At 43.4% G+C, this 125,963-nt stretch overlaps 2 protein-coding genes and 1 long non-coding RNA gene across 3 annotated transcripts in view; 2 read left to right on the plus strand and 1 right to left on the minus strand.

Annotated features, from left to right (window-relative positions):
• LOC113618080 (uncharacterized) overlaps nucleotides 1-28,908 on the plus strand; it is a 39,767-nt gene extending 10,859 nt beyond the window's left edge. The window contains exons 2-3 of the long non-coding RNA XR_003431879.1: nucleotides 22,405-22,619; nucleotides 26,043-28,908. This is a non-coding gene — a long non-coding RNA (uncharacterized LOC113618080). The remainder of the gene's footprint in view (nucleotides 1-22,404; nucleotides 22,620-26,042) is intronic.
• A 5,281-nt stretch (nucleotides 28,909-34,189) lies between these two features.
• LOC113618547 (aldo-keto reductase family 1 member B10-like) lies at nucleotides 34,190-98,569 on the minus strand. Its single transcript, XM_027102763.1, is given in 9 exon segments — nucleotides 34,190-38,092; nucleotides 38,863-38,930; nucleotides 39,590-39,728; nucleotides 39,979-40,100; nucleotides 40,378-40,384; nucleotides 40,735-41,021; nucleotides 41,023-41,121; nucleotides 44,174-44,272; nucleotides 98,456-98,569. Coding segments are annotated over 9 exon segments (1,185 nt in total). The 3' UTR covers nucleotides 34,190-37,842.
• Nucleotides 87,246-121,522, plus strand: LOC113618079 (aldose reductase). Its single transcript, XM_027101861.1, has 11 exons — nucleotides 87,246-87,250; nucleotides 104,753-104,837; nucleotides 112,983-113,150; nucleotides 113,884-114,000; nucleotides 114,985-115,062; nucleotides 115,367-115,489; nucleotides 115,996-116,102; nucleotides 116,424-116,505; nucleotides 117,073-117,156; nucleotides 118,809-118,891; nucleotides 121,114-121,522. The coding sequence occupies exons 2-11, from the start codon at nucleotides 104,772-104,774 to the stop codon at nucleotides 121,154-121,156; spliced, it is 951 nt and encodes a 316-aa protein (XP_026957662.1). The 5' UTR covers nucleotides 87,246-87,250; nucleotides 104,753-104,771; the 3' UTR covers nucleotides 121,157-121,522.
• Nucleotides 121,523-125,963: the final 4,441 nt, after the last annotated feature.

Genomic DNA, 125,963 nt, shown 5'->3' on the forward strand with positions numbered 1-125,963 from the left:
TCAGCCTCTGATTTCTGCTATAATGACTGGCTCCTGACCTTCTGCTCTTTTTAATCTTCTATTCTATTAATAAAATTCATTGGTTGATCACTTTATAGATATTCTAGTATTTAACTATCTTTTAATTTCTGAAGTAAAGCATATTTGGGTGCACTGTGGTTTACAAATATGCCATTAGAATCAGTTGTTATATATTTTATTTATAATTTTTAGTTTATATTTTTTAAGAGGCTGTTCTACAGTTTTGAATGATTCTTGGGAAGATTTTGGTCCTGAGGTTATTCTAACCTTGTAAGATGAATTGGGAAAATGCCTTCTTTTCTGATGCTTTGGAATAATGTGAATATCATAGATATTACCTGCACTCTGAATGTTTTTTCTTTTTTTTTAAAAAAATTTAATTTATTTGGCTGTGTCGGGTCTTAGTTGCAGAATATGGGATCTTTTAGTTAAGGCACGTGGGATCTAGTTCCCCGACCAGGGATAGAACCCGGGCCCCCTGCATTGGGAGTGCAGAGTCTTAGCCACTGGACCACTAGGGAAGTCCCCTGAGTGTTTGATAGCATTCTTTTGATTAATCATTCTAGCTTGGAACTTTTTAGAGGGTAGACATTTTTACATACTTTTTACCCTTTCAATCCCACCTCTCACCCCTGGTGCAACCCAGTCTACTAAGGTTTCCTTTTTCTTCTTAAGTCAATTTTTGTAATTTGTGTTTCCTATGTAATCAGACGTTTCTTTCAAGTTTATGGCACCAAAATTTTATGTAGTGTTCTCTTAGAACATTCAGATATCCTTTTGACTGTACTTACAACCCTTTTGTTATTCAAGATGGTATCATTTCATTTTGGCTGCAGTTACCTCCTGACTAGTCCCCCCATATCCACTCTGACCACACCCTCTCTATGTGTATCTGCCCCATCTTTTATCATTCCCTGCTATGTCCATCAGTGGCCCAATGGGACTATTTAAGTAGTAAAACAGGGGTAGTTTCTTTCTAGATGATCTGTTACTAATCCTGGCTGTGAGCTGTGGGAAAGTCTTATGTCTATTCTTGGACACCCAGAGTTGTCATTATGTTACTTACATCTCTAGCTCTCCTCACCTATATATACATACACCTGTCCTTCATGGGTCCTTGCTCTACTCAGCCCAGCTGCATCTATCCTATACATCCTCCCTACCCTGCCTCCATAGCTCATTTCTGTTACTGGGGAAGGGAATTAAGATGTCCTGTACATGTTCTCTTGGATTCCTAGTATTGTGTAAAACAAGTGAGTACCTAATGGTCAAATGAGAGTTCATAGTGCTACAAGCAAACCCTCGACCACGTGGCAGCCTTTTACTAAAGAATCACTAAGGAAACTCCAGTTCAGTTCTACTCAGCCTCACCATGAAGGGAGGTAGAAAATAGACAAAGACAGTGAACACTGAGTCTTCACCTCTTCAGAACTTCCCCCAAATCAGCTAAGCATATCCATCTTTTAGAATTTTAGGTCCCAACCTGACCGCCTCACACATGTACAGCTCTTTCTTTCCCTCTTCACCTCTTTGCTATTTATGTCTCTGTCTGAGACACCTTGATTCTTATGCACAAATCAGCTCTTTCCTGATCTCTAACTGAAGTTCTATTTCTTGCTTACTCCTGGGCAGTATCCTTAACCACTGAGATTAGGAGTTGAACTATTACCAAAAAAATTTTTTAAAAATTTGCCCTTACGGTGCAAACTATCTTTTAAAAATATACAATAGAGTATTTATATTCATAGAAAATATGTGCTTCTTTCAGCAAACAAGGTTATGTATGAAGTCATGAGTTCTGTAAAAGGAAAAGAAGAAAAACAACTAGTTCAAAGAGAGGATTTTCCCCCTTCTTTTTGGTATGCAGTGCCACACACTTGAACAATTCATATTGACTCAATTCAATGATATAGTGTGGTGTAATACACACGCGTGGCCTGGAGTCAGGAGATTTGGGGTCTACTCCCACGATCTGCTATACTAGCTGTGTGACCTCAGGATAAATTGCTTAAAACTGTTATCCAAGTTATTTGTCTATAAATTTAAGATGTTAAACTACATAACCTTTAAAGATCTTTTTAATATAGCAGTCTTGGATCCCACAGAGTACATAAGTACTTACCCTATGTTGGGGCCCTGAGTAGTATGGGAGAAATATAGTCTTTATTCTCAAGAAGCATATCATCTCATGAAAATGTGACTTATTTTAAGTAGTCAGTTATAAGATGACATTTTTCTTTTTTGCTCTTTAGGGTGAATTTGGTTCAAGCCATTTTAGCCCCATTTATAACTAACTTTTCTTCATCTGTTCTGCTGTCTCTCTTTCTAGAAAAAGACACATGATACAATCATGGTCCAAGAAACCAAATCCTGTTATTCAGCACATCTACATGGCTTATTATTTGTTTCTCACTTCTTTTTTCTTCCAAAGTTACAACCTTCAACTGATACAGATTAAAATTTTTCTAATGCTTTTCACAGCTAAGATTATGATGGACTAGACAGAATGACTTTCCCACTACGAGATGACTAGAACCTGGATAAATTTCAAACATAGTTTTAATACATCACTGACATACAAGAAATAAGTGGTATCCCCATGTGCCAAAAATGGAAAATGAGAACAACTAAATTTGGAATGATGAGCAGTTTAAACAAATGGAAAGGCTAGGATTGCCTTGAGGGAAAAATGTCAATACCAGCACTGGGATTAGAAAATTAAGCCTTGGGATTTCTGCAAAGTGGAGAAATAGAGACACAGATGTAGAGAACAAATGTATGGAGAACAACGGGGGAAAGTGGCGGGGGGCGGGGGGGATGGTGGTGGGTTGAATTGGGAGATTGGGATTGACACACGTACACTAATATGTATAAAATGGATAACTAATAACCTGCTGTATAAAAAAACAAATAAAATAAAATTCAAAAAAAGGCATATTTCAAAAAAATAAATTAGAACCTTTATAAATAAAATATAATTATTGAAATTAGTAACTCAGTGGATGAAGTAAACAGCAGAATATATGCAGGTGAAGAGAGAATTAAGTCTGAAGGAAATGCTCAGACTATAATGCATAGAGACAAGGCAGTAAATTTGAAAGAGAGGTCATCTACATGGAAGATATAATGAGAAAATATAACACATCTAATTGGAGTTCCAGAAGGAGAAAACAGAAAAAAAAAAGGCAATATTTGTAGACACAAAGGCTGAGAATTTCCCAAAACTGATGAAAGGACATGAATCCACAGATAGAGTCCAAGACAGAATAGATACATAAAAAGAAAGTCATACCCAGATATATTTTAGTAAAACCAAAGAATATCAAAGACAGAGAAGATCTTAAAAACAGGCAGAGGAAAAAGGTAGATAATTTACAAAGGACAACAAGTAGATATCAGGTTTCTCAATAGCAGCTATGGAATCCACAACACAGGAGAATGATAGCTTCAAAGTTCTGAAGAGAAAATAACCATCAACCTAGATTTGTAGGCTTAGCAAAACTTTTTTCAAGGACAAGGGAAACAAAGACATAGACTGACATAGATTGAATTTACCTCCAAGAAACCTTCCCTAAAGGAACTTTTAAAAGAATGTACTTTAGAAAGAAGAAAAATGATTCTAAAATCAAGTTCAGGATACCCACATGCAAAAGAATGAAGTTGGACCCTTATCTTACACCACATACAAAAATTAACTCAAAATGGATCAAAGACCTAAATGTGAGAGTTAAAACCATAACACCTTTGGAAGAAAACATAGGGGTAAATCTTCATAATCTTGGAGTTGGCAATGGTTTCTTAGATGTGACACCAAGCGCACAAGCAACAAAAGAGAAAATATACTGGACTGCATCAAAATTAAAAATTTTTGTGCATCAAAGGACATTATCAAGAAAGTGAAAAGGCAACCAGAGAGTGGGAGCTATTATTTGCAAATTATATAAATGATGTGTCTAGTATCCAGAATTTATAAAGAACTTGTACAACTCAACAACAAAAAGACAATCAAAAAGTGAGCAAATGAGTTGAATAGATATTTTTCTAAAGAGGATGTACAAATGGCCTACAAGCACATGAAAAGATATTCAGCATCATTGGTCATTAGGGAAATGCAAATCAAAACTGCAATGAGATACCACTTCATGCCCAGTAGAATGGCTATGATTATTTTTTAAATAAAAATAAATATCACAGGGACTCCCCTGGTGGCACAGTGGTTAAGAATCCACCTGCCAATGCAGGAGGCACAGGTTTGATCCCTGGTCCAGGAAGATCCTACATGCTGCGGAGCAACTAAGCCCATGCGCCACAGCTACTGAGCCCTCGAGCCCGCGTGCTGCAACTACTGAGCCCATGCACTGCAACTACTGAAGCCCGCACACTCTAGGACCCACATGCCACAACTACTGAGCCCGCGTGCTGCAACTGCTGAAGTCTGCACGCCTAGAGTCCATGCTCTGCAACAAGAGAAGGCACCGCGATTAGAAGCCCAGGCACCGCGATTAGAAGCCCGTGCACCACAATGAAGAGTAGCCCCTGCTAGCTGCAACTAGAAGAAGCCCGCGTGCAGCAACAAAGACCCAAAGCAGCCAAAAATAAATAAATAAACATCACAGATATAGAAAACAAACTTATGGTTATCAGGGGGAAAGCGGGGAGGGTTAAATTGGGAGATTGGGATTGACATATACACACTACTATATATAAAATAGATAACTAATAAGGACCTACTGTATAGCACAGGAAACTCTACTTAATACTCTGTAATGACCTATATGGGAAAAGAATCTTAAAAAGGGTGGATATATGTATATATAACTGATTCACTTTGTTGTACACCTGAAACTAACACAACGTTGTAAATCAACTAGACTCCAATAAAAATTAAAAAAAAAACAAGTATTGGTGAGGATGTGGATACATTGGAACCCTTGTACATTACTGGTGGAAATTTTAAATGGTGCAGCCACTGTGGAAAAATGTTTGGTAGTTCTTCAAAAAGTTAAACGAAGAATTACCATATGACCCAGCAATTCCACTCCTAGGTATATAACCCCCAAAACTGAAGACAGCTATTCAAACAGATAATTGGACACAAATGTTCATAGCAACATTATTCATAATAGTCAAAAGGTAAAAACAACCCAAATGTCCATCAATGGATGATGGATAAATAGATCTGGTGTATCCATACAATAAAATATTATTCACAAAAAATGAATTAAGTACTGATGCTTGCTGCAATATGGATGAATCTCAAACACATGCTAAGTGAAAGAAGGCAGACACAAAAGGTCACATATTGTATGATTCCATTTGAGATGTCCAGAGTAGGCAAATCATAGACAGCAGGTTACTGGTTGCCAGAGGCTGGGGAGAGGAAGGAATGGAGAGTAACTGCTTAACTGGCATGGATTTTCCTTTTGGGGTAGTGAAAATGTTCTGGAACCAGATAGTGATGACGGTTGCACATCATTGTGAAGGTACTAAATGCCACTGAATTGTGCACCGTGAAATGGTTAAAACTGTGAATTTTATGTGAGTTTTACCGTAATAAAAAAAGTTCACAGATGTAATTAGCAAACGTGGGTAAATCCAGGCATTGTATATTGTGATAAGTGATTATTTGTGTTACTATAAAAATAGTACCCAACACAACATGTGACTTGAGAAAGGGGTAATCAGAGTTAAAGCATTTAAAGTCCTTATGAGACCCTCTGAGAGCCATTGACTTTCAAGTGCTTTTGACTGTAATCCACAGTTAGAAAATTGCCACCCAGTGCACACACATACGTATATGACTGAAACAAAAATTTCATAAAATAATGCTTGCTGTGTTATACGCTGATATTTTCTAATCTAATTAATTTCATTTTTTAAAATGCGTATTGTGTCCCATTTAAGTTGATTTCATGACCCACTGAACGGATTATAACCCACCACTTGAAAAAAGTAGTGTAAAGAGCATGTGGTGACACCCAAGTAAAGATATGGGTAAGAAGAGAAAATAAAGAGAAGAAAGGGTCTTGAGCAGTTCAATATGGACTCTAATAACTGTATCCACAAGCATCTGCAAGTGGTGAATTGGCAGTATTTTTCAAAATCTTTTGAAGATATCACCCTGTTAAAGTATTGGAATCTCCATGGGGCAAAATATTTCTACTAGTGCACTGGGAACCTTTTGAACAGTTGTGTATTTGTGTAGTATTCAGTGAATTGCCAAGATAAAGTTATCTTGAGTTATTCAGTATGGATGTAGCTAATGGAAAGCATTTCATATCCATGCACATTGCCAAATAGTCTACTTCAATTTGAGGAAATCAGGTCTGAGTGGTGGCCTTTTTTTTTTTTTTTTTTTTAAGAAGATGTTGGGGGTAGGAGTTTATTAATTAATTTATTTTTGCTGTGTTGGGTCTTCGTTTCTGTGCAAGGGCTTTCTCTAGTTGTGGCAAGCGGAGGCCACTCTTCATCGTGGTGCGTGGACCTCTCACTGTCGCGGCCTCTCTTGTTGCGGAGCACAGGCTCCAGACGCGTAGGCTCAGTAGTTGTGGCTCATGGGCCCAGTTGCTCCGCGGCATGTGGGATCCTCCCAGACCAGGGCTCGAACCCGTGTCCCCTGCATTGGCAGGCAGATTCTCAACCACTGCGCCACCAGGGAAGCCCCTGAGTGGTGGTCTTACACCTTGTTACCTTGGACAAGTCACTTCATTTCTCCTGGTTTCAGCTCCCTTATCTGTAAACTTTTTCCTAAAACAGAAATCTGTAACTCACTCTAAGTCTACGGAAACCCCTGACTTCACACACTTACACATATACACACAAATGCATTGCATTGAGATGAAGGAAATTTAATGTAAACTCTTAGGAACCACCCATGGCATTGGCAGTAATCTGTTTTAAAATAGAAAATGATGATATATTAAGCATATTTTTTAAACATCTTTATTGGAGTATAATTGCTTTACAATGGTGTGCTAGTTTCTGCTTTATAACAAAGTGAATCAGCTATACATATACACATATCCCCATATCTCCTCCCTCTTGCATCTTCCTCCCACCCTCCCTATGCCACCCCTCTAGGTGGTCACAAAGCACCGAGCTGATCTCCCTGTGCTATGTGGCTGCTTCCCACTAGCTATCTATTTTATGTTTGGTAGTGTATATATATCCATGCCACTCTCTCACTTTGTCACAGCTTACCCTTCCATAACCATTTTTTTTTTAGATTCCATATATATGCATTAGCATACGGTATTTGTTTTTCTCTTTCTGACATGCTTCACTCTGTATGACAGACTCTAGGTCCATCCACCTCACTACAAATAACTCAATTTCGTTTCTTTTTATGGCTGAGTAATATTCCATTGTATATATGTGCCACATCTTCTTTATCCATTTATCTGTCGATGGACACTTAGGTTGCTTCCACGTCCTGGCTATTGTAAATAGAGGTGCAGTGAACATTGTGGTATATGATTCTTTTTGAATAATGGTTTTCTCAGGGTATATGCCCAGAAGTGGGATTGCTGGATCATATGGTAGTTCTATTTTTAGTTTTTTAAGGAAGCTCCATACTGTTCTCCATAGTGGCTGTATCAATTTACATTCCCACCAACAGTGCAAGAGGGCTCCCTTTTCTCCACACCCTCTCCAGCATTTATAGTTTGTAGATTTTTTGATGATGGCCATTCTGACTGGTGTGAGGTGATACCTCATTGTAGTTTTGATTTGCATTTCTCTAACCGTTAGTGATGTTGAGCATTCCTTCATGTGTTTGTTGGCAATCTGTGTATCTCCTTTGGAGAAATGTCTGTTTAGGTCTTCTGCCTATTTTTGGATTGGGTTGTTTGGTTTTTTGACATTGAGCTGCATGAGCTGCTTGTAAATTTGGAGATTAATCCTATGTCAGTTGCTTCATTTGCAAATATTTTCTCCCATTCTGATGGTTGTCTTTTCCTCTTATGTTTTCTTTTGCTGTGCAAAAGCTTTTAAGTTTCATTGGGTCCCATTTGTTTTTTTTTTGTTTTTATTTCCATTTCTCTAGGAGGTGGGTCAAAAAGGATTTTGCTGTGATTTACGTCATAGAGTGTTCTGCCTATGTTTTCCTCTAAGAGTTTTATAGTGTCTGGCCTTACATTTAGGTCTTTAATCCATTTTGAGTTTATTTTTCTGTACGGTGTTAGGGAGTGTTCTAATTTCATTCTTTTACATGCAGCTGTCCAGTTTTCCCAGCACCACTTATTGAAGAGGCTGTCTTTTCTCCATTGTTTATTCTTGCCTCCTTTATCAAAAATAAGGTGACCATATGTGTGTGGGTTTATCTCTGGGCTTTCTATGCTGTTCCATTCATCTATATTTCTGTTTTTGTGGCAGTACCATACTGTCTTGATTACTGGAGCTTTGTAGTATCGTCTGAAGTCAGGGAGCCTGATTCCTCCAGCTTGGTGCTTTGTGATGACCTAGAGGGGTGGGATATATACCCCAATATATCCTTTGGGATAGGGAGGGTGGGAGGGAGGCTCAAGAGAGAGGGGATATGGGGATATATGTATGCATATAGCTGATTCACTTTGTTGTACAGCAAAAACTAACACAACATAGTAGAGCAATTATACTCCAGTAAAGATGTATAAAAAAATTTACAGCATGAGAAAGGAATATTATTTTCTTGGAATATAGGCACCAAGTTCCCATTGACGAGAAAGGGACTGCATTGTCTTGCTGGCTGTGCTCTGTAAAGCTCCTCCTCTGACCTGTTTCCAATGTCTTCTATGAAGACAAGCAGAAATTTTCTCAAGCCTCTCTTAGCCTGACCTTCAGTGACTGCCTGGGGGTTGAGGAGAGGCATGCAAGGATCTGTGTGGGAAGAAAGTAGTGCTGCTATCACAAAGATTACAGTTTATGCTTTCCTTATCTTGCCACCCTTGGTTGCTCTGGCCTTCTGGTTTCCTCCCATTAACAGGAAGCTTAAATAATGTGTTTATAATCAGTTATGCCTCTGAAGTAGATACTTTTGGCACCACTCATATCCCCTTGGCACTCAGTATTCCTGTACTGTACAGGATACTGATTCCTGTACACTGATAGCTTTCTATTGCCAGTACCTGCATCCCTTAGCCTGAGAGCTTCTCTGACCACAGGAGCATGCTGGGTGCCAGGCTGACTGGAAGTGCCAGGGAGTTAACATCCTTGGGAACAGCTCCCATGACAGATGGGAGTTAGTAGCTAAATTCTCCATCTTTCTTATCCTTGGGGTGGGACAATTCTCAGGTGTGCTCTCCACCACCTCCCAGGGTTGCACAATGGAAATGAGCCCCAGTTCCCCATGGTAGTAACATACTTGTGAATGCATCCTCCTCAGGCTACCTTCCCTTCCCTGGCTAACTGTCCCCTCCCCTACCAATGCTTCTGGAGATCATCTTCCAAATAAACTAGCCTCAATCCTAGTCTCAGGGTCTGTTCTGGAGAAACCTATTCTAGGCTAGTTTAATATCAAGCAAACTAATAAAATAATATTAGAATGAACATATTGGGACTTCCCTGGTGACGCAGTGATTAAGAATCTGCCTGCCGGGCTTCCCTGGTGGCGCAGTGATTGAGAGTCCGCCTGCTGATGCAGGGGACACGGGTTCGTGCCCCGGTCCGGGAAGATCCCACATGCCACGGAGCGGCTGGGCCCATGAGCCATGGCCGCTGAGCCTGCGTGTCTGGAGCCTGTGCTCCGCAACGGGAGAGGCCACAGCAGTGAGAGGCCCGCGTACCGCAAAAAAAAAAAAAAAAAAAACAAAGAGTCTGCCTGCCAATTCAGGAGACACGGGTTCAAGCCCTGGTCTGGGAAGACTCCACATGCCACGTAGCAAGTAAGCCCGTGCGCCACAACTACTGAGCCTGCACTCTAGAGCCCGTGAGCCATAACTACTGAAGCCCACGTGCCCTAGAGCCCGTGCTCTGCAGCATGAGAAGCCCACGCACCGCAATGAAAGAGTAGCCCCCGCTTGCCGCAACTAGCGAAAGCCCACGCGCAGCAACGAAGACCCAACACAGCCAAATAAATAAATAATGAACATACTGTTAATAAATCTTCTAACAGTTTAAATGCTTCACTTCACATCCAGCAATCCTAAAGACCTAGAATTCGCTTCGAGTTTACCTGGTGTTATACCTGAAGTATTATTGTTAGAGAATTCTTCTCAGGTAAAGATCGAGTTTAAGGAATAATCCCCAAACTAAGGAAGTCTGTCCCACATATTTGAGTTCAGATGGATAGTTAGCTACCTGCTTTCTCAAAGCAAATTCGTATAATGTATATTATTTCTCAGCATATTAAGATACTTCTGTGTATAATAAAAGACATTCTTAACGTATTGATGTTTTGGTTTTACTCACCTTTGCCCATTTTTGGAAACAAAAATGGAAAGTGAGGATAGCTTTGCTGAAGGAAGAGAGATGGCTGACGCTGGTGTATGTACAGGCATGTGTGTATGTGTGGACCCAGGAGTCCTCAGCATTCTTTGCCCTCCACACATTCTTCCTTCAAAAACATGAACACAATGACAGCTAAAATATTCTGGCAAGTTTAGGTTTATGGATGTGCCATGAGTTAAGTTTGGTAAACAGCTCCACCTAATATTTTTATAGGTCAAGAATCGTAAGAGTATCACAAAATTGAAACAACATCAGGGTCCCATGGCCCAAGATGCTAGCACCAAGATAAATTTTACTTTCCAGCCATTAAAATATTTCTTCTTCAATCCCAATCCCAAATCCAGAGATTCAGGCCTGAAGCTTAGTTCCGTAGCCTGCTTCAAATAATTGTCTTCCAGGTAATTTAATATTAATTTCACTGGTTTTTTTTTTAACAGTGTAATTGCTACCTGATAAGGACTGAACCTTATTCTAATTTCATGTTTAATTGAATTAAATATACTCTATGGTTTATATGAAGAAGAAGAAGAAAAAAACTCCTAGTGCCACAGGTTTGTGTCATGATACTTTCAAAGAAATCCTTGAGTCAACATAGTGCAGTGCAAAGATACCTACTAGTCCAGTCCCAGATTTTCTAATTCCCCATCTCTTTGCTCATCAATTCACAATGAAAGACTTTGTACGCTTTCTGTAACCGGTATCCTTGTAAACATAACACCTTTCTCATCCTCCCTTCCCCACCCATGTTTTCTTTCCAGAGGAAACTGGGGCAGGCGTTAATAAACGTCTATTCTGGTTATTCTTTGATCCTCCCCAGATCCATTCTCTCTTCTCCTCTGCTCTGTTCTTTGTACTGGGACGCTGGCCTCTGTGAACTGTGTCACCCTCTGACCAGTGGGAGGCACCAGCAGTAGACCAGATTGTGGGAGGAGAGAGATGCCAGGGTGTTTATTCCCTCCCACTCACTCACTGCCTCAATGTGGTTCTATGAGTGGCCTCATCACCAGAACTACAGCTGTGGTTGGGTTGGGCAGTCCCCTCTTGACTCCAGCTGTCAACCAGGCTCTGGAAATAGGGTTGACTTCCCCTGCTGTTCAGGCTGGGGATTACAACAGCCCCCTCTGTCCCTAGTCCCTGGGGGAGTCTCAACATCCCTCGCTGGCTCCTCTAACTCTGCCTATATCTCTATAAATAGTTCCTTTATTGAAAAGCCTCTACACAATAAAGTTGGGTATGCTCTCTATTTCTTGCTGAGGCCCTGGCTAACATAGCCTCCGACCTTCAAGTGTTCAGCAGTCCATGACACAGTGACAGATTTAGGGATCACAATCATTTCTCTGAGCCTGGAATCAAGTAAGCACCTGTGCAGACAGAGACATCACATTTCCCTCTGAGCACTCCCAATGCTCAGAGGGAAACGATGTCAGAAATTTAGAAAAAAAAAAGAAGAAAAGTAGACATGTTTGTCTGAAGCACACTGTGCCATTTGATCTAGAAGCTCACAGAAAAATATACTTGCATCTTTTAGGGTCAAGAATGGTATTTTCTGGGAACTGAAACAGAATTGGGGAAAATCTGGTCATTTGTGTAGCTATTGGTATATATATCAATTAGCTATGGCCCCCCAAATTCTGTGTGACAAACCACCCCAAAGCTCAGTACCTTAGAATAATAATCATTTAATCTCACAAAGCTGCAGGTCAGCTGGGCAGTGGCTCTTCACCCTGCTTAGATGGATGACTAATTAAGACGTGCTCTTCTTATGGTGAAGACAGAGGTACAAGAGGCAAGCCCAACCACTAAAGCACATTTCAAGTCCCTGTTGATGTCACATCTGCCAAAGCAAGTCACATGGCCAAGCCCAAGGTCAAGGGGTGAAAGGGAGAAGGTGTAAATATTTTTGACAATAATCTACCACAGCAGGTAAACTACAGGAAAGTCACTCAAAGGCAGGCTACACTTTGTTCAGTTAAAGGGAGGAGAATTTTGGTTTCAGTTTTCCTCTCATTCATCACAGGTGAACTAGAGTGACTTTTTAAAATAGGCTAAATTTCTTGGCATCTAGAAAGTTTCTTATTAACAGAGATGATATTGCCCTAGAAACAGAGGCATTTGGAGTTTCAGATATTAAGCAAATGTTATTGTTATGGAGGTTTCATTATCTGTTCATGACTAAACTGGGATTGCCAGACTTGAGACCTGAATCTAGCCTTGTCCTTTTTTTTTTTTTTCTTGCAACGTTCAGATCCCAAAAGAATTACTCTCATTCTGAATCCTGGGCTGAGAATCAGCACATCTCACTGCATATCCGTTTGTGATTCCACAATCTGGATAGCCAAAAAGAGGTAAAAGGATCCAAAATGAATACTTTCTTATCTACACAGGCTTTCCTTAATTAGTGACTAATTTGCACTTTAACTGAGGTTTATTCAATTTGGAAGGGGTTAAAGTTGAAGATTCTAACAGCTCTCACCAGTTTAGTATCTACTAATCTTTCTTAGCCCAAGGAGAGGGGAAAAAGTGCTTCCCTTGCATAGGATTGAAAGGAGCAAAAAGTCCTTAGTTATCTTGGTCATCTTTGGGAAGGAAAGAATTGTTTAAAATGGTGAGCCCAGCAAAGAAAACAGCTAGAAGATCTTCAAGAAATCTCCATTATGCTCCCAGCACAGTGTGTGAAGCCAATGAGTGTTTATAAATGACAAGTTAATTTCAAAAGAAACATTAGCTTGGGATTCTAGCTGTCGAGGGACAGTATAGAAATTCAGAGTAGAGAGATACCAATATAGTTTGCAGTCATGACAAACCATGTAGATCAGATGATACTGGGACTGGACTTGAATAAGTTGGTTTGAATAAAGAAAAAGGAAAATGCACTGGGAGACAATATGAGTAGAGTTTGGAGTTATGAATAAACATGATACATGGGGTAGTCTGTAGGGGGTAGTGAGGAGACCATCTTGATCAAAATGGGGAAGCAGTCATGAATTAAGTGGGTTAGAGATTGTACTGCCAGATCGTGAGGGTCTTAATAGGTGAAGGCATTTCGATGTTATGTGGTGGATATTAGAAGCTGTTGGATTTCTTGGTGGGGAGATTATTTAGTGCAAACATCTCCAGTTGTCACAACAGGCTGGTTTTCCTTATGATGCTAGGACAGATTTTGACTTGATAGTAATGATTGTGGTGGATGAAAAAGGAAATGATTCACATGTATTTTAACTTCTTTACAAATTTGTTTTTAGCCTGAATCATAGGAAGAGTCTCTAGCCTTTTCCCATGGTTTTTGTTGGCAGCAGCTGTATGTTCCCATGGGAACACACATACTTACCTATCCAAACCTTCCTCTTTTATTTATGCCCTCGGCTTCTGTTCACTTGGATGTTTTCATCTTTTCTATGGAGCATATTCACATATAAGCTTAGAGCACAGCCCATTTTTCTTTTGCAACTGAGGATTCATTCTGAATATTTTCAAATGTATAAAACTCCAGGTAGGGCTTCTCTGGTGGCGCAGTGGTTGGGGGTTCGCCTGCCGATGTGGGGGATGCGGGTTCGTGTCCCGGTCTGGGAGGATCCCACGTGCCGCGGAGCGGCTGGGCCCGTGAGCCATGGCCGCTGAGCCTGCGCGTCCGGAGCCTGTGCTCCGCAACGGGAGAGGCCACAGCAGTGGGAGGCCCGCGTACCGCAAAAAAAAAAAAAAAAAACTCCAGGTAAAACTCCAAACCAAATATGATGGGAGGAGGCATTTGGATAGACCATGGAATGATAACATCACTTTGAACACCATCTGTGGTAAACATTTTAGCTTTCTTCAGTGACCAGATAAAGGAAAGATGGCTCAGAGTGCTTCTTCGGTGGCTAATTCTGGAAAGCCTTTGCTAAATTTTAATCCAAAATAGGAAGACTCTCCCTCCCTCGTGTTCAAGAAGCTTTCAGTGCTGGGGGTGACATTGCCCTTTTCATCTCCTGGAGAGAAGTTCTCCTCTGACCATAACAGCAAATCAGCAAACACTCACTGAACTCTTTACTCATAGAGGACACACTAATTTCTATGTTACTTTGTTCCTTGCCAAATTCCAATGGCTTGAAATCCAAAATAGATGAAGTTAAATAAGAGCAGTTGTATGTTTTCAAGAAATTCTTGAGTTTGGTTACTGGACGTTTTCTAAGATATTGCTTTCCTTAGTTTATACCAAAAACATCTATTGAGCTAGCTTCTAGACTAAGTGCTGGTGATTCAGACATGAATAACACTTCCTCTGGAGTGTTTCAGGTAAGACAAGTACATAATAAGCTATAATTAAATTTAATAAGTCCTTCAACAGAAGTGCACAAGTTCTGTGGGAATGCTGAAGAGAACAATTCCGTGGTTCCAGGGTGGCCTTCACAGAGCAGAAGGCATTTGGGCAAGTCTCAAAGGGTGAGCAGGGCCTCCCTAAGTGGAGTAAGAGCACTTCAGGCAGAGAAGAGAATGAATAAAAGCACCAGTACATCAAACTGCAGTGCTGGCTGTTATTTCTTTTCATTCCAGATGACACAAGTCAGGAATCCAGGGAGAGACAAATGTCTGGGAGGCTGCCCTCCTCAAGGATGGTCTTCTCAGCTCAGCCCTGCTGCAAGCAGAAATTTCACGGCTGCAGAATCAGGCTGGTTAAATCATAAGGGTAGGACTTCCTGGGGAGCAAAATATTTGCAAACACTTTCATGGAAATGGGACAATGGACTCAAAATTACTGCAGGTTTTCCAGACTGTCCAGAAACATGATTTCTGGAGGAGGAGCCATACTCTTCTAGAAGGAATCTAAGGGAAATGCCACAAGGTTTTAAGAACCTCAGGTGGTCCCAGCCTCCTTCCATGGTCCCAGGAATGCTTCCTTGTGGTTTTCCTGACCATGTATTCTTCACTTTACTAAGCTATGAGTTCACTCCCTGTATTGTTTTCCTAGGGCTACCATAACAAGTTACCACAGGCGTGGCTGAAAACAACAGAAATTTATTCTCTCACAGTTCAGGACGCCAGAGGTCTGAAAATCAAGGTGTCAGCAGGATTGGTTCCTTCTGAAGACACTGAGGGAGAATTTGTTCCATGCCTCTCCCCTAGCTTCTGGTAATTACCAGCAATCCTTGGCCCTTATAGATGCAGCACTCCAGCCTCTGCCTCCATCTTCAAAATGCCTCCTTCCCTGTGTCTCTGTGTGTCTTAAAGCTCCCTCTCCCCTCTCTTTATATGGATACTAGTCATTAGTTTTGGGGCCCATCCTAAATCCTGGATGATCTCATCCCAATATTCTTAATTACATCTGCAAAGATCCTATTTTCAAGCAAGGTCATATTCACAGGTTCCAGGAATTAGAACTTGGACATACCTTTTGGGGGAGCAGTATTCAACTCACTATGTCCCCCCTTTCGTTGCCCACATCCGGTGGCTTCTGAGCACTTGTAGCTGGGTCATTAGACCTTGTCCAGAAACTGGATACTGGGATGGAAAGACACAGTACCGTAGCTCCCATTGGCGAGGAGTAAAACAAAGGTCCAGATTATCCAGAGTTTTCTTACTAGAATCTTTGACCAGAGGCACATCAAAGATGTGAGCTCTACCTGCAAAAGGTCCAGAGTAAAAATTTTTTCTAGAGAAAGGTGGGGCTACTTAAAACACACCTTTTTTGCTTTTTACAGTCTGTGGTTGTCATATGTTCATCCTTTTGTGAATGGGAACAGATTATTTACAACACTAACAGTTAAATGGAATGTTGGGTTCTGATCCCTTAGCTAATAGGTAGCTGCAGGGTCCACCAGAGCCAAGAGGCTCAGCGAGGAGGACTAGTTCACAACATTTACTGAGGGTAGAAGGGTTAGCCAATTGCTTCCTGAAAAATCCCACATCAGTTTTTGTAGAGCAACAAAATTTCAAACTTTCAGAATGGATTGAGTAAAGCTACTTCTACCTTACTTTCCCACAAATCACTTTTCTCTCTTTGCTTATAGCATATTCCCAAGAATCTTAGAATTCAGGATGACTTTGCCAAGAAAATTTTATTTCTTAGCTAATTACTATATAATGTCTTCCTGGAGTAAAATTACAGGTTGGGGGTCATAAATAAAGCCTGCTCAACCTTGGTCAAATCTAATTTCCCCTACTCCATGCCTGCATGCAACAGCTGAATATGGCTGGAGAAAGACCCAACCTTGCTGACTGCTCTCACTTTAAATTATGATCACTAAGCTCAAGTGGGCCTTTGGTGCTACTTGGCCATCTCTCTCCATTTCTCTCATCTATTCCCAATCCTGAATGACTGTTCCATAACTTCTCTCTTCTCAATCCTCCAACAACTCTTCCTCCTCAATTCTCAAATATCAGCTAACTTCCTTGCTTCTGTGAAAAATATTGCAGTTCAGAAGAGAATTTCTACACACTCCCCCACTCTCTACATGGCCATAGCTTCTGCCTTCTCTCTTTTACCCTCGATGAACGTGTGCTCTTAAGGAAGCCCCTCCAGTTGTGCACTGATCCCATGTTCCCTCTCATTTACTAAGGATATCTGTACTTTTCCCACTTTTTCCTGCCTCATCAGTTTTTCCCTCTTGACTGGATCAGTCCCATCAACATGCAAATGTGCTGCAACATTTCCCATTTTACACACACACACACACACACACACACACACACACACACACACACACACTCTCTCTCTCTCTCTTTCTCTCTCTTACACCCCTCTCTTTTGAGCCCCACATCTCCCTCCAGCCACTGTTCAGTTTCTCCACAACAAAACTGTTTGAAAAAGTTACTCTCTTCCTCCTGCTAGGAGCACTTTTTAAACTTGCCTTCCACGACTCCACTCTCTTTTTCACCAGCCTCTCCAAAGTCTCCTTTCCTGGTTTCTTCTCATTTCCTTGACCTCTAAATGTTGGAATGCTATAGAACTTTGGACACCTTTTCTCTCTAACCTCACTCGCTTTTGGGGTGATGCTAGATCATTTCATGCTGTGGCCACCCCACCTGTATCCCTTCAAGACTTGCCTGTACACACAGAAGGCTGCTTGCTGGCAACCTTTCTTCTGAGTCTCCCTGGGTTAGGGGAGGGGTTAATGGCCCCCCGGGCGAGGGGCTCTCCTGTGAGGAAGCTGGAAGTGCTGGAGAGTTAATGCCCCCAGAGCAGCCCTCAACCAAAGATGGACGGTAGTTTGGTGAATAATTAACCTAGCTTTCCAATCCCTCAGTTAGGATACCTGTTACGGAGCCCAAGCTCGCTCTGCTCACTGCACAACAGGCCAATAAATTGGGAGACGAGTTGTTGGGGCAAGGAATAACGACTTGAGTCAGAAAGCCCGCAGACCAAGAAGATGGCAGATTAGTGTCTCAAAAATACCATCTTCTCTCAGTCCGACTTCGGGCTCCTTTTATACAGAGGAAGGGGGCGGGGCCCACCGAGATGCCAACCAATGGCTGAGCGGGACTGCTAACGGTCACTTGCTAACAGTTGCTCACTAACGGTCGCTCGTTTGGGAGAGGGGCCCACTGCGATGCCGACCAATGGCTGAGCGGGACTGCTAACGTCGCTCGCTCGCTAACAGCCGCGAACCTGCCCCGCCCCTATTACATTCCTCGGAAGCCTCTTCTATATTCTCTCCCAGAATTCCACAATGGGACAAATTTCAGTTGCCGACAGAGATGACTTCTTTCGTAATGTACATTTTATTGATTCTCTTCCTTTTCCTGTCTCACTTTTGTTCTCTACTGGTAATTCTTGAACTCTCCCTACAGATAAACTACTTGCGCTCAAATTCTTGTCAGGGTCTGCTTCTAGACAAGTAGACAAACTAAGACAAGGACTGTCTATATGCCCGTGACCACCACACTTACATCTCCGGTCCAAACATCTCCCAGCTTCCAGAATCACTGTTCAATAGCCTTCCCTCACAGCTGTGTGTGGGTGTCTAATAGCCGTGTCACACTTCATGTGTCCCTAAGTGAGCTCCTGGTTTCCCCTCCAAACCTGCACTTCTCAAGCTGAGGTCAGTTTGATGCCACTCCTTTCACATGCACGTATAACCCAACAACGACGTCTGCTGGCTCCATCTTCAACGTAGGTGCAAATCTTACCTCTCCTCTACCTGTTGGCCCTCACCCAGGCTACCTTGCCTCAATTATTGAGATAATTTCTCAACTGTTTTTTCTCTTGGTCTCTTGCCCCATTAAAGTTTCTTTTCCTCACAGCAGCCACAAGGATCCTCTTAAACCATAGTCAGATCATGTCACTCCTCTGCTCAAAACTTGCCAATGACTTCATCTCAGAGCAAAAGCCAAAGCCCATCGTATGGCATATAAAGCCCTATATGGTCTGCTGCCTGTCTTTCCCTCTGACCTCATCTCCTACCACTCCCATGCTGTTTCTGTTGTAGGATCATTCGTTGCCTGTGCCCCTAAACATGCTCTTCCTAGGGCCTTTGCACTTTTTCTCCTGCAACCTGGAACATTTTTATTCCAAATATCTGCATGGTTTGCTTCTTAACTTCTTTAAAGTCTCTACTGAAATATCACCTTATTTAGAAGGGTCTTCTCTGTGTGGTATGAGGTGCATGTTCTCTGATCACGACCTTGCTCAGCTCTGCTTTCTCCTGCATGCTGCTTTTCTCAGACTCCTATGTTAGCTGGCTTCTGGTCAGATTCAGTCAACTCACAAGCTTGGAGAGTTGGAGGAGGGAAGAGGGAGGGATATTTTCTCCTGTCTCAGCCTGCATCTCCAGGCAGCAGCGTGTCTCTCCTATGGCTCCAGTTCCCTTTGAACTAGCTTCTAACTTCTTCCAGGGCACTCCAGCCTCCAGGATCTGATAGCACAGTATTTTTTGTCCCTCCATCATAGGAATGGTAGTGGCTTCCATCTGTTGCTGATTTCTGGGTTCCTTTACTCTTACTTATTTGGCCTCTCAGGTCTTCCAATATCCATGTAACCAATTCTTTGTATTAAATTTCTCTCTTTTAAAATACTCAGAACTATTTCTATTTTATCCATTGAATCCTGATTGACAGCTTGTATCAGTTTCAGTCCCCAAAGGAAATTTGTAATTTGAGGAGAGTTTAATAAAAAGGACTATTTACATGGGTGAGACTATTTACATAGGTGGGAAGAGGGAAGCGGGGGGACAATATGGGGTAGGAGAAAAAAGGGTCATTATGGGATTATATGAAATCATCTGTGTGAAGCTTTTGAAAAGTATGAAGCACTGTAGGGACTTCCCTGGTGGTCCACTGGCTGGGACTCCACACTCGCAATGCAGGGGGCCCGCGTTCGATCCCTGGTCAGGAATTAGATCCCACATGCCACAACTAAAGATCCCGTGTGCTGTAACAAGACCCGACGCAGCTAAATAAATAAATAAATATTTTTAAAAAGAAAATTATGAAGCACTATAGAATTGTAAAAATCTTTCATTCAAAAAAAAGTAAATAAATACAAATATATAAATACTGGACTGTAATAAGAAATCATATGTTCTGGAGATTTAATTAATATATTCTGAAAAAAAGTTTTGAGTCTAGCATGTTGGGAAGTTAACAGAGACTAACACTGGTGAGTTTATGGCTCGTGGGTCATTTTTGTTAAGAAAACTACAGCGTATGTCTTTTCTATGGTGTTTTGTTGTTGCTATACTCTGCTGCTAGAGGGGTTTCCATGATTTGATGTTTTGGGCCTTAGTCTGACATCTGTATGCCAATTTATGTATGCCAATATGCAATGTATGCATTTAATTTTTCACTTAACAAGAATTTTTATATTGTGATAGGCTAGAATGGAGAAAATTAATCTAACAAGATGGAATTTAACAGACATCCTTTACTCAGATCTAGAACAACAAACAGCTGTCCAAGATCTGGGTGGGGGAGAGATGATTTAACAGTATCACATGGAAAAAAAAAAAAGGCTCAGGGGTTTCTGTTGGCTAGAAGCTGAAAATGAGTCAATGGCAAGTTGTGGCTTCTTAACAAAACATAGCAAAACAAAACCCTAAAGAAATCTTAGCTTGGAAAAACAGAATTGTAGTATCTAGGCCAAGGTGAAGAAACGTTTCTGTTTCTCCTTCACTAATCAGCCCATACCTGGGGAACTGAGTACTGCTTCAGGCATTGCATCATAGAGGAACAGCATCAAGCCACAGGGGTCCAGAAGAAGGGGATGGGAAGGTACAAGGCTCAGACCATCCACCTGAAGCGTGTCCGCAGGAATGCCGAATATAGTGATGGGTATATCTGCGCTGGGCAGGGAGGTTCAAGGAAGGAGTGTGTAAGAGATAAATTACTTACTCTGTGCCACTCCCTTCTATAGAAAAATGTTAGAAAGGGAACTTAATATTGAGTGTCTACTCTGTGCCAGGAAGTGATAACCACTTTACATGTGCTGTCACATTACTTCCCTGCACCAACTCTCTAAGACAATTATCGATATGTTTTCAACACCTTAGCAGCATTCTAATAACTCTCTTCCATTTGAAGATCAAGTATATGCTTGCTAATATAAGCATAGTCTTTTGATATTGGGCTCCAGTATTCAACATGAAGGTTAAGCAATCAACTTCAGAAGAAGTCCCTTTGCTCCCAGGATCTGACACAGTGGTGTACCATTCACTTGCTGTACTCAGACCAGGAGCAGACTGGGGCAGGGCTGGAGATGGACTTCAAGGAAAGAGGGATTTATTGGAGAATGCCAAATCCAGAAGCAGTGCCTGAGTAAGAGGCACCCGCCTCCTTCCACCTCAGCTGTTGCTGGCTGGTGGACAGAGACCGATCTTTAGGGCTCTCTCTGTTTGCCAGGTCGTTCCCATCCGAGTGGTGGTACAGCCAGTCACCCCCCACCCCACCCCCCCTTCACTGCTCTGCTTCGGCAATTACCTGCCCACTGGCTCCTTAGCAGATTCTTACTCCCACTTGCTCTGTCTTGAGACTCGGTTTAAAAACAACTTGAAAATCATATTCAGGAAATTCTTTGAAAAATACTAGGGAAAGTATTTGAATTTCAATCAATCACTCCTGTGCCTCCATACGAAGTATAAATCCTGCTCCATGCTGTCCAGGACTCTCCAGGTACAAGTCAAACATGTTTTTTTCAGGCTTAGTTTTCCATGACATCCCTACGTGGATGTAATGTACTGTTTGCCGTTACAGTCCTTGTTTCATCTAAATTGAATTTCTCATCCCTAGTAACACACTACTGTGCCTTTTCCTGTCGTTCTACTTGGAAAGACTTCTTTTTATATATCTTTCAAAATCATACTCAGCATTTCGAGTCCTTTTAAATATCATCTGCTTCATGAAAGCTTCTTTGACCAGCACCCCCCATATCATGGGTGAGGTTTTCCCTTCATTGAGCTCCAGACTTCATGGCTAAGACCTTTGTATGGCCCTTATGTCACTACTTCTCAACTTCTAAGACCGGTTCACATATTATGGTATGCAGATTTAATATATTTTGTTACCTGTGTTTATAAAAACAGAATGCTTAGCGGTTTCACTTGCATAATGGCTCATTGTAGCCCATGTCCTAAATGGAAAAAACAACTCAAAGAACTAGAAGGTAGCAACACAATTTTGCACTTCAACACTTTTGCAACTGGTCGTTTGAACCATTTATAATTGATAATGTACAATGAGGGAACCGCTCTATTTTTCTTTTACCTTTGCCTTCAAAAACACTGTTGGCTCTCCCTTCGCTCTTCCTTGGAGATACCATGGGCAGACCCAATGGCTCCCCGTTCACTTTCTATTCACTGTTGGGTATTAAATAGTCTGATTTTTCAGGTATTAAAAGGTACTCTCCAGCCAGAAAATTCAAATTGTCATCCATTTCAAAGTGTTTCCCCTCCCTCAGCTTAGAACTGATTTTGGGTTTGAGGATTTACCAGTGGGAAAAGATATGTGGTCTGTTCTTTCACTCCCCTTGCTCTTTGCTTTCTCCTCTCCCAGCTTGTCCTGGCAAGGGCACCTGGAGCCACTCCTAATAAACTCCTGGAATATCTCCTCAAAGTTTGGGAAAAAAGGATGCCTACAGTAAATGAGGTGGAGATGATGGAAATTCCTTGGCAGAGGAAGGGGTCAAAGGCACAGAGAGGCGGGCCTATTAGAACTGACTTATTTGTGCAACACCAGAGAATCACCAGATGACTATGTTTCTCAGGAAGGTGAGTGAACACTCTCTTCACTAAAGAAGTGATGCTTTATGAGGGAGACACTAGGATCTTAACAAACTCAGTGTTTTCTGTCCTCTGTAGGCCATGGTTGTAGGCCAAGTAGGAAATACTGCTGGGAAAACTGGGCTCCCTGGTGTCAGGGGGGATGATAGAACTCTGGAGTAGAAGAAGCAAGTTGAGAGCATATAATTGTCAGAGCGAAGGTAGGATTGGTGGAATTAATTTGCTGTGTTAATTGATACAATAAGTCTAAAGGAAGACAGGTTGGTGCGATTATCCTAATGGATAACAAAGTCAGAGTGATGATCAAGGGAACTTGAACCACAGGAATCTGTGCCAAAGACTAACAAACCATGTTATCCTAGGAACAAGCTATAAAAGCAGGCAATTGCTTCATTTATATATCCAAGAAAGATCTTGAGTCAGTCAGTACCACAATGGAAAATCATGGTCTCTTGTCTAGTTTCAAGAGTTGAGGCAGTTTTCAGACTCAGAATCCATTGATTGAAGAGCCATGTCCCCTTGAAGAAAGTCCCTGAAACACCATAGCAAGTAGTTATCATAGCTATGAGCAATCCTTCCTCAAAAGGGCCTGCAGACATTTACCAGATTAACTACACACTGGGGAAAGTGAATATTCAGGTATTTTGAAGGCTGTGGATAAGTCAACATGAATACCAAGCAACCCAAAATAGCATCGGCCTCCTTTTTAGAGTGGGGATGATTAGAGAACAATTGATATATGGAGTCCTACCCCAAGTCAGGGGGCTGTGGTATATTTAGCAACTGGAAGAATCCTCACATTGGTTCTCTGTGGAGTGAATCTTTATAGTAGGAAAGGCTAAGTGGAAACCCCTAAAAGTCCTCCCTGATCCCCATCCCTGGGCAAAGATAGTAAATTGAAAGGACATCCTGCAGTGATTCATGTCACCCTCAACCACTTCAAGGATGCAGGAGTGATGCTCTCCATAGTACCCCATTCAGTGCACCAGTTTGATCATCACTTAAAGTATATAGATCATGGATGATAATGATGGACCTTGATTGCCTGGACATTCTGGTCACTGGTCCACTATATTGATGACACCATGCCAGTTGGACCCGGTAACAAAAAGTGGCAAGAGCTTTGAATGCCTAATTAAGAAATGTGCACCTCAGGTGATAGGAAATAAACCCTACAAAGATTCAGGAACCTGACAGTTCTGTGAAACTTTTAGAGGTACAATGGTCTAGACCAGTGGTTGGCAAACTATGGCCTGTGGGCCAAATCTGTCTATTTTGTACAGTCCACAAGCTAAGACTGGTTTTACATTTTTAAATGGTTTTTAAAAATCAAAAGAAGAATATTTTGTGATGTGAAAAATATTTGAAATTAAGGGTTAGTATATGTCAATGAAGTTCTATTGCAACACAGTCACACTCTTTCACTTATGTATTATCTATGGATACATTTGAGTTTCAACAGCAGAGTTGAAAAGTTGCAACAGAGACCATATGTGGAACTCTCATCACTTCATGCTTATCACTCAATGAGTCATAACTCACTCAAAACAGTGTTACAAATGCTAAGCATTTTGTTATACCATTTTATTTTATTTTATTTTGTTCTATTTTACGTTACCAGACATGTTTTCATGTCTAAACAAGAAAAGTGGACTTCAAATGTTGCACTTTTAAATCACTGGTGGAGGGTGGTTTGTTTGTTATTGAATTATATTTATTAGGCAATGACACTATAACTGTGCTAAAATAACACAAGATATGTCAACATTTCCAGGTTAAGCACTCATCACAATATCCCAAACTCACAGGAAAGCAACAGTCGGAAAAATTAGGAAATTTAAAATAGAATACCTCATTATAGCAGAATTTCTTCACAAGAATTAAAAATGTAAGTGAGGCTGCAAAGAAAGTGAGTTTCTGAGTGGCTCACTTGTTAGCAAGCAAGGAAAACCATTTACCGATGGCAAGTTAATTAAATTGTGTTTGATCATAGAAGCTGAATAAATGTGTCCAGAGAAAATAAACCTGTTTAAGATGATCAGCCTTTTGGTATCAACAATTGTTCGGAGTTGAGGACCTTGGTAGCAACATCAATAGTTAGTTTAAAAAAAAAATGTTAATGGTTCTGAGTATTCTTCCTTGTATCTTCATGAATTGACAAAATGGTACTGATGCTGGTCAGCTGTTGTTTACTTGGATGTGTCAATGCCAAGTCTGAAGTGACTGAACAACTGGCTTCTATGAATAGTCTGTGTTGAGCTACAAGCAAGAATATTTTCAAAGAAGTTGAGAAAATTTCGAATTTAGTACAACCTGAAGTGGAATCTGCTAAGATGTATACAACTCCTGGTGATAAAAATTGGTGTGGAGCAGGAAAAGGCTTAGTTGGACAAATTTACAAAGCTTGTGGAAAAGGATATTAAAGACTGTGATTATTCTTTGTGTGATTCATCAGCAGATACTTCAAAGGTAATATTTGAATCTATCATGAGTTATTGAACCAATACTGTAAAAAAAATTAACTTTATTCACTCTTGTATACTTACACAACTTCAGTTCTATTAATTTTTGTCAGCAATAGAGGCTGAATATCCTGACTTGCTCAACTAAACAGCAGTTTGATAGCTTAGCAATGGTAAAGTTTGACTGTGTTTTTTTTTTTTTCAGCTTGAAATTTTTCTGAACAAGAAAAACTACCCTCATCCACTATTTAACCCTGAATGACTCTGGGAATTTTTTGCTAATTTTTAGGTGGGAAGTGGTATTAACAATTCTTATCAGGGGCTTCCCTGGTGGCGCAGTGGTTGAGAATCTGCCTGCTCATGCAGGGGACACGGGTTCGAGCCCTGGTCTGGGAGGATCCCACATGCCGTGGAGCGGCTGGGCCCGTGAGCCATGGCTGCTGAGCCTGCACGTCCAGAGCCTGTGCCCTGCAGCGGGAGAGGCCACAGCAGTGAGAGGCCTATGCACCGCAAAAAAAAAAAAGAAAGAAAGAAAAGAAATGTAGTATCCACTACGTAAGGAATGAAAAATTCTCTAGAAATCCTCTACCCTTCAGGGAGTAGAGAAGGGAACCCTTCTGGTTCGGCCAACGACCCAACTGACTGAGAACAGTGTGGTCAAGAGCAGAGCTACCCAGGAAGCAGAGGTACAGGAATTCCAAACTTCCCAGGAGAAGGATGGGAAAGTAGAGTAATTAACTTCCAAAAATGTTTACAAACTCAGAAAGGAGGAAAGAGGTGATGGAGTTTGAAGGGTACAGAAACTTGCCTGAGATCAAAGGAAGTCAAATTGCCTAAAGCCAGGGCTCTTCTTTCATAGGCCACACATTCCTTTAAGAATTATTTTTTTTTTTTAATGAGAGAAAGTAAACAAGTATTCACAAGCATAGAATTCTGCATTTGATTTCAGAGCCTCCCCAAAGCCTGGGATCCATGAGCACTATGTTAAGAACTCCTGGATGAAAATCTTCCTTACAGAAAGTTCACGGTGGAAAATAAATGGCAGGGAAGGTAAGAAGGGCAATTCTGAGTGTGGTTTGCCCATTTCAGGCAATGAGCGCATAGCAACATCATGGAAGCTTTCTTGCCCTAGGAGGATATACGTGAAACTGTAAAGTACCACGTTAAGGGGAGATTTTTCCCAATGGCCATGTGTTGGAGCAGTCACTGAAATGTTGAAAGCAGCTACTTAACTTGAGAAAGCCAAGTATTTGAAACTAGCTCGGCCAGATCCCAGCTGTCATCTCCACTCCACCCCGTGCAATCACCATTAGTGATTTTTCAACCTTCAACCAACATTTTGTAGATAATGTGTTGGGAAGTGTGGGAGATGAAAAATATTATTGAAACATGGACTCTAACACAGGGATGTTCATCTCCAAGTGGAGAATGTGAATGGTGCTTGCAACAGCCTGGCCCTGGATTCTTTGACCTTCAACTTTATTGTCTTCAGGACATTTTTAGAAGCACACAACCACGGCTACTCCTTTGGTATTGATACTTAATACTCCTCTGTCATCAAGATTTCAAACTCTGAAATTCTGTTAGGCCACAAACTCTTATTTTTCTGTCTTTCTCATACCTACTAATTTTTTCTTTACCCTCATCATGAACTCCAGACCCCTTGAATGCTCATACCCGAGTATTCAGGTATGAGTATTCAGCTCTGTCTTGGTTTCACTTGCCTCTTCCTAGCTAGGATACCATGGACATCTGAAGTGACCAAGGACCACCAGGTGGCAGCAGAGTCTCAACTAAACTGTCCACCAACTTGGGCACCAAGTCAGGTATGGTCATTGTTATTTATAATGGGAGCCTCAAGTTTGAAGGGGAAGTGGAATTAAACAAAGGATAGAGCATACAGGGAGATCAGGCAGCAGGGGGACAAGAAGATCTTGATCCTCATGTAAGGATAAACCAGAGAAGTGGCTAGACCCAAGCAATGGGGGAGATGGCAGGGTTCTCCCAGGTTCATTGTCTGTAACCATTTCATACCTATACATCTGGGTAGTCTCCTCCTGCTTTGAAACATCCCTTGCCCAACTGCTCTGAAGCTCTTTCTAGTTAAGGGTTAGTTACTTAATGTCAACAAGCCTCCTGGAATCCTTTGCTCTTAACTGCCTTGCCAATCCCCAGTGCTAGATGGAGTCGACCCTCTTGTCTCTCTCCTTCCAGGCGGCCAGGTGCTCCTGCAGAAAGTTACAAAAGTCTACACATTGGATCAACTCTGAATCCATAATATGTAACCTCAGTGGTAACCTCAAGGCTGCTGAAGTTTCCTCTTTTCATCCTTAGTTAATTCCTTGGGGCATTGCTCATAGAAGCAATTCTAAGCCTTCTCCACTCGCTGAAGTCCCTTTCTGCATTTCAGCTCCTCGACCACAGCAGATGACCTCACATCCTCCTTTGTCTGGAGGACTGGGACCATCCATCCAGTCCTCCTCTGCAGGCCCTCTCCACTGTAGACAGAGCACAGGACCTACAGAGTCCTCCATGGTACGTTTCTTGAGCTGAATGGGAAAGACATCAGAAATTTCATCCTTTTCAAGGCAAAGTAAGAAAACAGCTAGCCTACATCTCATCTCAGAATCAACTTACTACTCTGAATGATATATTACTCTCTTAGTCAGCTCGGGCTGACAAAATAACACAGCCTGGGTGGCTTAATCAATAGACATTTATCCTCACAGTTCTGGAGGCCGGGAAGTCCAAGGTCAAGGTGCCAGACAATTCAGTTCCTGGTGAACATCTTCCTGGTTTGTAGACAGCCACCTTCTCCTTACGTTCTTACGTGGTTTTTCCTTGGGTGCATACAGAGCGAGAAAGAGATCTCTCTCTCTCTCTCTTCTCTTCTTATAAGGCCACCAATCCCATCATGAGTGCTTCACCTTCATGATCTAATCTAACTCCTGTGGCCTCATCTACAAATACCATCACACTGGGGATTAGGGTCTCAGCATATGAATTTGGGGTACACAAATATTTAGTCCAGAACAGTTACAAATGTTGATGGCTGGAGTGTTTCCTAACTTAGGTCTGGGGTGACAGCTCTTAAAAATCTCATCTGCAAAGATAGTGCTTTCAAACTTTTCATTGAAAAATTCACAAACTAACATAAAATCTATTCTGTCCAATTTTAATTGACCTTGTTCTTCCTGTGCAATGATTTCTGATTCATTTATTCAGTCATTCAATTAGTAAATACTTAACTGACTTGAGCCAAGACTCCTAACTACTACGTACTGCCAAATACAGACATGTGATGATGAAGCACATTTGTGGCAGATAAAGAATATTTAACAAGAAGAATCATTCATCCAGAATTTGTCAGACTCCCCATTCAGCACTATGGAAAGAGAATCCACTCACTGGCCCGCAGGCGTAGGCCAGTGTGCTGAGCTGGGTGCTCAGTCAAGAGGTAAGTGCCTCAGGATAAAGTTTTTATTATAATCTCTCCCGATATTCAAGTAGTTTTCAAAGGCTTTCTATTTAATGAAAAGATAATGTGTGACTAGCATATATATGTATGTTCTAGACTGCATGATGGGTACCTCTCTCAGAACAGTCACTTAGAATCCTGCCCCATTTATCTGTTTGTTATGAACTAGATTATTATGGATTATCCCAACTCAGATCACTCCTGAGTAAACTAACAAAGATGAACTTTTAAATTTGCAACACTGTAGACTAGACCTTGGCTTCACAATGACCTCACCAATGCGCTGGCTGGCATCCTCGAAGGTTCAGCTTCATCCTTCTTGTCTCTTAAAGCTATCAGTACTGTGCTCGCTTCGGCAGCACATATACTAAAAAAGCTATCAGTACTAAATTAAAGACACGTCCAATTTAAACTGTATTAATTGAATTTAATTAATTAATTTACTCTTTTGATTTAATATTAAAAATTAATTTATGAGATAATAAATGTATTAAGAAATTAAATTATTAAAATTAATTCATTCGTTTAATTTATTTTTTGAATTTTTGAATTTTATTTTATTTATTTATTTTTATACAGCAGGTTCTTATTAGTTATCCATTTTATACATATTAGTGTATATATGTCAATCCTAATCTCCCAGTTCATCCCACCACCACCACCACCCTGCCACTTTCCCCCCTTGGTGTCCATACGTTTGTTCTCTACATCTGTGTCTCAATTTCTGCCCTGCAAGCCAGTTCATCTGTACCATTCTTCTAGGTTCCACCTATATGCGTTAATATACGGTATTTGTTTTTCTCTTTCTGACTTACTTCACTCTGTATGACAGTCTCTAGATCCATCTACGTCTCTACAAATGACCCAGTTTCATTCCTTTTTATGGCTGAGTATATTCCATTGTATATATGTACCACATCTTCTTTATCCATTCGTCTGTCAATCTTCTTTGTGTGTGTGTGTGTGTTTTTTGTGTGTGTGGTTTTTTTGGTCAATCTTCTTTATCTATTCATCTGTATCAATTAATTGGTGATATTTACCCAAAACAACTGGGTATAACATAGGACTATAACAGCTATATCAAATATTTGGAGGGCTTTCACATCATTACCAGGTCCAAACTCGTACTGCTCGCTGCATGACGAGCCAATAAATTGAGAGACAAATTTCTGGAGCAAGAAATAGCGACTTTATTTGGAATGCCAGTAGACTGAGAAGATGGTGGACTAATGTCCCAAAGAACTGTCTTACCCAGGTTTGGATGCTAGTTTCTTTTATAGAACAAAGAGGGGGAGGTGAAGAGGTAAAGTAAAAAAGGCAATAAGTTGTTGCAGATATTTCCTGGTTCTGGCCAGACTCCAGAGGGGTTATGTTAATTTCTTCTTTCCTGCAGCGATTCACAGGTGGGCCTGGTCAGGATGTTTCCTGTGAGCTAAACAAAGGTGTTTTGTTTTTTGTTTTTTGTTTTTGTGGTACGCAGGCCTCTCACTGTTGTGGCCTCTCCCGCTGCGGAGCACAGGCTCTGGACGCGCAGGCCCAGCGGCCATGGCTCACGGGCCCAGCCGCTCTGCGGCACGTGGGATCTTCCCGGACCGGGTCACGAACCCGCGCCCCCTGCATCAGCAGGCGGACTCCCAACCACTGCGCCACCAGGGAAGCCCTAAACGAAGGTATTTTAACTTAATGCTCATTGCATGGGAGGCAGGGTTCCCAGAGATAGGCCATTATGCATATTTTAGGCTATAGGCAACATCCCTTTAGTGATTAACTTGTAGCAAAAGCAATAGAATACAAAGGTTAAAGTAAAAGAAACAGATCCAATATGGAGTCAGATTTGTTCTTGCTTATTACACAAGGATCAGGATGCTGTGTGGTCACAGCATACAGAATTGAGATCTATAGGTGGAAGATATAGGAAGGCACATTTTACCTCAGCATAAGAAAGACCTGTCTCAACACAAGATTTTTCTGAATACTAGTTGGCAGAAGTGAATTCCCGGCCACTAGAGAAGGCTGGGCGTTAGCCAGACTGTGATGTTTGAAGACCTGGAAGACCTTCAGTGCCTCTAAGGCCCCACCAGCATTGATAGCCTGTGAGTCTAGCCTGGCTGGTACCAGGTGAATCTCTTAAATCAGCCCTATCATTTCTGCCACAGCCCAAAATGCACAGCTGCCCTTTAGCCTTGGAGCTTCCTCAGCTGCTGGCTCTGGCCTACCTCATACACAGAAGCAGGGCATAACTCCAGGGAGACAAACCTATTTGTTCAGCAGAGCTTGTAGAGCATGCAGCTGTGAATGTGCCACTTATCCACTGGTAGATTTGCAAGCAGAAGAAGAGCAAAGAGTGTTTTGCTCACCATCCAGTTCTACGAATATGAACCCACTGCAGTGGCTGACCAACAGTGCATCCCTTACTTCAGACAGAAGAGACTAAGGCGATAACAGGGTGAAGAACTCTGTGCTCCAGACATAGGAAATGAAGATGATAACAGGATGCTCTGTGCTTCTGACGAGCAGGCCCCTTAGATAGTTAGATGTATTATATCTCAGGAAGAACTTTAATGAATCCAGCTTCTTGCATTTTCCCATACATTGTAAAGCACTAAAATCATTGACTTGAGTTACCTGTTCTTCATGACTAGCAGCAATCTTTTACCAAGATGCATACTTGACTGCGCATATTCCCCAGCACCCCCCCAAAAAAAATCATATATGAGCTAGCCTTCCCCCCTACCTCTTCGGAGTACTTTCTCAGAGCTACCAAGAGGCCATAGTCTCCTGGGCTATAGTCCTCAGTAAGAACATGAATATAACTTAACTCACAACCCTCACATTGTGCGGGTTTTTTTTCAGTTCACAGATTCATACTGGATGATGTTACACGGTTGATAGTTAGGATGAAGCAAATATTTAAATCCTTGTCTGGGTGCTTGGCTTCCAGCTTACAGGTAGAAATGAAATAAGTTACGGAACATTAGTACACAACAGTTACAGCAGTATTTTCTGCTTTTGAATGTCACCTGTTGGTTTAGAAATAAACCAAGCAAATCTGAAAGAAGCTGCACATCTGAAGTTCTGAAATCAGAGAAGAAAGAAGTAGAGGGAGGTATTTTCCTGAGATCATTCTTCTTCCTCTGAAATCCCAAGCAGAAATTAAGGAATTAGTTCAGGAGTTCAAGGGCCCTTAGGACTAGCTGGTTTCACATTTTTGCCAGGAAGTGGGAAGTGTGGGGTCCAAGAAGAGCTACGTCATCTGAGAGGCAGGCAGAAGACAGGGAGCTTTATTTTGGCACATGTGCAATTATTAATACTTTTGGAAGAGTTGTAGGTTCTAACTTCAATCTACTAACCTGTTTCTGGACTTATAAGAAAATACTCGGTATCTGATTTACTCTGAAGAGTATATTTGGGTGATGTGTGTGTTGCTTTATTACAATAACTAACATCAGGAAAAAGAGGTTGTGAAAAGAAAGAATGAGCTGGGGCTTGTGGATAATTTGATTTTCAGAGGCCTGCCGCCTGACTCTGCTGCCCTTGCCTTGCTGGAAGAGAGAGCGACAGCCTTGGATCAGAAGGCCAAAACCCCAGATCCAAAGACAGGGTGAGGAGGATGCATATGCAAAGTCATGGTGTAGGGAACTTGGCCAACCATGTAACAATTGATAAGATTGTATTGATGTTTGGACGTGGTAGTGCAAAGTGCAGAGAAACAATACACATAGAAGGCAGTGGGGCTGCTCAAAAAGTGGAACCTCATGACCTTGTTTCTGGTCATGTCTAGAGACTAAGGTCACCAAGACAATAAAAAAGAAAAGCCTGATTTTTTTTAAAAAACAGAAACTAAAAAGTAGTCCTATGTATTTATAGCGTGCTGAATTCTAGGAGAAATATGTAAAAAAAAATCAGTAAATATTAATTCCTTTTAAAATTAAAAAAAAACTATTTAAAACCCTGCTTATTGCTATATAAAGGAGTGGCCTGGGACCTTGACAAAACCCTTGGCATTTCTGTGTACTTTGAAAAACATTAATTACATTCTTAATATGCTGTAGAAAGGAATACTCTATTTTTCCATCCCTTTGAGCTTCAGCTTTGCCATTTTGATACATGACCACTGATTTTGTCGAACAGCTCTCCTGATGGGATGGTTTGATGTTTCCTCATGTTTATATTCAAGTTATACAACTTTGGCAGGGATATCAGAGATGTGATGCTAGCAGCTTCTTATTGCCTCCTAGCAGGTGATACATAATTTCAATTTGTCCTATTACTGATAATGTTAAACTGATCACTTGATTAAGGTGGGGTGGTAGGCAGAATTTTAGGATGGCCCTATGACCTTGGCCCATGGTGTTGCTGCCATGATTTTGCTTAGTTATATGGCAAAAGGAAGATTATCTGTGGGCCTAGTCTAATCACATCAGCCCTTACAAAGCAGAGTTTTCTCTGGCTGGTAGCAAAAGGGGAAGTCAGAGAAATGCAAGGTGTGACTGGGATTCAACTCCAGGGAGGTCTACCTTGTTGAGTTGGAGAAAACCTGTGGCAAATAACTGTGATTGGCCTCCAGGATCTGAGAGCAGCCCCCAGCTGACAGCCACAGGGAAATGGGGACCTCAGTCCTACAGCAACAAGGAACAGAACTCTGCCAACAACCTGAATGAGTTTGAAGGAAAATTCTTCCCCAAAGCCTCCTGATGAAATTCCAGCCTGGCCAACACCTTGATTTCAGTCTTGGGAGACCCTGAGCGCAGAACCTAGTTGGATCTGACTTACAGAGCTGTGAAATCGTAAGTGGATGTTGTTTCAAGCCATTTGTGATGATTTGTTACACAGCAGTAGAAAACTAATACCAGAGGTATCTGCCACCTTTCTCCACCGTAAACAAACTCTTTCCCCTTAGTAACGGTTTTAGACAGCTTGGGCTGCTATAACAAGTTACCATGGGCTAGAGGTAGCTTAAACAACAGGAATGTATTTCTCACAGTTCTGGAGGCTGCAAAGGCCAAGATCAAGGTGCCAGCAGATCTGGCACTTCCTGATTTGCAGATGGCCATCTTCTCATTGTATCTTCATATGGCAGCGAGCAGAGAGAGAGAGAGAGAGAGAGAGAGGCCGGGGGGAGGGAGATCTCCTGTGTCTTCTTATAAGGGCACTAATCCCATTCATGAGGGTTCTACCCTCATGACCTAATCCCCTCCCCAAAATCGTACCTCCTAATACCATCACATTAGGAGTTAGAATTTCAACCTGTGAATTCCGTAACAAACATTTAATCCATAACAGTAATTAATATAATTTATGATTAGTTGTAGAGTCCTTCATAGAATCACTTCAGCATAGGTAGGTAGGTAGGCACCATGGGTTGTATCAGTTAAGAGACCTGGTTTCAGTTTTCTCATCTGAAACATCAGAATAAAAATAAAAATAAACAGACAAAAATTCCTGCTCTCATAGAGCTTACATTCTATTAGGTAGAAACAGAACAAGCAAGCAAGCAAACAACAAATAAATAAAACACATAATATGTTAGGTAAATACATGCTATGGAAAAAAGGAAAACAGAGAGGAGAAAGAGGGAGCCCCAGAGAAGATGGATTAATCTTAAATAGGGTGGGGAAAGAAGGGCTTCCTGAGAAGATGATAAATGAGCAAAGACCTGAAGACTATGAGGCAGAGAATCACTCACACTATCTGAGGGTAGATAAAGCATCCCAAGCATTGAGAATAACCCGGGCAAAGGCCCTAGGCCACAAACACAGTGGTAACCTCCAACCACCTATCAGTGCATAACTTTTAAACAATGGTCATAGTCTTCTCCTTGGTCTTTCCATCTCTCCCTAACTGACGTGGGGCCTGACCATTTTGAACCAACAAAAGTGCTGAAAGGCAGCACTTCCCTGGAGTTGCTGGGAAAACATTTACCCTACTGACAACAAATGAGAAAAAAACAAACTGGATAGAATTTTAAATACAATGTAATCACATTCTACCCTGTAGTACACTCAGGGTGTTTGTTTTCTAAAGTTGAAAGACCAACTGAATGAAAATGACTTCAAGTAAAAATGTTTCTTTAATTTGACTTTCCCCATAGGTGTGTGAAATAACTGATTGAGTTGGATCCTTGTTATTTTTTTTTAATGCTTAAAAAATGTTTAATGTTTACATCTCTGACTGTAAACATGAATTTCCTATTTTAGAAAATACGAAAATTATGTAAGAGAATAACAAACATGAAATTCACTGGTTACCACATAGAAAAAAAAACCTGCTTACATGTTTATTTTGCTAGATAGATTTTTCTTTTATTTTAGGCTTTATTGATTTGATAATGTAGATAGCTTGTTATAATTTGCATTTTTGGTTACTAGTATGAATAACTTTTCATGTTGTTTATTGGCCAATTTTCATTCACCAACTTTTCTTTTGACATCTTAGATTTTTCTTACTGATTTGAATAAGCTTGTTTGATTGTAAGAAAATTACTCATCTATTTTCTGTCACATTCATGGCAAATGGTTTTTTCCAAGATTCTTTACAGCCTATTATTTTTGCATGGTTTTTACGTTCAGTTTTATGTTTCACTCTTATACTCATGTGTACTCAATATTAAAGCAAAAAAAATGCTTATTTCCAACAATGTTCACTGATGAGGGTCCTTTCAAATTTTACTGGAAATTATTTTCTACAGGAGCCTCTCTCTAATCTGTACCCCTTTTAACTCTATAACGTATAGCAAAATCTCATGATAATGCAATAAGTAGGGTACAAAATTCTAGTCATGTAAAATGCAATTATTGCAAGTTAATGAATGACTAAAGCAGGCCTGAGAGGTTGGGCATTATGGGGTCTTATTGAGAAAGTCAAATCCCTCCAGGTCCCAGTTGGAGTTTGGTACCATCTGGCTGGCATTTACCAGATCTGACTTAAATACTAATGGGTCCAGTCTAGTCCTGAGACTCCCTGGGACTTGTAGGACAGCAGCAGTGATTCTCAGATTTCCAGTTAGCTGGTACCCATCTTTCCAGCTCAATCCAAAAATACCGGGGGAGAGACATACCTGGAACACATGAGGACCCACTCCCTGGTCCCCTACTTCCCATGACAAGCTGCCTTCCTTTTCCACACCCCGCCTCACCATCCTCCCCTCCCCATCACTCCCCAACCTCTCTCCCCGTAAGAAAAGGCAAGTTCACTACATAATCACGTAATCATAGAATAGAAAGAGTTAATTTAACACACACCTGTAGTGTATACCTTAGACTGGATTCAGGTTTAGCTGATGACTAGTGTGGCTTTATTCCCAGCAATCCAAAATCAGTGAACAAATTTTAGGATGGATTCATTATCTTGGTTAGAATTGTGAGATTGAAGGGTCTGAGGCCTGCAAAGTTCTCATTACTCGAGATGTAAACGTGAAAAGTGAAGTCAGGAAAAACTAGGAAGTTGTTTTTTAAAATATTTCTCTGTATCAGCATTTTAATTCACCTCTGTTTGGTTAAATTCAAGTGAAACAAAAAACGTCATATAACTTATTAATAGGAACCTAATCTTTTTATCCTATACCTAAGCTTTTTAATTAAGGAAATCATAATCATAATCACATGAAGGAAAATTTTTCTTTAATTTTAAAAAACACCCAAAACAATCTCATAGATTATTTATGGGTATATAAATAAATAGCAAAAATATAAAAATGTGGATGGGAAGTGTGACACCATACTCTGTCATTTACAAGGCCCATGAGGTAGAAACAAAATGATGAACTGAGACCCCCAAGCTTGCCTTTCAGAGTGCCAGGGAAACCGCAGATATGGAAATAATTTGCTCACAGCCCCTTCTGCTGATGCCCCAGATGATTGATAGTGACCAAGAATGACAGGGCCCAGGGTCTCTCCTAGGAACTACTGGCTCCACTGATATTTCCCACAAGGAGCCCTGGGTAAAAATGACTGTGGGAAATAAGCTTGTTGATTTTTTGATTGATACCGGACCTACTTTCTCTGTGCTAAACTCTAAACTGGCCAAAGCCTCCTCAGAGATAGTGACTGTCTCCAAAACCTCTCCAAAAGCCCTTTTGGAAGCCACTGGAGCGTCAGATAGGAGAGACTTATTTGAAGCAGTTTCCCTGTACATGCCTGAGTGTCCAATGCCTGTGCTGGGACAAGACCTCTTGAGTAGACTAAATGCAAGAGTCGCTTTCTCCTAAGAAAGGATGGACATTAAGGTGCCACCAGAACAAACTTGCTCGCTTCAAGCAACATTACTATAGCTAGGAAAGACTGAGTGCCTGGAATTTCCTGAAGAGATCCTGCAGAAGGTAAGATAGGATGTTTGGGCAGATAGGAGGCCAAGAAGAGCAAAGATGGTAACACCCGTACAGGTGAAACTCCATCCAGGGTCTAAGATCCCGAACTTAAAACAATAGCCCTCAAGGGAACATGCCAGAAAGGGAATCCAGCCAGTGATATCTGCCTTCCTTGAACATAACCTCATCTGCCTCTGCCAGTCACCATACAACACTCCCATCCTACCAGTCCAGAAGCCGGGGACCCACGAATACCACTTTGTACAGGACCTGAGAGCAATAAATCAGATAGCTGAGGACATTCATCTGGTGGTAGCCAACCCCTATACCTTACAACTTTATCCTGGGATTTCTGCTGGCCCTATGGTTTCGGACCTACAAGGCACCTTTTATTGCACACCCTTAAGTCCCAAATCTCAGGATTTTTTGCTTTTGAATGGGATGACCCAGAGACCAAATTGAAACAGCAGTTTTGCTGGATCATGCTTCCCCCCGGGATTCAAGAACGCCCCCACCACTTTCAGGAAAGCCCTAGCCAAAGAGCTAATGGACCTACAGTTATACGAAGGAACCTTACTTCAGTATGTAGATGACGTTTTGATTGCCAGAGAAACCAAAGATCTCCCAAGAGCCTTTGAAACTTGGTTCAGCCACTTACAACCTGGGTGGCCTTGAGCAAGTTCCTTGGCCTCCCCATTCCTGCATTTCATCTTCCGTAAAATGTGAGTAAGAGTATCTACCTCCAAGGGGTGCTTGCAGGATTCAGTGAGTAACACATACAAAAAGCATTCCGAATAGTGCTGGCACGGGGTAAATTCTCCATGCATGTTGGTTATTATTATTCTTTGTCCTTTTAAATCTTCATATCCTCAAGATAGCAGAGTCCCCGTGATCAGATCAGAGGTACAGCTGTGCTCAGACCTGACAGGACCTCACCGGCTGCTCCCCCAGCCCATCCTTAGTCATTCATCTCAGCTCTGAGGTCAGCTCCCTGGCCTGAGAGATTGCAAGGTGCTGGGAAGGGGGAAAAGCCCACAGAAAACTCAGGGACAGCATGAGAGGCCTGGTGAGGGAATCTCTCCCGTCGCCTCCTCCACTGAGAAAACCAGGGCCAACCAGCTGGAACCTTACCTGAAAGTTCTCAGCGATGCGTGCTGGCATCACAGACTTGGGAATTACGACCACGTTCCTCCGGATATGGAACTGGACCAGAACCCGTGCAGAAGGGGACGTGGTGTTTCCACTTATCTACAAGGACTGCTCCCTCTACTTTTTTTCAGAAAAATAAAACATCTCTGCCACTCACTGTATCTTTAGTACAACAGCTAGTATTGACTGAGCACTTTATATAACTATCAGAAGCTTGTCAGTCCTCTGCCAGTATCTCCCTTAATCCTCACAACAACTCCATAACCTTCCTTTTTTATTTTATTTATTTATTATTATTTTGCGGTACGCGGGCCTCTCACTGTTGTGGCCTCTCCCGTTGCGGAGCACAGGCTCCGGACGCGCAGGCTCAGCGGCCATGGCTCACGGGCCCAGCCGCTCTGCGGCATGTGGGATCTTCCCAGACCGGGGCACAAACCTGTGTCCCCTGCATCGGCAAGTGGACTCTCAACCACTGCACCACCAGGGAGGCCCTCATAACCTTCCTTTTTTAAAAATAAGGAAAGTGGCTTGGGACAGTGTTTGGGGTCATGAGGCTGATAAGTAGTGGAACTGGGATCTGAACCCAGATCTTTTGGCTGTATAGCCATGCTCTTCTTCCTGGACAACAGGACTCAACAGAAGCCGTTAGATGCCATCCTTGTTTCAGTGATAACCATGGGATTTCCTGGAGTTCCAAACAAACAGGCTTTCAAGGAAGGGCCTCAGTGGGCTTCCTTTCCTGTTTTTTTCGCCTTCAAGGAGTTAAATGAAGACAGCACAAGGAATAAAACACAAGACTGATCTGCTGGACGGAAAAGAAACTATATACCTTGTACCTGGGCTGTGGATTTTTTGTGCTTTGCAGCAATCTCCTTAATCTTGGGATCCTCCAGTAGGGACGAGTCCTAGATTAAGGACCCTTGGCCCTAGAGGGAGAAAGATGGCTGGTGTGAATAATCACCATGGCTACCATATGTAAATAAATATTACTCCAGCGATGGTCCCAAGGCTGATCATCAGTCTTCTCCATGTGGGAGACAAGGCAGCAGGATTTGAAAGCTTCATGTCTTACCCATGGGCTTTGAAGTGTCAGTAATTTTGCAAAGGTTGATCCAGTGCTGGGTGGCTGAACTGGAGTAATTCCAGAGGGTCAGGCATGTTGCTGTTTTTTGTAAAGTTACCATATTTTCCCCACTGTTTGAGTATGCCAGGCACATTGCATTACATGTATTTTTCTTTCTGATGGCTTTTTAAAAAATATATATCTTTATTGGAGTATAATTTTTTGGAGTATTATTTTTTCCAATAATCTTTATTGGAGTATAATTTTATACTCTTTATTGGTGTATAGTGTTGTGTTAGTTTCTGCTGTACAACAAAGTGAATCAGCTATATGTATACATATATCCCTATATCCCCTCCCTCTTGAGCCTCCCTCCCACCCTCCCTATCCCACCCCTCTAGGTCATCACAAAACATTGAGCTGATCTCCCTGTGCTAAGCAACAGCTTCCCACTAGCCATCTGATGGCTTTTCTTAAAGAATGTCAAGAGAAAGATCAAATGCCTCGCCCAGGTCTATCTGGAGAGCCCAGAGGGCTGTAAGCCATGACAGTGATGCCCTTAGACTGGCAGTACTGGATCAGTTTCTCCTGCCTGAGGTATAGGTGACACTCAATCTGTAAAGGGGAACAATCCTCATCACTAGGAAAGTGCACCTGCTTTTTGAGCTGCTCATAGGGAGTTCTACACACAATAAAAGACTGTCAAGCAGAAGCCAAACACTGCCCACTGCTAGCCTGGCTAAACCAGACTCCAAGAGCCGTCTCACATGACCAACGAAGTACCTGATGACTGACCTTCAAATGAGACTCAGTGCAAAGCACTGAACTTGCCTCCAAATGTTTAAGAAGTAATAGCGCAGGACCCTTACCCTTTACTAAACAGAATTTACCTGGTAAGCACTGGTTTGTATTTCAGTCTGGGTTTGTTCAAGAGCCTTTCGATCTGGAAGTGGTTGAAGTTGGAGATCCCAATGTTTTTCACCAGCCCCTTGTCCACCAGTTCCTCCATGGCCTGTCATAGAAAGGGACACCTTTGGGCAGTGCTAGAGGGACCCCAGGGATCCTGGCTTGGCTTAGTCCTCTCTGGGACAGGAGTACCTGGTACAGGATCCACTGTCGTAAGGATTAACCAAAGCGGGAAGAGGAATTTTCCATTCAGCCCACGGAGAGAGAGGAAAGCAGGAGGAAAGCCTTTTCAATAACATTTTGTAACTTGCCTTTTACTAGACTGAACTAAAATGAAATTCATATATGACAATAAAAAACGCTCCCACCATTTTCCAAAATACCTGCTGGCTGAGAACGTCTGGGCCACAACCATTGAGACCACAGTGCTGAAAGGTGGAGCTTTAGGGCTTCCCTGGTGGCACAGTGGTAGAGAGTCCACCTGCCGATGCAGGGGACACGGGTTCGTGCCCCAGTCTGGGAAGATCCCACATACCGCGGAGCGGCTGGGCCCGTGAGCCATGGCCACTGAGGCTGCACGTCCAGAGCCTGTTCTCTGCAACGGCAGAGGCCACAACAGTGAGAGGCCCGCGCACCGCAAAAAAAAAAAAAGGTGGAGCTTCAGGATCCATTTCTGACTGCAGCCTTAGCTTTTAACTGCCACGGGGCAGATGGAGCCCACTGATGGGGAACGGGGATGCTAAGGGCACTGCCATGGCTCAATGGAGCCATCCCCACAAAGGGAAAACCCAGTCGAGATGGGTAAGGTAGGAGGAGCGTCTCTGCACACCAATACTGAGCTAGAGTGTGGATGTTTGTATCCAGGGATGTTATAAAGGCAGCGGGGGAAATGACCAGAGTACTTAGAGCAAAGGCTGGCAGAGTTCCGGGTGCTGACCAAATCCAATACTCTGCCTGCCTTGAAGTGCAGTCCTCCCACCTCCTGCTTCACAACCTTCTCTCAGATCTTCTCTTGGATGGCTTCCCCCCACCTCATGCTCATTCTCGTAGGCATAAGCACAGTCCAAGTGGCGACATCCTATGTCAGTGGCCACTTTCACAGCCTCTCTGACTTTGCCTGGGGTAGACTGGAAGGAAAAAGAAAAGACCATCATAGACTCTTATCCCCAGACCACCTTCAACAGGCTCTCCTATACAGCCCAGCTTCTCCAAACCAAGGTTTACCTGGGGTCCCCTTTTCCAGGGGACACCTGGGAAGAAAACGTGCTTTGGAAAACTTTTCAAAAGAGAAGGAAGGAAAGTGAATTAACTTTATGATTATAGCCTCATGTCGTATCCTAGCTCAAGCCCACTCCCTTCTAATCCAGGTTCACCCTCCAACCGGGAGCTGTCTCCAGGTGTGTGGAAGAGACTGCAACCTCTTTCTAATGACCAGGCTGAAGACTGGATATTGAAGTAACTCAAAGGAATCTTCAGAGAGAGAAAATGGTCATTACTGCATAAATCCAGGCTCATCGCATACTAGGTGTGTGGCCTGAGCAGATTACTTAACTTCTCTAAACCTAGTCTACAAAATGGGAATAATAACAATAGCACCTGCCTCATGAGGTCACTGTGTTAAGGGCCACAATGAATGTCAAGTTTGCAGCACAGCACTGGGCACACACCTAAGAGTCAATGGATGCAAGGCATTATATAGCTGTTGTTTCAGAAAAAGGAGAAATAGAAATCCTTGTAAGAATGGGGTTTATTCCTCCCCCCGACCCCCGCAAGGCAAGAAAGAAAGAGAGGAAGAGAGGAAGAAAGAGAGAAAGGAAGAAAGGAAGGAAGAAAAAGAAAGAAAGGAAGGAAGAAAAGAAAGAAAGAGAAAGGAGGGAGGGGAGGAAGGAAGGGAGGGAGGAAGGGCATTAAAAATACCACATTCTGTCTAATCTAGCAAAGGCAAACTGAAAAACACTTCATACTGATCTTTCACAAAATCTTTTTCAAACCTCTTCTTTCATCATGAAATAATAAACGCATTCAGAAGCATCCCTGGGCACTTCCCTGGTGGTCCAGTGGTTAAGAATCCACCTACCAATGCAGGGGATGTGAGTTCCGTCCCTGGTTGGGGAATTAAGATCCCACATGCTGTGAGGCAGGTAAGCCCAAGCACTCTAGAGCCCACGCTCCAGATCCAAGAGCCCACGCACCACGACCTGCACGCCCCAACTAAGACCCAAAGCAGCCAGATCAATACATAAAAATAAAAGAAAGAAGCATCCCTGGATGCCCCTCCCAATCACTACACCCTACTTGACCTTCACTGGTAAACACATAAGCCTTAAAAATTACATCATCCCTACACCTTGAAAATGTTTCACTTCATAATCCTTACATCTAATTCTGAAATTCTGAACATAATTTTTTGGGTAAACTTTTTATTTATTTATTCCAATGAAAAATCATTTATTAGAGTAGATCCAGTATTGCTTTGTAGGGCTAGAAGAAGCAATATTGACGAAGCATAGTTGAACCTAGTAATCCAACTTTTGTCTTTTAAAAAGTAATTATTGTACAAAAATAAAGACCAAAAGTATATGGTATCTTTGATGAATACTTAGTATCAAATACTTGGCATCACATTGATTATATCTTTATACAATACTGCTTTGAGTGCTATATTCTTTTTTTTCCAATTTTATTTTTTTATACAGCAGTTTCTTATTAGTTATCCATTTTATACATATTAGTGTATATATGTCAATCCCAATCTCCCAGTTTATCTAGCTTTATATTTTTTCAGATTAGTGGGGGTTTTTAAATAAATTTATTTATTTATTCTTCTATTTTTGGCCGTGTTGGGTCTTCCTCGCTGTGCGCCGGCTTTCTCTAGTTGCCGCGAGCTGAAGCTACTCTTGATTGTGGTGCGTGGGCTTCTCACTGCGGTGATTTACGGGCTCTAGGCGCGCGGGCTTCCGTAGTTGTGGCTCACGGGCTCTAGAGCGCAGGCTCAGTAGTTGTGGCGCACGGGCTTAATTACTCTGTGGCATGTGGGACCAGGGCTCAAACCCATGCCCCCTGCATTGGCAGGCGGGTTCTTAACCACTGCGTCACCAGGGAAGTCCCCTTTTTGGGTAAATTTAGACGAGGTGAGCAGATTCACTGGAGATGTGGAAGTAATTATTTGTCACATCTGTGTCAAAGTCAAAGCTCTGATTTGGAGAAAAGCAGCCCTGTTCAAGCAAGAGAAGCTGGGATGAATCAAGCTGGAATTAATCTTGCTCGCCCAGATTATCCGAGAGAGCTTCCTGAGAATGACGCAGTTCTGGGACGAGGAGGGAGCCTACCTTCTAACCCAGGAGAGGAGATGAGAAAACCAGGTGCAGAGAAGGACGGAGTCAGAGGAGAAAGACTCAACAGAGGGACAAGAGGGAAGAAGGTAAGTAGAGAACTGGAACCAGTCAGGATGGCGCCATCACGGACGGAAGTGAGAGCGAAGGCAGTTAGAAAGTGATGGGAAGACATTTTAAACCTATCCTAAGAGAGGCTCCGCAGTCTGCTTCCCTGAGCACTCGGAGTGCCTTTCTGGGTTCTGCCAGCTCACTCTAGCAACACCTGGGGAACCCGAGCTCCCCGACTCCCAGCCCAGGCGCCTCTCTCTCTGGGACCACCCTCCCTGTGGTCACAGCCTTCTCAGACTCTACTATGCTCTGGAGATCGTTAAAGAGCAGGTTCCAACTCAGTAGCCTGGGGTGGGGTCTCAGCTTCTGATCCTCAGCACTCTCCCAGGGACTGCTGATGCTGCCTGGGCAGCCTCCTGAGCCCTCCCAGCCCCTCCTCCCAACCCCCCAGGCCACAGCAGCCAACCCAGGGCCCTCTAAGTGTCCCAGAGCCAGGGGGAGTTGAGAGGGAACGGCTGCTGAGAGAGAAAGTGCCCAGGAAAGCAAGTGTGTTTTTGAGTCCCCAAACTGCTTAAAACTTGATACTTGCTAGCAAAGCTCTCACCACTGCTGGAAAAAGCCAGTCTTGGAGCTTTGCAGCCTGAATCAGCCCTGAGAAAGCAAAGCAACCTCGGTCCTGCCTCCAGGGCCCAACATTGACCTCTCCAAACCCTCGCCTCTGAGCTTTCCCTACTGACAGGAGAAAATGTCCAAAGCCCCTCGAGGGAAGTAGGTGTCCAAATCCTTGCATACATACCTTCCAGGTGCCCAGGCCCAAGTTGGCCTTAGTACTGAGCTCCACAAAGGTGGCCACGGTGAGTGCAAAATAGTCGTGAGTGAGCAGATTCGTTGTCTTCTGCCCCGCTTAATGGTGCTGACTCTGGCTGCAGAGGGAGGAGCTAGAGGCTGGGGGTGGGCAGACATTTCCAACCCTGGAAAGAACAGGAAAGCCCTCTCAGCCTTTTGTAATATTGATTCATGTGAATGAACTTCAAATATTGCAACCTTGTGTCCAGTTCTCCCTGATTCAAAAATGCATGGATTATTTTATGAGAGTGACACTTAAGAGATTTTATCCATTTTTCTTTTCTTTTGCTAGTTTAATAAATGGAAAATAAAAAAGGTGCATGTATTTTAATTTGTTCCTATCTAATTACTCAACAGTGGCAAATTTTTTCCCTCAGAACATGGAAATTACAGAAGTATAAGAATATGTTTATCTGTTAACCACCTGGACAGGATGCTAACACTCTTCGTATATTTATTTAGTGATTCTTGTCACTTCCTTAAAGAAAAAAAGCTTTGTGATAACAAAATGATATATGCTCATTATAGTAAAACTAGAAAATGTAGATTATAAGCAAGGAAATATTAATCATCTATATTCTCACCACTCATGATACCATTACAAGAGTGCTGTTTCTGTGCATATATATACAGGGAAAAGGGGAAGGGGCTACGTGCTGAGGCTCCTGGGATGTGTGATCAGCTCGTGGACATTCTTCTGATAGGTTGGTGGTAAGGAAATCGGGAGTCAACATCATCAACCTTATTGATTCCAACTGGTCTGGGGTCTCCATGCTTGTGAGCAGCATACAGTTAACTTCTTATACTTGATGGGGGTTTCAATATCTGGAATAGAGCTTGAAGGACATGGCTCAGAACATTATCTATAGTCCTTGCGGAGGAACTAAAGGTCCTTGACTTTGTTAAATAGTTAAACTATTATTATTTTTTCTTGCTTGACTATTTTCCTTTCTGCATTTTCTCACTTCTCTGATTAAATTTATTCTTTGCCTAAGTTCTTCTACTGACAAGGGACAGGCAGAGGACTTGCGGGGAGGTCAGTTCCAAGAAGGCCCCATAGGGTCCTGCTCAGTTACACATATAGTTTTAAACTTAGGACCACAAAATAAACTTTTCTATACATTCATAAATGCTCTTCTTAAAATTGTTTTTACATCAACCATTTTTAGTTGTTGTAAAAAATTCTGTTTTATGGTTATAAGGTACTCAATCATTCTCCCTATTCTTAGACATTTAGTTTATTTCTAGTTTGTTTCTATTATAAATAATATTTCAAGGAATAGCATTGTGAGTAAAGCATTGGACACATTTTGATTAATTTTAGGCTTGTTCACCAGAAGCAGGATTATGTGGTCAAAGGAAATTTGTTTTAGTTTATCATGTGAAATGTGGTTCAGAATTGAGGTGTTTTTTTTTTGTATTACCATTTATAGAATAACACACCTTACTGTTTGTGATGTTTCAGTAATTATCTACAACTTTCATTTTTTAATATTATGTTCTTTGTAAAATATAAAAAGAAAAATCAGTGGAGAATGAAGAATAGATTAAGTAAGAAAATAAAACCCATCCATAGTCCCACATTTAGAGGTGATTATTGTTAATATCTTCAGGCATCTGTGGATACCCTATTGAGTTGGGACATCCTAAAGCAGAGGAGAGCTGTGCCTCGTTTCCCGGGGTGAGGCTGTGGGGAAGACACCAAGTCTAGGATGGAATCTCCTGGTTCCCCAAGCTGTTGGATCGCCACGACCACAGGAGGTGTCCAGGTGAGTGGGCCTGAGGTAGTCTCAGGGTGTCCCATTGGGAGAACAGCCGGGTTACTGACGTCCACTGGCAAAGTTGGCTGAAAGGAAGTGTAACCGAGCAAGTGGGGCTGTTGCCCTGGGTAACAGCAAGACCAAAAGAGGCAAAGGTCTTTTGCAGAAAGAGCAAGGCTTTATTGCAGGGCAGCCCAGTGAGGAGACAGAAGGCATAGCTCAGCTCTGTCTCCCCAGTGGGCTTTTGAGTGGGGTATTTATCGTGGAAGTAGGGAGTAAGACAGGGAGGGGGCTCGGAAACGATTGGTGGAAAGTTAAGAGGAAGTTTCAGGAGTCCTCTGTGCAGGTGTGAATGTCCTTCATGTCTCTTCATGAGTGGCATGTGCAATATCGGAAGAGTTCCATACGTTACGCTTGGTAGATTTTCGGCATATGATGTCCAAAGTTCGTGATCAATCATTCTAGTCCCTCAGTGTGCCTGTGTGATGCTCAGTGGCAGGGGCTGTTAGTGTTTCCATACCTGGTTTCCCTGGTACTCTGCAAGACAAGCTTGGGGGTCTCTGTTAATTATTTTGTTGCTACCTTATAGGCCTTGGGTGTGTAAGTTACAGGGTAAGGTTTCTGAAGAAGCGTGAGCCCCTGAACATCTCAAGGCTGAGACTGTGAAAGTTGTGACGTGTACAAGTTCATCCTACACATTATATTCAGGGGAGCTGGACAGAGGTTATAGAGTGGGCTGTATGGCTAGGGCTTGATGGAGATAAGGACATCTTGGATGACTGCACAAAGGGATGGGTGATCACACCTAAGCACCAGAGAGATGAGTCAGATCTCAGGGGAAGCCAGTGTATAGATGGTGATCCACACCAGGTACCATTCCCACTCTGTGGGATTTTGCAAGTCTCCCCTAAACCCTGCTGATACCTACAGAGAAGGAATCCTAAATGTAGTAGATTTTAATCCTGAAATACAAGGAAATCAAAGTAAAGACCTTGACCTAAAGGAGAAAGCCAGTGTAAGCTAGAGGTGTAACACAGAACATTTTCAGAAGTGGATATAATCATCCAGAAGCAGTTGCTTGCAGACCATTTTTTAGCTCATGCCCTCAAAAATTAATTTCAAACTCATTTATAAAAAAAAAGTAAGTTTTAGTTCCGTGACGAACCGAGGAATATCTGCTTCAGAATTTATCTCACAGGAAGAATGACCCAAGCACAAGTCTTACCTAGTTTAAAACAAACAAGCAAAAACAAGCCTTCATTGTCAGGTGAGGAGAGAGGTGATTCTGATTATGGTTTGCTATTATTGTTATTACTGTTAACAGGCCTGTGCTACATAATATTACATGTATTTGCTCATTTGCTCATTTACTCTTCCAGTAGCCTCATGAGGTAGATACGTTTCTTATCTCCATTTCATAGATGAGGAACTGACACATCGAGATGTTAAGTAATTTGTTCAAGGTGAATGGTGGAGCTGGGATTTGAATACAGATTATTGGGCTCTAGAGCCATTTATTTGTTTGTTTATAGTTAGGCGCTGTGCTAAGTGCCACACACATTCTCCAATTCAATTGTCACCGTGCTATAAGGTAGATATGATTATTAATCCCATTTTATACCAAGGAGAAAACAGAATTAAAGAGGTACAAGGTCAACTGGAAAAGCCAAGATGCAAACGGGCCTTCAGAGTCCAGAGGCTCCACTACTAACCCTTGTGCTATTCTGCTACCCTCACACCCCAACCCCTGTATTCCACTTGTTGCTACCCCTGTAAACAAATACCAAAGAAGGAGAGAGACTGTAGCATCTGGTGGGGGATGGCACTGGGGATTCTCGGGGACACTGATAACTGGTGGAGGTGGCTGACACGCCCAGAAATGGTGCCAACGCCTGCAGGTTTTACACACTCATTGGACCGAGTGGTGGTTCCTGGCAGACGGCAGATGACGAGAAGGGCATTCTCTGCTGTATTAGTTATCTGCTGCTGCATGATAACTTATCCCCAAACCTAATGGTTTAAACCAACAAACATCTATTTTCTCATAGTTTGTGCGGGTTGATGACTTACAATGATCCATGACCAGCAACCCAGACGTCCAAACTATTCAAGTATTCAACGTGAATATTCACGTATTCAACTTTGTAATTAAGGAAAAATGAGTCATCAAGAGCATAAGAGAAAAATATTTGGGGAAAAGATTGCCAGAACAGGAGAAGGCTCTCAAGCTTCATTTCTGCTTCCCAGAAAACCATGTTCTCATGAGAAGGGGTCCTCAGGCATGGGGTTCCCAATAGTGTAGGAGGAAACCAACTGTATTGGATTCCTGAGCTTTTGTCTTTGTTTCCATAAAAAATACACATTTCTAAATATCAGTTTATGTTTTCTCATTCGTGTGTTTCTGGGGGGTCAGGTGCATGAACTGACCTCATGGAATATGAACATCATTGTTTCATACAAAGTCCTCTTTGTGTGTTGGATTTACATATTTATCCTGTTTTATTTCTATTGCTCATGCAGGACATCATGCTAACATATTTGGTCAATGCTTTCATAATGCTTATTGGTATGTAGTGTGCCTGTGTTTGGAGTTTATATAAACAGTGTTGTGTTATGCACATTTAGTCCACATACTCCACACGGTGCTCCGCCCTGTGCATTCAACACGTTGTGCCTGCAAACTCCATCTTTATCCAGGTAAAGACACCCTTTCTTCTCAAGGAGGAAGACAGCCCAAATGGTAGACAATCCCCTGAGAAAGTCTGTCAGGCAAGGGAGAAATCAGATAGAAGAGGAACCACCCTGGAGAAGGAGAGAAGGAGAGGAGGGATGCGGTCAGCATGATGCCGAGTGCTTTTGTGCAATTTTCCCATTTAACATCCAAAGTAACTTTACTGAGTAGACACCATTATCCACCTCCTATGATAGAGGAGGGGGCTCAGAGAGGTTAGGTAAACCGTTCAGGTCAGTCAGTTTATCTGAGGGGACAGTTTGTCACCTTAAAAGTCACACAATTAATAAGTAAAAGATCTTTGCTATAGACCCAGATTAGGCTTTTTCTAGAGCAGTGTTTCTCGACCTTAGCTGTACAGTAGCATCACCTGGAAGCTTCTAACTGCAGACGCCTGTGACCTCCCACCTACACGCGCCCACACTCACACAAGACATTCAGATTTAACTGGACTCAGGTAGAGCCCAGACACTGCCTTTTTTTTTTTTTTTTTGCCTTAAGTATTAATAGATATTTGGTTGAAGTTTAACATACCCTTCAAGACGAGTGCTCAGGACCTGGGCATAGGCTGATGAATCTCACACAGTGAATGCTCCCACGTAACCACAACCACAGCAAGCAACTGAACATTACAGACACAGAAGCCCCTCACGCCACCTCCCCAGACCCTCAAGGACAACCATTCTCTGGACTTCTAACACCATAGAGCAGTCGTGCCTCGTTTTGAACTTTACTTACATGTTTCAATGGAACCGTACGTTGTGCATTCTTGTGTGTCTGGCCCCTTTCATTGAAAAGTATGCTTGTGAGAGTCATCCATGTTGCTGGATGAAGTTGTAGTTTGTTTATTCCTATTGTTGTGTCGTATTCCACTCTATGACATCTTGTTCCATGATTGATAAGCATTAGGATTTTTCCAGTTTGGGGATATTATGAAGTAGTGATGCTTTAAACAGTCTTGTATATATCTTTTGGTGAATATTTCTGGTGGATATTTACATGGGATTGGAATTGCTAAGTCTGAGGGTAAAACACTGGCATTGTAAAAAGCTCCCTGGGGGATCCTAAGGTGCCCCAAAAATGGAGAAACCCTTCTCTCCACTAGAGATTATACCTTGAGCACCATGAAGGTACAGTAAGTTCCCTACATACGAACCTTCAAGCTGTGAACTTTCAAAGATGCAAACGTGGAGCTTACTAATGAAGACCTGATGGAACTGGAGGCCCAGAGAAAGGATGAAGAGAGACAAGAGAAAGAAGTAACTGAAGAACCGAAGAGATTCACAACGCAGGAAATGGCAAGGGGATTTTCTTTATTTGAGGAGGCACTGTTAGTTTCTGAGGCATAGCACCCGAACATAGAACAGTACACGAAGGTTGCAGCAGCTGTTTAGAATGCAGTGCGGTGCTACTGTGTTGTCCATGGTGAGAAAAAAACAGCTACTACCCAGACATCACTGGATCGTTTTTTCAAGAGGGTAGATAGAATTGAATCCAGCAAGGAACCAGAACCTGTGCCATCCACGTCAGGCGTGAGTGAAATTGCAGCTTGCCCTCCGTCTCCTATTGCTGACGATCCTTCAGCTCTGCCATCTCCCCCCTCCTCTCCCTCCTCTAGTCAGTAACTCTTCTTGCCTGTTCACTCGATGCCAGCCCGTGTGCCAGCTGTTATACTGTACTACTGTACTTTTCAAGGTACTGTACTGGAAGATTAACAATGTTTTCTTTATTTTTTGTTTGTTTTTGTGTATTATTTGGGTGAAAAGTATTATAAACCTATTACAGTACAGTACTGTATAGCCGATTGTGTTAGTTGGGTGCCTAGGCTAACTTAGTTAGACTTACGAACAAATTGGACTTACAAACGCGCTCTCTGAATGGAACTTCTTAGTATGTTGGGGACTTACTGTATTTCTTACAATACGATCTACCAGTCACTGGCACCTAAACCAACTCAAATTCTTGTTAAAAATGAAGATTCCTGCATCCACTGAACCAAAATGGGGAAGGGGGGTGTGGTCCTTGGGAATCTACCTTTTTAACAACCCCCCAGGTGATTCTTACACACATCTAAGCTGGAGAACCACTGTATCATATCATATTGCAAAGAAGTCAGATCAGACCCAGTAGTATTTCTCGACCCAAGATCTTTTGAAACTGATGAAAATGCAGCAACTAAATGGAATGATGGTTTTAATTGCCTTCAGTGAGGATTTATGGGTAAGACCTACTCCTCTCAGGCATTGTTAATTTTGAAAGTTTGCTACAAGAATGGAGATAGGGCTTCCCTGGTGGCGCAGTGGTTGAGAGTCGGCCTGCCGATGCAGGGGACACGGGTTCGTGCCCTGGTCCGGGAAGATCCCACATGCCGCGGAGCGGCTGGGCCTGTGAGCCATGGCTGCTGAACCTGCGCGTCCAGAGCCTGTGCTCCGCAGCGGGAGAGGCCACAACAGTGAGAGGCCTGAGTACCGCAAAACAAACAAACAAACAAAAGAATGGAGATAAAAACGTTTATAAACTTTTGTCGCTCATGAAAGCACTCTTTGGTTGGATTGCTTATCTCTGGGGCTGATAAAATAGGCTTCATTTACTCACATAAAATGAGAGGCATGAGATGGGTCTAAGTCAAGGCCGTAGCAATCTTATCTGTGATGGACAAAGAACACACGCAGGTTTTCTGCCAGGAATGATTTCGTGTGTGTGTGTGTGTGTGTGTGTGTGAGTGTGTGTGTGTGTGTGTGTGTGTGTGTGTGTATGTGTGTGTAACACAAACAACCACCAGAAGTGCTTTCCAGGCCTGTTTAGTCTCTACCCAGCCAGAGAGGAGTTTTTCCCTCTGGCATCCCCACACCCTGAGAACAGGACTCTTCTGTCTCAGCTGGTCTCTGCTTCCAGGAATCCAGCTCCCACCTGGAGGTTCCTTTGTAATTGGTACTTAATGCCTTAGTTCCTCCTATCCTACACAGAAAATACTGTAGCTTCCCAACCAGCCCCATTCTACTCCCACTCAGGCAGTTTCTAATTTGCTTTTTACTTTTTTTCCAGTAGGCTGTTTGCCGAGGCTTCTTCAAGAACAACCCCAGGCCCCTTCTTTTCTTAACATCCCAGCTCTGTGTGAAGGTCTTAGCTCATTTCCAGCTGAGCCCCAGCCATAGAGCAGGCCCACACCCAAATTCACTGGGTATTATGTTTCACGCCCACACAGCAAGGACCTTAGTATAACATTTGTGGGCCCTGGACACTTGTGCGTTTATGAGCCCCTTCTCCCATCATATATTTTAAAGTATATTTTATGACTGAGGTGGTATAAAGCCTGGATTTATGGTTATATTGGGCTGGCCGAAAAGTTCGTTCGGGTTTTTCTGTAACATCTTAAGGGAAGATGTTACAGAAAAACCCAGCCCAATATATGTATTATTATGTTCATGTTTTCCTCCTGAGTTTTAAAGAAATTAAAACATCTTTGTGGGTCCCTAAAAAATATCATGGGCCCTAGACCCTGTGCCTGCTGGGCCTCATGGATATGTGGGCCCTGCACATAGCCCGTTTCAAGATGGGACAGCCTCATCCTTTTCTTATGACATTTTTTTTTTCATTAATAGGGTTCATTTTGGGGGGAAGTTTTAGGTTTACAGAAATTATCCATACATTATTATTAACTAAACTCCATAGTTTATATTAAGGTTCACTCTTTACGTTGTACGTTCTATGGGTTTTGACAAATATATTAACGACACGTGTCCATCATTAAAATACCATACAAAGTATTTTCACTGCCCTAAAATTCCTCTGTGCTCTGCCCATTCATCCCTACCCCTTTCCCCTCCAACCCCTGACAATCACTGATCTCTTTACTATCTCCATAGTTTTACCTCTTCCATAATGTCATATGGTAGGAATCATACAGTGTGCAGCCTTTTCAGGTTGGCTACTTTCACTTAGAAATACTCATTTAAGTTTCCCCCATGTCTTTTCATGGCTTGATAGCTCATTTCTTTCTTTGCCAGTATCCATCGTATGGGTATATCACAATTTGCTTACCCATTCACCTATTGAAGGACATCTTGGTTGCTTCCAAGTTTTGGCAATTCTGAATAAAGCTGCTGTAAACATTCATGTGCAGGTTTTTGTGTGGACATAAGTTTTCAGCTCATTTGGGCAAATACCAAGGAGCAAAATTGTTGGGTCATATGGAAATAGTATGCTCGGTTTTATTCTTATGATTTTTTTTTTTCCTGAAACCTTGCATTTACTTCTTACACACCCAGCGCACCTGTCCAAGGTATCAAAACACCCGCTGTGATTTTCTCTGAAAAGTGTGTGCTTGCTCCCACAATGAGAAGGCTTTCCCTTCAGCCCCAGCATTCCTTTTCGACTCCATCCTGCTGACAAGTCCATGGGGCTTCTAACTATATGGCCTCTTTATTGCTGTCTGGGGGATGCTATTTCACTGATGAAAACAGGGGAGAAACAAGATCTAAAGGGCCCATTTCTGTTCATATCATATTGCAAAGAAGTCAGATCAGACCCAGTAGTATTTCTCGACCCAAGATCTTTTGAAACTGATGAAAATGCAGCAACTAAATGGAATGATGGGCCCATCTAAAGGGCCCATTTCTGTTCAGTCAGGTTTTTGCTAACAGACCTGAATTAAGTTTCAGAGCCCTAGATCACATAGAAGTGCAATAGAAATTTCTATTTGTTCATGGTAAGGCAACAAAGTCAGTACAACTGGAAGTTGGAAAGGTGGACTTCTTTTGTGTAAAAGGATCTCAGCTAGAGGAGAGAGAGAGAAAGGGAGGGAGGGAGGAAGGAAGGAAGGAGGGGAGAAAGGGACTCTTCTTGCCTTGTGATTGTTTCCACTGTGAAATGGGGTCTAGAAGAGGAGAGGGGAATAGCAGTGCATCAGTGCCGAAGGTTGCAATTCCAGGCTTAGTTGCGAGATGGCCAAATCGTGATCTAAGTCAGCTGTGACTAGTTGGGTAGGCAGCAATACAGAGGACATGACAGAGACTCATGGCACGGCACAGCATAGATTTCAGCCTGTAGGTAGGGGGGTCTTCTGTCTTTGTGTTCTCACTTGTTTGTGAGTTGGCTTTGATTGACTCTTGAAGTGAACATTAACCTCTAGACTGTGGATTATGACATAGCTCATTGGAGTCAATTGGCATGATATTTGCACCTATGAACAGAAAATCTTCAGACTCCATTAATGTTTGTTAAATTATCTACTTCAATATCAGGTAACATATGCATGTCTCATAAACCCACTGTGGCCACTGGGTTTTAGTAAAATCTCGTGAATCCACGTAGGGGCATCTTACCGTCCCAGCACATAATGATGACACGGCAATGCAAGTATTATTGAATTAGTAAATTCTTTGTGACTCACAGAATACAGAAAGGTGTGTGATCCCTCCTAATATTTCTTCTAGAACCACTTAAACTGTGAGCCAGTGAGAAGGGAGATCTTTATTGGACAGCTGGGGTTAGGAAGGTGTATCAGCTGTTTCCTCGTCAAATATGAGCTCGTTATAACAACAGCCATTTATTTGCTCATGATTTTGTGGGTTGGCAACTTGGGCTGAAATCCGTCAGCAATCCCGTCTCTGCTCCACGTGGTGTCAACTGGGCTCACTCACGTGTTCAGCTTCATTTGGCTGTGGGCTGCCAGCGATGACGGCCGAGACCCCCCTTCACACATACGTCATCCTCCAGGAGGCTAACTTGCACTTGTTCACGAGACAGCAGCATTTTAGGACCTATTCTTAGAACATCTGCCGTGTTAATTCCGCCACGTTCTATCAGTCAAAGCAGATCACGGGGCCAACACAGATTTAAGATGTGGGAACACAAACTCCACTGCTTGTTGAGAGTTGTTACAGAGAATTTGTGGCTAGTTTTGATCAACGCCAGGAGGTTTAGTAAGAGTTTTGATTAGGTACTTTCCAGCTTCATGGTTTTATACTTTTAAGAAACTGAAGTTCTCTTTTATCTGGTCTGAGGAATATGTATTTATAATAAGTTTTACTTTGTGTAAAATAAATACAAGTTAAGAGAAAATTATTTTATAGAAGAATGAGTGAGGGGCAGTGACCATTTTTCACCCTCTGTAATATTCCCACATCAGTGTATCCAAGAGGGAGAGGAAGCAGCAACTCATGTGTCTGTTAGAAACAAGGAGGAAAGGAACAGTTCCAAGAATGGTGAGACACAGAAGTTTCTGGGCAGAGGAATAGTATAAGCCAAGGTCCTGCGGTGAGAGACACTGAAATTCATCGAAGGAAGCCGGTGTGTGGACGCTCCAAGAGCAGAGCTAAGGATGAAGCCAGAGAAGTATAAAGAAACCAGATGGTGCAGAGCCACGAAGTCATGTTCACAGAGGTAGATTTATGATGAAACTTAAGTTTCAGTTGCTCTTATCTTTTTTCTCAATAGACATTTTTATTTATTATTTTTTCAGATTTATTGAGGTATAATTGATAAGCACAATTATAAGATATTTAAACTGTACAACATGACAGTTTGGTATATGTATACATTGTGAAAGGAGTCTGCTCATTGAGTTAGTTAACATATCCATCATTTCACATATTTATACTTTGTGTGTGTGTGTGAGAGAGAGAGAGAGAGAGAAAGAACATTTAAGTTCTATTCTCTTAGCAAATTTCAGTTATACAACAGTGTTATCAACTATAGTCACCACGTTATACATTAGATCATCAGACCCTATTCATCTTTTTTTTCACTCAATGAATGTTTATTGTTATTTTTAAGTAAGCTAAAAATGCTTGTGATAAATGCCAAATTGGAAATGCACAGGTTTCTGGGATAGACAATTCTGGGGCAAAGAGCTGTTACATATCACGTAAACCTACAGATATTTTTAATTGGAGGAATTTAAAAAAAATTACTATCAATTCAAAAGAGAGCAAGAAAGACCAAAGAGAAAAAATGGAACTAATAGAAAACAAAAAATAAGATGATGAAAATAAAACCAAAATAGCATTATTAAAATAATCATGACTGGTCTAAAAAACTCAGATATATCATGTTTAAAAGTGCCAACCCTGGAACATAAGACTGTATATACAAAGGTTCTAAATAAAAGTATAGGAAAATATATATCAGAACAAAGCATACAAAGGAATGAGCTAAAGTCTTTCACAAGGATGCAATAATCAAAATCCAGAATATGGGGAGGTGTATAGGAAAAACAAGACAGTTTTCAATAAATAAAATCCATGGAAAAAAAGAGAGAAGTTGGGAGCAGACATCTTAGATTAAAAGAGACATGAGAGATATATTAAGCTATTGCAGTAAAAGGATCTTGTTTGGATTTAAGTTCAAACTAAGCATTTTGAAAGATGAGACAATAAGTGATATTTGAACAATGATGGATATTTGATGATGTTAAGAAATTCAGACCTTATTCATCTTATAACTGAAAATTTGTACCCTTTTAATAACTTCTTCCTAATTCCCCCCCCCCCCAGTCTCTGGCAACCACCATTCTATTCTGTTTCTATGAGTTTGGCTTTTCTCATAGACCCCATATATAAGTGATACCATGCAGTATTTGTCTTTCTCTGTCTTATTTCACTTAGCATAATGCCCTCAAGATCCACCCTTGTTGTTGCAAATGGCAGGATTTCCTTCTTTTTAAAGCTGAATGGTGTTCCATTTCATGTATGTACCACATCTTTATCCGCTCATCTGTTGACACTCACTTAGGTTGTTTCCATAAGTTGGCTATTGTGATTAATACTGCAATCAACATGGGAGTACAGATATATTTTTGAGAGCCTGTTTCCATTTTCTTTGGATCTATACCTAGAAGTGAGATTGCTGGATTATATGATAGTTCTAGTTTTAATTTTTGAGGCGCCTCCATTTCCTTTTCTATTCGTCTGAACCTATTTACATTCCCACCAACAGTGTACAAGGGTTCCCTTTCCTCCACATGCTCACCTTGTGTCCTGTCTTCTTGATGATAGCCATGGTCTCTTTATCTTTGAGTTTTGATAGGTTAATTATAATATGTCTTAGAGAAGGTCATTTTGCATTGAGATAAGGGGTGATTTATTTGCTTCCTGAACTTGGATGTTCATGTTTCTCCTCAGGGTGGGGAAGTTCTTCAGCAATTATTTCTTGAAATAAACTTTCTCCTTCCTTCTCCCTCTCTTCTCCTTCTGGAAACCTGATTATTCTGATATTTGTATGTTTCATTGAGTCCCATAGATCATGTAGGATTTCTTCACTCTTTTTCATTCACCCTTTGTTCCTCTCTGGGTTATTTCAAAGTTCCTGTTCTCTAGGTAACTTACTCTGTCTTCCTTTTGATCTACTCTATTGCATTTTTCATTTCACTCATTGAACTCTTCAGCTCCAGAATTTCTGTTTGGTTCTTTTTTTATGATATATATCTCTTAGTTAAATTTCTCACTTTGTTCATATATTTTTTTCCTGACATCACTGAATTGTCTTTCTGTTTCTTATAGCTCATTTACTTAGTCAGAACAGCTATTTTTAATTCTTTAGCAGCTAGATCACAAGATTTTATGCCTTTGAGCTCAGTTATTGGAGGATTATTGTTATTTTTTGGTGCAACATTTCCTTGATTCATCGTGTTCCTTATAGCTTTGCATTGCTGCTTTTGCACTTGAAGTAGCAGACTTCTCCTCAAAGCTTTACTAGTTGCCTTCAGATGGGGTGTATTTTTCATTGGGGCTATTACATCTGGGGTTTTCTGTCTGCCTTGATATGGATCTACCTGCTCCACACATCTTACTTTCTTTTGTGGCAGGATTCTTAAGCTTTTCTGTCTTCTCTGGTTCTGAAAACTCACCTGGCTGGCTGCTGAATCCTCTCTTGTTTTCCAGAAGGTGGCGCTATAGCCCAAGTTTGTGGCTTCTCCCTTGCCCACAGATCCTGGTCTGTTTTTCTGATGGCACTGCTTTTACCAGACTCTCTCGCCACCACACTCAGAACCAAGCCAGCAACAGAGTGAGGGGAGGTGTGTGTTTAGTCTTGGGGCCTTGGGGGTGCCTGTGGCTGGTGGAGAGATCCTCAGGGGAGGTGCTCTCAGTGGCTTGTGGGCGAGCTTCCTGCTGGAGTCCTGAGCTCAGTCAGCAGCAATTGCATCCCTTAAATGGCCTTTGATGTTTTCATCTGCCCTTTTCCTGATCTCCTCCCTCCCACCCACCATGGAGGTCCTGCCTCTGTGCACTGGGCACTTCTGGAGAGAAATGGGTTTCTCCAGCTGTGTTCCTCACAGCTGGGGGTAGCTGGGCACTCACTCACTACTCCCCTTTCCCTGTGGGAGAGGTCCCCGAGGGATAGCTCAGCCCCTCACTGTGTTGTCCTGGGGGGAAAAGCAGCACTGGCCAATGTCCTCTTACCCTTGCCACTGTGTACAAACTCTTATATATTTTTTTCTAACAGCATGCTGGAATCTCCTCTTGGGAAGGCTGGACTTCAACAAATTCTCTCTCATCTTTGGGTATTTTCCCAAGTCAGCACTCTCCAGGTCTTCCCTGGCCACAGCCAAGAGCGTTTGGGGCAGGATTGCTGGCTCCCCTGGTCCCATGGCCCTTACTGAGGTCTGTGTATTACCAGATGCACAGGTGGGCAGACTCCTTTTGGGTCCCTTGGTGTATAGTGCTGGATCCCACAACTCCCACAAGGCATTTTTATTCATGGATGGATGCCTAATTAGGTGCTTTAAAAAGGGACAGAAAGGGAGGGACATCCTATGCTGACATAAGAATTTTGAAAAGATGCCCACACATTATGTAAGTCAGAGAAAACGTTCAGTTCTCAGTTTTACCGATTTATCTCAACCTTTTTATTTGGGACTTTAAAATATTTAAAAGAAGAATAGAATAATGTTGAAACAAGGTTGTAGAATTTCTTTGCAAACTTTAGAGTAAATTTTAGTCAGGAACTACATCGACTTTTCTTGTTTTTATGACTGTAAATGCTTTTTATAGATCAACTGACTGATTCCCTCTCAACCTCCTTTCCATTGAAACTGTACCACCATGTCCATGTTCACCTGGATCCCTGAAATAGCTCCTAACTGGTCTCCATGGACCTATTCTTGGCTCTCTCAGAGCAGTAGTTCTCAGCAGAGTGGGCCCAGCCCAGTATCAGCATCTCCTAGTATCTTAGTCAGGCTGCCATAACAAAGTACCACAGACTGGGTGGCTTAAACAACAGAAGTTTATTTCTCACAATTCAAGAGCCTAGAAGCCCAAGATCAAGGTACCAGCATGGTTGGGCTCTGATAAGGGCTTGCTTCCTGACTTGTAGACAGCTGCCTTCTCACTGTGTCCTTACATGGCACAGAAAGTGAAAGAGATGTCTCTTCTTATAAGGGCACTAATCCCCTCATGTGGACCCCACCTTCATGACCTCACTGAAACCTAATTACCTCCCAAAGGCCCCATGTCCTAATGCCACCACACTGGGGGTTAGGGCTTCAACATACAAATTTGTGAGGGACACAATTCAGTCTGTAGTACCTAGAACTTGTTAGAAATGCAAATTCTCGGGCCTCGCCCCAAACCTACTGATTCAGAAACACTGGAGGTGGGGCCCAGCAATCTGTGTTTTCCCTAGGTGGTTCTGATTCATGCTAAAGCTTGAGACCGACTGTTACAAACCATTCTCTTCACTATACCTTTTTAACAATGAAAATGGATCATGTTACCCCCTGCTTAAAAATGCATCAAGGAGTTCCCACTGCACTCACAGTGAAAAACAGACTTCCAATAGAGCCTTCAAGGCCTCTGCACTTTGTCCCTTTACTGCCTTTCCTCCCACATCTTGTGACTCTCTCCCTTGGCTTATCATGTGTCCCACTTGCAGGCTTCCTCGCTGTTCCTTAAAGATTCCAAGTTCTTTCCTGTCCTAGGGGTAAAGAAAAAAATGTTGCCTGCCATTCCAGTACTACAAAGATCAAACCATTAGCCCCTTCAGTCGCCTTTAGGGGAATTCAGGGATGGAGAAAAACGGGAAGCATTCTGTGCTTTGAATATACCGGCCCCTAGATAGTTAAGATACATATCTAAGGAAAAATGTCCAATGACCCCAGAGTCTTACATTTCCCTATACATAGAAAAGCACTAAAATCATTAACTTGAGATGTCTGTTCTCTATGATTAGCAGTCATCTTTTGATGCCGGACTACATTTTTTTTCCAAGCAGAAAAGAGTTCAGAGACATCCTGGCTCCTCTCTTACCTCTTTGGAGCAGTTCCTCGGAGCTCTCTGAGTGGTCCTCTCCCAGGCTATAGTCCTCAGTAAGCTCCATGAATAAAATTTAGCTCATAACTTTTACATTGTGTGTTTTTCGTTTAGTCAACACAGGGCACAGGGAGTTGCTTTTCCCTCTGCCTGAAATCTTCTTGTCTGGCTCTTAGCAGAGCTGACTGCTCTCTGCCTATCTCGGCAAAATTGTCTCCTGAACTGATGCTTCCTTCCTTGACCAACCCACGTAAAGTGGCATGATTACCCGCTCCCCCCAACTAGTCTCTACCATCAGGTTTATTTCTCACATCATCTCATTACAATCTGAATTAGTGTGTTTACTTGTTGTTTCTTTCTCCCATCACAAGAATGTAAACTCCACGTGGAAGAAATCTTATCTGTCTTGTTCACCACCATCACTGCCTGGGAGAGTACCTGGTACATAGCAGGTATTCAGTACATACTTCGTGTATGAATGAATGAATGAACGATTGTGGCTGGTGAGTGTCTTGGTCTTCAAGGGAGTGGGCTACACAGCCTGCTATATTGCTTCAAAGTTTTGAGTCAGTGCAATTTTTAAAAAATAGCCAACAACTCTGTCTTCCTGCTGCTTTACTCTGTATCTGTTATTTATCATTTTTTTCCATCATCAGAGGGAACTATTTACCCTCTGAAGCTGGTGCTCCCATTTCTTCTCTGTATGCAGCTGCCACCACCCAGCATGGCTGATAGTGGAAAGTTCCCAGAAGTTAAATTTGGTATAAAAGGTGAAGGAAGGAATATCCAAGAAAGAGCAAATAAAAAACTAAATGAATGAATGGATTGTAGAACATCCAAACCAATAGAAAGAAACCATCAGGATTAAAGGAAACTTTTTTAATAGGGAAAAAGTCAGCAAAGCATGACAAAAATAAAATAAGGTTAGATAATAGAAATTTGAAAAGACATTATAATAATATGAATACGTTTAAGTTACCTATTAAGAGTCAAAGAAAACTGTCATCTTTATATGGGCAGGGACACTGTCTTATTCGCAATTTATTATTACATAGAATAACCCTTGTTGAGCACTTACAATTCTTCTGGAATTGTGCTAATGCTTGTAAAACAATTCATCTGTATAATAATCCTCTGGTATCTTTTAAGGATTATGCATGATAAATATTTATTGAATTAATATGATTAATTCAGTACATGATGAAAGCCTATCAAACTGGGTTAGAAAGCTAAATCTATGCAACATGTTCTTCAGAGATAAATAAGGATGAGTTACAATAGCGGAAGAGCAACACCTCCGACTAGATTAATGAAGAAAACAACAAGGAAGTCACAAATACTTATCCCCAAAAATAAAAATCACCACAGATACAAGGGAAATTTTAAAATTTTTTGAAATTATTTTACATAATTCCATACAAATAAATTTTAAATTGTGAAATATTTTTATGTATAAGTTGCTAAAGTGTACTAAAAAAAGTAGAAAATCTAAACCTATAACTAACTATGGAGAAGATGAGAAATTTGTCAAAGAGCAGTATCTCTTTCCCTCCCACCTCCTAAAAAATTACAGGTCCAAATGGGTTTAGAGGTCAATTCCCTTCTAACCTTTAACAAACAAATAATTCCTCTATGTTTTGATTTTACCAGAGAAAGAAGAAAAGCTTCACAGTTTCTCTTATGAATTCATCATGACACTGTTACCAAAACTTCACAAAGATAGTTCACCAAAAGAAAACTACAGGCTCTGTGGCAACATGGATGGACCTTGAGGGTATGACGCTCAGTGAAGTAAGTCAGACAGAGAAAGACAAATACTGTATGATCTCACTTATATGTGCACTCTAAAAAAACCCCAAAAAACAAAACTCATAGAAAAAGAGATCAGATTTTTGGTTGCTAGAGGCAGAGGGTGGGTGTCGGGGGAACTGATAAAGGGGGTCAAAAGGTACAGACTTCCAGTTATCAGATAAATAAATCCTGGGGATGTAATGTACAGCACCATAAGTATAGCTAACATTGCTATATGATATATTTGAAAGTTGCTAAGAGAGTAGATCCTAAAAGGTCTCATCACAAGGAACAAATTTTTTTTAGTATATGCGAGGTGATGGATGTTAACTAAACTTATTGCAGTAATCGTTCCACAAGATATACGTATGTCCAGCTATCATGTTGCACACCTTAAACTTTGCGTTGTATGTCAGTTATATCTCAGTAAAACTGGAAGGAAAAAAAATAAACTACAAGCCAATACACGTATGGGTACTGGTGTAAAAATATAGAATTTTAACGGTGTTAAAATATAGAATCTAACAACACTTTTTCAAATATCTGCCTTACGATCAAAAGGAGTCCCATTCTTAGATCATGTTTTAATAGGTTAAAGGAGAGAAAAACAGTATGATCTGGTGGCTGGGAGTGGAGGGGCCAGGAAGAGTGACAGGGTTCCAGCACAAGGCTCCCACAGCTCTCAGAGGACACTGAAGGATTAAGTAGGGAGGAGGCCAAACCTTGTCTCAGACTGGCTGCAGCCTGAAGAATTAGGGAACAACTCCAGCCCGGAAGAAGCAAGATAACTCCATGCCCCGGTGCTGGTGGCCCATGGCTTTTAGTATATTCCATAAAAACTCTGCCACCCTGATAGTGTTAACACAGGAGCTGGGGCAAGATGGTCAGAGGGCAGAGGGTGCCTCGATAGCTGTAGAATGATGGCTGGAGAAGACCCAGGTGGGAGAAATGGAGCAGACAGAGAAACAGGATGTTACTATCAGGCTGCTCCCCCTCCCCCAACACTGTTGGTAATGATCAAACATTTCCTTTGCTGAGTATCTGAGTTCAATTAAGGGAAGTCTCCTCTTAAATAAATTAAGTAGAGCACTTGACACAAAGGCCACCCCTTCCAAGATGTCAGTCCTCTTGCCCCCTTTACAAATAATTATCGCCTTGTAAATAGTGCAGAAGTACAGATGTCTGAGTGTTAGAGCTTTCTATAACCATCACTGGTCTCGTGGTTCAGGCATTTCTTCTGTTCCTGCCCCCATCTCTTCCTGCCAGCCTTCAGATGATCTAATTTCATGATAAACTGCCATTGAAATCTGGCTCCACTGTTTCGACTTCAGAAGAAAGGTCGCTTGATCAAAACTATAAGCAATCTACAAGGCCAACAGCAAGCATGCATGTTCCTTCGTACTCCCCACTGTCCCTGGCCCTCCTCCCTCAGTCTCTCGCTTCCTGTCCTTTCCTGCTCACCTAGCGAAAGATGGAACAGGCACACAGGTGATGGTGCTGCCACTCTCATCAATTCACTTTTTGCCCGACATTTATTAAGCCACTAAGTGTCCACCATGGGCCAGCCACTCAATGCCAGGCTGCAGTCCCAGCCCTCCCGGAGGTCGTGGTTCCCCACACAGGTAGTGGAGGGGGATGAAGGGCTCGGGCCCATCCCTCCCCACAGGTCACAGCATGGCTTTGGCCCCTCAAGGGCTGGCGGCCACCAAGAGCAGAGCTGTGGCGTCAGGACAGTGTTCTCACAGAACAAGGCAGGTAGCCTGGACAGGCCAGGGAGGCCAGGGCAGGAGGCCGAGGGCCCCCAGGTGCCTGAGCAGGCCCAGGCTCAGGCTGGTGAGCCTTGAAGTTTAGCCTACGTGACTTAGTGCACTCTAAGAGAAAGCATGGCTTTAAGCTGTTATTTTGTTCAGAACCTCAAAAACAGGTATTCTTTATAAATGGTTCAGGGACAATCTTAAGGTCAGAAGAAAATAAGGGAAAAGGCTGTATTTAGGGAAGATTAGACGGCTCCACGGGACAGGGATGAGCCGTGGGGTTTTGATGGTGATGGTCCTGAGGGCAGGAGTGGGGCCTGGACCCGAGGAAGAGCAGCTGATAAGGACATTTCCAAGGGCCATCCCCACGAGCTCGCCAGCTCTCCAGCTCTTCTCACTCGCCAGGATCAAAGACAGACAAGTGCACTTTTTTGTGTTCGTTTTTTTTCTCTCACAGTTTCGTCCTTACCTCATTCCTCCACTTTGCTCAGAGTTTCTGGCCCACTTGACATATAAGGCTGAAGTCCAATAATCAAAGAATCTTCCCTCCTTTCCAACATTCTGCTCAGAAACAAAGCACAAACAGCAGCGGATGCAAAGCCCTCTTACAACATTTTCCACAAACACCAACCCTGACCTTGGCTCAGGCCACAGTACACGAGCACACTGAAGGGAAATCTGTTGGCTGTCCCATTCTGTAATAACAAGAAATAACTGAAAACTTTATGAACCAAAGCAGAGTATGCTTGCTGATAGGTTTCTTGAAGACCTCATCAGCAGAGCCGGTGAGCTTTGCCCTCTCTCCTGGGAGAAGAGAGCGAAGGTGGGTTTATCCAGCAATAAATTCATGCTGATCTGCTAGAGTTTTTGTTCAGCTCCCTCTCTGCCTTTCCCTGACCGGCAGGAGCACAGGCAGCAGCCTCATCAGATCTGGCAGCAGGCACTGTCAGATGGACTGGTCCAGCCTCTGCCACCACAATCTTCTCCCCTTCAGTTGTCCCCATTCACTCCGATACACAAATGTGTAGAATGGTCATGTTCTATCTCCCTGCCTCCTTCCTCATGTTCAAATATAGTTCTAGTATTATTGATTCTTTCTTTAAAGTGTTTCCTATCTCAATCCATACCTTTCTGTTCCACAGAAAGAGAACCATATAGAATCACCCAAAACCACTGTCATTGCCCTTTGCTTCTCTCTGGACCTCTCTTCCTCCCACTGCCATTAGATTATTAGAGTTGCCAAAGGTGTGTCCCAGGGAATAGATGTTGTGTGAAAAAAAAAAAATGATGTATTCAAAATTTTTTGGAAAATTCAGGGTTAAACAAGTATAAACAGGTCACTTTTGCACAGGACTTGTCAGAGCCTTTAATACACTAATCATGTGCATTGTGAATCTTGAAGTGGAGGTATAGATGTGGTTTTTCTAAACTTTTTTGATCCTGGAATACCATCCTCCCATTTCTACGTACTTTTGTTAGTAGATCATCCTTGACGCGAGTGAACTGCAGAGCACACAATGAGAAACAATACTAAAGAAAACTTACTCCTCAAAAATTATGCTCTAATAGTCCAGGGTGCTCTTACGACCTCCTTAGAATTTTGTGTTGTATGGAAATAGAAAGTATTCTTTGATATTTTATAATAAATAAAAAATACATACCACATTTCGTACCTACAAAAAAATAAACATAAAGTATGAATAAGCTATAAAGACTAGATAACCCACAAAGACCTATGGTACAGCACAGGGAACTATGTTCAATATTTTATAATAACGTATAACGTATGTATAAAAATATGAAAAAGAATATATATATATATATAGAATAACATATATACAGAGAACTGAATCACTGTGCTGTACACCTGAAACTAACATGACATTGTAAATCAACTGGACTTCAATTTTTTTAAGAATTTTTTAAAAAGAATAAAATAAAGGATGCTTGTGTCTGCCGCCTCACCTCCACACCCCCAGCCTGATGAACTAAACCAGGGGACAGAAAACTTTTTCTGTAAAAAGCCAAAACTTATCCAATGAGCAAATTAGCTTGGCCCATGTGGTGTCCACATATTCAACTCTACTGTGTAGCATGAGAGCAGCTATGAACCGTACGTAAATGAATTGGCATGTTGCAAGAAAATGTTAGTTACAAAACAGGTGACAGGGGCTTCCCTGGTGGTCCAGTGGTAAAGAATCCGCCTTCCAATGCAGGGGACGCGGGTTCCATCCCTGCTTAGGGAGCTAAGATCCCACAGGCCGCGGGGCAGCTAAGCCTGCGCGCTGCTGCTACTGAGCTCGCGCACCTCCCCTAGAGCCCGCGTGCCGCCAACCACAGAGCCCACGCGTCCCGGACCCCGTGCCACAACTTGAGAGAAGCCCATGTGCCACAGCGAAGATCCCGTGTGCCGCAACTAAGACCTGATGCAGCCAAAAACAAATAAAATAAGTAATAAATAAATCTTAAAAAACAAAAAAACAGGTGACAGGCTAAATTTGGGCCGTGGGCTGTAGTGTGCCAACCACTGCACTAGACCAGTTCTGGAGCGCCTGGGTACACCTGCCCTTTGGCATATTTTGCTCATGCCAAGGGTCAATCCTCTTAATGGACATTTGGTTTGTTACACTTAAAAAAAAATTTTTTTTTTGGCTATTTTGAAAATGCTACTGTGAAAAATTTTGACAGTTCTTCTAATACACCTGAGTAAATTTCTTTAGGGCAACGCCTTCCAATGTTTCACACTTTTCCAAAGAGGATTTGGAAAAAAATATGAACCTTCTCACACTCTTTTATGTTGAAATCTAATGTTTTTGTCCAAAGAAATGTTGCAAAATATATAATTTTTTAAAGAGTTGCAAAGGACATAATCCCAGTTGATTATCAATATCGACATTTTAAAACAAAAACTTCACTCCTAAATGTAAGATTTTCTTTAACATTTAGAAACTTTTCATCTTGCCTCTTGCTCCTTTAACTCATAATTCCAGGCTTCCACCCTCACAGAATTTTATCCTAATGTAGCACCTTTTTATTCTCGAAGCATTTTTCTTGTTCACTAGATCATGTTTCTCTCCAACAAAAATAGAGGTTTAAAATTTTAATATATTTTATTTCCTGTGACCATGAAATTTGAAAGATTAGGAAGTTTTTCTTCTGAATTGAGTTACCATTAGCATTACTATTAGCACAAAAATGATTTTTTTAAAGAAACAAATATAATTTAAATTTTTTATAAATCATTAAAATCTGTAAAATTTCACTGGAAATTCATCTCTAAAAAAGATAAATGGAGATTATTTAAAAAGCAGTTTCTGTATCCATGTGTGCTGTGAGAGTTAACTCCGTAGGCCTGAATGACATAAAATGATAAATGTGGCTACGTGGCATGTGGCTATGTGTCACTGGGCATGAAAATAATGATTTAATAGTGTTGCTTTGTAACCTTGGGTCTGAGGACTTTCAAGACAGTTCATACCAGTATGTCAGCATTGTTTGCTGACAACAATGAAATCGATGGTTTTACACCTCAGTGTAAATTTTCCTTTACTGCCAGTTATGTAAGCGAGAAAATGCTGATTAAGCCAGTAAGGTATAAGAAGCATTGTCTGAGATCCCATTTGGACACCCTCATTCCAAGGGATTCTGTACATAAGTTGGTGGTTCTTGATTCAGGAGACAAAGTATGTCCTGGCACAGCCCTGATAGTGGGAGAAAAATGGGAGCTCAGGAGTCTCTGCAGACCCTCTGCTGTGAGGCAGGCTTTGGCTGTGATGGATATTCTTTCTTTGATGCTGTTCTATACTGTGTCCTTTTCCTACAATAACCTGTAGATTTGTGCATTGCCATTTTGGATCCTGTGAGTCTAATTTAGCATTTGAACCCCATCTGGCCATGTAAACCCAAGGCCTTTTACAAACATGAGGTCACTTAGGGGTCATTGCTACTCATTTGATCTTAGCCTGAGGAACTCAATCTTTCGGGGTCTTCACTTTATTTCCTAACTGTATTAAAACAGTTAGTACTCACCAGCAACAACATGTCTGGAGGATCAAACAGCATTCAGCCCACTCAAAATAAGAGACCTTAAGAGAATTAGGAGGTGGGCTAGGAGAAATGGGCCAGGCAGAATTCATTTTTCATGAGGAAAGATATATTGCAGAAAAAGACCTTATAACATAGATAGGGCACCTGAAAGGCATCCTATTCCAGGGAGGAGGACAAACATAGCAAGTCACCTGGGATGATAACACAGCACTGATAAAATGGGCCCTGTAATTAGGGCAGATATTAAGACAACATGCCCAAACCCAGCAATGAAAACAAGCTGGCAGGTCCACACAAGCTGGGTTATTAGATGTCTTCATGCGAATGGAGTCTGAGGTATCCCAGGCACCATGGCCAGGGGTGCTCAGAGCAGAAGCCGAAGTGAATGCTTGTGGGGGACTTACAGGCTCCCCAGTCCATGAAAATGTTTAATTGGGGAATGCAGCCCATTGAGACCCTCTTTCCAAGAGTCAGCACCATGACTGAGTGCTAACAATTCTTTCCCCCATCGTGCAACTCATGGTAATTGGACACATTTTATTTACTTCTTTACTTATTTTTGGATAATATCATGCACTTTCTTGACAACTTTTTTGCTGAACAATATCTTGGACATGTGAACATAATAGTACATGTAATATAACAAGGTGTGTACTGGAAAAGTAGTTAGAATTTTGTGTCTAAATTCATATGAGATTAGCCAATAGTTTTCTTTTCTTGCCCTACACTTTTTTTAACAGCATGTTGTTTATGGAATTTAAAAACACAGGCATCAAAACCCATTTTACAAGGTTGCAAATATACTAGAGTGCTGGCCCGTGACAAGGTCTGGGAAGGCGACACGGTGCTGGCAGTAGGGTTGAAGGGCAAAGGGAAAAAAATGAAAGTGAGAACAGATGACAAATTGAGGGGCCTTGCATGCACCGGAGGGAACATGCTGTGCACTGAATAATAGTTATTTGTTATTGGGTTTTCTAGTCTGATAAAACAATTGGCTGGCTTCCTTCAATCTCTCTTTTTTTCTTCCGTATATTTTGGAACAACTTATATGACATGACAATGATCTGTTCCTTGAAAGTTTCTAAAACTCATCCTTAACATTGTCTGGACCTGGTGCCCTTTTTATAGGTAGTTGTTTTATTACTCTTTCCACTGGACACATTTTACACAGGACAAGAATGTTTCCCATAGATCCTGTTGTGGACCTTTCTTATTGGGCAGGAGTATTTATTTAAGCCATATACCCAGAGGAAAGGAATTTGGCTGTGTACTCAAGACTTTCTATTTTTTTTACTCAGACATTTTGAATCCTGGAATAACAAAGACATGGCCTCAAGTTCATACTCTGTCGAGAAATAATACATAAGGAATGGTAGGCGAAATAATGAAACCCCCAAAGGTATTCACGCCCTAATCCCTGGAACCTGTGAATATGTTAGGTTACACGGCACACGGGAATTAAGGTTGCAGATGAAATTAAGTTTGCTAATATGCTGACTTTGAGATGGGGAGACTACCGTTGGTTATTCAGGTGGGCCCAATGTCATCACATGGGTCCTTATAAGTAGAAGAGCTTAGGAAGAGAGATGAAAAGAGAATACGAGAGATGGCAGCACGAGAAGGGCTCAGCCCAACATTGCTGGCTTTTGAAAATGGAGGAAGGAGGCCACGAGCCAAGGGTGCAGGCAGCCTCTAGAAGCTAGAAAAGGCAAGGAAACAGAATCTCCCCTAGAGCCGCCAGACTAGAAAGCAGCCCTGCCAACACCTCGCTCTCAGCCCAGTGAGAACAATGTCAGACTTCTGACCCATAGAAGGATAAGATAGCAAATTTGCATTGCTGTAAGCCATTAAGTTCGTAGTCATTTATTACAGCAGCATTAGGAAAGCAATTCATATACCATATGCAAAGAGAGGTTTTGTTGAGAGGGAAAAAAATAATTATAATGTGCTTATATCTGATTCAAATTGTAACCTTATATCCAGAGTACTACTTCCTATAATTCAGGAAGCATAGATAAAATTAATGTCATTGAAGCTAATGATACTTATGATAATATTGATGATGATAATCACATTTACTGGGAAATTGAATTAAAGCCCCTGAAGGACATTATCTCTATGGAGGAGAATTGGTCTGAAGATTTAGATTTAATTAATGATTGATTACAGTTCTTAACCATTCAACAGACGTATAGCATAAAGTGCAAATAGCTAAAGATCAGGGAGGTAAAAATTTGTAAAGTTAACTACAAAAATGTGAGATAGTTTGTGCTAGAATCCCTGAATGCTTCACCTATTTGTTTAAATCTAAAAAGAACCCCTCGCCGGCTATTGAAAATGTTTGGAATCTGTATGTACTGTTTGATGTCTATCTGATTAGGCAATGTTACAAGGCAAATAAGTACTGTCAAACTAAGAGTGTTTGTTTTATCATAAAAAGGCCTTTGACTGCAGATTGGGGGTGGACTGTGCTGTTAGGGTTAATTCCACCAGGCCTGGAATTAGCCTGAACAGTCTTACGAAATAAGAAATGCAGCTCCGTGATGATATGCATGATTTGCCCCTGGTATTGGTGAGGCCCCCAGAGGAGTATGGCACGGGGGCTGGTTACATAGCAAGAATGTCTCCATGACCCGCTTAGGCAATGCCGGGGCTCCATGAGAATCCGGGAACTGATTCCCTTAAACTATTCTTGTTTTCTCCTCCCTTAGAAAGTCCTCATTAGGATCACAGTCATGTCTCCTTTTGCAACGGGAAGGAAGCTTCTCTTGGGTGTAGGACAGCAGAGGGGGGAGGTGGTGGACATGACAGTAGGGTGAAGGAGGTGGTCCTTGTCTATTTTCTCCATGTATCAGTGTCTCTAAACATGCATGGAGATCATCCGCTAAATTTGAAAGGAAAAGTGTTGGTGATTTTAGGAGAAAGGAGAAGGCATAAAACAGTTTTGAAGGAGGGTAAGCAGTAAAAGACAGAGAGCCGAATTGGCCTCTTGGATTTGTTTTTCCCACCAGTCAATTTTCTTTTGCCTCTTTTCTCTTTGGCTGCGGGAAGCCGTACTGTCTTGTGCTTTTCTTTTTGGCCCTTTTCCCCACAATCGGTCAACAGGTCCCTTGTGGCCTGCTGGTGAATCTCTATTAACTGGGTTACGTGCACAAAGCTTAAGATCACAGCTGAAGTTGCCCTTCATCGTAAGATGGAAATTGAAGGATCTTGTTTTTATTTACAAGAAGAGGGGTTTCTCATGATCCCTTCCACGCGGAGCGGCTGGGCCCGTGAGCCATGGCCGCTGAGCCTGCGCGTCCGGAGCCTGTGCTCCGCAGCGGGAGAGGCCACAACAGTGAGAGGCCCGCGTACAGCAAAAAAAAAAAAATTAAGAGAGGCTGCCCGCTGCCCGTTCTTCCCTCCTTCTGACCAAACAGATTTATTGGGCAGGAGGGGTCGGTGTAGCTCTGAAGGGGAGCTCCATGCTAGTCTTGAAGGGGATTGACCAGCTCCTCACACAGAGCCATGACCTGGACTCAAATGTGAGTGGGCAGATGCCATGACAGGTTCTAGGGCCAGCTTTTCCACTGTCAACGTGCCCTATCACTTAGCCTCTGTGAGCCCTCAGTTTCTTCATGTGAAAAATAACAGTGCTGTGGTGATTCTCAGCAGAGAGAAGGGGCTGCCTGCCAGAACAGCTTGGAATGGTATTCTTGTCTCTTGGGAAAAAAACTTCAAAGTCATTCTGACATACCCACCATCCAGTACTAAATGGCCATGAAGGGTTCCTAACAGATCTAACATGTAATCTGGAGAACCAACTCTGCAATAGTAACCTGTGTTAAAGCTTGAAAATGTGGCTATCTAAGGGCTTGATACAGAGTGAACCTACGCGTTTGAAGGACTGAATCTAGTGACTTTGGACGTGGACCCCAAATTGCCCCATCCAGCTGAATGTGCATGCCAGACTTTGACCAGCAGAGGCCAGCACATACCTACACACCTGGTTTTCCAGACAAATCTAACACAAAACTGGCCCTCAGGTATCGTTTCTGGGGAGAGACAAACTAGCTTTAACGAAGCCTACTTGGGTGTATCACTTAAAAGCCATTTAGAACACAGTCGGGAACTCAGGCCCAGGCCCAGAGCTAGACCAAGGCCATTTTCGGAACCGGGAAAATCTTGTCTTTGAATCCTCACCACCTCCTGTTTTGTCCCTCTTTTGCTTCTCGAAGTATGGTTGGGGGCCTGGCAGCATCAGCCTGAACTAGGAGTTTGTCAGAAATGCAGAATTTCAGGCCCCACCCCAGATCCACTGAGTCAGGATCTGCGTTTTCACAAGATTCCCAGGTGATTTGCGTTCACGTGGAAGTTTGAAAAGCACTAGGATAAACACCCCTTCTCTGCATACACCCCCCCCCACCCAGAAAGCCACCCAGACCCCAGCCTCCCTCCGCACCCTCACCCGCACACCCTACAGCACCACACAGGCTTTCCTGCTGCTTTCAGGCTGGAAGAGGGCCAGTGGTGTGGCCTGGGGTGAACAGCTGTGAGATTCCCTCATCAGGACCTCAGAGTGTTTCCACCCATCCAGCTACGTTTGTCTTAGGTAACTGCTGAGCAGGGGAACACTGGGGCCGGATCCCCAAAGACGTTGAAAGCCTGTCCACAGCCCACAGTCCAGAGCTGGTTTGCATAAATACAGAAATCAATGGCTTAGGAGTCCAAAATGATTGCTTTGTGTATTACCACTTGGAACTTTATTCCTTAAAATAGTGGAAAGAAACAAGCCAGCCCCTTTTTCTTCCTTATGTCACCACAGGGAGCACGTCCCACACCTTGTGCTTTCCCCCCACAGTTGCTCAGTGCATCTTTGAGGAAGGAGCTCTGTCTGGAGAGTTCCTCTCCCTGTCCAAAGAAGTTGTCTTTAGCTTGCTGTGGAGGAGAAAGCAAATGGAAGCAAATTCCTTTTGTGGGGTGAGTACTTGTCAGGAGCTTCTTCAGGGGAGATTTGTCTTTCTGCAGAATAAGGGGTTTTAAATTGTAGCCTCATAGTTACTTTGGTGAGAGAGTGTTTCCCCAGGACTGTCAAATGGGTCCTTGGAGATGGATGCCCGGCCCCGGGACTGTGGGAGAGACCCTTTGGGAAGAACGACTGTCACTGTGGGAGCTGCTGCTGATACTGTGTGAATGCAGGGCACTGGCCTGGGAAGAGCTCGGCCTCTCCAAAGGCAGTGTGGGATGAAGGACCCACAGGTGCGAGACACTCTGTGCTCAGACAACAGAGGCAGGAGGCTGCTGACACCTCCCCAGGCATCTTCCCCCTCATTCCTCTCAGCCCTGCCTTTAGTCTTTGCCTTCCTTCCCTCTCCCTTTTGCGGGGAGATGGGGTGGGGGGGGGGATGGGGCAGGGGGGGAGAAAAAGAATACAAGACAGGAAGAAAGTCACCGTATGAATTCCCGAATTCCCTTCCTTCAGGAAGTACACGCAGGAGAAGGGGAGGAACTGATAACAGGCCTGCTCCAGGCCCAGACTTGGAGGTATCTGTGAAATAGGAGCACTTGCTTTCTTCCTCCCTCCCTCCCTCCCTCCCTCTCTTCCTCCCTTCCCTCCTCCCTTCCCTCCCTTCTGTGTCCCTGTTCCCTCATGCTGGGCACTTTCTTCCCTGTTTCCTCTACACTAAGAAGCAATTATAACATGAACTCATCTTGTCAACAGGGCATGCCTTCGTGTGTCGTTTTCCCCAATCCCTCCTCCCTACAACTCACCTGAATGCTCCAGGTCTCTCAAGCCCAGACCCCATGGGTGCTCTGCTCTCTTCTTCATAATCACACCCACTGGAAATGTATCCACCTTGAGCCATAAATGATCCATGGATCCTTGAGCTACGTCTTTCTGGCTATTTGCATTTAAAAGCCTGGAGCTGATGGGACTTCCCTGGTGGTCCAGTGATTGGGACTCTGGGTTTCCACTGCAGGGGCTGTTGGGGAGGAGAGGAGGTTTGATCCCTGGTCGGGGAACTAAGATCCCACCTGCCAAGCAGCACAGCCAAAAATTTTTTTAAAAAAAGCCTGGAGCTGAGTTGAAATCTTGAGGGTGAGTTGGTAGAGAAGGTCTGAGGGGTGAGGCAGGTCTGTTATTCCATCTGCAGAGAAGGCTGGATTCCAGGGGAGAGTATATGGGGAGAGGGCGCTGAGTACGTCACTCATCTCAAGGGTATTTGCCTCTTCCTATGGCCCCTGCTTTTGAATTTTCCCACCTGGAAAAGGGCTGGACCTAGGGTAGGCATTCAACCAATATTTCAAATGAAAAATAGAATGGAATATATAGTGGCAACAAAACTATAGTCACGGTGGTGATGGTGAGTTCTTGGGTAAATAATGTCTATTGAAAAAACTGGCGTCGTGAACACTGAATTATTGATATGACATCAGAGATGGATGATGTGCATTGCATCAACATAGCAACCCTGGCCATTGAACCTCTGAGTCTAACAAGATTTGTCAGCGTAAACACATTACTTGTAAACAATCAGAGAAAAGTTGAGAAAGCTAGTTTTAGTGTTTGTGATATTCAGTACTGTGTTCCATGATGTGTGGAAGGCCCTGCACCCCCATGACAAACCCATGGCCTTTGCTTCTGTGACTCACGCTGACGCCTTTGCATGGCCTTGCACAGCCCCTAACATGACTGCAGCTCTTCAGTGCAGGCCCAGGGCCTTGTGTTCTTTGCTCCCCCTGCAGAGGGCCTGGGACAGGGCCTCACATAGAGTAAGTGCAGTCCTTGGGGAATGAATGGGCCCAGAGTCTTCTGCTTCCTGGGTGAGGATAGATAACGGCCTGTGGGGACTTCCCTGGTGGCACAGTAGTTGAGAATCTGCCTGCCAATGCAGGGGAAATGGGTTCCAGCCCTGGTCCAGGAAGATACCACATGCTGCAGAGCCACTAAGCCCCTGTGCCACAACTACAGAGCCTGTGCTCTAGAGCCCGTGTGCCACAACTACTGAGCCCGTGTGCCACAACTACTGAAGCCAGTGTGCCACAACTACTGAGCCTGCAAGCCACAACTACTGAAGCCCATGCCCCACAAATACTGAGCCCGCATGCCTAGAGCCCACGCACTGCAATAAAAAGTAACCCCCGCTCTCAGCAACTAGAGAAAACCTGCATGCAGCAGGGAAGACCCAATTCAGCCAAAAATTAGATAAATGAATAAAATAAAATTTTTAAAATATTTAAAAAGAAAAAGAAAACGGCCTGTGTAGGGTGAAAAATGCCTACGAGCAGGGGAGGAGGAGGCATCACTGGGCGGCCCCAGGGTGATGAAGCCACCTGTCGGCTTTGAGGTCAGAGACTGCCTGGGCCGCGGTGGTGACAGTCCTATACCATTGGTGAGATCCCCAGTGACACCTGTCTTCACCTTCCCTACCTGGCAAGGGTGTCTCGTCCGCTAGGTGTAGACACCATATCTCCTCCCCTGTGAGGCCCTTCCTGACCCCTCGGGGCAGCAGCCAGGAGTCAATCACTAAATCCTTTGTGCTTTCTCAGCATTTTGCTCAGACCACCTGAACCTTGCTAAGTGTATGAGCTTTAGCCTCTTCCACTGGCCCGAAGCTTCCTAAGATCAGGAGCCACGCGCATTTGCATTCTCTCAGCTCAGCGCTCGCTCCAATGAAGACAGTCAGCGTTATCTGATGGGTAAGTGAATGAGTTAAGAACTGAATAGATACAGTATCCATGGTGGGCACAGTGGGAAAGCGACCGGGGACACCTTTCCAGATGATCTTTAAAGGCTTTACAGAAGGAAACTGGGGAGATGCTGGCAAGGCACATAACGGATCATTCTTCAACTGCAGAAGCGCTTGAGGTAGGTACAACCTGTGCTTTTTAGTAAAATCTGTGCACCTTTATGGACCCAGGCTGGGTCTGAATTTCTCTTCTACATCTCCATGTCTCTCCTACTCACTCTGACTTTTATCACATTCATCTCCTGGGTCAGACCTAGTACACCACGTTCAAAGTCATGCTCATAGGCAGGCGCAGCACATCATGTATAAGAGCAGCTCTGCTTCCCTTGCCAGCGCCTACCTCCAAGTAGATGCACCCAGACCAGCTATCAGTTCTTCAGAGAGAGACAGAGTGACCTGTGGCTAGGAGCTGACTTAGGACCAGACCTTTCCTGGATGACTCTGCCTTGTTGCCGGTGTTACCCAGTGTTGGCTGGGTGTGAGAGCCCTCTTGGGAGGGGCATTGACCTGCAGCCAGGCTAGAGGCTGACGCTCTCATTGCCAGAATGCAAGAGGCTGAGCAGGCCTTTCTGATGGGAACTTGAGGACACCCCTAGAAGCGCCTGATGGCCAGCTCCCAGGGAAAGACAAGTTGGCCTAGGGAGACACTGTCCCCAAAGAGATGGATGTGTTTTATTCATGGGGGATTGTTTGAGGTGTAGAATAAAGGTTCAAAGCTTGAGCCGAAGCCGACTCTGAGTGATAAGGGCACAGGGAAGAGGAAGTGTCCTCCCCAGCAGCCCTCTGCAGCCCACCGAGTCTGCTCCTCGGGTCAGGGTAGGCCCAATCTGAGAGGCCTGAACATAGTTTCTTATTATCCCAAAACAGATATAGGTTAACAGAAAAGAGACGAGAAATGAAAACAGTCCTGTGTCTACTGTGGGATAAAGAAGCAGCTCACCCCTGCTCCCTCAGAAGAGTAAGCAAATAATCAGTGCAGGGTGTTTCTGTAATTCTAGCATCTCTCTTCAGCATATAATCACATAAATTAGATGAGCAAAACTAGATTAGGGCTTGGGGTAGAAATCGCTTTATTCTTATAGTAACACCGTGAACATTGTTATCGGTGCAACTAAGCTGGGTCTTGGGAATTATTATAGATATTATTATTAGAGATCATTAAATGCAGTGGGATCCTGAGAAAGCATGGTCTGCACCTGTGGGGACCCAGGTAAATGCTGAGGGGGCCTCAAGAGCCTCTGCATGGGGTTATGATCCATTTGCTGGATAAAGCCATAAGGGGACATTTTGGAACCAATAATCAGGTGTAAAAAGAGAAGGAAAGACCAGGCCTCACTTTTGAGGGGCAGTGTATGGGGTGGGCAGGGAACTTTCCTGGGGTAGAAGCAAGTTGAGGTGTCAAGGCTTAGGGATGCTGACTTGATTATGTATTCAAAGAATGACTGGGGTGGGAGAAATGTACTCTCGAGTTGTCCTCCATCTGGACCAACAAAACTAACTCCAAGTTTTAGAAGAGATGTGCTTGTCTGACACTGAGGGATGAGCTAAAGAAAAATCATTTTAAGAAACTAAAAGGGGGACTTCCCTGGCAGTCCAGCAGTTAAGACTCTGCGCTCCCAATGTAGGGGACACAGGTTCGATCCCTGGTTGGGGAACTAAGATCCCACATGCCAATCCGGCATGCCACGCGGCATGGCCAAAAAAAAAAGACACTAAAAGGGAAAGCCCAATAAGGATTTTAGCGATGGCAGGAAGAGGACCCTCGGTGAGCATGGCCATAGAGTGACCTGGTCAACACAATGATGACGACTTTGGAAGGAAGGACACTGGAAGGGAAAGTAGGCCCACAACTGCTGAAGTCGCAGGCAGTGGAGCCACAGCAACACTGTGTGGAAAAGAACACCCCACACAGAAGGTGAGCACATGTCCAGCATCAGAAAATCAGCAGAGCCAGGGACTGACCTAGAGGTCCCAGCAAAACAGAGAACACCAGGAATCCTGGGGACGTTGGGAGAGACGCCAGGGTACTTGTCATTAGATGGGATCTGAATCTGAGAAAGCTTTTGTTTAATCTTAAAGGACAAGTTGTCCCCACCAAGCAGGAAGACTTGAGGACATAGAAGTATTAGCCACTATGACTATTATAGATACTATGGTCGTAAGGCATAACTGCCACAGGATTTCAAGGTGTAAATTTAGCTGCTCACTTCTCTCTAGGCTTAGTTTGATCATCTGTAGATCAATGAGTTTGACCGGACAATATCTGTTTCCTTGCAACTCTAATAGATTATGATGCTTAGAGTTTGGAAAGGAAGGAAACTCAGTAAAATTGGATCCAATGAAAAAAACATGACAAGAGGCAGCAAAGGAGAGGTGAGCTTAAACTTCTTAAATAAATATGATAAGGTCACTTGTCAGGAATAATTCTTACTAAAGTGTCCAAACTATCTCTGTTTGCCTGGGACCATGGAGAGTTCCTGATCACAGGACTTTCAGGTTTTTTTGTTTTTCAAAATTTTATTTATTTATTTATTTTTGGCTGCATTGGATTTTTGTTGCTGTGCGCAGGCTTTCTCTAGTTGCGGTGAGCTGGGGCTACTCTTCGTTGCGGTGCATGGGCTTCTCATTGTGGTGGCTTCTCTTGTTGCGGAGCATAGGCTCTAGGCACGCGGGCTTCAGTAGTTGTGGCACGTGGGCTCAGTAGTTGTGGCTCGAGGGCTCAGTAGTTGCTGCTCAAAGGCTCTAGAGCGCAGGCTCAGTAATTGTGGCGCACGGGCTTAGTTACTCCACGGCATGTGGGATCTTCCCGGACCAGGGATCGGACCTGTGTTCCCTGCATTGGCAGGCAGGGTCTTAACCACTGCACCACCAGGGAAGTCCCAGGACTTTCAGTTTTAAAATCGGAAAAGTCCCAGGTAAACCAAGATGAATTAGCCACCCTACTTAGGACCTCAGATGCCCCCAAAATAATATTGCATGGAGTAAACATAGGAATGAGAACTAGGTAGTTTAATACAAATAAATTGGAATTTGATAAATGAAGGATGTGTGTTCTTGTAAGAAAGCACACTTAATAGAAAGATAACACTGCACTAAAGAAGGAAAAAGCACACCTGAACAACAAATCTATGACTCTTAGAGAATAATTGGGTGTGAAAATAAAAGGAGAAAGAAATAGATATTGTATTATTCAGGGAGCATGCTTCCAAAAGCCCAGCCAGGCATATAATATGTATGATAGTTTACCAAGGCAAATCAAGAGCTTAAACAAACCCTAAGATTATTAGGCAAATTTTAACAATTCTAAGAGTAAATGCCTTTCTGTGTTGAGTTGAAGGAAGAGGAGAGTAGGGTTTGCTTATTTTGTCTGGGGATCAGGAAAGTTGTATTTCATGGGCTATTGCTAAGAGAGTATTACATTCCAAGTTCAGGATGGCACTGCTGGGACCTTCAACTTCTAGATTGCACATCTGAGGCATAAAGTTCTTTGTTATGGGGCTTCCCTGGTGGCGCAGTGGTTGAGAGTCCGCCTGCCGATGCAGGGGACGCGGGTTCGTGCCCCGGTCCGGGAAGATCCCACATGCCGCGGAGTGGCTAGGCCCGTGAGCCATGGCCGCTGAGCCTGCGTGCCCAGAGCCTGTGCTCCGCAATGGGAGAGGCCACAACAGTGAGAGGCCCGCGTACCACACACACACACACAAAAAGTTGTTTGTTGTGTACTATGTTTGGTATAAGTTTGTCTCACTGTTTCTCTACTAAGAACTCTTTTTAAATGCGGTTTGTCATTGTAGCACTTTTTACAACGAAACTCTACTTGAACAGTTCCAAACTGTACATACTGTATGAAGCTTCTCCTCTCAATGGGTTTCTTATTTCTATGTGGAATTTCATATCTTGCAGTGTCATGTAAATAAATGTTCTTGGATTGGAAGAATCAATATTGTGAAAATGACTATACTACCCAAAGCAATCTACAGATTCAGTGTAATCCCTATCAAAGTACCAATGGCATTTTTTATGGAACTAGAACAAAAAAATCTTAAAATTTGTATGGAGACACAAAAGACCCCTAATAGCCAAAGCAGTCTTGAGGGAAAAAAACGGAGCTGGAGGAATCAGACTCCCTGACTTCAGACTCTACTACAAAGCTACAGTAATCAAGACAATATGGTACTGGCGCAAAAACAGAAACATAGATCAATGGAACAGCATAGAAAACCCAGAGGTAAACTCACACACCTATGGTCAACTAATCTATGACAAAGGAGGCAAAGATATACAATGGAGAAAAGACAGTCTCTTCAATAAGTGGTGCTGGGAAAACTGGACAGCTACATGTAAAAGAATGAAATTAGAACACTCCCTAACACCATACACAAAAATAAACTCAAAATGGATTAGAGACCTAAATGTAAGACCAGACACTATAAAACTCGTAGAGGAAAACATAGGAAGAACACTCTTTGACATAAATCACAGCAAGAGATTTTTTGATCCACCTCCTAGAGTAATGGAAATAAAAACAAAAATAAACAAATGGGACCAATGAAACTTCAAAGCTTTTGCACAGCAAATGAAACCATAAACAAGACGAAAAGACAACCCTCAGAATGGGAGAAAATATTTGCAGATGAATCAACGGACAAAGGACTAATCTCCAAAATATATAAACAGCTCATGCAGCTCAATATTAAAAAAACAAACAACCCAATCCAAAAATGGTCAGAAGACCTAAATAGACATTTCTCCAAAGAAGACATCCAGATGGCCAAGAAGCACATGAAAAGCTACTCAACATCACTAATTATTAGGGAAATGCAAATCAAAACTACAATGAGGTATCACCTCACACCAGTTAGAATGGCCATCATCAGAAAATCTACAAACAACAAATGCTGGAAAGGGTGTGGAGAAAAGGGAGCCCTCTTGCACTGTTGGTGAGAATGTAAATTGATACAGCCACTACGGAGAACAGTATGGAGGTTCCTTAAAAAATTAAAAGCAGAATTACCATATGACCCAGCAATCCCACACTGGGCATATACCCAGAGAAAAGCATAATTCATAAAATGAGTTGGGAAGTATTCTCTTCTTCAGTTTTCTGAATGAATTTGTGTAAAGTGGATATTATTTTTTCCTTAAATGTTTGGTGAAATTCATCAATGGACCTGGAGGGTTTTTTGGCAGAGAGAGGTAGATTCAATTTCCTTAATAAATACGGGGCTATTCAGGTAACTATATCTTCTTTTGTGAGATTTGAGAGTTTGTTCCTTTTTCAGAATTTGTTCATTTTATCTAAATCATCGTATTTATTATCAAAATATTGTTCATAATACACTATTACCTTTTAATATCTGTAGAATGTGTGGTGGTATCACATCTCTCCTTCCTGATATTGGTAATCTGTGTCTTCTCTCTCTCTCTCTTTTTTTAAACCTGATTAATCTGGTTAGAGATTAAGCAATCTTATTGATCTATATTTAAAAAAAAACATATTTTGGATTCATTTGATTTTCTCTATTATTTTTCTGTAATCCATTTAATTTATTTCTGCTCTGACCTTTATTATTTCCTTTCTTCTCACCTCAAGTTTCAGGGTTTGTTTTTTCCCCTAGTTTTACATGGTAGAAATTAAGGTTATTTGTTTGAGACCTTTATTCTGTTTAATATAGGTATTAGCCTTTTAAATTTCCTTCCTAAGTACTGCTTTAACAGGATCCTATAAATTTTAGCATGGTATGTTTTCATTTCCATTCAGTTCTAAATACCTTCTAATTTACCTTTGATTTCTTCTTTAACCCATGAGTTATTTAGAAATGCATTATTTAGTTTCCAAATATTTATTTGAGGTTTCTCCAGAGATATTTCTGTTTTCTTTCTTCCTTCCTCCCTCCCTCCCTCCATTCTTTCCTTCCTTCCTTCCTTCCTTTCTTTCTTTCTTTCTTTTTCTTTCTTTCTTTCTCTTTCTTTCTCTTTCTTTCTTTCTTTCTTTCTTTCTTTCTTTCTTTCTCTCTTTCTTTCTCTCTTTCCTTCTTTCCTTCCTTCCTTCCTTGTTTCCTTCCTTTCTGCACTCTCATAGGATTTATTTTGCCAGTTAAATAATACATCACCTTTGTGTCTGTATCAGATGGAATATAAGTATATTTTAACTGACAAATAATACAATATTATGGCATCTACTATAGGTTTGCAGGACTGGTTATGTTGTGAGGGTTTTTTAAAATTTTTAAATTTTTTTAATTGAATGAAAGATTCTTTAAATTCTATAGTGCTTCACAATTTTCAAAAGTTTCACATACATGATTCCATAAAATCCAATAATAACCCTTTTTCCCCCACACCTGTGTTGTCCCTCCCCCTCCCCGGTAACAGCTAGTTTGTTCTCTATATCTGTGAGTGTGCTTCTTTTTTGTTTTATTCACTAGTTTGTTGTATTTTTAAGATTCCACATATAAGTGATACCATATGATATTTGTCTTTCTCTGTCTGACTTATTTCACTTAGCATAATACCCTCCAGGTTCATCCATGTTGCTGCAAATGACAAACTTTCATTCCTTTTTATGGCTGAGTAATATTCCATTGTGTATATATATGCCATATCTTCTTTATCCATTCATCTGTTGAAGGACATTTATGTTGCTTCCATACCTTGGCAATTGTAAATACTGCTGCTATGAACATTGGGGTACATGTATTTTTTCGAATTGGTGTTTTTGTTTCTTTTGGATATATGCTCAGGAGTAGAATTGCTGGGGCATATGGTAGTTACTATTTTTAGTTTTTTTGAGAAACCTCCATACTTTTTTCCACAGTAGCTACATTCCCACCAACAATGTAGGAGAGCTCCCTTTTCTCCACATCCTCACCAACATTTATTATTTGCATCCTTTTGGATGATAGCCATTCTGACAGGTGTGAGGTGATATCTCGTTGTGGTTTTTGTTTGCATTTCCCTGATGATCAGCAATGTTAAGCATCTTTTCATGAGCCTGCTTAATTCTGGTTTGGTCATAGAACATACTTTGTATGCCTTGAATACTTCTAAATTTATTGAGACCTGTTTTATGGACAAGATTACTGTTTATCTTGGTAAATATTCCATATGCATTTTAAAAGAATATATATTATCCTGTTGTTGGGTGGGGTATTCTATAAATTTTTATTTGATCCAGTTGATTGTGTTGTTCAAGTTTTATATATCCTTACTGATTTTCTGACTACTTATTCTATCAATTATTACAAAAGGAATATTGAAATCTCTTATAGTTGCAGATTTGTTTTCTTTTCAGTTCTATCAGTTTTTGCTGCATATATTTTAAAGGTCTATTATTGGGTACATAAAAGTTCAGTGTTGTTATACCTTCCTGATTAATTGACCTCTTTATCATTATGAAATAACCTTCTTTATCCATGAAATATCATCTGCTCTGAAGGTAAGTTTGTTTGATGTTAATATAGTCCCTCAAGTTTTCTTTTGATTAGTGCTAGCATGGAATATAATTCTCACCCTTTTTCTTTTCACCTAATTGCTTCCTTATAATTAAAATGCTTCTTATAAACAGTATATAGTTGTATTGTGCTTTTTATCCAATCTGATGATCTTTGCCTTTTAATAGGGGTGTTTAGACCATTTTCATTTAATGTGATTATTGAGGTAGTTAGGTTTAAATCTGTTACGTTGCTATTTATTGTCTATTTGTCTCAGCTGTTCTTTGTTCTCTTTTTTCTTTTTCTGTATCTTTTAGATGAACTGAGTATCTTTTATGATTTCAGTCTATCTCTTTCGTGAGATTATTAGTTAAAACTCTTTGTTTTTTAGTGGTAGCTTTAGGATTTAAAGTATACATTTTTAACCTACACAGTCTCAATGCAACTTTTTTTTGGGGGGGGGCTGCATTGGGTCTTAGTTGCAGCAGGTGGGATCTTCGTTGCAGCCACAGGCTTCTCTCTAGTTTCGGCACACAGGCTTAGTTGCCCTGGGGCATGTGGGATCTTAGTTCCCCCATCAGAGATTGAACCCGTGTCCCCTGAATTGGGAGGCGGATTCTTAACCACTGGACCACCAGGGAAGGCCCTCAATGCAACTGTTAAAAAAGGTTTCATGTTCACTGAAATTTACCAATGTTAGTTTTAATTTGAGATTATTCTTCAGAGCAATTTATCCAAATGTGAAGAGTATAGCGCACTAGCTAGCTTTGTTAAAAGTTGTATTGAATGTTACTATTGTGAACCAAAAAAAAAACCACCAAAGAGTGTTGTTTTAACCCACCAGTTAAAACATGCCAGCTTTAACCCACCAGTTCTACAAGGGTTAAATTGTAACCCACTGCAATTGCCAGACAGTGCACCCTGAGAGGAAGAAACACTGGATGAGGGCCTCTGTGCTTTGGATAAACAGGCCCTTAGTTGGATGTATCTCAGGAAGAATCTCAATGACCCCAGATTCTTGCATCTTCCTATACATAGAAAAGCACTAAAATCCTTAACTTGAGATATCTGTTCTTTGTGATCTTTTACCAAGATATATACTTGACTGCATGTATTTCCTAGTGAAAAAAATTCATATATAAACTGACTTCTCCCCTACCTCTTTGGAGCAGTTCCCTCAGAGCTACTAGAAGCTGTCTCCTGGGCTATAGTCCTCAGTAAGTCCCTGAATAAAACTTAAATTCACAACTGTCATGTTGTGCATTTTTCTTTAAGTTGATACTATAGATATTGATTTTGGATTTTCAACTTAAAAGCTTGAGTTATTAAGTTGAGTTATTAAAGTCACCTGAATGGAACAGACAGGGTTATGCTCTCCTACCTGGCCCTTGCGAGACACTCTGAAGGGTTTGTACACTTTGCCTTTGACAGGTGAGTGCCAAATAACTTTCACTTGCCCCACAACAAAGCCAATGAGATTCAAAGGTTAATTTAATAATTCCTGTTAGACAAATTCATCTGGGGGTCAAGATAACTATAAATACACAGTACATTCAGTGCTTAAAATTATATCTAGGAAGGAGGGTGAAGTAAGATGATTTGTTTAGCATTCCCTTTGGAGATAAAAGCCAGTAACGCACTTTTTCCTGGTACAGTCATTTCAGGCAATTTGCCTAAAAGATAAGATTATTTCGGGTAATCCGAAAAAGATGTGAAACCGCTCCCCACTCCAGTTTTTACCCTTTCCACAGACACTGAATAGGTAGGTCATAATTATCAGTATTATTTAACTTTTCTATTTCTAATACAACATCAGTTTTTTGCTGGTTTACTTGCTTTAAAATTTCATATTCCAATTTCTTATTCCAAGAATGGAAGAAGATTAATAATGGAATAAAGTTTTGCCATTTTTCATCTAAGAGAAGATAAAAAATGTGCTATGCTAAAATTTGGGACCAAACCCAACACAATGATGTTTGAATCAGGGTTAGGGTTTGAAGACTCTATTGCACAAACACAGAATAGGAGAGATGGAGGGACCTAATTCTTGGAGAAATTCATAATAAAAAGATAACGATTGGCTACCAGCAATTCAGTAAGAAAAATAATAGTATAAAAAAATAGAATGACCAGTCAAGAAAGCTATTGCCTCATTACACTTGGCTCTGGTAAGATCCCTTTCCAGATAAATTCTCTTTTCTTCCTATGTGTGCTGAGACCATGAAAAACTGAAGTGTGCTGATGAGAAGGTTAGAAATCATGTCAGACAGAGAATACACTAAAGAAATAGGAATAATATGCTTGGAGAATAAACTGCACAAGAGATGATACTGTCCTCAGAAATTGAAGAACTGTCATACAATATGAAACTTTTATGACTGCAAGCCCTAAGACCAAAAAGAAGATGTTTCCAGGAGTTCAATGGGGCACAAAATAGAGACATTATGACGTTATGATTGTCCGACAAACTGGCAAGCTACCTCCCAAACCTCTGAACTCGTCATCTTTTCTTGGGTTGGGTGGCCAACAGTGTGGGATGCTGGAAATGATTCCTCATTGAATGGGGAACAGTAATAGAACTTTGTGGCTGTAGTTCTCAAACTTTTTGGTTTCAGAACCCCTTTATATGCTTAAAAATTATTGAGGACCCTGAAGGGCTTTAGTTTAATGTGTGCTATATTAACTAATATTTGCTATGTTAGAAATTAAAACTGAGAAAATTAAGAAATCTTGATGTATTAGTTCATTAAAAATAGCAATAATAAAACCATGACATATTATACAAATAACATATTTTTAGGCAAAAATGCCTATTTTCAAATACAAAAATTGAGTGAGAAGACTGGCATTATTTTGCATTTTTACAAACTCTTTAATGTGTGGTTTAAGAGAAGACAGCCAAATTCTCATATCTTCTGCATTTAACTCTGTTGCAACATTGCATGCCATGTAACCTCTGAAAACTCCACTGTATGCTTGTAAGAGAATGACAGTCAAAAAGGAAAATGCTGTCTTAGAAGTACTATGAAATAGTTTTGGCTTCAGGAACCCCCTAAAAACATCTTGCACATACCAGCCACATTTTAACCCTTTTATTGTCTAATAACATCAACCCACTTTATCAAACAAATAATACTACATGAATAAGCCAGGCTCTCCTCTTTCAGTGCAGGACTGAGAGGATTCTATCAATACTTTGGAAGAAAGCATCCACATGTGAATTCATCAAAATATAAAAGGATTGTTTATTGATTGATTGATTTTGCCACAATCGAGATGTATCAACCTTCAACCAGAAGTTCAATCCTCTTGACAGCATCATATCATTGGCTGTTATAAATTCAAATGATTCACCTGTAAAGAAACTATCTTGAAAAAATGTTACAACTGGGTCATGTCAAAGTTGACACATTTATGAGGAAATTTAAATTTGAAGTTGTCCAAAAAGTATTTCTTGATTCACAAATCTAAAAGCAAAGTGGATTTTCAATTTACAAGTAATTTTCCCTGTTTCCTCAGTTCCACATAAACTTTATTACAATTATTCTGTGAACGTGTTGGGATAAATACAAAGTTAAATTACAACTGAAGAACACTCCATCTTGTACTAAAATTTTTAAGCTAAATTTAAACTTACATGTTTCCACAACACTAAAAATTTTCAGATCATATTTACGAGAATGCACTTGTTTATGCATGACAAAATTTATATTTTTATAAATTTGTAAAAACATGTACTTACACAATATGTGTTAAACCTCTGGCAGATTGAGATGAAAATGTGCTAATTTACAAACAATAAAAGCTTATTTCCACTGAAGTATTAAACCGACCAGTCTAAATATTTGCTTTTGTGGTACCATATTACAAAAGCCCAATAACAAAACAAATTCCATTTCTCTACTTTTTAGTACTGCTATAATATTTAGATTATTCTCAAAACAATCCAAGTTTATGGCCGAGTCCACAGCTTATTCTTAATAATTAGATAATAATCACAATATTTGTTTAGTAAAAGATGAAGTTGCCTAATCATTTTCCAAAAGGATCTAACTTCCTACACTCCTTTTGCTTCTTCTCATTTGTTGCTAACAATTTCCATGCATCTCTCAAATTCTTTTTTTTACCTAGTCATCTGATTTTTCCTACTCTTGTGATCTGATTTCTAGGCAAGGCTGCACATCAATCAATTCAATCGCTTAAAACCTTTTCCCACATACACTTTTCCAGCTCAAACATTCATATTTCTACTAATTTAAGAGAAAGGCTTCTTTGGAATGCTAGGTTCCCAAAATAAGACCAAAACAACCTGCTGATAAGAGGATGCTGACCTGACCGAGGTAAGGGAGAATGCTGCCTCTATGGAGTCTCATTAGCATCTCAGGGGGGACAGGCAAAGTTGGAATATTTATTGAGACTTTTAAAAATATATATTTATTTGTTTATCTTTTGGCTGCGTCAGGTCTTAGTTGCGGCATGTGGGATCTTTCATTTTGGCTCTAGTTGTCGTGATGGCTCCAGAGCACGTGGGCTCTGTAGTTGTGGCACATGGGCTCTCTAGTTGTGGTGCGCAGGCTTAGTTGCCCCATGGCATGTGGGATCTTAGTTCGAACCGGCATCCCCTGCATTGCAAGACTGATTCTTAACCACTGGACCACCAGGGAAGTCCCTTATTGAGACTTTTGAAGTCTGGTCTTTTGAAGGAGGAGGGGGCAGAGGTGGAGCTTGATTCGAACTGGGGAAGAATCAGAATGTAATAGACTAGAATTGGTGGATCCAGAAAGGTAAAGGTTTTGAGGATAGGATTTAAAGATTTTCAGAGTATAAACTGTCATTTAATGTTGTGTATTAATTAAGAGTTGATGGGTCTTTTATTGTCCTGACATGAACAATAATGTTATCTTCAATTTTAATTTTCCTGGGCAAGAATCTCCTGGAAGAGTAGGCTGATGAATAAAGTAAATTCATGTTAATGTAGACATAGACAGTAAGCTGTGTGTCATAGATGGTTTCAGTTCTCAGTGTGATTCTCATTTAAAGAAAACAGAGGACCACAAAATTTTTGTGGAGAAGAGGATGCCTAGTATATAAATATTTTAAATAAATTTTGTATTTTAAATATGTATTATATGTATAAATAATATACATTATTAAAAGAAATATATTTATAAATATGTATTTAGTGAATGAATGAATGAAAACTCTAGGTAGGGAGGAGAAACTGACCAAGCAGCCTGATTCAGTCCCCCAAGTTTCTCCTTCCTCCGTAAGTTCTAATATTTAATGTCTTTGTCACCACCATGCCCAGATTTCCCTGAGTACAGTTTACAATTCCAGCCAATAAAGAACAAAAATATACTTTCTTCTGAATTCCCTTGGCATAGCTAAGTTAGGCAAGAATTTTAGAAATTGTTAGATACTAAGAAAACATTGAGAGACGTGAACAAAGAAATAACCCTAACATTCAAACAAAAGAATGACACCTATAATAACCAATGGTATGTCCACTCACACCAATCAGTGCTGAGTAAACAGAACCATCCACTTACTTGGTGAAAATTCCATGGTTGTTTCCTCAAGGCAGCATTGCTGATAGCACTTTAATCACTGCTTAGCAATGGACACACTCTGATTTTCTGAGACAATTCCCATAATAGTGCACATCCACAAGATGAAGTTAAAGCTCCTTTGCTTGGCACTCAAGACCTATGCAGTCTGGACCAGTCTGCCTTTCTGGCCACATTCTCTGTCCCTTCTCTTTCCCCAATGCCTTCCTGACCACTGATGCCAAGATACTTGCCATTTCCTGGACTCAGCATCTTCATTCATGTCAAGGTAACCACTTCTTAGAATGCCCTTCCCAAACTCTCTGTATCATGCTGCCCAACTTACCTAGTACAAATAGGACCCCCTCTGTGAAAACTTTCCCATCCTCCCTCCTGTGCATCCCTACTGCCCTTGCCCCGCCATCTCACTGTTAGTTCTGTACATTTGCTCTAAGCAGGTGGTTGGTGCACCGTTCAACACATTGGTTGAACTGCATTAACTTGACTTGGTTTGGTTAAATTTAGCTTGACGTAAGCCTGCCACTTTGCACACTTCTATTGTTCTGCTGTATTTTTAACCCCTGTGGTGGTTTCCTTATTGCATTACAGAGTGAGCAGATGCATGAGGGAACTGGAAAAAGAATAAGAACATCCAAGAATTTCGACTCTAAGTTCCATGACGACTCCCTGTCAAAGCTGTGTTCCTCTTGCTTCTGGTTTCCAGGTAGGAGACAAATAGAATCTTATTTACAGATAGATATTATTAATGATTACTCTGTTTCTTCACCTAAAGAATGACTATCTCCCACCTATAGACAATTGATCCTGGATGTTAGGAATTGATCCAGGATGGAGAGCAGATTCCATTTTATGTGGTTTGAGACCCATGAATGGCTCTCTGCCCTTTCCCTCCAGAGAGCTGCCTGGGGTTAGGGAGGCACGTCAGGCAGAAGCGGCCTTCACAGGCTGATCATGGTGTTTCTTACTGTGAAAAAAAATGTTTTTCCATGTCTCTCATTTCGCCCACCATCTTGGGGAACCCTTGCCTGCCTTACTGGGTCCTATCTCTAGTACTTGTGACAGCCACAACCCCTAGACCCCCTTGCCGATATGTGTATCAAGTATCATCTTCTTAGTGCAGCTGCCGCGTTGGGCAGCCCTGGAAGAGGGTCTAGGGGTACAAAGGGAGGAGTACATATATTATTTATGGTGCTTTGTCTCGGCTGTGGCAGACATGGGATTGGGAAGTGTTAGTGCCAAGCCCAAGTGGAGGGACCCATGGACTGGCCTAGGCAGAGGCAGGTCTTCATTGGGATCACCTAAGCCTTGCATTCCGGGAAGGATACTGTCCCCCATTGAGGCCGAGGGTCTATGTTACACCCATTGCTTTGCAAAATTCCTTCTTCAAGAGAGCGAGAGGGGGAAGCTTTGTCCTTAGCCCCATCTCCTACATAGACGAGAAAGTATGCAATCTGAGTAAAATGCAGAGCTAATAACAATCTAGAAAGGAATCCATTATTTCTCTGTGTTGTTTATCACAATTCATAGCCTGTAGTCATTGATAAAGAGACACTTCTTTTCACTGAGAAATACTGTAACTTAATGACTCTTGAGTACAGATGGCATCACACGTTTTTATTAATCGTTATTACTTTCACGAGTAATACCCTATGCTTATTGCATGTAGCTAGACTTTACTCTTTATTTTTATTCTTTTTTTTTTTATTCTTTTAGGTGTCTGCCTGACTTTTTTAAAATCTTTATTCCATTACTTATGAATTCTGTCAATTTTTATGGTTTTACTCCTTTGTTAATACTGGTGGAAAAAAGAAAACCCCGAGTTTCTTCTTGCATAGGATAAATAGAAGAGATGATACCTGAGACCTAGAATGCTTATGTGACTCACAGTATAAATGGGAAGTGAAGCCTAGAAGAGTGTTGGCTCTGGAAACAGGGAGACCTGGTTAGAATCTCAGTTCAGTCACACAATAGCTTTGTGGCCTTGGTCAAACCCTCTGAAGCTTTCTCTTCATCAGTAAAATGCAGGTGATGAGAAACCTATTTCACAATAGCTTTGTGAGAGCTACATGAGATAATAAGTATCACCCCCTTACTCTATCATTATTATATTAAACCACATGAACTTGACATTTCCTATATTTTAAAAAGCTGAATATTTATACATTTATATAGTTCAATCTTATGTTAGTTAGTATAATGCAAAGCTGTAATCCAAACTCAAGCCTTCTGTGTCCCAGCCCCTTGCACTTCCATACTTTGCTAACTTTTGTTGTCAGTGAAACTTATTTTCAGATGGACATGTAAAGGAAAAAAAATGTTCCCCGCAATTCCAGTTCTACAAGGTTCAAGCCTTTAGCCACGGTAGTTGCCCTGAGAGGAATTCAGGTTGGAGAAAAACAGGAAGCATTTTGTGCTTTGGATATACCGGCCCTTAGATAGTTAAGATACATATCTAAGGAAAATTTTCAAATTTCAAAAATTTCAAAACTTTCAAATTTCAAATGATAGTTAAGATGCATATCTAAGGAAAAATTTCAGATTCTTACGTCTTTCCATACATAAAAAAGCACTAAAATCATTAACTTGAGATGTCTGTTCTTTGTGATTAGCAGTAGTATTTTTGATGTTTGGCTACATGTTTTTTCCAGCAAAAAAAAAAAAATTCTATTTATCTTGGCTCCTCCCTTATCTCTTCCAAGCTGTTCCTCAGGGCTGTCTGCGAGGCTGTCTCTGGGCTACACTCCTCAGTAAGGACCCCAAATAAAACCTAACTCACAGTTTTTATGTTGTGCATTTTTATTTCAGTCGACAGACAAGTGTTGCCAAGTGGAATTACGGAGCAGCTTAATATAGGAGATGTGTGAAGAGAGCAAATAGTAAGAGTGGGAGAGAAAGAGAAGGTATGGGCTTGGTGCAAACATCTAAACTTTACGAATATAACGTTTACCCAGTTACCCTGCCTCTCATAAGAGAGCAATGAGGTGTATGTGGTGGAAGATCTCCATTATCTTTCTTAATGCCAATGTCATTTGTTAGGTAATGTGATGGTTAATTTTATGTGTTCACTGGACTAGGCCACAGGGTGCCCAGACATGTGATCAACATTAGTTTGGGTGTGTCTGTGAGGGTGTCTCTCGATGAGATTCCATTTGAATAGGTAGACTGAGGAAAGCAGATTGCCCTCCACGATAAGGGTGAGCCTCATCCAATCAGTTAAACACCTGAATAGGAAAAAGGGTGGAGTAAGAGGGAATTCTGCCTACCTGACTGCTGGGACTGAGATGCCAGCCTTGTACTCTGACTGGAACCTACACCCCCAGCTCTCCTGAGTCTCCATCTTGCTGACTGCAGATCTTGGGACTTCCATGCAGCCTCCATAATCACATAATCACATTTATCCTTATAATAAATCTACCCCCCATCTATCTAGATAGATACATGTAGATATATAGACATATTGATATCCTTGTGAGGGTTAAAGGAGATCTCTCTCTATATAAATTCTCTCTATTGATCTTACTAAAGGATCCTGATAAAGATCAAAAAGAGAGAGAGACATTGTAGCCTAATTTTGCAGGTTCTTGTGAGGATTAAAGGAGATAATATATAATATACAGTAATATATTTATTATATATTTATGTATATAGAGAGAAACAGAGAGAGAGTGTATATATATATACAGAGAGAGAGACAAAGAATGTATATCTATCTGTCTATCTATCTATGGAGAGAAATATATACATCCTATTGGTTCTGTTCTTAGCAGAACACTGACTTATACAGGGATGGATGCCAAAGGTTTCCTTTAACAATGCTCTCTGGAGCTGCCATCCATAATTGTACCTAAGGGTTTTTGTTTGTTTGTTTTAAAGATAAAGGTGTTAGCCATCACTTTTTTTTCTTTTTTTTTTTTTGGCAGTATGCAGGCCTCTCACTGTTGTGGCCTCTTCCGTTGCAGAGCACAGGCTCCGGACGTGCAGGCTCAGCGGCCATGGCTCACAGGCCCAGCCGCTCCGTGGCATGTGGGATCCTCCCGGACCGGGGCACGAGCCCGTGTCCCCTGCATCGGCAGGCGGACTCTCAACCACTGCGCCACCAGGGAAGCCCAGCCATCACTTTTAGATTTAGGTTTTCAAAGTCTGAGCACACAAACCCCCTAGTCTGTCTTTAGGCAGCAAGCTTTGTTTTGTCTGTGAGGCCGTTATGCAAATAGAAACGCTTCCTGTGGGTGAAGAGGAATGTGTCTCAGATTTCAGTGGCAGTGTCCTGGGCAGAGTTTGACCTGGTGTGTCATTTGAATTCTGCATTTGAATTCCAACTCTGCTATTTATTGGCTATAAGAAGTAACTTTTTTGAGCTTCAGCTTTTTCACCTGCAAAGTGAGCACAGCAAAAAGTAGCTCAAGAGGGGTCTGGGAAACACTTAAGAGGACAATGTATGTGAACTGCATACTCAGTGTATGCAGAACTCATTGTAACTCAATAGTGTTTAAAGAATATTAGTTGTTGGAATGTATTCTTGTATGCTGAAAGGAGTTTGGGTTTTGGACTTGTGTACTTAGGTTAGTTAATCTTTTTGAGTGTAAGGATCTTCACGTACTAAAGCTCAAAAAGAGAGAGAAAGAGAGCGATTACAGCCTACTTTTGCTGGTTCTTGCGAGGATTAAAGAGAATAATGTATGAACCATCTCTAGCAAAAATCCTGGCAATGCATGTGCTTCCTTCTTCCTATAAAAGTATAACTCTTGGGTATAACTTATATAAGTATACTTATATATACCTTTATAAGTTATACTTTTATACTTTTATAAGTTATAAAAGTATAACTTGCCATGATCCTTGTTTATTTATAGATCTTATAACCACTCTTTCTGAGAGGTCTTAAGGTACAAATCAGTTAATGGTATACTCAACCTGGTTCAAGCTCTTGGAAGATCATTTTCTCCTTGGCAGTGAGATAAGAGGCAAAGAGAAGGGCATTTGTAAAATATTCAGTCCTGGCCTCATCCTCTTTTTAGCTCTGTATAGTCTGGGGCAGGTCACTTAACCCCTCTGAGGGTTAAAGACCTCACCTGTAAGGTAGCACCAATGCCTACCTACAGGCTGAACTAATAAAACCTGAATGTAAGTAGGCTGCACAGAGGAGGCGATTTCACACACTCCCTCCTTCATTTTAGAACCACTTTAAGGATGGAGAGAATGATGCAGGCTTGAGATTGAACAGTGACTCGCATGTGACACTCCTTTGATGAGATGGGTCCCCTGATCCAGGATGGCCCTTGGTGACCGCTCTTCACACACCGGAGATGCCCGTGCAGTGTGGGGCTTCTGTATGGGGCCTCTGGAGTCAGACTACCTGTCACCTCGTCATATAAAACTCTTGGCGCATTGCCTTTCACTCGAGTCATCTTAGCAGGACCTCTTGGTTGTATGTCTCTAGATTCCACATCGCCCCCATAAAGTAGGACAGTCTGCTCTCCGGCAGCTCTTTAGAGGACAACATTCATTCCCTTTCACCTGCCCCTTCACTTACTCTTCCCTAAGTGTGGTGGAGTGACAGTGACTTATTCGGTGAATCTAGGACTTTTCCTGAATTTGAATTGTGCATACTTGGGACAGCATTTTCCAGATCTTCTCTCTCTCTCTCTGTGTGTGTGTGTGTGTGTGTGTATGTGTCAGAGAAAGCAAGCCTGTCTTTGGGTTGCATGCATTTTCCACCAGGTAAATGACTAACCTCTGAAAGGGAGACACAGTGGTCCAGCTTTGCACGGCCCTGGTGGACACATTGAATCCGGGTGCATGGGGCACATGATGGATCCTGGCTGCAAAGTTCAAACCCTATTCTCCAACTCAGGCTTGTCAGAAACAAAGCTGATATTTGATGTCTGTATCCTTGTGTCTATGGCTCAATTTATTCTCAGCTCAGGAAATGAAGAGCAGTCACCCTCAAACTCCAATAGACTGTGACTAATACATGTTGACAGTTACTTTGACTTTTGTTTGCCCAGGGATTTCCAGGCTAGGAACATACAATATGCTATTTTTCTGAACATCAGATAAGTGTTCGCTTCTCAAACAAGTTCTGATACTCTTAAAATAGACAAATACAACTTTCGTATATGGGGGCATTAAATCAGATTATGATTTGGGTAAATATCTTTCTAAGCTTTGCTACAAGGGTAGCTCTCTTTGAGATTTTTTATTTTTTTTATAAATTTATTTATTTATTTGGCTGCATTGGGTCTCTGTTGCTGCGCGCAGGCTTTTCTCTAGTTGCGGCGAGCGGGGGCTACTCTTTGTTGAGGTGCGCAGGCTTCTCACTGGGTTGCTTCTCTTGTCGCGGAGCACGGGTTCTAGGCGCGTGGGCTTCAGTAGTTGTGGCACTCGGGCTCAGTAGTTGTGGCTCGTGGGCTCTAGAGCGCAGGCTCAGTAGTTGTGGTGCGCAGGCTTAGCTGCTCCGCGGCATGTGGGATCTTCCTGGAGCAGGGCTGGAACCCGTGTCCCCTGCACTGGCAGGCGGATTCTTAACCACTGCGCCACCAGGGAAGCCCTCTTTGAGATTTTTTAAATGACTACTGAAGAGAATTTTTTGCAAATATTTGCTTTTGTTTCTGCCTTTTTAAAATTAATGTCTATATATAGTTTGGGCATTGGCAATGCTACAAAGCTGATCCCTCTTCAATGCCAGAGTTAAATCAAGGCCAACTCTGGGCACATGGTCCCAGAGTTTACCCAGATGACTGATGCCTGTTCACTGGACAAAAGCAGCCCTCTGAGAAAGGCTGTATTGCAGAGTGTTAGCAATGAATCCCAGAGTCAGATACCTGCCTTAGACCCTGGCTCCATCTTACTCGCTATGATCTGTGGCACCTTTTAACCTTCCCATGCCTCAATTTCTTCTTTCACAAATTGGGGGAATGATAGTAACTGTCTTGTAAGTTTCCTGTAGGGATTACTTAATTAACAGGCTTGGAATAATGCCTGGCATGGAGTAACAACACTGGTTCTGGAGCCAGACTGCCTGACTCAACATGCCACCTACTCAACCTCTGTAGGTCTTGGCTTCCTCATCTATAAAACTGGTATAACAATACTTACCTCTTGGGGTGATTACAATGCATAATTGGGAACATCTGTGCAGAGTTTGTGGCAAGCAGTAGCATAAATAAGACAGAAGTTTATATTTTTCCATCATGTAAAAGAAGATTGAAGGAAGGCACTCCAGGTCTGATAAGGCAGCGGCACCATTAAAAGAATCTAGGCTCCTTCTGTCCTGTGGCTTTATCCATGCTGTCTCATGATTCAATCTGGCTGCTTGAGCTCCAGCATTACATCCACAATCCAGGCAGCAGAAGGGAAGAAGAGGCAAAGAAGGGATGGTATACACATAACCCTTTACTTAGTTGTTAGGTTTACCGAGAAATGTTCTCTTAGAAAACTCAATTCCCTTTGCTTGGTTAGCATGGAATTAGAGCCTTTTCTCTACTATAATTTTACTTCCTATAAAACTTGCTGGGGATTTTTCTGCATTCATAATCAGAACGAATCACATAGTTTCAGAAAACATTTTCCCCCAAGAAGTTTCATATATACATATATGAAACAAGTTGCATGTGTGTGTAGACATGCTGCAGTCGATGGGCTTATCGTGTATATATTTGTCATTTACATTTTATGGAGGCTGCCCTCTGATAATCTTAACTTTTGGGGGGTCAGAAACCCACCTGAGAATCTAAAAGAAAGCTTGGAAGTCCTCCCTGGAAGAATGCACATAAAAACACACACTCCTAATGGTGCATGTAGTGGGTTTTTATTGCAATGAAAATGTATTTCTTTCTCAGAAATAATATTAAAAAATGTACAGTGATTTATGACTCATTCACTCTCATAAATGTTCAAGCTTGGCGAATTGTTTTGACAATGGGCTTTCCTTTGCTCTTAACAAAAGTCCGTGAGTTTCTCGGGAGCGTGCTCCCATTTCTCGACAAAGTCTTGTGATTCTACTGGTGACTCAAAGCCCTGATTCTGAGCAAACTGATGATGCCTGCAGCAGCAGACAAGGCTTCTTTCAGGATTTTCGCAGAGTATTCGAAATTTATAATGCAATGTGGGGCCTCCTCACACCCAAGGAGTCCCTCCCCCGCCCCGAGGCACTCCCCACCCCGTTATTCTTTCAACGTTGTTATCCCTATATGAAATCATCACAGTCGTTTGTTTAATAAATTTATTTCCTTAAAAACTATCGTCTTAAAATCTTATTCATCGTGATTACTGAGCTTTTTGTCTCTGCACCAAATTGTGAGTGAGTGCCTCCCTTGACCCACCCTGATCTTGGCCCTCGAGGTTGGGCAGTTTGAAATAGGTTGGACTGAGGGATGTGGGGAGGATTTACTCCACAGAAACTGGCAACCACTGCAAATCAGACCTTCCCCACTCCCCGCCCCCCCCAGCCCTGGTTATTAAACACTATCCACAGACCACTGCCAACAAGCCTCATTGCGAGAAGCCCTTGTACTTTATCCTCCAGCTCTTCTCTGAATGTTGGGTTCGTGAACTTGCTGTAAGTGAAAACCAGCGCCCCCTGGAGGACGATGCTTCCCCTGCAGCTCTCTTAAGAGGGGGGCTGTTTTTCCTCTACCAGTCTTCATTCCACTGAGCCTAAAAGTGAGGTGAATATCCTCCTGGGATATCGCAGCTTTTCGTTTATTTCCTCTCTCAACATTTCAGATACTTTGAAGTACATGGCATCAAACTGTAAGCCCCACTGTCCCTTCTACTGACCCCAGGGTCACTCTTCCACTTTTCACCACCCCTTCTGTAACCATTCTCCAAGACTTCCGACATCCGTATAATTCTTGGTGCCTCTGGTATCTCATTTAGTTGACCCCCTTCAATTGTTATGAACTTTTCCTCTCTTTACTGTTACTACCAATACATCTCCTACCATTAAATCTCAAATTTCAGCATCGCATCCTGACCAATACCTCTTTCCCCTGCCTCTAACACTCACACTTCATCAATTCCTTGGCTCCATTAAGACCCCTGATCCACTAATCTTATCTCACTTCACTATCCATCACCTCCACCTTCCCTAGACAGTCAGCATCGCCTCGTCCTTGATTCCCTCTTTATCCAGCTTAGATTCCATGGTCTATTGCAATAATTGTTCTTCGCATTTATGCTTAGCTGGCAAATGGATTTTTTCTGTTCCCACCAATAGGAGGATCAAAGACATTTTGTATTCAGACAGAACAGACAACAGTATGCATTTACAGATTTTCCCCAGGGCTCAGTTAACTGTCTTTCTTTCTGTTGTAGTTCAAAGGTATCTGGACCTCTGGACATCCCACCTTGATCCACTATACCAATGACAGCATGCTAATGGGACTGTCTGAACAAGAAATGGCTAGCACACTGGAGACCCTGGAAAGAAACATGTACTCCAGAGGTCGGGGAGTAAACCCCATCAAGACTCAGGATGCATGCCACACCAGTAAAGTTTTTAGGGGTCCAGTGGTTGGGGCATTCTGGGACATTCCATCCAAGGAAAGGAAAGCACAAATTATTGCATCTTGAAACTATCATAATGAAGATGCTTTTCTTGGGAAACAGCAAGAGTGCCATTAAATGATAAGCTCGGATTGTTGCTTAGGCATTTGGGGCGTCTTGTGCCAGAGGACAGGCAAGCAAGAAGAGTCACCATCCTTCCTTGCTTCTCCACCACGCCCCCTCCCCCCACCCCATGTACACACAAAACAGCTCAACCACCCTCAAGGTCCACAGAGGCCTCTTCTCACCTGCTGGAACGTGTCTCTCTAGGTATGCACATGCATCACCTCCCTCTCCATCCTCCTTCCAACGCTGCCAACCCTGCCCTCATCTCTATCCTGATCACCTCCTTTGTCTTCATCATGTGGCTTAACGTTATCTGGCCAGATATTACATTAGCTTGTTTTTAGGTATGTTTACTATTTATCTCTCCCTGGCTAGAAAGGAAGCTGCATGTGATCAGAGACTGTCCTGTTTATCTCTGTAATCCCAGGACCTAAAACAGTAACTGTTGGCATTAAACATTCAGTAAATATTTATTGGATAAGTGAATGAGTTTGTTGACTGAATACACTTCTTCCATAAAGGTACCAAACTTGCTAATACTACATGTGCTTTACCTACGCACAGAGATCTTTTCTTATAGTAGATTTTCTCAGGACGGGTATGGTGCTGGCCACTGAGGATGAAACGGGGGCTGGCAGCCAGGAAGTTGTCAATCATGTCATCCAAGTCCATGCTCAAGTCCAAGCTGCCTACAAATACCAGAACCTGGGTTAGCAATTCTGTAGGTTCACTGACCTGCACCCACCCCACTCCACCCCTCCAAAACCAGGACCCCAGACAAATGAGGAGACCCCTCAATCTCACCAGTCACCTATTCCTAAATTGGAGCGCAGGAGACTTATTTATCTGCACTACTGTTGCAGCAAAAATAGAAATGAGACTTTTCTGATCAACAAGGAAAATAAGGAAACAGTGAACAGTCTGGGGAAACAACATCAACAGGCCTGAAAGAGTTAAGCAATCTTGGTTATTCTTTAGCTGTTACTACTAACAAACACTTGTAGCTAGACTTGTCCTTCACGAAGCTGACTACTCTCTGACTCCATACGAATTACCATTTGCACCTGACATTTCTTCTCCCCCTACACTCCCTTGCAGCACTCTTCATTTCAGAAAGAAGGTCACGGGCCAGTAACTTCAGGGACACCAGACCCGGTTGCTGAGCCACCTGATGCCAGCTTTGGCCATGAATTTGCAGAAGAAAAGAAACGCAAGACCTTCACTACTTTGATCCTTATCACATACCCCCAGACTGCAGACTGCGAGCCCCACGCATAAAATCTTCTCCGATTCCCCAAGGAGGGAGGCACAGTTCTTGAGGCATTAGCGTACTGTGTCTTCCCTTGGCCTGGCAAAGAAAATAAAGTGCCTCTCTATTTCTTATCTTCCAATTCTCTGTCTCCGTATTGCTATTCGGCATTGGTGCACAGGGAGCCAGATTTGGCAACGCTCGCTACGCGGCCCATTCCCCTCGCAGTGACGGATGGGTAAGTCTCTCCTCTTGCCACTAGTGTACTAAGTCCCCTCCCTCGGAAAGCAGGAGCCGCAGGCCGCAGAGGTTCTCAGCCACAGGGCCACCCCACCTCGGGATAAAGAATTCATTAATGCCTTAGGCATTTAATACAATGCCTCCCTCAGTCATCTGCTTTCTCTTAGGCTTTTTTGACTGGGAGAAAAAGGGTGGAGTCACTGCTGCAGGGGCGGGAAATTGTGCTGAAGCCCACAGATGCGCACACGTGCTCTCACGCATGCGCATGCGCTGTAAGAGTGTGGCCTGCACCAGTGCTCGTGGTGTGGATAATGAATGCTCTATGCGAATAACTCCACCCCTGGGGGTTGGTTCCTTTTTATTTTGATGCTCTTAGGCAATGTGAGGTGAGGGAGGCCTTTGCCTCTATGCGGAATTTAAGGGGAGGAGGGTGCCAAAAATCTCAGGAATCGAGATAGGTTATATTTTAATGCAATATTTTAAAAATTGAAATTAATGCCAAAAAATCCATGATGAACAAAATATCAAAATTTTAAAAGAAGGCCACTTAACTAACTTGTTGGTATTGGGCCCATTAATATTACCAAACCTCAGTTTCTTCAATGCCCCAAATGGGAAAGGAATAGTCAGTTGTCTTGACCAGGAGGTTGTAAGGGTCAAATCAGACAGTGAATTTGAAGTGCCTGATACATGGAAGGCACCCATGGATATTATTATTCACAGGAATTTATTGAACAGTTGTGCTAAAGGTGACACAACGTTTGCTTCTCTCTCTCTTTTTTTTTGCTCTTCTGCTGTATCTATGAGTCTATGAGGAAGGTTAATATTGACAGTTCTCCCAACGATGTTTGCCATCTAAACCTCATCTTGCAAACAAAAATAAATATTGACACAGCTCCCCGACAGACCAGTTCCCTGAGCTTCTTATGTCCAGCCCACTCCATGACAGGAGCTGAAGCCTCTGTCCTTTTCCTGTGACCTCCACGCTCTTTCTCGTCTCTCCCTGCTTCCCACTTCCAGAGGACCAATCTCAGGCGTTCTCATTCCAAACTGATGACTGCTCAGCCAAGGGTACCGAAGGATGGAGTGGGCAGAGGCGGGGAGAAAGACGCCTTTGTTGGCATGACAGGAATGCTCACCCTGTGGATTTCTCCTGGGGCTGCTGTTGTCAGGTGCCTGGTGTGTGGTTATCACAGTTTTGCTGCTACCTGAAATGAGGAGTAGTGGTGAGGCCACGGTATGGATGGAGGGCAGAGTTCCAAACTGGAGACCATGACTCAGTAGTGGACCACGAAATCATTTATCATGGAATCAGGAGTGAATCATGGTTGCAATCGATACTAGAAAAATAAAACAAAACAGAATATGCAATATCAGAGTATGCCACAGATAATAAGGATGAAAATTGTTTTGTGGGTCTTTGGTGTCTGTGATACATATACATATGTGCACTGTGTCACATATGTGAACGAAGAATGTCACCTGCCATATCGGTAAAAAAAGAATTTGTGGCCATCAAGCCATCAGCCGCTGGCAGCCACCCCCAACGGTGCACCCTGAGGGGATTCAGGATGGAAAAAAAACAGGATACTGTCCCTAGATAGCTAAGGTGCATATCAAAGGAATAACTTCAATGAGCCCAGACTCTTGCATCTTCCCATACATAGAAAATTGCTAAATTCCTTAACTTGAGATATCCGGTTTTCTTTAATTAACCATAATCTTTTGATGTTCCAACTACCAGGTCTTTGTTGCAAAAACTCCTACATATCCTGGCTCCTCCCTCACCTCTTTGGAGCAGTCCTCAGAGCTCTCTGAGAGGCTGTCACCCTCAGCAAGTCTGCTGAATAAAACATAATTCTCAACTTTTAGGTTGTGCATTTTTTTTTCAGTTGAAAAAAACGTATTTCCTACTGTGAGTCGTGGTAAAATAACTTGAAAGCCACCGGTGTAGTGGATAAGAGTTCAGGTGCCATATAGTCAAAGTTCTTGGGTTTAAATCTTGACCATGCCACTTACTTGCTATGAGACTTTAGCAATTTATTTCCCTTCTCTGTGCCTCAGTTTCCTCATGTGTAAAATGGATGAATAATAGTACTCACTGCAAAGAGTGGTTATGAAGATTAAATGATTTAATGCACACGATGCTTGTAGAATAGTGCCAGGCACATAGTAAACTCAATAGAAATTAGCTATTATATTATTACTATCAGCAACAGCACCTTCATGTAATGTATGTAAAGTGTCTAAAGCAGTATCTGAAACATAATACGGGCTCAATTTGTCCTTGTGGAAGAGACTTTGCTGCTTACTTTATTCTACTGTATTCTCTTCTCCTCTGCTTTCTGGCGCACAGGAAGATGACACTTGCCCATCTCACTGAAGATAGGCAGAACCTCGCAAGTAGGTCTGGCCAGTAGATTGTAGATGGAAGTGATGTGTGCCACTTGCAGGCCTGAGCAATTCATTACTCATTTGTGACTTCCTGGTGCTCTTTGGCTCTCCTGAGGCAAACCCTGAAGACTTGGGTTGGGGCAGCAGTGAAACAATGTGGTGGAACCTCTAGCCTGGGTCCTTGAGGGACTGCGAATAGAGCCTACTAGCTCCTTTCACCTCCAGCAGCCTGTGTGGACAGGTAGCATGTAACCTTTGTATGTCTGTTGATAACAGCTTTATGCAGATATAATTCACACGCCATCATATGCACCCTATTAAAGTGTACAATTTGGTAGTTTCTCATATATTTACAGAATTATACTAGATTTCACAGGACTTTGAATGCCAAGCTAAAGAGTTTATGTTTTAGGGCTTCCCTGGTGGCGCAGTGGTTGCAAGTCCGCCTGCCAATGCAGGGGACACGGGTTTGTGCCCCAGTCCGGGAAAATCCCACATGCCGTGGAGTGGCTGGGCCCGTGAGCCATGGCCGCTGGGCCTGCGCGTCCGGAGCCTGTGCTCCGCAACGAGAGAGGCCACAACAGTGAGAGGCCCGCGTACCGCAAAAAAAAAAAAAAAAAAGTTTAAGTTTTATCCTGTACTTAATAGGAAATTGTCTTTTAATTGCAAAAAATGTTTATTAATGAAATAATCTGACAAAGAGTATCCTCCCTTACATTTGGCTTATTCCTAACTTTATCCCTATGTTACACGTTGTTTTTTTCATGTTTGTAATCATGTCCTATTTATGATTTTGTTTTCTACTTTCACCTTAGTGTTATTTCATATACACTTTTCTCTATATCTAAATTGTCTTCATTTTTAATGGCTACACTTCATCTCTTGCTATTATTGGACATTTGCAGTTTTACATTATGTGTATAGAACTGTTTTTCATCCATACAGGTGTGTGTGTGTGTGTGTGTGTGTGTGTGTGTGGCTAGACTAGGGTGAGGCAAGTGAAGTGCCAAGGGTAGAAAGCTTAAGGAGGTGTCCACGTTCAGGCCTGCAGTTTTTCACCTAAGTACCTCACTTGCCTCACCCCAGTCCCAGCCCTATACCTATAGTATGGTATGTGTGTGTGTGTGTGCGTGCGCATGCGCATGTATGTGTGTTTTCGTTTCAAATTATTTCCTCAGGATGAGATTACTGGTTCTCATGATGGGATTATTGGTTTCGAGTACATTAAGATTCATATTGCTCTTAATAGGAATTACTAGAATGTTTCTCAGAAGAATTCCATTGATGGATTTCTAAAGAATAACTTTGATATGTGTACAATGTCATTTTACAAAGATTACAGAGGCAACAGGGCCTATCAAAACAGTATGTTCCAAATACAGTACTATTGTTGCTACAGAAGAGCCACAGGTCTGACTTTTTACATTTGATAGCCCAGTCAGAATACTCCATTTTTAGCCAGTTATGCTTTCATGCAGTCAACTTGTAAACTCAATCATCAAAGAAAGAACAACAAAGCCATTCATAATGAATATACGTCCCTAACAGATAACCCCTCTGTGTATAGCAACCTGGTCACTCAGGGTGACTTTGGACGGCAACCTCTATGCCGACAAAGATCTTATGAATGCAGCGTGGTAGGCTACTGCTGTTCTACCACAAACCAAATTCCCAGCGGTAGGCTCAAATTAAAATTCTCTTACTGGGGGGACAAATAGTATCAGAATTTGCCTACTAACAACAGTTTTTATAATAGTCAAAAGGAAAAACTCTCTGGGCTAGTCTGTTTTGTATAAATTTTTCCTAGGGGGGTGCTTTTTAGAAGTCACTAAACGGAAAATCACCAGAATGGAGTTTAGAGAGGTCTGATTCCTGAGTCATTCACCGGGCAGAGGTAGTTCCCAATCTTGCATAATTAGGGGAAATATTAAAGGGAGATGGAGCAGAAAGATCAAATTTGAGGTAGGGTGCAGCATCATGGAGAAGGGTTGTTGGAAAGAATCCAAAATTGTCTACAAAGGTCTTCCAGCAACTTTCCTATGGTTATCTTGGAAACTAATGTGTTTTCCTACCTGCCAATTAAGGCCGATTAATTTATTATCTAGCACCTCCTAATTCGGAATATTTTGAAGCCACAATATTAAAGTTAACTTATCTTTTGTGGGTTTCTGCCTTATTCATCTAGAGAGCTTCGCTAAGTTACCATGTATGAAATGTGCTGCTTTGATGGAGTCATACTTACCAAAGACTGAATGTCCTCTCTGTGTTCTGGATTAAGCTCATCAGGGATTTCTAACCTCGAGAGATGCTGGCTTTTGGAGGAAGGCTTGCTGAACCACACTCAGTGTGTACAGACACAGCTCACATCTAGGGTGGAGTGTGAAATTATCCCTAGGAGGCTACATACAGGCTGGACAAACCCTAATCTCCAGGTGATGTTTTGTAGCAAGATTGCAAGCCACTTTTCTGGCGTGCACCTAAGAGCAAAGTGTGCTAAACTGCAGCAGCAGTCTGTGTGTTCCTACACGTTAAAGACCCGGCTTTGGTCACATTCCCAAAGAGCACGATACTGGTCTTGAACAATAGACAAATGTACCCATATGCGCTCTTTTAAAAAATGAAAAAAAAAACCCTTCCCAGGCTACTTATTTATGAGAAGTCTGTTACTTTTGCTAAAACATTCGCGTTTCCACGCTCCACAGCAGTTGGCTGAGCCAGCTGCGCCGCGCGGGGCGTGGGCGAACCAACGGCTAGAAAAGAATCCGGTCCCGCTAGGACCTAGCAGGAGGAGCTTCCCGGCAGAGCCACCCCACCCCGGGCTAACAGAGGCGCTGCGTCCTGATTGGCGGGCGGGCCAATCAGAAGCTGCCTTTGCGTAGCCGGGCGCCTATCGTACCCGCCGCTTCTGCGGGCCTCACCGGCTATATAAAGGACCGCGCTACAGCCTGCGCTTCATGGTCCTCTGGTCGGAGTCAGCGGAGCTCAGCAGTCATGGCCAACCACCTCGTGCTCTACACCGGCGCAAAGATGCCCATCTTGGGGCTGGGCACCTGGAAGGTAGGTGCCCTGAGGAGCGCAGTCCGGGGCTTGCTTCAGGCTCGGCGCGGCCTGGGGCGGGAAGAGACCTACAGCGACCCTGAGCGACCCCGCCGCGGACGCCCCGCCTGGGAGGAGCCACGTTCGGGCTGGCCGGGCCCCCGGCGGGGTCGGGCCTGCAGCGCGGGAACCTGGACACCGAGGCGGGCTGGGCGCTGGCCAGCGGTTTCGGCCCAGGGGCCTTGCGTGGGGGGCTTGAGAACGCCTCATGGGCGGCCGACCCTGTAACCCCTGGTGCTTGGGACCCGCGGGCCGCACTTTGAATCCTACCCCAGCTGGAAAGTCACTAACGGGGCGCCGAACGAAGGGGGCTTCCCGTGTCCCCGACGCTGTGGCCCCGAGGATGGAGGTCGGGGGCGGGGCCTGAGAGATGGAGGGGAAAGAGCCTTGGGCTCCGGCGTCCCTCGCTTAACGGCACCTCTTACGCCCGCTCCTTTGTCTTTCTTCGAAATAGTTTGTCCTTAATCGTATCCGGTTTTGCTCCCTCAGGAATAAGCGTCCCAAGGTGAGCTCGGAGACTGCAGGTGATTCAGTTAGGCGGCACGAGTTTGCCCAGGACCCGTCTATTTACACGTCCCCAGACGCGAGCCACTGAGCCCCCCGGAGCCGGGCGTGCCTCCCGGGGTGTAGTGTGCTGGGCGGAGAATCTGGGCCGGGAGGTTCCCGCCCGTGCAAAACTGCGAGCTGCCCTCAGTAGTAAAACTCTTCGGAGACCTCGGTACCACTGAAATCTGTGCACAGAGTCCCCAAGAAACGGTTAGGAGTAAAATGGGTAATCTGAGTATCTGAAAATTAGCGCAGAGGGGTGGTATTATGGGCGCCGAGGGAAACCCAATAATTTTAAGCCGCTTATACGTTAGCTTCGGGTATTGTATATTACATTGCACAGCTGTGACCAGGGTTTTCCTTGGAACTTCGAATATAGGATTGGGCATTGGTTATTTACACACAGACAAGGAAAAGAAAACACTGCATGGATTGAGGGCGCCGTGGAATGGTTTGAAATAGAGCAGCGGATGGTGCTTACCTCAACCCGAAAACCTGCAGTTGAAAATTTGTAAATATAAGGGTGAATACAGGGTCGTAGAGTTGTCTCACACAGAAAGTGTTTCTTGGCCAAAGTGATCAGAGTATATGTGACTTGTGTTTCCTTCCAAAAGCCCAATGGTGGCTCTAAGGGTGTAATTGAATTATGACCATTGTACCAAGTTAAATTATATCTGTCACAGGTTATTCTCTTGGAATGGATGTGAACAGACACTTTGTTGGCAATGGCACATTACAGTTTTTACGATGGTGAACCACCATCACATGTAACTGGAACAAAAGTTCCACAAAACAATACTTAAACCTTACTGGGTGGGATGCATTCCAATATTTTTATTCTAAGCTCGCGGTTTCAGAAATTATGGTCCTGACCTTAGGTTCATCATTTCAAAATCACGAGGCTGGGGTAAATAAGGAGTAAAAGTTGATAAAAGCGGGTTTTAAATCATTTGCTTGAGCACTTAACACTCCCCCCACCAACCCCAAAGCTGTATATTTAGTTAAAATAGCTCTGTAACTGTACATTTAGATCATTCATTCCAGCAGACTAAGTTCATTGAGGGCAAGGGTAGCGTCTACCTTGGTCACAGCTATTTACAGCACTGCTCAAGGTGCCTGGTAAATGGTAGGTGCCCTAAAGATATGTGTTGAATTAATACGGAGAAGTAAGATAAACTAGATTTTGGGGGCGGCGAGGAGATGTTGTACAGAATTGTGTAGAGGCGTGGTAGGGGAGGTGACAGTGAAATGGTATAAGTATGGGCTTGGAGTAGATTTCCTTTTTTTTTTTTCAAGTAAAAAAGGTATATGAATAGTGTTTTAATACCTTTCCCCTGTGTGTGTGTATATATATTCCTTCACAGATGCTGGACAAAGATGGGGTTACCTAAATACCGTTTGCTTATCTTTGTGAGAACTGGGGGAGGCTCTGGGAGTGGGTGCGGCACCTCGTTCCTGTGGATCTTCCATGTGACGGTGGCTGTGTTGTATCCTTCAGACTCCTGGCGGGGTTCTGGGAGTCTCCAATCACTGTTCCTTTGAAGGTCCTCACACTCTCCGTTCTCTCTTTGGAGGTGAAAGTTTCAGGCCGATGGGAGAGCATCTCTGCCTCAGAGCCCATGTGGCTTAGAGGCAGTTTCCCTTGGCAAGCTTGACGTCCCCAATGGACGGTAAATAAGCCATGAGCATTGTATTGCCAGGAAGTGACTAAAACAGAGATTACTTCTGATGCTGACCAGTGTCCTGTTGCTGATAAATGTTTGGCCCTAGATGAAAAGTTGATGGTAAATGGCCGTTGTAACTCACCCACATACTCAAAACCTAGGAATGGACGTAGAGTTTCTCCATCTCTTTTCCATTATCTCTGTATCTGCCCGCACCCAGGAGCCTTTGAGACATTTTTCCCTAATTTCTAGCCCCCGCCCCCGCCGTAAAGTTCAACATCACAGATAGACTGTACATCTGTCTGTGTCCATTGGCTCTTTGGCGGGCCACAAACCGTTTTATAAGCTAAGATTTTTTTTTGCCACCGATAAACCAGTTTTTGCCTCTTTGAGGGTGATATCACTTCCTTTAAGAATAGGAGAAAATGCTGAGAAAGAACTCAAGGCAAGCTCATGATGGCCTGAGATCCCGGCCTGGGGAAGAGGGGAGAGGGCAGAGGTGCTGGCACTGGAGCTAAAACAGTAGCTTGTTTTCCTGTTCACAGGCCTCATCTCCCTGCAGGCCTACACCTGGAGCTCTTCAAGGGCAAAGATACTTAAATTAAGACCTGCCTGCCCAGGGCCATTCCTGGTCCATCCCCATCTCAACCAGGTGGAGACAGTGATGTCTTGGAATTCAGGACAGATTGATTCATGTTGAGCGGGAGGAAGTTAATCTTGGTTTCATAAGTTGGTTTGTGTTTGTTGCCAAACCGAGTTATGAGCTTTGGTGTAAAAACCATAGCCAGAATTGACTGTTGTCCTGTGATAAGGCAATGAAAGAGATTCTTCAGCGGAATGCTCTTTATCATTGGAAATTGTGGTTTACATTATTAAACTGTAAAATAAATTTGGACATAGTTGAACACGATAAGCCAAGTGAGGTTGGCTTCTCTGCACCAAACAATGAAAAGCGTCTCTGTTGCCGTGAAAAATTGCACATTGTTGCCATTCTCAGGGTTCTGCCAGATGCTTATGTTGTTGGAGTCCTACGAGTGTGGCAGATTTTAAGCCTTGTTGATACAAAGCTGCCAGATCCAGGTCTCCCAGCTGTGCGGAGTGGGAGCGTTGTGTGTAAGCACAGGGCAGGCGAGAGGCGAGCAGGCCCAGCTCGCTCAGGTGTACCCCAAGTTGATCGGGACTGTATTGTCAACTGATTAAGTTAGAGCAGGGGCTGAAACCCTTTTCGTCCCCAGAATATCTGCGTTCAATATCAGAATACCTTTTTATTACGGAGGGGCTGAATTGGAAGCCAGAATGTTATTTGTGAATAGGAGTTAGGACAAATCAAGGTTGGGACTGTTGCCTAATCCCCATTTCTTTGTATGCTCTTCCAGCAGCTCAGGGGTTGGTAAACCGCAGGCCACAGCCTGTTTTTGTAAATAACGTTTTATCAGAACACATCTCATTCCTTTACATGTCTTTTATGACCCCTTTTGTGCTGCTCCAGCAGCAGAGTTGAGCGGTTATGACAGACCATTTGGCCCACAAGGCCTAAAATATTTTCTGTCTGGCCACTTTCAGAAAAAGTTTGCCAACTCCTCTTCCAGAAGATTCTAAGTAAATTAATTGGAACCTGGAATACATTTTGAGAAATTAGGTCACAGATGTCTGTTTAACATGCATCTAGTTAAAATGCTTTATATTCACAATGAAAAACAAAATTATATTGTGACATCACTAGTATTTAAACAAAACCAATAATAAGAAATAAGCTTAGTTTCTCTTAAATGCAGGTTGAGTTTCTCTGAAGAAAAGCTGGTTTAATCAGAAGAGGTTAAACAGTGTTTTTCAGTGACAGCTTTTCCGGAATATGTTAGTTTATAAGGCCTTAGAGGTTGATGCCCTATTTCTTTATTAATCTAAGTTCACATCAAAAGTTATGGTTGGGGACTTCCCTGGTGGCTCAGTGCTTAAGAATCCACCTGACAATGCAGGAGACACGGATTCGAGCCCTGGTCCGGGAAGATCCTACATGCCGCGGAGCAACTAAGCCTGTGTGCCACAACTACTGAGCCTGCTCTCTAGAGCCTGCGAGCCACAACTACTGAGCCCACGTGCCTAGAGCCTGTGCTCTGCAACAAGAGAAGCCACCGCAATGAGAAGCCCGTGCACCGCAACAAAGACCCAATGCAGCCAAAAATTAAAAAAACAAATAAAAAAATTAAAAAGTTATGGTTACCTGTTTCTTGCTCCAGGGTTACCATTGGCACACTGTTCTCATACTTCTTACCCAGGATGGTTTTTCTTCCCCAAAGTGAAGTTTCCTTTGTTCCCTACCCACCTCCTTCATTACAAAAGCGATACCTGCTAACTAGAGAAAATTTCAAAAAAAAAAAAATGTCTGAAAGGACACAGTCCTTTCCTCCCAGAAATCCCCATGTTAAAACTGCAGAGGATTCAATCTCCGAGATACTTGTGTTTTTACCAATGACATTGTTTTATAACCTTTCTTCTTTGGATCTGTGGTGTTTTTGTTGTTGTTTTTTGTTTTTGACTTGCAGAGGGAATAGAGGGAGGGATATTATCTTAAAGTAACGTGCATGGGCTACAAGCAAAGTGGAAGATGATGAGGTTTTTAAAGGATGAGAGAGAGAGAGAGAGAGAGAGACTGACAGTGGTTTTCCTGGGAGTGTTACATGAAAAGAAAATAGGCTCAGTTTGTGAAGCTGATGGGGGCCTCAGGGGCAGAGACTTGTCACCACTGTCACTTGCTGCCGTCAGCCCAGAACATCATCAAGTTGCTACCCAAGCTAGAGCTTTGGAGCTGTAAGGTCTGAGGGGAATGGGAATAGGTCCTGTGGCCAAGTCACAGGGCAGATTAGTGGCAGAAATGAATTTCAAACATGATTTTGTCTGTAGGATTTGTATTATTATTACTTTAAAATAAATTTAAAGGATTTGTATAATCTGGTTATTTATAACTTGGGTGTTTCCTCTACTGGTTTTCTGCAGATTTCCTATTAGATGTACGGAAACAGATCTTTACGATTTGTTTTCTTTTCAAAGCCTCAGTCTGGACCCCTGCCTTCCATGGGCAGTTTTCAATGTGGACATGGGATGGGGAGATGGTGTAATTGTACGTTAGCACTCCCAAGTTTATTGAGTCATTTTTTACCGTATCTTAAAGTGATGAGGGAAGTTAGTTTAGTCTCTGTGGGAAGGGCTCTTGATTGAGATAGTATTGAACATAGTTTGTGGATTCTGGTATATTTTCATCTCAGAGGATGATTTTCCAAGCCCAGGAGACTTGTCCTCTCCCTGACCAGTGCCTCACAGCCTCTTGGGGTCCACCCCAGAGTACACAGACCTCTCAGCAGAGGCTGGCTCTCAGGTCCTCGTGCCAGGGTTTGAATCCTGACATCTTACTGCACCATCATGGCCAGTTTCGTAACCTCTCTGCACCTTAGTTCCCTTATCCACAGAGATAACAGTATCTACCAGGGTCGTGGTGAAGGTTCAATTCAATAATACGTTTAAAACTAGTGAAAATTGACCCATCACATATGGCAGTTGTTGTTATTTTCAGTTTGAGCCATTGTGGGCTAAACACCACACGGGGCACGTTCCATTTTGTTACATATCTGCCCTGGCACAAGCCTTCTCGCAACCGGCATGCCTGTCCCAGAGGCGGGCCTGGCCTGCCCAGCCCAGGTGAGAGCCATTGGTTTCTGGCTGTACATAGAGCCGGCGGCCGCAGGCAGCCTTAGTCCCCACTGCTGCAAAGGCGTCTCTGAAAAGGGGAGGCCGGCATGTAGCACCCATTCGCAAGAGTCTTTCTATGCATTGCCACAGCTTGTACAAATTTAATTTGTAAAATGCATGACAGTCCTCGCTTCTGCTTTGCTTTCCCCTTTGAAAGCAGTTTGGGCTTAGCTTCCCGGCACGTGCTTCTCTCGCTTATCAGCCCTCTGTCCAGGGAAGGGTCAGGGAGCTGTAGCTTCTTCGTGACCTTTTGAAGGTCATTTCTGTCCTTGGCTTCTCTATAAAAACATCACAAGAACGTGTTTTTAAGTTTTTTTGTCAATTGTTCAGCAGCCTTGATTATCCCCCTCTGCAGTCTTCCGGTTCCAAGGCACTGAATAACCAATTTAATCTTCAGCAGGAAGAAAAATGTGTCCAGGTGGGTATTCATTGACTTACAAAATGATGTCAGGTGTACCAGATTCAAGGCTATAAAAGATGTGCCCAGGAGCCATCTCTCACCAACCCTCATCTGTCCCTCAACCCCACTTTCCTCTAGCAGCTCCTGGCTCACATGCTTCCAGCACCGGGACCCCAGCAGAAGAAAATCTTGTCTTGGTAGCATCAGCTGAAGTCCAAAGATTGATTCTCATGGGCCTGGCTGGGGTCATGTCTCTGGCCCTGCGCCAGTCGCTGTGGCAGATGCAGCGTGTGGCTGGGCTGGGCCTGGGAAAGGTTCCTGCCCCTCTGCCCATGGTTGGGGGCAGTGAGGTGCTGGACTGGCACAGTACAGGCCCACAGAGAAATCCAGTCAGGGTGTCATCAAGCCTGAAGAGAGTTGACGCGCGCCGGCAGCCAGTTCCCCGGCTGGGTCTCCTTACCTGCTCTCTTTCCTGGGGAGGGGTGTGCTCTGCTCTGCTCTCATCAGCAGCTGTGCCCAGGACGCCACAAGGAGGCCGTGGTACTTACTCCGTTCTGGTTATGCCAAGGTTTCCCTGCTCTGTTCCTTTAACCGAGAAGGGTGGGGGGAAGGCTGCAGGTGTAGCTTCTTGGGTCCTCCAGGGAACTAGGAGGTTGCCAGATTGTCTGAAGATGTTTTCTGATCTCATACCTGAGGTCAGCATCGCCTATCCACACCCCCTACTCCCTCCGTGGTGGCCAGAGAGCTGGGCGAGGGTCCCCCGCTCCTCTGCCCTGGCCTGTTCACAACAGCCGATGTCAAAACAGCAGATGTCTGCAGCTGCTCATGGCCCTGGGGAGTTTTCCTGGTCATTCTTTTCTACCCCAGCTCTCCAGAGGAATGCGCTGTGTGCATGCAACAGTCTGATGCACACGCGTTTGCTTTCCACCTTTCTGGTCTGAGAGGAGCATCGCGGAGATGTCTGTGCGGCCAGACTGGGTGCTGGGGGCGCTCCCCACGCCTGTCCCGCTCACTCAGACGCGCAGATGGTCAGGGCAGGCGCGGCATTCAGTCTTTTTGCCGCTCTGACCACAAGCCATATGGTGGTCTTCCACAGCTCCCATTTCCCCCTCCTGTCGACTCATTTCTGTCCGCTAATACCTCTGAGGGCCCACCTCCCACCTCCACCTCTTAAAGCAGATTCTTACACAGTGAGATTGGAGCACAGGCCTTTGAACCTGCACCAGTAATGTTCCTGACTTTGATACACTCAAAACTGCTTAAAAACAAGTGATGGCCAATACCAGAATCCACGAGTGGAAGGAGAAAATAAACCATAGGCATTCACTCACGGAACTCGGGAACCAAATGGGAATTGGAGTGAATATTTACAGCGCTTTTGAAATATTTTGAGCTGTTTGAAGGAAACGGTATCCCTTATTGTCTTGGGAACCTAATAGATCCAGAGAGTGGGGGATTTTTTATACCATCAATGGGTTCTGAAGAAACAAGGAAGGGAGAGGCTTTGGCCCATCTAATTAAGGTGATCTGTGCTCCTAGTAAGTGGTGGTCAGATTTTCCTAAAATGAAGCAACATTGCATCTCACCTCGGGATGTTCAGACACTTACCGTGGCCTGCCTTTGCTAGCCTTAAAAGAAGCAGGAGCCCCTGAGGAGCCGTGGGTTCCTGCTGCCCTTCTGAGTTGTGTGCACACTGTGTTTTGTTTCATTTTTGGTTTTATCCCTATGCCTTCCATTTCCTGTTTCTTTCAGTCCCCTCCGGGCAAAGTGACGGAGGCTGTGAAGGTAGCGATTGACCTTGGATACCGTCACATTGACTGTGCCCACGTGTACCAGAATGAGAACGAGGTGGGGTTGGCCATCCAGGAGAAGCTCCAGGAGAAGGTGGTGAAGCGTGAGGACCTCTTCATCGTCAGCAAGGTACCCCGCTCTGCAGGGGAGCCTGAGGGAGGGTTCTTGTCCACATTCATCCAGGGGCAGCATTAGCTTAGGGGCCACGACCACGCTCTGGGGCCTCCTAATACAGCTGCGGTTATCACCTGGCAGGCAGTTCTTCCAGGGGAGGTGTGTTGACTCAAGGCCATGGGGGCTCTAGGGCTCGCCCATCTGTGGCCGCCTGTCTGTTGGATGGTCATTCCGCCCGGACCCATTGGTTGGAGACCCTTGCTGATGCGGCCAAAGCTGTGGGTTGGCGCCCCCGTTCCAGGGAGTTACCTTTGAGGACAGTACTTGGTTCCCACCTGCAGACTGATCTCCGCCACTGGCCACTGTCTTTCACCCAGAGGCTGGTGGTGCCCAAAGGACACCGGGTGGGAGGGTGAGGCTGGCCCCACGAAGACCAGCCTGTGGGAGAATAGGCCAGAGAGCTCATGTTTGGAGCCTGGGGCTGGCTTGCTGACCTGTCCATTCTGCTTGGCGCCTTCAGTCTGGTCCTTGTGAAAGGTTTCCTTGATCTGATCACCCTCCCTTCCTTTGGAAGAGTTAGGATCCACGTGTGAAATGGAATCTCCCTCCCCACTGTTTACAGCGTCACAGTGAAGTGGGTGGGTTGTGGGGAGAGGAAAGCAAGTTCTCTGTCCCCGAGCTGTCTGGCTCCCGGCCGGGAAAGTGCTTCCGGCACGCAGGGTAAGACTTGTTCTCTCGCTGGCTTCAGCTGTGGTGCACGTTCCATGAGAAGGACCTGGTGAAAGGCGCCTGCCAGAAGACGCTCAGCGACCTGAAGCTGGACTACCTGGACCTCTACCTTATCCACTGGCCCACTGGCTTCAAGGTACGTACCCGGGGCTCAGGTGTAGCCTGTGGCATCACCCTCTCCTGTTAGCAGGTCGTGAGCAGGTACACAGTCTGTATGTGTCCTTGCTGCTCTGCTCAAGGTATGGTGCCTGGACCAGCAGCAATGGCATCACCTGGGAGCTCATTAGAACTCAGTCTCAGGCCCCACCCAGGCCCTTTGAATCTGAACCTCAGGTGACTTGCATGCACGTTTCAGAGTTGGAAGAATGCTGCTCTTTGTCATTTGGTGATTGTATAACTTGAAACTTTGTGACAGTGAACATGGCTCAGGTGACACTCCTGCCCATGGCCATAAGATGTCATCAGTGACCGCCCTTCCCCCCTGCCTCAGGCACCTACACACATACCCATTCATACCCTGTACATGTTTGTGCGTGTTTCTACATTCCACACACACCCCATCCTGCGGGAGCTGGGTAAACCTTGGCAGCCTGCCTCTTCACAGAAAGCTCTAGAGCTATTATGTCCTTTGCCTCCTTTCTAGCCACGGGGCTCAGTTTTCTGCTTTGTCAACCAGCTTGAAGGCATGCAGGTTTTTACCCTGTAACTCTTATTTTATTGCCCTGTGGTATATCGGGGCCTTACTTTCAACCTTTGTTTTTCACAGTAAGCTGGCAAGGCTCGGTGAGGTGGTGGTTTTGTAGGTTTGGATCCAGCCAGGACATGGGCCCTGTGAATCCTGGCCCTGAGTCCTCCCTGCCCATGCACACACTGCCATCCACGGCGGGGTTCATCTCACTGACCGAGAATTGTCCATCTCCACCTGATGGCCAGCACCAGCCCAGGAGTCGTCTGCCGTTTCTTCTTCACACTGACACGGATTTGCTCTTGATTATCCTCTAAAACCGTAGCCAGCTATTGTAGCTTAGAATAATTGTATCAGAACTTTGCTTTCAGAGATGCAGCTCCCCCAGCAGATCTACGCAGGGCTGTCACTGATTGTCTTTGATTGTTACCACAGCCTGGGAAGGACTTTTTCCCATTGGATGGGGACGGCAACGTGGTTCCCAGTGACAGCGATTTTGTGGACACCTGGACGGTAAGGCAGCCCCTGGCTTGGCCTCCCCTTCCTTGCCAGCTCCCCAGTCTCCTTGCGAGGGGCCAGGTGTGAATACCCAGCTCTGCCATTTCTTTCGCTGTAATTGTTACTCTCTGTTTTTTGCTCTTCCTGTCTCATTAAAGCCAACCTGGCTTTTGTCTTGGTGCCTCTTGTCTTCCCAAAGATCTCATTTGCTATCACCGACTAGGGCAGGACCTGGTAAGGTGTCTGGTGGGAGAGGTGCTTCTGACCCTTGTCCTTTGGGGTACATGTCAGCAGCAGGCAGACCCTCTTTGGTCTCTAGGCCATGGAAGAGCTGGTGGACGAAGGGCTGGTGAAAGCTATTGGAGTCTCCAACTTCAACCATCTCCAGGTGGAGAAGATCTTAAACAAACCTGGCTTAAAATACAAGCCGGCGGTGAACCAGGTAACATCCGGCAGGGAAGCCACTGTGCCTGTTTGTTACTGTGTGATCCTAGCAGTTACTTTCTGTCCGTGTCACCTGGGGCGCAGCCGGGAGGCAGGTCCCTGGACGCCGGCAGAGTCCTGATTTATGGCTCAGAAAGACAGTGACACATCTGGGAGTGAAACTTGCAGGAGGGAACGGGTTTGAGCCTGCCTTGTGAAGACTCAGGGTCCTGAGATGAGCTGTGTGCAGACATTGAGATCCTCAGACCTGTCACAGTTGATAAATGGCCAAAGCCAGAAAAACCCTCAGGGCCCATGGCGACGGTAACAAGATTATTCTCGTTAATGTCAAGGACAGTTGCTGGGAAACAGAGACAGTTGTTAACAGCTTATCTAGGAGTTGGGACATTGGTTACATATAACTTTATGTCTGGGGAGGGAAGGGCTTAGCATGGGGAGACTTCCTGTGTGTCCCATGGCCCCTGCCCACAGTGGCACCATCAGCCCTCCTGTTTGCATCTGCAGGTCGAGTGCCACCCGTACCTCACTCAGGAGAAGTTAATCCAGTACTGCCAGTCCAAAGGCATCGTAGTGACTGCCTACAGTCCCCTTGGCTCTCCCGACAGGCCCTGGTGAGTTTCCACGGGATTGTGTTCTCTTGTCAGCTAGTGACGGTTAGAAATGGCTACAGAGAAAAACCCAGCATCAAGGAAAACGCTTCTGGGGCCGATGGGCAGACGTCCCCAGGAGCCTCCTGTTGGGGTTCCTGGTTGGTGTTTCCAGTAGCAAGATGCCTACTCTTTTTCCAGCGGGTTGGGAGTTTGGAACTGAGCTCTGAATCAGAAGACAGGCAGGCTGCCCTCCAAGGTCGATGAGGGTTAGGGTTAGGGTTGACGGCTGCCTGGAGTGGTGGCGATGATGGTTGCTCACGCAGACCGTGTTTCTGTCTCCAGGGCCAAGCCCGAGGACCCTTCCCTACTGGAGGATCCCAGGATCAAAGCGATTGCAGACAAACACAATAAAACCACAGCCCAGGTACAGCCATTTCCAGGCGCTCATGACTGTTCCCAGAACTTCCTGCATTTGTGGTGGTGGTTCCCATTAGCCGGGGGGGTGGGGGGAGAGTGACCGAGCCCTGTCGAGCGCTCCCTGGACGTCTGGCTCGGGTCCTGGAGTGTGTGGTGGAAAGGGACTTAGAAGACTGCGTGTGGTCTGGGGATAATCGGACCTGCCCTTCTACCTCCGAGGGCTGGCACGAGGGTCAGCCTCAGCACTGTTTGGGAACACCCGCCTCTATACTCATAGAAGGACACTCGTGATCAGCTGAGCGCTCCCAAGTGGTAGAGTGAGTTCCCAGACAGGGAGTAATGTACCTGGGAGATGCGGAAGCACGTGGCAAGGAGGCTGAGAGCAGGGCTCGGGGGTCAGAGCCTGAGTGTCTCCCCTCCCCCTTGCTGGGCATGACCCCATCACCTCTGAGCCTCGGTTTCCTCGCTGTGAAGTTCTGGGGTTTCTTTCTCCAGGTGATGGGTGTGTAAGATTAGGTGAGATGAAAGTGTAGAGCTCCTGGTATACGGACGCACTCGGCACCTCTGTTCACAGGTTCTGATCCGGTTTCCCATGCAGAGGAACTTGATCGTGATCCCCAAGTCTGTGACGCCCGAACGCATTGCTGAGAACTTCCAGGTAAGGTCCTGGCTGGTCGGCCCAGGGTCTTCTCGGTGGAGGAGGGGCCAGCTCTTCACAGGGCCTCTGGATTGTCATGTGTGTGCCCACCCTGCCCCGTCTCCTCTTGGAGTGGCAGGGAGCCCACCGCGGACTAGGGACAGTGGTTCCTCTGGGAGGCGGTGCTACACCCGGCAGGCCCTGGGCCTCGGGCCCCCGCTCTGCATGCACACACCTGTGCTGAGGCTCCTCGGGGAACTCATCATTTGCCGAGAAATGTTGCTCTTGAGTGATGCTGCCTGGGTTTGCTTCAGGGCTCCGTTAATTACTGTGCCTCAGTTTCCCCATCTGTAAAATAGTACCTATTTCAAGAGTTGTCATGAGGATTAAAAAAGATGCGCCGAAGGGCTTCACGCAATGTCTGGTACCTTCATCAGCACTCAGCAAACACTGCTGTGCTGATACGTCCGAGGCCTGCAGAGACCTTCCAGGGCACCAGTGAGGTGTTCTCTCCGAGCACCTGCCAGAGCAGAGCAGACCTCCTGGCACCCCCTGCCTGCCTGCCTCTCATACCAGTGTTGGGGGCTGGGCTGGGAGAAGAGCTCTCCAGGAGGGTCCCTGCGCCTGTGAGCCTCTGCTGTCACTGAGCAGAGCAGCTCTGCCCGGACCCCCTCTGTCTTCACCTGAGCCCTGGTTCCCAGCAGCTCTTGTTTCCATAGCAAGCAGCTGATTTTTGCCTGTTCCACTGGCCAGGCTGTGGCTGTAACACGTGCTGCTGGTCCCTGGGGCCTGGGGAGGGTGGAGGAGATAAATGGTAAAACAGTGACCACGAGAAACACATATCCTGCTAGAGATGCATTTTTTGTTTCATATTTTATTTTTTCAGGGTGTTAGAAAAGAAACATTATAAAATGGCTAATCTCTAGTACTAACGTAATTATTTTGCATCTTACTGTGTAGTCTGCACATTTTTGCACGGTTGTGATCACAGAGTATGCAGCAGGCTTTCTTTCTGCACATTCCGCAATCATCCAAGCTGAGGGCCCTCCTCTGGTCCTGGGGCAGGCAAAGTTCTCCACCTGATACGCCTTTCTCGTCTTCTCTGTCTGTCAAGACCTTATCTGGCTTCTTAGGCCCATCTCAAATGGCATCTCCTTTGACCACATCCTTCAGCTTCCCAGCTGGAATTCCTTCCTGATTCCTCTGGATTCCCTGCGTGCTTTGTGGAGCCTCTTTCCTGCAGTGTGCAGCTAATTATTCCCTGTAGCATAGCTGTTGAATTACCTCGTCCTTTGCTTCATTGTAAACTGAGGCAAAGACACTTCTTACCCATCACTGTATTCCCCCTGGTGCTTATCACAGTGGAAGCGGTCGGCAGAGGTTTTGAAATGAATGGAAGAAATAAATGGAAGAAAAAGTATCATTTTGTTCGGAGGTTCTGGAAGGGAAGGTCTGTTCTCATTGTTCACATACTACCCAGACAAAACATGTGCGTTCTCTGAATAGTCATGTGAGAAACTTTCTCTGAGTTTAGTCTACCTTCCTGCCCCTCCTCACTCCAGGCAACATCTCACCAGTGATCCTTCCTGGAGCTGCTTGTATGCTTCCCTATTTGATAGCTGTTTACAGAGCTTATTGGAAGGTTGGTTTTTTGTTTTTTTTTTTCTTTTTAGGTCTTTGACTTTGAACTCAGCAGTGCGGATATGACCACCTTACTGAGCTACAACAGGAACTGGAGGGTCTGTGCCTTGGTGAGGTGAGTCCCGGGAGAGCCCCAGGAGGGTATCAGGTGCTGCAGATGAAAGAATAACTCCTGGAGGCCTTACTGTCCAAGTCCTGCTATTGCAGCGGCTCTGACTTGTGCATGTTACCTTGCCTGTTAACTTGCCTTCTCCTCCGTGTACAGCAGGAAACATTTATAGTGTGTCAGCTGAGCTGCACTCAGCCCCCCGGGAAATGCAGGGAGCTCTGCCCTAGATGTCTTCTCCCGCTCCCATGCACTGTTGGCCTAACCTGCAGTAACCACATATATTGACTTTTAATTTTCAAATTTTAGTGGCACATCTGAAACCAGATGATCCCAGGTGGCGCGTGCCCCGCCTTCTTGGAAAAATTTGCATGTGACTCTTCGTCTCTAATGACTAACGAAAGGGTTCTAGTTGGAAGACCATGGTGCTTGGGGCTCAGCTCCGACAGCGATTAAACCATGTGACCGAGAGAATCACTCGGCCCCTCCAGCTATATATGTGCTGGTTCCTTGTATTCCCTCTGACTTGTAGTGTGGAATCTGAGGGAGATGACAAGGAAGGTTGTTTTTTCTCTTTTCGTTTTTGCACCACTGCATTAACTCCGTAAAGTTTAAAACTCATTTTCTGCTTTCAAGAAGAATCTCCCCACTTCACAGTGGAGACTAAGAACCTCCTCTCTCGTGATTTTTATCGTCCGACTTCTCTGTTTCTTCTCTTCTTCTCAAGTAGTTACTCTTCTAAGCAAAATCTGAGCATTCCCTAAGGCCGGCTCGGGTGCTAGCTCTCTCCTTCCAGCCTCTGCTCTCTCTCCAGTTCTGGGTTTGCACCGCTGGTGGCTTCCCACCGCCCTGGCAGGTGTTCGCCAGGTTTGCATCTTGGCCGATAACTCTCTCCTGAGCTTCGTTCAAGCACACGCCTGTGAGTGTGTTGCTGCCACGCTTGGCCTCGGATTCGGAATAGGCCAGAGGCAGAGTTTACCACTGGCCCTTTCTGATGATCCTGTTTGCGTTAATGGTGCTTACCCTTTAGACATGAAAATCATTTTCGATCTGGCGGGCAAGGGAGAGAGAAGAGAGAAGTGAATCAGTCGCCAAGTTACATCTGTTCTGCTTTGAGAATCACTGATCGTTCGTTCAGTTTCCTTTTCCCTTCCCGCTGCTGACGCGGCATATTGAAGGGCAGACAAACCACAGGGGTTTTCTGTTCGGCCCCTTTACGTATAGACTCCTTCTACTGTCTAGTGCTATTCTAGAAACAGCTGTCAGATTATCCTGTGGCCACTGATGTTAATGGGTTAGGATTGGAGTGGGGAGGGAGCGGCTGGCTGCAACATCCCCGGGTCACCTAGGAAGCGTTTTCTAACCATATGTACACATACATACGTGCATCCACATTGCCACAGTTTGGCATCTATCGCTATACTGAGCCCCTGTGGCTAATGGCAGTGTTATATTTCTCAGGTTTGATAGGATGCCAAAACAAAACAAAAAAATCCATGGGGAACTTTTGAATTGCCTAAATATTTGAGTAGGAGTTGTATGCCCCAAGCAGGGTTCACCCTGGGCCTTTCACACTCTGCCCAGCCAGACTTCCCAACGCTATTGCCATTACATTCCCAACACAGGCCATCGGCCCTGCAGATGGGACTGTGAACCTTGGCCAACACGTGCGCCTGCATCAGTCCACCCCCAGCTCAACGTCCAGCCTGTCCCCTCTCCCTGTGTTTCCTGTAGCAAATCCTGAACTACTCTCCTGGCCTCACTTCAGCTCCCACTGGTACCAGGAGGTTTTGGAGGTGACAGTGGCTTCTTGTTCCACGTGTTCGGAGCACTTGCTGTGTCACGTGTGCAGACTTGTTAACATCTCTTATGTTATTATCACCCTCTTACTGTTTAAGGCAATAGGTGCTCTCTGGTCCTGCAACTAGACTGAGTTACCAGGCGGCAGGATTCGTGTCTTGCCGCCCTGCACACCCTAGGCACAGTGCTGGGCACACAGGGAGGGTGGTGTCCATCACACAGGTGCTGATGGATGAGAGCCCCCTGGCAGAGGACTGGAAGGTGGGCCACGACCCCAAGGGCAGACCCAGGATCTGCAGTCTCAGAAGAGGCTCGTGCTCTCTGAGGCCTCTCTTTCTACCTAAATGAGACAGCATTTCTGACTTTTTGAAGTTTGTTATGGTCAAAGTCTCTTCGTCAAAAGGTAATGTGTTTCTGTTTTTTCCTGATAGCTGTGCCGCCCACAAGGATTATCCCTTTCACGAGGAGTTTTGAAGCTGTGGGTGCCTGCCCTTCCCCAGGTGACCTGCTTTTCCCCACCTCACTTTTATTGTGTGTAGTATAGTTTGGCCTGTGTCCCTCAGCGGTGGGTCAGCGACTTACAGATGAACCAACGAGGGCTCAGCCAGCTTGGTGTTGGGTCCGAAGAGCAGAATCAGTAGATTAGAAGTCTCTTCAGTTTTCTTTGCCCTTCTTCTTGTCCATCTGGGGAAAGCACAACCCAATACCCTTTTCTAAATTGAATTTACAAAATCAAAATAGTGCCTCTAACAATTGCATTTTGATTGCTTGGAACTGTAATCCTTTCAGCTAGACTTTTCTTTGCCTCAAATAAAATGTGCTCTTATGAGTTTGACGCTGTTTATTTTGTTTTGGTTTGTTGAGACGATGTACCGCCTTCCCTGCCCCTCAACCTTCCTCCTCTCGATACCCATACAGCAGGCCACTCAGCTCTGCAACAGGAGGGAGGACTTGGTGTCTTTACTTTTAGGTGGGGACCCATCACCTCGGTACTTCACCCATTTAGCTTTAGGGGTCTGGGTCTCATCCTGGCTGCGCATCAGAGACACCTGAGAGGTTTTGAATGCTAGCGTGTCTGGCCCTCATCCCTGGAAGCTGATCTCATTTGTCCAGGTGTACCCAGGACTTCAAGAGTTTGCAGGATCCCTGGGTGACTCTAATGTGTAGCCAAGGCTGAGAGCCTCAGCCCTACGGCCGAGCCAGAACCCGAGTCCATTTGTTATTTCACAAATTACTTGGTTGTGCCTCCTACCTGTGCAGGCCAAAGTCCTATGGTTACTAAGCAGCACCACTCACAGGAAACTGCTTTCATGAAGCTCGTTGTCTGGACCAGAGGGAAGAAAAGCATCAATAATTGGTATTAGCTTGGGCCACTATAACAAACCATTGGGTTGGCCAAAAAGTTTGTTTGGGTTTTATGGAAAAACCAGAATGAACTTTCTGGCCAACCCAATACTAGAGACTGGGTGGTTTAAACAACAGAAATGTATTTCTCAAGGCTCTGGAGGCCTGTAGTCCAAGATCAGGGTGCCAGCATGGTCGGGTTCTGCTGAGGGCCCTCTTTCTGGCTGGTAGACGGCCACCTTCTCGCTGTATCTTCAAGTGACAGAGATGGACGAATACTTTAAATAGGGTTACAAAAGTAAAGGCCTTGTATTACTTTTACAAATGCTGTTGCTTTAAAAAAAATTAATACTGTTTCCTTATCCAGAATTAAATTAACAAAGTCCAGGAAAGGGGGTCGGATAGACAAGTGTTGACTTCAAGTTTTACAAAGATAGGTTGCTTTGCTCCTGGCTTTGTTTGTTGGATGATTATGGCCCCTGTGGTTAGGTGACGACTGCTTTGCAGGTTATCCATGTGTCGGATGGATAGCGTTTAGTTGGGCAACATTGGTTGCTGGGTCTCACCCAGGGATGCAGGAGAGCAGCCCAGCCCCTGATCAGCTGGAGTAGAGCCAGGTGGGGGGCACAGAGCACCGGGCACTCACCGCTGCTCACTGCCTGGGCCCCTCGCTTCCTGGAACCTACTGGTCACTGTGGTCCAGTCCCCACTGCTGGATAGGCAGGTCCCACCTTATCCCAAGTCAAACTGCAAACCTCTTCAGTGACCCTCTAAACCACCAAGAGCAGACTATCACTAACAGCTGCGGCAAGTCCTCTGCGATCTAGTTCCCAAACGATCTCTCCAGGTAGTCAAGAGTTGGCTTAAGTGCACTTTGGAAAAACTTTAGGGTAATCACTAGTAAGAGATTTTAAATCAGATGCCTGCTTTCTAGAGCCCTGCTTAAAAATTCTCTCAAAACAAGACCATTGAGAAGTCAGCCAGGAGCACAAACAAGATAAAGGGCCCTTTGCTAGCCCTGCTTTCTAGAAGACCTGCTTTCTAGAAGACCTCCGATTATATCTAAGAACTGTCCCTTGCTGCTTTCTAGAAGACCTCCGATTATATCTAAGAACTGTCCCTTGCCTGGGGTGAAGGAAGAGGAGAGGGATCAGAGCTGTCACAAAGGGCTGGGGCTGCATTTTGAAGACAAGATAGAGGAGTATTTGCAGCACAAGGCTGGAGCAGATAGACGCCAGAGGGTCTCCATAGGTAGAGATGCTGCATTCCCAGTGGAGAGCCCCTTTCCCCCTTCCCTTTGGGGAACTAACCCCACCCCCATCCCCCCTCCACCATCCTGGGCAGGTTGCATCCCAGCCTCAGGACTCAGGTAAACTCCTGGTCACAAATGTACTGACCCTGCAGGGGCCAAGTCGGTGGGTGTTACAGAACAAGGGTGTAGGTTCCCTGCTTTGAGGAGCTCTGCTGGGACCACGAAATATACTCGTGGAACAGTTGGAATTTGACCAAAACAAAGTTCCAGCCAAAGAGTGGAATTGTTAAGATAATGAGACCAACTGAAAGATGGAATAAAATTTGATTGACTCTCACGGGCGATTAAGACTCGCACTTGAAAATCTGCTCTGAACAATAATGGCGCAGGTTGATTGCAGACAGCACAAGGTCTGATTTCACGTTTCTCAACGTGAAACTGTGTCCTCTGTGTTGACACAATTCCCAAACAAGCTGTCTCAGTGCAGTGTCTGTGGTGCTCGCTAACGGAGGGCCCCCTCGCTTATGGTGGAGCTGCCAGCAGAGCCCTGGGGGGACCACCAGCAGGAAGAGCACCGGCTGTGTTGGGCTCAGCCCGGAAAGGCTTCCTAGGGGGACTGTCTTTGGAGGCTCAGGTTCTTGGGGTCCAGCTCCAGGTCACACTTAGTCTTTCTGACCCTTGAAGGCATGTTCTAGCTGTACTGCAAGGAAGACATTGGGCTCAGGAACCTGAAGGGAAGCTTCCCTTCCTTCCTTCCCCAGAGTTTGGCTTCTCAGGTCTTCCTCCAGCCCAACTCCCAGCTAAGCCTGAGGGAACACCAGTGTCTGTCTTCCTCGCTCTTGTGTCCGCAGTGCCTAGAACCGTGCCTGGGCACACAGTGGGCGCTTGGTAATGGCAGTCGCATGTACGAGTGAGTTGATGAATGAAGAGCTTATAATGACTAACTATGAAAACCTCCTAGTGTGAAATCAGTGTACTTCAGACCCAAAGAGGGGCTGCTCATTTCTGACTAGTGGCCTAAAACACGTGAGATGGTAGCAAAAAATTGTATAAATATAGACAGACTGAACCTTCATTGCAGCTCTGCTCTTCCTAATCTATGAGTCTGGCAGATCATTTAACCTACCTCTGTTTCCCCAGTCTACAAATGTTTCCCTCCTAGGGGTCATAAGGATTAAACGAGGCCATGAGTGTGAAACCCATCTCCCAGGCTTTGCACACAGCCCTCGATACATGCTAGTCATCATTGTTGATGTTGTTAGTATCGTCATTATTATTATAACAAAATGTGGGCAACAGAAGCAAACCCACTGTCCCCCCCCAGTTTCTAGATGGTGCCCCAGGGGGTGGAGCTGTGTCCAGTGTGGGGCTCTTTCCTCTGCAGGACCAGCTCTTTCTCCGCTGCCTGGACCCTGTCCAGCCTCATGCACAGGAAGGGCAACTCCTGATTCATTTATCTGTGAGCAGCACAGTGTGAACTTTTGTTTCCAACCTCAGGGATTGTGCTTTCCGGCAAGACGAGTGAGCCCTGAAGAAAATGCTGCCCATGTGTTTGTAAGAAGGTTTTTTTTTTTTCATACTGATAGATGGAATCATAGGCTGTTAGAGGTCGTCTAAGCCAGTGTGTCCTAATCCAGTGTTTTCAAACATATTTTTGGCAGTGCACTCTTTTCTTTAAAATAACTCCGCTATGTATCCTCAATATATACACTAGATGACGGCAGAGCTGCTGTGGTTTAAGTCGGGGAGGAGGCTGGGAACCAAATCAGTTATTACCCCCATACACAGCCCCCAGCCGGGAGGGCCCTGGAACACAATTTCAAAGCCTTGGGATCCAACCCTTTGTTTTTCTTTTGTTTGTGTGTGTGTGTGTGTGTGTGTTAACAATTATAACACTTATTTCACACACTTACTGGAGTCCAGGAATTCTGGAGCAGCTTTCCTGGGTAGTTCTGGGTGGGGGAGTCTCTCAGTAAATATGATGGTTGGGACTCATCATGCTAAGACTCGGCTAAGGCTGGAGGATCTGATTCCAAGATAACGCACTCAGTCACTGGCAAGTCAGTACTGGGTATTGGCAGGAGGCCTCAGCTCCTCCCCACGAGTACCTTCCATAAAGCTGCTGGAATGTTCGTGACCGGGTGGCTGACTCTCCCTGAGTGAGTGATCCAAGAGCGCACAAAGTGGAAGCCACAATGTCTTCATTGTCTAACCTCAGAAGTCAGACACCGTCATTTCCACCAAAGATCAACCCCATTCACTGGGAAACCGTGGAGGCTGGCTACCACAAACTGCAAACCTAGAACTGCATATTGTTTAGAAAGCATTTCAGAAGTAACTACAAATGTGCAAATGGTATTTCAAAAGAATATACGTTCAGATTGGCATGCCTAGCCAAGCAACACTTTGGTTTTACAACGAAGAAAACTCTGAGGATCAGAGAAGTGAAGGGACCAGCCAAAGCTCACAGAGCAATTTTTAAAATTTTATTGAAATGTAGTTGATTTACAATGTTTTATTAGTTTCAGCTATACATCCTAAAAGAAATGAAATCACTATCTTGAAGAGATATCAGCACTCCCATGTCCATTGCAGCATTATTCATCATAGCCAAGACGTGGAAACAACCTAAGGATCCATCAATGATTGAGTGGATGAATGGATAAAGAAAAGAAAAAAAAATGT

The sequence above is a fragment of the Aethalodelphis obliquidens genome, unplaced genomic scaffold, assembly GCF_003676395.1.
Source record: "Aethalodelphis obliquidens isolate GAN/ISIS:26980383/991018 unplaced genomic scaffold, ASM367639v1 scaffold5, whole genome shotgun sequence".
NCBI classification, from domain to species: domain Eukaryota; kingdom Metazoa; phylum Chordata; class Mammalia; order Artiodactyla; family Delphinidae; genus Aethalodelphis; species Aethalodelphis obliquidens.

Bases quoted from the DNA above. Each gene is read 5' to 3' on its own strand.
- LOC113618079 (XM_027101861.1), top strand. From the start codon at position 104,772: ATGGCCAACCACCTCGTGCTCTACACCGGCGCAAAGATGCCCATCTTG. The intron at 114,001-114,984 runs GTACGTACCCGG...TTGTTACCACAG, and splicing joins ACTGGCCCACTGGCTTCAAG to CCTGGGAAGGACTTTTTCCC. The intron at 118,892-121,113 runs GTGAGTCCCGGG...TTTTCCTGATAG, and splicing joins AGGGTCTGTGCCTTGGTGAG to CTGTGCCGCCCACAAGGATT.